A 110,296-nucleotide genomic window follows, 5' to 3' on the forward strand; every position below is an offset into this window, starting at 1 on the left:
CGAATTCAATCTGATATAACAAATTCGCTGAATTCGTTATTTCAAATTTTGAAATCTGTTTTAACAAATTAAATTTGAAATAACGAATTCTTGAATTCGTTATTTCAAAGTTTTAATTCGTAATTTCGGTTTTTTTAAATCGGTTATAACATATTTTCATCCAATTCGTGATAACAAATTTCATGTTTTGGGAAACAAATCAAATTAAACGGGGCGGACTTCATAACAGATGTAACAAATCCTGACACCTTACTTTATTGGCTTTGCTAGATTCCTACATTGATAGAAACACAATATTTAAGAACTGCTATATATTTTCACAAAAAATACCATGCAGGATATACAGATTTGTTTCGACGGGTTTCTGCGCAAAATTCCCAAAAATTGTTTAGTTAACGCTTTAAAATGAGCATGTTGTATTATTAAAGGGTACCTGCAGCCCAGCCAATGTTGAACTTATGTTATAGAATTTATTTACCAGAATTAAATGCAAAAACTGCATCAAAATCGATGCAAAAATAATGGAGTTACGCCTCTTCAAAGTGCTTATTTTTATCTGCTTTTAGAAATCTAATCAAGAGAAAATGAAATTAGGCAATAACGAGTCTTCAGTGACGTCACGAGGGAAATTTCCTTATAAAGCTATGCAAAATAAATTCGATTTTACAGCAAAAATGATTGATAGAGATCTGATGTTTTGACGTATCTAGTTATTTTATGTATCGTAGATTTAGAAAGTTGAATCGGTAATTATATTGTTACAGTCAGATTTCTTTTTAAACGATTTTAATATTTGCTATTCTAATCGCCTTTTACCGATGAATACGATATCTTTAAACGCTTGCATGGACAGATTTATGTTCATCATTCATATTTAGTTTGGTCGGTGCGTGTTCAAATCCAATAAAGCTTAAAGGGCTTTATGATAGATTTGATATGCACGCTCCGACCAAAATATAATATTCAAAGAATTATGTATTTTTGCTTATATTAATATTATTTTCTATTTCTATACTTCAAAACAACATTTTAAAACCAGGTGGGTTTTTTTTCATCCATAGCACATGTTATGTATTATTGCAGCAAAAACTGTTTCTCGGTTGTGCTGTAGGACACGCCAGTTTTGTGTCGCTCATATTTTATGAAATTATTGGGCTATAGTTATCAAAAATGACTTGTAATGTTATCAGTGAAAAGGACACTTGAAAAATATAAATATGATATTTTATATGACAAAGCCACGTATTATAACCAGGATGTGCGCATCCGGGAACCAACTTTCCATCGGGATTGGTAAACGCTTGGGGGGAAATCCCATAGCTTCTTGGAGAAACTTCGAACAGATGATAGGTGCCCCCCCCCCCCCCCCAATGAAACCCCAAAAGAAACCAAAAACAAACAAAAAACCGCGATTTTTATATCATTAAAAGTAATAGGTTTGGTTTACACTAAAAAAAAGTGAATTAAATATTTGCGAGGACAATAAAGGCAATGTTACAGGAAATCAATAGACATAAAGCTTGGACATACGGGTTGGAGGGTGGGGGTGGCAGGGAGGGGCCTGTCCCCATGCAGTTGCCCCATCCCCCTTTCATAGCATTTTCCAAAGCATTTTCGGAGCATGTTAAAAATTGAAAGTGACTGGGAGGAAATAAACTGTGAAATTAAAGTTTGAGGTAAACATAGCATTTCTATAGCTACCCCCATGTAGTTCGATTTTCGAATTATTGAAAAAACATTTTTGTTTGCAAGTCATGAATTGTTGGCGATTCTCCCACCCCACCGCCTCTTTTCCCTTTTTTACGATGCCACCTGCCTGAACAAAATATCACGGTTTCATTCCATATACCAGTAAGAAAGAATTGGGTTTATATATAAACCAATATTACTGTATATCATACAAACACCTACGCTTAGATTCAATAAGAAAAAATCCAAGGTTAGGAGGAGAGGGATAATTTATTTTGTTTTTCTTTTCTTTTCAGGGGTTATTGGGAGGGATAAGTGTGGTCAAAACACCGACCCCATGTAGTTCTATCCATAAACCCTCACCAAAGTCGATCTGTGTGTCCATCACCAGTGTCTGTCTACCCAACACAAGGGTCAGAATACGTACTACCAGAGTCGGTGTACGTATCACCCGGTTCTCTATACACATAACCAGATACAGTATACCCATCATCAGGACACCAGGGTCTCAATACCTATCCCGAGGGTCAATGTGTCTTTGTGCTCATCACCAGGGTCTGTTTATCCATAGCCAGAAATCAACGTAACCATCACCTGGGTCTCAATGCCTATCACCAGGGTCAGTGTACGTTTCACCAGGGTCTATATAAATGCCTTAAACCAGAGTATGTATACTAGTATTTATTATTAGAGTCAGAGTGCACATCACTAGCGTCTGTATACCCATATCCAGAATCAGTATACCGATAACCAGGGTCTGTTTACCTATAACCAAGGTTAGTGTACTTAGTTACAAGTGTCTGTACATGAATACGCGTAACCAGAGTGAGTATACCCATCACCTGGGTCTCAATACTTATAACAATGTTTTGAGAACCTGGTAATGGGCACCGAGACCCTGGTGATATGTATACTGACCTTGGTGATATGCATTAAGACCCCGGTGATGGGTCTACTGACTTGGTGATGGGCACACAGACCCTGGTGATACGTTCACTGACCCTGGTAATAGATATAGACATCCTGATAATCGTAATACTGACCCAGGTTATGGGTTTACAAACCCTGGTGATACGAACATTGACCCTGGTGTTACGTACACTGACCCTGATGATACATATACTGAACCAGGTTATTTGTATGTAGACCCAGGTGATGGGCACACAGACACTGGTGATACGTACACTGACCCTGGTAATAGATACAGATATCCTGATAATCGTTATACTGACCAAGGTTATGGGTATACAAACCCTGATGATACGAACACTGACCCTGGTGATACGTACACTGACCCTGGTAATAGATACAGACATCCTGATAATCTAATACTGACCCAGGTTATGGGTATACAAACCCTGGTGATACGAGCACTGACCCTTGTGATACGCATACTGACCCTGATGATACGTACACTGACCCAGGTTATTTGTATGTAGACACAGGTGATGGGCACATTCTTTAAAAAAAATACATTTCTGCCTGTTGTATATCAGTTCTAAAGGCTAAGTAGTGGTACTAGTTATTCTACTTTCACTTTGCAGTTGTAATGCACTACATTTTGTAGCGGAGTGCACAGATTTGGTAGTTGTGAATAAGCAGGTGACCTAGGGTCCCAGTTGAGCGTACGTTTTATCCTCCTGCCACACACACACACATGTACACTGACCCTGGTAATAGATACAGACATCCTGATAATCGTAATATTGACCAAGATTATGGGTATACAGACCCTGGTGATACATGTACCAACACTGACCCTGGTGATATGTACACTATGCTATTAAAACATTTAAAAATCCTGATCCATGGGGGTAGGGGGTTTGTTGAACCTTTAACTTCAATTTTACAGTTTATTTCCTTCCTTTCATTTCAGTTTTTACCTGGTCCCAAAAACATTGGGGGGGGGGGGGGGGGGGGGGGGCAACTCTTTGTTAATTCACCTTTTATATGTAAATTTAAGAAAAATATTGGTTGCGAGAAAACGTGTGCTGAAGGGGGTAGTCTCGTACCCTGCCCCTGCTCCACTCCACCCCCCCCTCCCCCACTCTAATGTAAGTGCCTGTTGTTTTCCTGTAACATTGCTCTTTATTGTTCTCTCAAATACTAATATTTATTCAACATTTTGTACAAAACATTCCTATCACTTTTAATGAACATTTATAATGTAAAAATCGATTTTTCCTATACATTTTTAAATTGCGCAAATATCAGTTCGAAGTTCCTCCAGTTTTCGAATTTTCTCCCAAAAGTTTACCGAAAAGTTGGGACACGCATGCACACATCCTGGACAAATTGCCTGGTTATGTGTATAAAAAATAACCTATTCTATACATTGTTCTGATGGAAAGTTGGTTCACGCATACGCACATCCTGGCTATAATGCCTGGCTTTGTCATATAAAATATTGTATTTATATTTTTAAATATCCTTTACTTAGATAACACTGCCCAATAATTTCATTAAAAAAATGGGCGTGTCCTACAGCAAAACCGAAAAACAGTATTGGCTGTGCTGCGTAATAATACATAGCATGTGGTATGCATAAAAACAGTGATTTTAGAATGCTGTTTTAGAGTAGAGAAATTAATTGGAAATAATATAAATATAAGTATTAAAGTAATAAGGAATCATTCTTTGAATATTATGAATTGATAATTTCGGTCAGAGCGTGGTCAAATCTATCATAAAGCCCTTCGAGCTATATTTGATTTGAACACGTCCCGGCCAAAATCACTTGAGACTAGTAATACTCAAAGACTGATTCCCTATTCTTAAATTAATTCTATTCCAAACCGGTATTTTTTTAAGTATGGAGTAATCTCACGGTTTGGTGATGAAATGAGATGAAAAATGAAGATATATGTTATTAAATCAGCATGCTCATTGATTGATAGCATTAATTAAACAAATTTTGGGAATTGTGCGCAGAAACCCGTCGAAACAATTCTGTATATCCTGCATGGTATTTTGTGAAAATATATAGCAGTTCTTAAATATTGTGTTTCTATCAATGTAGGAATTCAAGCAAAGCCAATAAAGTAAGGTGTCTGGATTTGTTACATCTGTTACCATGGTTAGAGCAACCGCTGTGACAATATGTCCCTCCACTTTTGTTTTTACGCCAGTTCACTTCATTTACCATTTCGCCGTTTAACGCCAATCAATTGATCGGCACATTTCGTCGTACGCCGATATGGGACAAATGAAGTCCGCCCCGTTTAATTTGTCCCCCAAAACATGAAATTTGTTACCACAAATTGGATGAAAATATGTTATAACCGATTTTAGAAAACCGAAATTACGAATTAAAACTTTGAAATAACGAATTCAAGAATTCGTTATTTCAAATTTAATTTGTTAAAACAGATTTTAAAATTTGAAACAACGAATTCAGCGAATTTGTTATAACAGATTAAATTCGTTATAACAAATTCCTAAAATTTGTTATAACAAATTTTATTCGTTAGAACGAATTCAACAATTCGTTATAACGATTTAAATTCGTTTTAACAAATTCAAGAAATCGTTATATCAAATTCAAAAATATTTTTTGATAGGTCCTAAATGGGCTTCCGTAGTTATGGACATCTTGTTTTGTTTTATATTTCATAAGAATGCTGCTACATGTAGCTATCCTTACACCTAATACCCAGGATATCTGGTATTTGTAAATGACTATTGTTGATATAATGAAAATAAAACCTGATAAAAGTAAAGATAAAAACAGTTAAAGCTTATCTGAATGTCACATCACCAACTACAGAACAGAACTCAATAACAAATACTTCACTAAGATAGTTACATAAATGTAACTGAAAAAAAAAACATTACGTAAATTCAAAATCTAAGCATTTCTGTGGTTAAAATAAGTTTAAATCTTGTCTGCAAAATTTGACATTGATGTTTCACGTTGTACCTGTACAGCGAGGAAGGCCACGCTCGAAATCTCCATTTGTTCGACAATATTTTACTGTGGGTCCATGTAGAATGTATCCAGTAATGCAGAAAAATGAAATTGATTCGTTGTAAGAAAATGTCTGTTGGAGTGGATTCGTTGACAATTGTAGTGAACCTCTAATGGATAAGATTGGCCTCTGACATGTGATATCTAATAAAATATACACATCTAATTATATTTGAAACTGAAATTTTCGGGGATAAAGCTTCATTACTGATAGAAAATGGTTTTGGATAATAAAAAACTTAAAGTTTCAAACAAAATTTGGAGACACAGACCTAGAATGCTTTTCTGTAATATCTACGATAGCAATACTTTTCATACATTATAAACTTACAACTTTATTAGTTGTAAATTTAAGCAGATTGTTTTCTCTAAATAGAGAGGTAGAAAAAGTTTATTTGACGATGTTCCGCTTTTAATATCATAATATATGTTATGTATATTTCAATATTTGTAGCCCAAAGAGGGTGAAGAACTCGATTCTTCATGAGCAACTTATTTTGGTAATTAGATAGTCTGAATATAATCATTGTTGTTAAGGTTCCAAACTTTTAGAAATGTCAATTTTCTTTAATTTTATTAGCCTAAATAGATTATAGTTTTAAATCTTCAAAACCTCAAATCCCTAAAATGAATTGTACGACCTAATACCACATTAAAAATTGACACACGTTGAAAATGTGCGGTGAACTTGATAGGATGTAATTCATCAATTATCATTTACATGGTTTTGCTGTAATATTTAAAAAGAAATCGTTATAAACTACTAATAAAAGTATTGTTGAGCGAAATGAACGGTTTGTTGTTATGGACAACGATGAATCACATAAAATGGGCAGTATTTCTTATTTTTCGAAAGAAAATCGAGCAAAAATTATTGACAAAATGCATTTTAGATTAGATCGTGCAAAAATTAACTTCTAGATTCTTGACAATCAATATCAAAGAATTATTGGATATACATGAATAAAAGCATTAAAAACTCAATCAAAATGCTTGAAATTTGAAATATGCTTAAAACAGCACCTCTTAGAGACCTGTTACATTTTGGATATTGATAACAATATGGATGTTGATAACAAATATTATTCAAATTCTAATCATAATATCAAACTTTTATACCTGTACAATTTGGAAACGGAGGCTGAAGCGTACCATTCCTTTTACATGTTTTCTCCGAAATACCTTGGAGAAAGAACCCATCGGAACATGAGAACCGTATAGCTTCACTGTAGTTGTATATCTGTTTGTCCGTAGAAATGTGAAGATTATCAGCGAAGAATGGTGCTTGACATGTTATCTGTGAAACTGAAGAAAAACTTGAAGCTAATTTAAAGTTATTTTGCAGCTGCTAGTCAAAGGACATTTAAAATTCAAATATGTGTACTCTTTCGATTGTTCTAAAGGGACTTGGACACTATTTTAGATCAAAATTTTCTTTGTCTTTTTTTATGTATAAAATGGTTTATTTGCTCATTTTGAATGATTTACCAAAATTTGCATATTAAAAGTCAAGTTATAACAGAGATACAGAGGAAAGAAATCATTGTTATGTAAACAAAGCTCGAGTCTTATATTTGTTTACAAATAAAGTATGGAATTACCATTTTTTTGACCAAATGACTCGTGACAAAAAAGGTAAACCTATTCAATGTGTTCATAGATAATATGATAAACATAAAAAGCAACATTTGATTTAGATTTATACCAATAAAACATATGTAAACCATAGCAAAGCTCGGGCTTTGTTTAAAAAACAGCGATTTTTAAACCCTGTATCTTGCTTATAACTCAATATTGACTTTCAAATTCTGACAAAGCATTAAAGGTACCCATATTAACTATTCTAACCATTAAAAATTGGAAAAATAAAATTTTAAATTTTGAGCTCAAATTGTGTCAAAGTCCCTTTAAAACCTGAAACACACGTTTGAAATTGTAATGTAAATCTTAAATACTAAAATAAAAGACTACTAATTAGGGAAAATTGCTTGTTAAAGCAGAAAAGAATATTTCTCTTTATGTATGTGATAGTTGTAAGAACACAAAGAAGACATATAACAAGACAGGATCACATAAGCAACATTTATTTCTATACTGTAATGCTTAATTACTCACATAGTATATAAATAGAAAATACGCAGTTACATGTACTAAAATGTTGTCAGTAATACTGTGATTTATTGAAATGCAATACATTTACAAAACTTGAATTTTTTTTTCAAAATATCATACAAAAGTATCAAATTAGCATTGAATGACACAGTTTTTCTCGTTAGACATCATATATTGGTATAAAGTACACTGTATCAACATTTTAAATATCATTAATTACAAGCAAAGTGTTAAATATATTTCTTCAAAGTTAAGACAACAAGAAACAGATGCTTCTAATTACAAAATAATGAACAATTGTATCAAAATATATCATTGCGCAACGGTTATAAAAGCTTATCTACACATGAATATTTAATATATTGACATTATCTGAACAAACTGGATTCTATACCACACATTAAAAAACATTGAAAATCGAAAAAGATTTGGAGAAAAAAATTCTAATGTTCGATCTAAATTATTTTTTAGATATCATATTTTTTTCATAAAACGTTCAGATCAACGATCAACTATTTTGTAGCTTTAATTAAAACATTTTATGTGAATACAAAATAAAGTCAAAGTTAGAAATTATTTTCAGGGGTTAAGCTTTTTGTATGATTAATGTTAGACCAAAGCCTAAACATTTCTGATTCAGTGTCATTCGTTTTAGTTAAAATGAAAGGGAGAGAGCTGGGAATGTCCAATTAGATTTTACCTATTTAAGTATGTTGCTCTTTAAGCAAGTAAAGGAAAATTGATATGGAAATCATTAAGAAAACCGAGGTGAAAGACAAAAGTGTTCATTCATGAAGAAAGAATCTGCCAAAAGGAGTTACTGTCGCCCACACGGAAATATAAGCCTTAAAAAGGACACACTTCCTGCAGAATAAACGAAAAACTTATTACAATGGCTAACCGAGCCTGTTTATTTATATTACATGTATTTGTAATTACTTTGTGACATTACCCTTAATGTGCCAGGTTTAATTCTAACTAGTCTTAAATACTAAAAGAACTTTTTTTGTAAATTGTTTTAGATGTAAACATTTTATGCATTTTAGGTACATATAGTTTTTTTGTTTTTAACATAAAATTTATGTTTTAATGAATACTGTGTTCACAGATCCACATCCCTTTCAGTGTGAGTAATTGCAGAGAGAAAAAAATCAACTCCAAAAATAAGAAAAATATATGTTTCTTAACATTTTATTTTAGATACTTATTGTTAATTTTTTTCATAGCTTTACGTGAAAGATAAAAATAAAAAAAAATCGCCATTTGAAATAATTTTAAACAACAAATCATTTTAATCAAAAAAATACTCAAAAACACCTTCAGCTATTCGGCTAAATCTACAATAGTTTGCACATTTCAAACATTTAGGAATCCTTGTATCTAACATTGATTTTTCTATATTCATTTAATTTATACATATATAAGAATAGAAAAAGTGTATGTAAATGGCACAAAACAAAACAAACAAGTTTCTCCATAAATGACTACTGGAAGTTGGAATAATCATCAAACTGTTTCAAAAATTCCAAAACCACATCATGACAGAACTTGAACTGTTCCTGTAAAAAATCATATCAAAATTTTAAGGGTGAAAAACAAATTGTTTACACAATAAAACGCATAAATTTCGAATATACGATATTCATATTATTAAAAACAGTTAAATTACATGCAATTTGTAATTTTTACTCTGTATTATTATTTAATAAGATTATATCAAGTTTATGTTTTGATTCCTTTATACAGACTTAGGTAAACGTTAATTAAAGCAGGTAGATTTATGATAAGACTTGAACATTCCATAAATGAATATTTCTATGAAACAAGAGGCCCATGGGGCCACATCGCTCACCTGAGCAACAATGGGCGTTCAAAAGATATTGTGCCATATGGCCCCTCGGTAGAATAACATAAAATAAATATTGTAAAGTATTCGAATTTTACATTTTTTTTATACATGTAATCTTTGACATTGTACCTTTATGGAATACTAATTTTTACCGGGAATAAAAATATCCTACGCAAGATATAAAACTAAGCATTTGGTAGGGGTACACTGCTAACTTCGAATTCCTATATTTTCGTTCTGCCCCCTCCCCCACTTCATAAAGCGACCAAAATATATGAGAGCACATTGGAACCCATTCTTTCTCAACTACTTACATATACTAGTTATTGCATTTTTTTAAAAAAATATATTATAATAATTATTGTATTTTATTTAAAAAAAATTCCCATAGATGTGAAGAAGAAAATTTTACCTTAATGCGTTTAATTCCTCCAATTAAAAACATTCAAAAATTTAATTTGTCTTCCCCATTATAACTGAACGACTGGCGTAAACTCGTGTGAATTTTATAACTTTACTCACACTTGATTAATGAAAACACTTTAATGAAAAATGTTGTCACGTGACATGTTAAAGAGCTATGCTAAATATTCAATGTATTGACCGGCACATCACTCTATTTTACTAAGGTCCATCAATTATTTTCATCTTTATAAAAAAAAACCAAAAAACAAATGGCTACAAACCAGGATTATTTTCCGCTGTAATAATATTTTAGAAATAACGATAATCTGTTGATATGATACGAAAAACATTACAAAATACAAGCGATAGTTACCAGGTTACAAAGTATAAATAATAAAAAGAGGCCCACTGGGCGACATCGCTCACCTAAGCAACAATGGCTTTATATAAGTGTTCAAAGGATATTGTGCTATACGGCCCCTCAGTAGAAAAACAAAAAAGACTAGATACGATCTCGTTACGAGTAACGAGTAGGTCTTCCGTTCAATTTTTTAAACGATACCATTAAAATATCAATTAAATTTCAGAACTTTCACTTTGAGATAATGTATACGATTGTCAATGTCCTTTCAAATGCTTAACAGAGCGTTTTGCTTTTTCACATACAGCACTTTAAAGATTTAAGATTTTACTCCCCTAAAATCTCTAATTACGTCATCAACGGGTGTGGCAATGAGTTTTACAAACTGGTATTGTTTTGATCAACAACTTTGCTTCTGTAATGCATAACAAAATTTTTATCGTTTTTAATCGTATATGTAAAAGACTTTACGAGTGTCTTGGCCCCTAATTTAAGGGACCAGCCCCTTTTTCTTGAGTTCATTCAAAAGGTTCCACGAATACTTACATTTTTTGTTGTTACACCTATCTAAAGTTGTGTATCATTTTTGAGATACAAATGATTGAATATTTTAGGGGCCAGCCTTCTAGATCCTTAATGGGGACAAAAATTAGTCCTTTGGTTGGTGCACGTGGAATCGATTAGAATCATCAATTCAGACATTTTCTCTTGTACAATGTTTAACTAAATATGTTTCCTTCTCTAGATATATTGCGTCAAAGTTTAAGTACTTTGGCCCCTAAAAATCCCTAATTATTTAATAAATGGGCGTGACAATGACTTTTTGTGATAGATAGTGTTACGATTAACAACTTTTATTCTATAATGCATTACAATATCTTTATCGTTTTTAAGTTATTTGTAATAGAGTTTACAAGTGTCTTGGCCCTTAAAAAAGGGCCAGACCCTTTTTCTTGATTTTGTTGGAAAGAACTTTTGATTATCTACTAATTTTGTTATATATGTCTTAACAAAATATCAACTGATAAAAAGATACAGATCAAAACGTATTAAAATTTTGAATGAAAATTCGTACCTAACTTTCGCGCCCAGGCGAAGTGGCGTAACAGGCGTTAAACAACAACATGCTGCACAACTTCAAACTATAGTCTACTTATCCCGAAAATTTCGTATTCATATCTCTTATGGTTTCCGAGTTTATAGCTGCACATAATGGGTCGTCAAAAATTACAAAATGGCCTATATATCGGTACCGGAAGTGACTACAAAAAACCCCAACAAAACGTATTAAGTATAGCTCACGTCCAAACAACTGTGAAAAATTGGTTGAAATCGGTCGAATAGATTTCGAGAAATCTCGTGCAGAAAATTTGGGAACAAAAAATAATAACTAGACACGACCTCGTTACGAGTAACGATACAATTTCAAAATTAACACCCCCCCCCCGAAATGTTAAGACAATGAATAAAAATCCCTAATTACGTCAAACGTGGGCCTGACGATGACTTTTCAAACCGATAATGTAATGTTCAACAACTTTGATTCTATAATGCAAAACAAAATATTTATCGTTTTCAAGTTATTCGTTATACACTAAACGAGTCTCTTGGTCCCTAATTAAAGGGGCCAGCCCCTTTTTCTTGATTTTATTGGAAATAACTTTTGATTCTCTACCACTTTTGTTATATATTATTTAAGGAAGTATGGGACTCACGATTTTGAATCTACCGCGCAACTCCGAATGACGTAAACAAATTCGCAGTCGTTAAATCTGTTGGTTCAATTCTAAGGTATTTAACAATAAAATCTAATGTGGAAAGGATTTCATAGTTTCTTTTTAAAATGAAACGTGAACATAAATGATAATAAAAGTTAATTTAACCCAAAAATCTTATTTTACGACATAAATATCGGTTCGGTTTTCGGCAATGCGGAGGAAACGTGGATTTGATTTTGAACGCTGAAAAGACATAAAGGTTGCTAAAGCTCAGAAAAAGGATGGTCTAGTCACATAATGCGAACGTGGACGCTCTCTTGGGCAGACCAATCACATATTTTGATATTACAGCTGAATAATTCTCATCACAGATGGAGGAAGATGACTCGACGCCAGCAAAAGTGATCTGTCCAGGTTTGACCTACATTCATTGATAGAGTAAAAGTATTTGCCACTATTTGGTAATCTCAGCAAGGTTAAGTTCGTCGAGAATGAAAATTTTTGACACACGTTCCTTCAGTTTTTCAGTTTTGGCGAATCTTGCTGAGATTAGAGTAAAAGTAAGATTGGTATGGGCATCATCAAATTTTTCTTATGCCGGTGTAATGCACTGGTGCTTGCATGCATTGGTCTCTGCTCATGAATGTGTGAGATACCTATACCAATATAAGTAGGCATCGTACATATTCGTGAGTAAAGCCCCAAGCATCTGAGGTGTAATTTCATAATAAAACAAATAATTATAATCATGTATACAAGTTTTTGACAGTATGGTTCAATACACATATCAGAACCCAGTAGAATTCTTAATGTCTTTCATTATTAATACTTAATTCTAAAATATATCAGAATTTGTATCATGTCGTCACATGTTTCAGAAAATCAGATGTTTCGAGTAGTCGATTTTCAGCGCATGAGTTCATTCCAAAATGATGTTAAACCACACATACGAAACCTCCTGTCGTCTCTATCATGTCTATGCATAGCCATTAGTCGAATTATGTGGCATCAAGTTTATATTTTAGCTACAAGTAGAAACTGCATATGATGACAACTAATTTTGTATCAGTAATTTCAGATGCTATGTCTGAGTGAGATTAAAAATGATTCAGTTTAGATAAAAATTGTTAACTGACAGCCATTATGTGTGGCTTTAGGTGTTAAACTATCGATAACTCATAATGTCAGGGGATGTACATGTGTATTTTAAAATAGGAAGACAGATTGAACACTTTAGGTAATGATATTTGTTATAATATACACATATTGACAGCAATATAAATTGCAAATAGGTGTGAAAAAGGTGTCAAGTACAATTTTTTAAATTTAAAACTCAACCTCAGATGGTGTCTTTTTTCAGTTAAAACAGTGTCTGGAGCTCTTGTGTGACTTTCAGTCTTTCACAATAATGCTCCCTCAAAATTTACTTTTCACCCCCATGCCCTTCTTCATGTGGAAAGATTTGCATGTACATATTTTTGTATCTGATTGGAGAACAACTACCGGTAATTTAAAAGTGAAGATTTTAGAAGTCAGTGTCTAATAATAACTATCCCTCTTCCAGTAAATATTAATATGTTTGTTAAATCTGAGTTAACCTCTGTTTATGCCTTTAAAATATCAAGTACATATGCATATTTTTTTTCCACTGATCAACTTGGCAACCAATTGGTGTTCCTTTATAATATCAAGTACATAAGCATATATTTTTTTTACTGATCAACTTGGCAACCAATTGGTGTTCCAGTTAATATTCTCTCATGGTGCAAAAATTCCTGATTATGTAACTTAATATTACAAATGTTGACCATGAAGAAGTTGTCAAAATGTCTGATTGTGGTTGGAGACAGTGGAGGAGGTTGGTGGAATTAGGGATGTAAGCAGATATGCATTTAAGAGAGCTCGATGGTCGTGGCCATTTTCAGACTGTATTGATCTCCTAAGGAAGAAGAGCTATATATAAAAATATGCTGGTTGGCAGAAGAGAGAGAGAGTGGGAAGTCATAACAGTTTGTCGGGTATTTGATAAATTATATACACAAACTACTTTCGATTGGTATCTCTGTGATTGGTTTAATTTTAATGGATTTCAAGGGTATACTCTTTCATATGAAGAAATTAAAACCCCCCCAACCCCCCCCCCCCCCCAAAAAAAATCTTCATTAAGTGTGCAAAATAATCCATGAAATTCAATCCCAATGAACCTTTAATGAATGATAACAATTCCCAAAAATTAGACCTCACAAAATTCAATGATTTGACAGCAGGGTAAAAGTTAACTTATATTCCATATATTATTGACTGAAATCTATAGTACCAGAGATTATCACTGTGCCATTTATTTTATTATGTTTAATACTCTAAGCATGAGTGTGCCAATTGAAAATCTGTCATTTATTAGAAAAGTTTGTTTATCTTATAAGTAAATTCTAAATTATGTAAAAAATTTTATGAATTTTTTGTTTGTTATCCTTAAGTAAAGGAATGTACAAGATAAAGATTAGTATTTCATTTAAATAATGAAAAATATTAAGGCTGATCTATATTTAATCAAATCGAAAAAAAGAAAAGAATTGTAGCATTTTGAATATAAATCGAACCAAATGGAATAAACCCTGAATTGTCCCAGCCCTAATCTTAATGAACCATAAATTGTACATCCTAAGAAAGCCTTGTGTTTGAATGTCACAATAGTTTTTGTTTAGATATTTCTCTATGTATAAGTATTTTAGTTGATGCTATTTCCCATCTAATGATCTTTCAGGTCAATTATCTATGATCAGGACATTTTCTGGAAAAATAGAAAACTTTTCAACAAGATTGAAATCCTGTCACACATGTACTTTGTCTCTTAATTCCAAATCAACACCTCCTCCATGATTGCAGTATCAACTTGAACGGAACTACGAAGGCCATGGAGAGTGGCATGATAGAAGAGATGGTCAAGGATGTGAATTATGGGTCTGTTCATATAAAGACAATAGTTGGTGATGAAGATAGCACAATGATTTCCAAACTTTGGACACACATTGACACAAATATTATTAAAACATTGGATGCTAATCATGTTAAAGAAATCTTAAGGAACCATCTATACTTTGTGAAAAATAACACAAAACTTTAACTTTCAATGTCATACAGTATCTCAAAAGATGTTTATACTACATCCTTGCCGAAGGAAAAAGGGGTGTTGCAAGGATAAGCCAAGGACTTGTGCTCTTGTCCGCTTCAATATTTATGTTAGATATGTAATAAAAATGTTGAGAGGGTTGTTCATTTTTCAGCGATAATTGTCAGCTTCATTATTTATGCTAGATTGGTAACACGTGTAATAATGTTGAGAGGGCTTTTGATTTGGGTGCATTATTTGTATAAGTCTGTTAATTTATTACATGTACATGTGAGGAGTTAAATGTCCAGTATAAACTTGATTAGTATAAAAAAAATTCATACCATAATATATGGTTGTAACAGTAATGGATGTTGTTCTACCAAATGGCTTAAAATTATATTCGGCATTTGTACTGTGCATTTTGTACATGACGTGATGCTGATTTGGATCCTTTTTTATGTTTCAGAGTTGAAAAAAATAATTATGAGTTACATGTAGCAAATCATAAATTAAATATTTATTTGTTTATACCTGTTAGAATTATTTTGTTCCTACCTGGTATCTTGTTATAAGGTGCAAATAGTTTAAAAATGTGTACTTTAACAGAGGAATTTCAAGTTAAACAGATGAAATTTGGGATTTAAATGAATATTTTTTACTTTTTTGGTGAATTTTATATTAGTACTAGCATTGTAATAAAGATATTATTAATTTACTGGGTGTTTATTGAACACAAAGTTGGTATTAATTATTTTATCTACATTAGAATTTTTTTTAAGTGAAAATAGCGTGAAATTGAAAAAACAGACCAGAGGAAATTCAGACTGCAATATCTTTTTATTCAAGCCATTGACATATGGGTTTCTCCTTTTCTAGTGAAAGCATAACATTTGAACATTTCATTTCAGTTCAAAAATAAGACTTTAAATTATATTAAATAATATTTTTCGACCATTTTTGCATTGAAGGTCAACACAAAAAGCAACAAATTAGAACTATGCAGAGAAAATTCGGTTGCAGTTTGTAAAATACTGAGGAGGCGTTGACAAAATATTTTTGTAAAAAATCATTCTTCTGTTAATGTGTTATGAATAGCATATAAGAAAAAATGAAATCAAATAATTGCAAACTCTGTAGCATTGCTTCATTTCTGTTGCAAGCGGTGTATTTTAATGAGCTGGAGCATTTCCAACGAGGGTATGTTTGGGTACCGTTACCATGGAAACAAACATATTGACCTATTAATTTTTTTTATATATTCTGTTAGAGGAAATACAGTGCTATCCGTTGAACCAAGTTTTATAATTTTTTAATTACTTTGGTGTGAGTCCCATACTCCCTTAACAAAATATCAACTGATAAAAAGATACAAATCAAAACGTATGAAAGTTTTGAATGAAAATTCGTACCCAATTTTCGTACCTAGGCGAGCTCAATGAAATGGCCTAAAACAATATAATAGTGCACAACTTCAAACTATAGACTACCAATCCTGAAAATTTCGTATTCATATCTCTGATAGTTTCTGAGATCAGCTCTGCACAATATAGGTCGTAAAAAATAAAAAATCCGCCGTAACTCGGTACCGGAAGTGACGATTTAAAAATTTCAAAAAAAAATATGACCTTTGGCAATCATGAAAAAATGGTCAAAATTGGCCGAATAGTTTCTAAGAAATCACTGCACATAATTTGTGGAACAAAATAATAAGAAGAAACAGTACGAAAACAATAAGCTCTTCCGTTGGAAACGGCAGACCTTAATAATGATAAGAAACAGTACGAAAAAAATAAGGTCTTCCGTTGGAACCTTAAATACCATAAAATAAACTGTATCCAAATTTTACACTTATTTTCCTACACTTATTCTTTGACATTGTACCCATATGAAATACCATTATTACCAAAAGTAAGATCCTTTGCAAGAATTAAAACTAAATTTTTGGTAGGGGTACACTGTTAACTTCCACTCCCCTTTATTTAAGTTCTGCGCCCCTCACTTTATAAAACGATCAAATTATATATGAGAATATGCATATAGGTACATATTTATCTTAAGCTACATTTTACTAGCTAGTTATTGTATTTTATTAAAAAATGCCAATATGTGAAAAAAGAAAATTTCACCTCAAGGCGCTCAAATTAAAAACATTCAAAAATGTAATTGGTCTTCTGCATTATAAACGATTGTTGTTTACAGGCGTGAACTCGTGCGACGTTTTATAACCTAACTCACTTGATCGATTAATATACTCGAATAAAAAATGTTGTCATGTGATATGTCGAAGACCTATTACATGTATAATCAATGCATAGCCATCGGAACTGGGTGGAGGGGGGGGGTCGTTCCCCAATTTTTTTTGCAAATTAGACATAGCCGTATTCAAAATCTTTTTTTTTTCTTGTCAAGATTTCTGATAAGGTCTAGCCCCCCTCTCTCTCTCTCAATGAGCCTCAGACTGCAATGTATCGACAGGCATATCGCTCTATTTTACTAAGGCCCATGTAACGAAGAATTTTGACCCGGGTTGAAAATTGACCCGGGAGTCATTTTTCATTGTTGAATATTGAGACCAAAGGTGTTGAATAAAGGCCCTGATCCGTTGAAAATTGACCCGCATCGTGGAATTATGATCATGAAACCGGTTCAAAATTAGACAGCAAAGAAGCACAAATTAACAAAATAATATTTATAACTTGGGTTTATTCAATTAAAATTTATCAGTTTTTAAATAATTATTCTTAAAATTTACATGTTTACATGTATCAATAGGCGGACTAAAAATGAGACTTTTAAATGATTATTTTTCGAATTGATATACTAGTATTGTCCTTTGAAATATTTTATAATATTTCATTAACAATAAACTTTTCGCAGATAATTCCGTTTTATAATTTAAAAAATATCTTTTTAATAAGAATGAGTGTATACATAGTTACATGATAAACTATTCAATTCAGTATTACTTTAATTTGTTTTCTATAAAAATTCACTGGATATGTGTTCAAATATAAATAATTTAAAAAATACAAAACGTCATATTGTTTAATTTTGGTCTTACACTTACCCAGTAAACTGAAACTTTGATACTTTTCATTATAAATTCTCTGGGTGAGTGTAAATAGAAAATTTACAATGATTATGTTATATTATGATTTTTGTGTTTGTTAAAACTGTGATTATCTGAAGTATGTATTTACACCCATCCAGCAAATAACAGTTTACATTATATTGATACGCTAACATGTACTCTTTCATGCACAATGATGTAGTATTAGGTATGTATATCTTGAAAACCGATATTTATTAGTGTTTTATTTGTGCCATTGGGATAAGTCCAGATTTAATTAAATATGTTGAACATGATTGAAACAAAGCATGAATTTTTCTAGGCATAAATAATTCTGTTTCATAGAATCTGTAGCAAAGTTAGCAACATAATTTTTGTACAGGATGACAATAACGTAATTCTGCTTCAATAGTTTCTAAATTGCTTTGATCACAAAAACTCAACGTAAATTCACTTTCAGTAATTGTATTCGTCAATGGTAAAATGCATTTTTTAAAAATAGAACTATGTAGTAAAATAACATACAACAGGGTCGGTGTAGATTGCAGAACTTCATATCGTGGACACCTACATGTACATTATTAATTCAATTTCAACAGTCTTTTTTGAAATTCACATGAATTGGATAGCAGCCATAACCTATGTAAACCCTTTCCAACATAAACAGTCAATAAGAGGTGTTATAAAATAGTATATGATCATAAGAATATAGTGTAACTAGTTTACAGAATATTATTGATATTGTGTGTATTTAAGACAAGGGATACTTGAATATTATTTAATTATCTGAACATTTACCATACATGATTGTAAGACATATTGTTGGTAGACATATTCATTTACACCCACATTATAAACCTATCTCCTTCATTTATGCTAGCAGAGATACAAACATAAGAATGAAGTTTTCATGACACATCCCATTTGAAAAGAATAGTAAATAAAAAGAATACTTTATAATAAGTAATTATAAAATAATTATGTTTAAGCAGTGTAACTTAAGAGAGTAAAAAATGCTTGGAAGCCTTTATATAACTATAAAATAGGAATCAATTTTACAATTTTTTCATATGAAAAAAAAAACAAAACCCAGAACAACCATAAAGTTAATAGTTTATATGAAAAGGTACACTAATGTCACTGATTTGTTTTTTTTCTTTCAAGTTCGTCACTTTGTTGAGTGCATTTTGGACATTTGAGGGGAAAAATTCAATTCACATTTCTTTCAAATTCAGAATTGAGCATTTAGATTACTAGCTTTATTCCGTAAACGACATAAAATGTTCTTCCCTATTCCCAAAATTGAAGAGTTTGTACCCTTTTGGTATATATTTTTTTTAAGTTTGTCTTAAAGATGGATAAAGTTTATGAATTTTTCATTGTTGCATCAAGATTATTCCAAAATTAACATGTAGAGAGAATAAAGTAGTCCGACATAGTGGTAGACGGTAAAATTAAATGTCGTTTGACATATGATTATATTCATGTTTAGTTGAAAATATGGCTGAATTAAATCTATATCATAAATTGTGGTGCTAAACTATTCATTATCTTTTAGAATATAATAAGGGAAATATTCTGAATTCTTAAAATTAAGTAGAAGTACCTGACGTTATACATGTTTGTCTTTATAAAAATAGATATACCCTTTACCTAATAAAACAGTATAGAGATTATATATTTTAATATTACAAACATATAAACGCCAAGTGCATGTTGAATAAAGCTATGTCGAATTGTCTGTAAAACAACGATAACGGTCAGCATATGTTGGATATATATTATTATCAGAGATTATGACAAGTTTAAATTTTAAATTCTGTCAACGAGGAAATGAAAATCACTTCTATGTCAAAAATCATTGCTAGTCGGACTCTTCCGTTCCATTCGAAGCAAGCGGTCATCTTCTAAGCTTTAATTACATAGTATTATAATAATAAATGAATATAAAATTTTCAGTCTCAAAATTATTAAATGATTACACGGACATATCCAACTAAATAAATCGCGCATGTATTGGACAGTATAATCAGTTTCAAATGAAACTTTCCAATATGTGAATGATTTAAACCACGTGTAGAGTAATTTCCAGTTCATATCAAAGCTCTAAAGTTGGGATCAATTCTCAACAGGATCAATTTTCAACGTGTCGATGTCATTAGAGTTTAAAGTGCCCACAATTTAGAAATACGGCATTGTAAAGAGGGCCTTTTCCCGCCATTTTTGCATTTAGCATAAAAAAGGCTTGTTTTCAAGAAGTTTGTCTTTCAGGAAACATAGAGCGCATGCTTGAACCAACAAAATATTTTGATCAGAGATGTATCTAGCCAAGACTAATAAGTGACAAAAAATTTGTCCTGGTTCAAGCATGCGCTCTATATTTCCCATTCGTAAAAAGACGAGAAAAATGTCAATTTCGACTTATTTTGATTGAATTTTTGAAATAGCGTCACTTCTGACGTCATATACTGCAAGTCAGTGCAAATAAATCAAACAAATGTGTGAAAAATATATTTTATATGAACTCTTCTAAATTATAACATAACATTTTATTGTAACCGAAACACTTTAAAAAATGGTGAACTATGGGGGCCAAATTTAACTCTTATCATATATAGTTCTTTCAGCATCAATTGTAGAATTATAAGCAAGATACAGAACTCCCTATTCTGCTTGGTTTGAGACAGTTTTTTGTTCACAAGAGTTAATTACATTCAACTTTAGATTTTTAAACTTGGTATTTCCTATTCAAAATGAACAAAAGCATGCCCTCAGTTCTGTGAGCAAAGCTCTGTATCTTGCTTATAATTTGAAACTTGACACAGCTTAATATGGTTAGTAAAGAGAAAATTGTAAACAATTAAAACAGAAGAAACATGCACTAAAACAAGGAAAAAGCACAATTTATTTTTCATAATATATACCTATATATTTCTAGCAGCAAAAACAAATCTCCGTTTAGACTGAAAATGCAGAGCATCTTAACAAAACACATTGCTTTATAATCATCCACAAAGTAGAGATCGTACCGAATTACCATAATATTTTTTTTTATAATATTATATGTTGTTAGTGCATCAGATTGCTCATTTTCAGCAGGTAAACAATTAAATGTCTGATTTACCGAAGTCTATATTTGATTCGATACTTAAAAATTTCAAAATACAGGCGATATTTCCCGTTAAGTAAAAAAGCATAAACAAAATTCAAAACAACGTGAAACCACGGTCACGAGTGAAAATGTCAACGCATTGAAAGATTGAACCTCAATTCACTTCACGAACTCGGCAGAAATATATTTAGCATGTTTCAAGTTTTCCTTCGCACGTAAACTGTTGCACAACAAGCAAATTCATCTTTATCAGATTGACCCGTTTGTCATGCGTCAACATTCAAACATGGCTGCTTTATACAAAGAACTTTCGTTTTCGATATGGAATACCGAACCCGAAGTTATAAACTAATTGACCGCGATAATCTCTTTATTTTTATTTTCGTAAATTTCTCAAATTTGAAACAGAATTTCCTTGCCATAAGGATTTTTTATGCAAAATAACGTTGAATTTGACTCAGTAGTTCTTGAGAAAAAGATTTTTTAAAATGCACCTCCCTTTTTCTAAAGTTTCGATTTTTTCTCCGATTTAAATAAAGGTCGGTCTTTCATTTCTACAATTTATAATCACCTTTCTATAGGGATGCTTTGTGCCAAATTTGGTTGAAATTCACGAAGTGGTTTTTAGAGAAGAAGTTTAAAATGTGAAAAGTTTACAGACGGAGGGACGAACAGACAGACAGACAGACGGACAAAAGGTAATCAGAAAAGCTCATTTGAGCTTTCAGTTCAGGCGAGCTAAAAACGAAACGAAAATCTAAACAAGCTTACACCACCGTCATATGTGAAAACTGTCAACATATTGAAATATTTAATCTCAATTTACTTCACTAAATCGGCATGCGAACTGTTACTTAAGAAACAAATTAATCTTTGTCAGATCGACCCATTTATCATAAGTCATGGCTGCTTTAAACAAAGAACTTTGTTTTAGAAGCATGGAATTAAACATGAATTATTAAGCTTCTTCTTAAAGAAGTCCACAAACCCGTAAAATGTCGACCCCGGCTTGCATACCCATTTTACCAACTTAAAAATCCACAATTGTCAATAAATTCCAAAATACGCATTGGTGTCTATCAATACTTACTGCGAATACAAATATATCGGCCTGTAACATATCCTGAAAATTGTAATGACATTGGTTAATTATTATCGACGTAAATTGAAAAATCTCGATCTGATCCGGCTTTTATTTTGTCCCGGTGTAATGAAGAATAATGACCCCCGTAGAATAATGACCGGGGGTCTTTTTTCGACGTGGAATAATGACCCCCCTTGCTGAAGAAGAATTGGATTTTTCTAAAGAAAAAAGTTATAAACACCGAACTTGTAAATAAATCACTGTACTGTATATAAGTTTTCATATCCGTAGCAAGCACACACAAGTCACTCTTACATTGCCACAAATTGATTGTTAACAATTACGTCACTTCTTTCGTTGACATATGGCAGGAAATGACGCAAATAAGAAAATCAAATGCATACACAATGAGGATATTGTGTGACAATTAACGAACAATAATCATGAAAGAATAATTGTTGTAATAATATAAGTTATATTCATTGGTGAATGAATTGTCAATCGAAAAATGATACATGTATATATTTTTATGGAAAACGACTAAGGAGGCAGGTAACGTAGGAATATGAATACTTCTTATTTACATTTCGGGGGAGAGTAATTTTTGAAAAATCATTTTACGTTAGTTTTGTTTTCTTCTACGTAATACATGAACATAAATATTCTAAAAATGTGTTGTAATGTTGTATTTGTGATCATGAATGGACTTTATTCTTTTAGAGCAAATGTGTGAAGAGTACCTGACTATAGTAAATCTTAATAGATAATAAACACTGATCGATTATAATAAGAAGAGATTGTTTCTAAAGGTGTTGATAAAGGGTTTGGGCTCATATTAGGGGTTTATATCCTCCTTGATATTTATCACACGATCTTTACTGCATCCAAAGTTGTCAATGCTCATACAAAGTATTGATGCATTAATCATCTTGATATTAATTAAGTTAAACCCATGATAAAGTAAAATATATTTTCTTTTTGAGTACTCTCAGTACTTTGACGATTTTTCTTATTGGCCGTTAACTTCTACTGGCGTAATGGCTGCTGTCAGTGCCTGATAACTTCAGCTTGGTTATGATACCTAACAGTGGAGTAAACTTTTCATAAGTTTGGTTTCATTAATTCTGGTTGATGCACTTGCATACCAGCAGTTTGTTGTAGGGGGAAATCGTCAATGTAAGTATAATTAACGAACAATATCGAGTCAACTCTTTCATCGCCAATAAACAGAATTTTGTTTTAATTGTGTCTTCTATCTCGAAATAATTTTATGTGTTGACACTCGTAATAATTAGATACATATGGTGTTCTGATGGGGCCACTTCGACCTTTGCACTTTCGCCTATAGGGCGAAGATGCAAAATTGCGAAGTTGCGGCGGCGAAGGAGCGAAAGTGCGAAGATGCGACGGCGAAGCTCGAAGATGCGAAGGCAACAGTGCAAAGTTGAGAAGGGGAAGAAGCAATACTACTTTCGCTTCTTCGCCTTTGCAACTTCGCACTCTCGCCTTCGCATCTTCACGCTTTTTGTAGTTGCGGAGCTCTCTAACGTTAAAAGGGTTACGAAGCATATTTTGGAAATTTTATTTTATAAAATTAATAAAATAAAATTATTCAGGGGGGATAGGGTCCGGATCCCCTCTCTCCTATTACTGCTTGAAATAATTAATATTGAACTTTCCCGGGGCGGACCCCCTCTCCCCCTTTAGATCCATGCATGAGCAAGGATTGTCGTATAATGAAATTAGAATGTTATCACGGGCCGCCAGAAGGTGGTCCGTTATTTGATATAAATTTAGATATTGTAACTGCGTTTCTGCGGGATAGTTTTTTTATATAAAGAATTAATATTATGCCTATTTTTATGAATTAAAAGTTTTGCATGTAGAAATATGTCTTATGCCTCTAAAAAAATATTACATATTTTTTGTTTTACTCGTAAATGTAAAGTGGGTCATAGACTGTCGTGTAAGGCGCAATTTTACCAAGACCATAATCTATTCGCAAAATATCGGAGTTTTTCATTGTATCGGGATCGGAAAACTGGACATTCTAAAGACATGAAATGCTAAAGACCTGAATGACATGAAATTTTATAGAAACGAAATATTTTAATTTCTTTGTTCTGCGTCAAATAAAATGAATGTGTGTGTATATTTATTATATTTCCATGTGAAATGTGGTAGGAAAATATCATAAAATGACATCCATATCAATTATTTACGCAAAATATGAAAGACCTGAAAAATTGAGCTTACCTGATTATATTTAATACTTTCGAGAACCTCACGCAATTAAATTAGCACGATTATCACCATAACCTGAAGTGTAGATAAGATTTATAATTCCATTTAGAAAAAAAATATCCTGTTTATTTTTTACTTTTAAATTTGGACAGAGTCTACCGGATGAGCATATGATCTTACATGATTCAATACAATGACAAATAAAAATGATTTGAAATACATAACCTCCAAAAGAATAATGAAGAACTGAACTTTGTATCAGAATAATGTACAAATCAATGTGTTCTCCATTACTTCATACTATGGCAATGGTCATACAATAAGAAATGTTTACAGTAACGAACTCGATACGTAATAATAGTAAAATGTTAAACTTCAAAACGTGTTGCTGAAAAATATATTGAAATTTACTATAAAGATAAAAATAGTACAACCAACGCGTTATTTTCTTCTTTGTGGTGTGTTTTTTTTATGTAAACAAACAATGATGATTCATACAACAATTTTATTTTTTGCCGCCCATTTGACGCTTGCGTCAATATTATTTCTGGTTGTGTTTAATCCTTAGTAAACAGACAGCTGGTAAGTGACAGTAGTCTGGAAGTGCATATGTACACATTATGGCGGACATTACATTTTATGTGGAGTATATAATGATTAGCAATAGCCAGCACTGGTAAACATCTATGTAACATGTACACTAAAAATATTAATAAACATTCATAGTAAGCACGATGGCCTACCGCATGCGTACCAATGAAATCATGGAAAACCTTGAAGAGTACGGTGTCTGCATCAAATTCTATGTAATCGACCGAGACTTGCGGAATACAATCAAAAAGGCGAAGGCAAAAGTGCGAAGATGCGAAGGCGAGAGTGCGAAGGCGAAAAGCATTAGTACCACCGCTCCTTCGCTTTCGCACCATCGCATCTTTGCAAATTTGCTCCTTCTTCGTCGCACCTTCGCACTTTCGTTTTCGCAACTTCGCACTCTCGCATCTTCGTCCTAAAGGCAAAAGTGCGAAGGTCGAAGGGCCCTATCGGAACACGATAGATGCATGTAAATGTAATTGATAACATGACAACCATACCCCCGATGCAATACGTTAGTATCTTGTTATAACAGAAGGATTTTTTTTAAAGATATACCCCTTTTTCACTTTTTTTTCACAAGTTTTTTTTAATATGAATGATAATTTCTGTTACTTTCTGTAAACTGCAGGAAAAAATGCAATATTGTAAAGATAATTTTACAAATAATTAAAAAAATATACTGAAAAACTTTAATCTATATGGAGGTCATTATTCTGCAGGGGTCACTTTTCCTTATGTAGAGTGTGCTCAATTTATGAAAATGACACTTATTCTTCAGGCAAAAGGATCATTTTTCTGCGTAGAATAATAACCGGGGGGTCATTATGCTACGTCGAAAAATGACCCCCGGTCATTATTCTACGGAGGTCCTTATTCTACGTTACACCGGCTCGGGTTTGCCTACCTATTTTACCAAGACTCGTATGGAATACCGAAACCGAAGCTATGAACTGATTGAAACACGCCTTTCCTTTATTATTATTTTCGTAATAGTTGAGATTTGAAATAGAATTAGCCCATAACTTTTGCAATTTATATTTTCCTTTCAATAAGGATTATTTATGATAAATTACGTTGAATTTGACTCAGTAGTTCTTGAGAAAAAGATTTTAAAAAATGTACCCCCTTTTCTACAGTTTTGAGGTCTTCTCTTCCACTTTAAATAAAGATCGGTCTTTAATTTCTAAAATTTGTTTTTGCCTTCCCCGGAGGATGCTTTGTGCCAAATTTGGTTGAAATTGGCCGAGCAGTTTTAGAGAAGACGTTCAAAATGTTAAAAGTTTACAGACGGACAGACGACCAGACGGACGAACGGACGGATAGACGGACGTCGGACAAAATGTGATCAGAATAGCTCACTTGAGCTTTCAGATCAGGTAAGCTAAAAAGTATGTTTCTTAATTTCTTTAAAATAATTCAACAGCGAGCTATATTATCTGCACATCTTCACTTGTCTATAAGTTTTCACATACTGGTTGGAACATCTTGTATGCTTTCGTCTTGTTTAAGAGCACTAGCTTAGTTAATGATTTGGAAAACTTTTTTCCATAATATTCAGTAAACTTTCCGTAAAAAAAACCTTAATTACCGCATTCGGAATTATGCTTGGTCGAATACTGCGCATCTGTTGAATCACGTGATGTATTGCTACATCTTGCTCAATTTTCATCCTCTCTAATACAACTTGCATGACACAAAACAACCCACTTTTTTCGGCTCCATTCCTAAAAAAATATTTTTAAAAACATATCTCAACATTTTTTGTTTCCAAATGAGTCTTATGAACAGCTGGATGAGTCCTACAATTTAACAAGATCTAACATTTAGCCACCTGAATGTTTACTGCAAGGTCTATGCCTGTTTTAAAATCAAAGTACTGAAATACTGACGGGAATTGATTTCATTGATTATTAATTTCAAAATCAACGATATGTAATTTCGCATAGCAAGTAGATTCTTAGCTGTTTTTAAATAATTACGCACATTTTTTCTCTAATATGAACTCTCGGGCCTTTCGGACAAAAAATCTGAGTAAAAAATGGAAAACCCCAAATGAACCATGTATTATATTAAAAAATTGACGCCATCAAAGTCTACGATGCATTAAGTATCAGTTATCGAAATAATTTTAAAATTTTATCCAAGTGTTTGTTTAACAAATATATAGTAATAAGTCTGTTCTACGACAGAACTGGTTCTACATTGTATCTTTAGATTGGATAGCCAGCCCTTGATTTCAAACGCTACCGCTGAAAAAATGGCGCCTTAGTAATCAATGACAGCAAACCAGTCATACTGAACTCATTCAACACACCTCAACCGATTCGTATCTCATCTAAAATTTGATGTAAGATACCGGAATCGGCCATGGTATAATAAAAATTCTTATTACTAGCTTTGTTTAAAGAATTTTATTAAATCCCTCTATCTTGACAATCATATAACAGTTATTTCTGAAAAAGCACGAAATGAACTTACATGCAGTGGGCAACTACAGGACCAGAGTTGTTCCGGTCATGATGCAGTTCCACATCATTGATCAACTTTAAGAAGGACAACACTGAAGTCGGGACAGTCGACGAATCTGGCCAGAATTGACCTTGAAATAGTCGAATCTTCCTGTTATTCTGCAAATAATTCAAACGTAATCTGTGCCTTAGATTTCTTTGGTATAGAATTCAAATCATATCAGCAATTAGACGTTGACTTTGTTTACAGGTATATGAACTTCACTATATAGCTACAGGTGTACCTCGTTTTGTCCCTCTTTGTGGCAACAAAGGTCAATAATGTAAAAATCTGTTCCTTCTGTAAAGCCTTTCTTTGTGATTCGAAAAGGGCCAAACTCAGCAATAGCATTTAAATCTTCAGGCCAATACTTCCCGATGTACTTCAAAAACAAAGAAATTATACATTAAAGCTTTTTACAAAGTATAATGACTATATTCGTATTATAAATATTTGAATAAATGATGAATGATTATCGTTTCTCAACACCCGTTTTATTGTTTGAAGTTTGTAGTATTTTTATAAAAGACAGTTTATGACTGCATACATTCATGCAAAAATGTACCTAATATTCATGATGTTTTTATATTATTTGGAGACAGGACGTTGATCACGTAAAGTCAAGTTGTTTGAATCGTTTATGAAATTTAAAAATATGTAGAAAAGACATTTCAATTTCGGTTTTGCTACCCCTCCCCCATTCAATTTTTAGTTCTTTTGGAATAATTAGGCTAACCATTATGATTAGCTGCATTACATATATGTAAAATTTCCTAATTAAAAGCTAATAAGGTGGGAGAATTTTAACATTCTTCATTTTAACCATGTAGGTGTACAAATCTTAATTTTTACACATAATCCTAGGTTTATATTATAGTTTTTATTCTGTTGATGTCAATAAATATATCCAAAATTGTATTTACCTTTTTGATATTTCAAAAAAAAAATTGTCACAAAAAGTCATAATTCCAGCAGAGGGAGATTCGTACAGTATTATCTTTGTTGAAAAGCCGTAAAAAATTTATATGAATTAAAGCACATGTATGCTAAAGTTGATATATAAAATGTTCAGAATTTTTCATTGAGTACATTTTATGTGCTAAAGCATTCATTCAAATTTAAAATAAAATACTCCAAAATTTAAAGTGTTGATTTTATCAATATTTATGTAATATTATGATAATTTATGTAAGAAGGGCCAATGTTGTACATGTAATTGGTTTTTAAATCTATTTGTGTTCTTAAAACTGTCAATGAATAAAATTTGCCCAAAAAATATTCAAAATAATTAACCATTTTAGAAAAATGAAATTGTCAACAAAATCATAATGCCTGAAAAGCGGGACAATTCTTAAAATCATTATTTTATCTCTTTTAAAGACAAAAAGTGGCCGCAAAAATAATATATATTGCAGGAGAAAGCTTTATGTTGTATTAAAAAATCGAAAACAAGTCAAATTTAGTTCTGCAACAGGTTGGGGTCACAAAATTTACAATTCACGTTTCCCTCATCCAACAATATTAGTTAAGATAAACCTTGCAGTTTCAGAAAATTATCGAACTTTTAGTCTGCAACAATCAATATCTTAAAAAATACATAATTGTTAGCCAAACATATAAAATATTTTACAATGTATAACAGATTAAGAGTATGACATGCACTGTAAGCAAAGATACTCTGTACCTCTTTAGGTTTATTTGAGTCGAGTTGATTCAACATGACAATGGTTGATACTTGCTGTTCATACAGAAGTCGCCAAAAGTCTATAACCGTGTCTTTAAGGGGCATCTGTGTAGCTATGAAGGCGCGCTTTGTCTTGTATGCCTGTAAAATAAAATCAAAGGACTAACGTTTGATTTTATCGATTATCATTCAACTTATCTTGCATGGCCATTAGTTTCTAGTCTGTATTTGAATTACGCACTGTTTTATAATATAAATTTTTTAACTTTTCCGTAAGAATTTCGAGAAATCCAATATGAATCATGTGTAATATTTAAGGATAGATTTCAAACTATGTATAAGTAATCGAAACAATTCTAAAAATTGTATGGATCCAAGCACTATTGACATTGAACTCTTTATACAGTCTCGTTCAACTATACGCTCGGCTGTCTCTGTTAATATCAGACATGCAAGAGAGCCTCTCTGCTTGTCGGAGATCTACGGAGACAGCCGAGCGTTTGGTTGAACGAGACTGTATTAAACTCATTAAACTCTGGCGTAGGAATACATAAGACTACAAAAATATCTAAATTGTACGTATTATATAAAATCTGACTTTTTTCAAAGTGTTTATAGATAAGTTTCCTTGAAAAACAATGCTCCAGCATACATTACATTGATTTTTTTAAATTTTTTTTAAAGAACTACGTCTTGTCAGCGGTGATGTTTTGTGCTTAGGTCCAAACACTGTTTCACTTTCGGTTTGCCAGAGTAACTGCATTGGAAAGTTGATTAAAATCAACTCCCAAAAACTATTATATTACTAGCGTCACACATGTAACTTTATGTGCAGATTCATGTTCTTATATGAAGTCAAAATGAAATGACATTTAAATTTTTTATGCCAGAAATTTTTAATTGAATGTTCTTTGACATGGTCATTGTATACATGTACAGAAATGCCAGAAATTGTTAATAGAATGTTCGTTGACATGGTTATTGTACCACATGTAGATATTCTACACTTAAAGTGGCATTGTCATGATTTTGGTAAAAAAAAAATTATGTTTCTGTTTATATAATTAAATGTTGACAACCCTCCAGTATTGTTGCAAAGGACAGTTTCGGTAAAAGGACCCATCAATAATTTAAAATATATTTGTAAATTTGAGATTTGCTGTACTTGAAGGCTTATAAATGGTTTTTAATGATTAGCAGAGGGGTGTTTCTTGTTGAAGTTGGTATGCAAAATGTAACATGAAAGGGGATAGCTGCCTGTGTTCCCCCGCGGGCCCTTACCCGAGATAGAATAGGATAGATCTGATTGCTGCCAAAATTACAAGTGCAGGCTTTCATCACCATGCCTGCAAATACAACGCTACGCAGGCAGAGATAACCGCACACTTGCGCCAACAACGCAAACCTAGTGCAAAAGGAAGTGCCGCTCATTAGCGCTAGAAACGCCAGAACATCAGCAGGGATGACCACAAACTACTTCTCCACCGCAACCATCATTAACACAAATAAGGATGACCGCACACTTATATTGATGCAGGGAGTGCCGCTCACTTGCACTAGAAAGGCCAAAACACCAGCACCACACACTGGTGCTCCGCCGCAACGACCATGACGACAAGCAGGGATGACCGAAATGACCGATAATCGCCCATTCAGTATCGTAGATTACCTCACACAAAGATTAGATAGTGATGTCTGCAAACTCAATCTAGCCGTACCTATCTAAATTTAATTCCAAAACAGTCGATTTCTTACAATTTGTTATCACTGTCCTTAATTGAGTGCTGGCCTAGAATCAATTGTTGTATTTTAAACGATTAAACAAAAAAATAGGCAAACTATTTTTTATAATCTATTTCTTTTTCGAAGAACAGACATGCAGAACAGACTTTCAATCATACATACATACACACACACACACACTTATGAATAAACACCTAAACGTATTATTACGCGGTTACTTGTCTACGTGAAAAAAAGTAACCCCCCCCCCCTTCCCCCCCCAAAAAAAGAAATAGAAAAAATAGTCATAATAAAAATAAATCAGATGTCAGCAGCAAAGATACTTTTCCAACTCTCTCATAAGTTTTCAAAATATTGTAATTTACAAGTTTGCAGCATATCTTTTAATATTGTATTTTAGTTTTAAGTGTCAAAGGAGACCAATCAAGCATGAAATCTTATTTGACATAAGACAACAAAATGTATATTGTTTCATACATAAAATAATAAAATTAATGAAATGAAACGACAATGGAAGTTGGCCAAGTATAATATTAAACATATTAAATCCAATTCTTTCAGAGGCTTTCTATAAATAGTTTAACCTAATTCACTCCACAGGGCATGTATTTTCTCACAGGTGGTAGTATTGTAAATTTCATAATTAAGATTTCTCTTATCCTAGAAATACTTCACACCAAAAATGGTAATAATTAGCATTGTAATTTTTAAGAAGAAGTAAAAATGAAAAATGTTAACGAACAAACAAGGCGTACGATGACGGACGAAGACAAATTGCAATATTCAGCTAACATAAACCAAATTTTACGAGGTTTAAGTAATGGTTTCACTTACATATTTACGTGACCTAAGTCACTCAGGTGACCTAAGTCACTCAGGTGACCTAAATGTGAGTAAAACCTTTCTAAAACCTTATAAAAATTAATCTTTTGTAAGAAATAAAGTTTTTTTTTAAATGCTTAGATAGCTAAATCATGCTATAAGGGATCATGCCTCTGTTTTAATGCTGTTGATTAGCAATACTTTCCCGTACGATACCATTACGTAGTGCATACGTACAGCTGAACAAGTTAAGGTACCAGATACATGTATGTATTCTTACACTTCGACAATGACCATTATCTCTACATATGTAATATATTTTTACTTCTTAAATACAGCTGATAACATTACATTTAGAGTGTAACATAGTTTATAACAATATAAACAATATGATATATTAGTTGATAATCTGCTTTTAACAAAAACAATTTTTCATGCTAAGATTGCTTTATACCAATAAACATTACCGGTAAGAAAACCGCATTGATGTAAATAGGGTTGTTTTCTTCATCTCGTATTTGTGGCATCTCAGAATCAACTAAACATGAATTAAAGAAACACATAAAATGTCTTAGATATTTAAATTTAACTCGTCAGCTCATTAATTATTTCAGAACAATTATATGATAATATTTACCTGGTAAGATATTACTGTATCGATTTTTCCTTCTGTTGATAGAACTTTTAGCAAGGCTGTAGACCGACTCTGGTAACGAAGATGAGGGTATTCCAAGATTCTACAAAAAGTGATGAATTGATAGATAACATCATATACGATCATAAATTCAAGTGTGTTGTGGAAAATACTCAGTAAACGTGATAAAAAAGAAATAAACTGCCCATAACTATCACTTAGCATTAGCAAAGACCAACGTTAATTATGCATTTTTAAGCCGTTCTGTTTGAAATATATTACTTACCTCAAAATTCAAATCTATGTTTCGTTTACCGGTTTCAGCATCCACTTTTAACAAATCTTCGTATATCTGCGGAAATTCGGCAGATGATGGGTCCGAGGAAGTACACATAAGAGCCTCTATAGTTGCATCATGCAGAAACTTGTACTGCTCCTGTTCCAAATCATACAAAACTAAACTTGAAAGACATTTCAAATAAAAGTGTTTTTGTTAAAATTGTCTGTGTTTTAGAACAGTACATTAATTTTTTAAATAGCAATCCGTAATAATATACCAGAGTTTGAACCATGTTCAATCGTTGACGTCGTAAAGTGTTTACACATTCAAATACATCGACGTATCCAGATTCTTTGGCTTGTTGGACGAGGTAGTTCAATGCTATGAAGGTACCAGTTCTACCTATCCCAGCACTTAAAAAGAAACATAAAGGAAAACATTATCGCAGGCGTTTTGGCCTCTGGAACAACTTTCATCGCCTCATCAAATTTTACAACAAATTTAAATGATCTAAGAGAAACATACACACCCAGACACATTCCCATCTAACCTTTCACAGGCACATGGCCTCGCGTATACATACATGCATTTTTTTATAGATAGGAATTTATTTTTAAAAAATACCACTAAGCCACCTAAGCAATGATCAGAACTTGCTTTAAATGACAAACATTATTTAACCACCATCTGCATGTAGTACAATTCAACACACAGGGCAGGGCATCGGTCTAGTTCTATGACAGTGGTTTTAATGTAGTGAACGTAGATCAGTGAGTATTAAAATACTTCGTAATAGATATATATATATAAGTTCTGTTTTGTGTAAAGTAAATTATACCGTGGTTTATTTTCACGAAGTCGAGTGAGGTTTTCCAGGGTCGTGAATATCAAACCATAGTATAATTTACATAACACCCCAAAACAGTTAAAGTTTGAATGAAAATCTGTTTAAACATAAGATTTAGCTATCAAATGTTTCCTTCGATGCCTTAATATTTTAACTTGACATCGCTAATTATAAACACCCTATTGTCGAAGTCACCAACCTTGCATTATTTTTTTCAAAGGTGCCAAAATTTGTCAGGTGATAAACTGACTGTAATATTTATTCATTACTGTCAATATGTTCAGAGTAAAAGGATGGAACTCAAATACCCCGATGAATATTTACTTTAATGGACATTGTGTCCTAAAAATTCTAAAGTAATTCATAGGAACAAATAGCGGACAAAATATAGATTACGTTGACTAAAATACGTTATGATATCCAAGTTTTGGAGGTTTGGATTTTAATCTTGACTTCTTGAAAATTTATCTCAGATGAACCTGTGATCGATTTGAACATGAACCATGCCACATCTGAAACCTCGCTGATAACAAAAATTTAAATTACTTAATATACTATAATGATTATATTATTACAGAATACGAATAATAAATAATATTTTTTATTAATTATAGAATACTATAAAAATACTAGAAACTAGTAAAATTAAAAAAAAAAAAAAAACCACCAAATTAAACTAGTATCGTGCAATGAACACTGTATATATTTTTGATAATGCTTTAAAGCAATTTGCAGTTTTATCTATTTTATCAAATATTGTTTGGATGTCTTGTTGTAATAAAAATAGCATCAACCTATTCCATTTCTCAGTTAGAAACATACCTGCAGTGAACAATCATTGGGCCTTTAAGGTTTGTCTCCGTGTGGATAACTTTAGAATGAAAGTGAACCAGCGACGATGCATACATTGGAACTCTTTTATCTGGCCATGCAGTGAAATGAAATTGTCGTATTGTCCTGTGTTCTGCACCCTGATATAAAGTTAAAACGCATATAAATTTCAAAATAAAACAATGTATTATTTACACAGCATACATAAAATTATATTTGATAAAAAAGATGACGTTACATTAGTCAATTTTAATGTGCGAATCGTAAAATCTGCAAAAGACTCGCTATCCACTAATTCCAGTTTCATGTTTCTAGTATCCATCGCATCATCGTCTGGCCAATACTGAATACATTTTACCTACAAATAATGATGTACACAATAATAAATGAAAACAAACCATACAACAAAAATCGTTTAGCTTGTTAACAATGTAACATTTTTGAAAATGTAATTTTTCAGTTTGAGGAAAAAGAGAGATTTCATTTATGTTAACACTGATTTGTTAGCTTTAGTTAACAAACCAATTGTCAAATGAACAAGTAAGGTAACTTTATTCAATATTAACTTTGTCATCTTCGATGAGATTTGTAAGCATGACAATTTTGCTACATTCCTCATTCCACACCATCCACCAAAAGTCATCTATGGTGTTAATCAATGGACCTATAAGTATATATTTATTATATCAATTATTTAAAAAACCTATGAAAATTAAATTTTGGTGACGATATAAATATGAAGTTAGTATATTTTTGAATCCATTTTAAGCGATTTACCTTGAGCTGCAATGTATGATTTCACGCTACCAAAACCCTAAAACGAAATGTTAAGAGGCAAAAAACAGTTGTGAAATTGCCGAAAAAGATGTTAAAGAAAATTTTACACGTAATGAAAAGAAACAAACATGTATGATGGACGCATTGATAAAATCCGACTCCGGGTAGTCTTTTTCTATTTTTAATAGAACTCGAGTTTCATCATCTGCAAAAGACACACGAAGATAAAACATGAATACACTTTTTTTGAATCACTTCAAAAATGATATTATGTATATTGTTCGCTGCTGAATTAAAGATTCATTTCTTTAAATGTTAATTATAAATTGGCTAAATAATAATGATTATAATAAATTGAAAACCTATGATACACAAAACAATTTTTGAGCAGTTCACATTTTATAAAAACACACACACACATCAGCTCGTAACGAATATGCTCTTATCCACATCGATTGAGACGTTTAAGTGATTTTTTTATCCTCCTATTTCTTTATGTTAAACATTGCAGAATGGTTGTCAATTTGAAAAATAAGATAATATATTTTATGTAAAACATAAGAATGCTTACATTGAGCAATTTTGTTTAGTAACGTTTTACCTATTATTAAAGCCCAAATATTTATCCAGGGGTCATGATAAATAAAACAAAGGTTTTAATAAACACAGTGTAATTGCATTTTAATGCAAGAACTGTATCACTAAAGATATACGTGTAGATTTTCTAAAATGATATTTTATAACTTTTCCACGTATATCACGAATGGGCATTTTGCCTCCTCTCTGGTTCCCGATATTTAACTTCACAAATTTAAATCTACACTAGTACTTTATATTAAAATGCCTGTGTAGTAATATTACTAATTGTAGCATAATATTCTGTGTCATTAGGTGCATTAGGCCGGTGCTTATTCCCGGTTTCTGTGATGCTAAGTGGATGAGAATCACCTATGACTCTCTATGCTTTATTGGGGAACATTTGCAGTAACACAATCTGTAACTTTTAAGTTCTAAAGAATAAATTGTATTAAAGATTTGTCCATAAATATTCCTATGTTAAATTTGAACCCTACAATTTAATTTCATAATTGTGGGATAGTTACATTGGGAAAAATATAATACAAGTTATCAGAATGATTATAAGATATACATATATCTGAAAATTGAAACATTGTAGTTCTTGAGAAAATAGTATATATATATATATTCCATTTCTCTCAAATTTATTCCAGAGCGCTTTCGCCTGATCGGCTCTTCAGTGCACAGGATGAATGACCATCTTTAAGTCCTCCTTAAAGATAGCCTAAAGGTGTTTAAAGGTAGCTTAAAGACGATCTTTAAGCCACCTTTAAGCTACCTTTAAGCTATATGTATTGCTTAAAGGTGGCTTAAAGAAAGCGTAAAGATGGCTTAAAGACAGCTTAAAGACTATCTTTAAGCCACCTTTAAGGACAACTTATAGGTCCTTAATGTCCAAACTTCTTTAAGCCACCTTTAAGCCACCTTTAAGCTACCTTTAAGCCACCTTAAAGCCATTAAAAAAAAATTAATTCAATATTGTGCTTAATTTCCAACAAAATGTATTAACTTTATGAAAGAAAAGGTATTAAAACGGTTTTTGTTCTAGAAAGAAAAATGAAAAAAAAAACACAAAAAAAAACCGGCCACGGCGAGAATTGAACCCGGGACCCTTAGTTTACTAGCATCACCACACATCCTCTGCGCCACGGCAACTTACATATATACGAGCGTTTTTATATCCTATATATCAGTGGATATTGAATCACTGTATTGAATGTGTTTACTTGAAAAGATTTTGACAAACCATTCAGTTTGTAACAATCACTTATATCTAATTTACAAATTACATGCATGCATGTATTTAGAATGATATACGGAACTTGGTCTTCAGTGAACAAAAATATATTATACCTAAATGGAAACCGTTAGGTTCACTATAGTAGGCTTTCTTACATGTAGTTAATAAATTTAAACCGAGTAGATATACGTTCATCTTATTTATAGCTATAAAAATGTAAGAAAGAAAATGAAATCATTTCTTTTATTAAATGCATTGATACTATTAGGGTATTTGTTCAATTTCCCACAATTTCCCGGATTTCATGATCGCGGCGCCGTTCCAATATGTTTAAATATTTACATGTAATTATATGTACATGATTTATAAACTATCAATTCTATAACAAACAAAATTACCAATTACCGGTGACGTATTTACTGCATGTGGCAATTGCAAATGACTTGTACATACAATTGTATGATGTGCCAGGCCGGGTATATTTGACATATTTACCCTTATACATATATTTAAATAATCAACCCCTATTTATGATCACCGGTACATTAAGTAATGAGCCTCAAGATTTTACTCTTACATACATGTATCGTTAATTTGTAGACGTAACATTTTTGAAACCCAGAGCTAGGAAATAATACTTTGAAAATGAATTACAAATGTAAATTAACTTTTATTCACTAGACTTATCGTATACTCGTACATACTAAGATTCAACGCCTTTAGAAACCCTGACGTGCACCTGGGCACACGACACACCTGTTGTGTATATCTTGTATATTCTGTGTTAGTTCCAGGGGTTTTCTTAAGTTGGACAAACAATAGACTTTAATTAGATATACACAAACATGCACCTGGGCACACGACACAACTGTTGTGTATATCTTGTATATTCTGTGTTAGTTCCAGGGGTTTTCTTGAGTTGGACAAACAATAGACTCTAATTAGATATACACAAACGAACAAAACTATGTCTAGACAAACAAAGCAGTAATATCCTGCCCGATATAACAAAGGCAGTTGAGAGTCTTTACATCTTTAACATGTATCTAGCAGATCTAGAGTTAGAAATAATGAAAATTGAAAAAAAAATACAAACCTTAAACCGATTAACAAATTAAATCATGCATTTTTGGTTCATTATCTTTATTTTGTTTAATAACCGGATGAACTGAGAGAGAGAGAGAGAGAGAGAGAGAGAGAGAGAGAGAGAGAGAGAGAGAGAGAGAGAGAGATATTGAGATTTTTTTCACCGATTAATTTATAATAGAAAACAAACATACTTTAATTAGTTTATGCACATATTAAGATACAGAGACTGCGCTCATCCCTACAATAATTTTGAAACCCCCCAAAAATTATAAAGAATTTTATAACGGCAATCTGTGTCCATCGGAGCGGTGCTGATGATAGCGATCTGCGTTGAATGGAGCGACGATTAAAACCGCCTGGAACACCCCCCCCTTCCTTGGAAATTATATTATCACTCGGATGACCCCCTCCCATCTCTATAAAAGAGCTTTTGCATTTAATATATGTTTTTATTGTTCAGCTTGATCAATATTGACTTAAAGGCCACTTAAAGACAGTGTAAAGGCAGTGTAAAGAGAGCGTAAATGCCACTTAAAGATGCTTAAAGGTGGCTTAAAGGTGGCTTAAAGAAGTTTGGACATTAAGGACCTATAAGCACTTGCTTAAAGGTGACTTAAAGGCGGCTTAAAGGTTGTATAGCCTTTAAGCTCCTTTAAGTCACCTTAAAGCCACCTTTAAGGACTTGCTTAAAGATGGTTTTTCGCCCTGTGGTGGATTTCAAATTGTAACAAAAATAACTATTATTTCTGTTACAATTTGAAATTCACTGAAGAGCCGATCAGGCGAAAGCGCTCTGGGTTAAATTTGAGAGAAATCGATTATTGTGTTATCGTCTACTGAAAACATTTTTCTATATCTTTACCTATGCCAAGGACTTATTCGTTATATATATATATATATATATATATATATATATATATATATATATATATATATATATATATATATTATTTAAAAATGCACTTCTTAAAAAAGGGATTTTTAAAAAACAGAATATTCTTGAACACCATCTGTAACCCCAGTATTCGTATTTATTGTAGCATTAAAGGTTTTGAAAACAAATTTTCAAAAAGTGCTTTATTCATTTTAATTTTCCCAAAGGTTAATATGTTCCCGTTGGTACGGTTTGAACAATTTAGAATTTTCACGTTATAAAGTTCTTGCAAAGTAATATAACCAATTGTAGCATTTAGTTATTGAATATAGCATTGTAAAACATCTTACACTATTAAATATTTCTATGTTAAAATCTGAACACCAACAGGGACCCTGTTATTAGCCCTGGGATTATAGTTTCGTCAATTTAGAATCTATACGTTAGATAGAAGACACTCTCTTGTTTTTTACAATAATTTCTTATTATAAAAAGGGGTACACCCTCTGTTTTTATCATTTAATAAAACCAAAGACTTCACAACATAATCTGTATGCAATTTCAGGTGAAATGTACAGAGGAACGGACGTCGGACAAAAATGAAAAAAAATCATTTAACTTTCGGTTCAGGTAAGACAAAAGAAAAAGCTAGGCAAAGTGACTTACTAATTAAGTGTGCCTTATTTGGGTAACACAAGTAACACAAGTAAAAAAAAATAATTTATCATAGTTATATTAAATTTTCGATGAAAAAATAAAGTTTAAGATCCGTTAGTTTAAAATTGACGTTAGTACAATTTCAAAATTTTAATTCATTGAATGTCGTGGGTTAATTAATTTATATTATATAAGCATGATACAATGAACTACGTATTTGCTTTTAAATAAGTATTAACTCCAGAAAAGTTTTAACATAATGTTTCTGTGGTTTTTTTTTTGCTTTGTTGTGTGTTTTGGTTTGTTTTTCGTTTTTGGGTTTAATATAAATAAAACTGCTATTTCAATTCATAAATACATTACTAAAGATATGTATATCCAAACCTTTAATAAAATGAAATGAGTAATGAAATGATCTTTATAAATATTTTCATAATGACAATACTATTTTGACTTTTTGAAATGCAATATTCATTTAATTGTTAAAACCAGTAACAACATTTTCGTCAAGTATTTTTATCATTAACTATATGAATTAATGTTCTTACATGGATATATATTCTTGTACTTGTTTTTCGCTCTATTTCCTGGAGCCACAGCAGCTGTTGCAGGGAATTGAAGGCCGGTATAAAATTTCTATATAATAGATTTTAAACCAATTGCCTTTAACAATAATAGTTGTATAGATATATTTATCGTATATAAAGTCGTTTTATCAAAAAAATTAAAAAATTTAACCTTTCCCTATTTTCTAGCATAGAACGTACCTTGAATTGTTCGGCAAAGAATTCATTATTTCTTTTTTTGCAATCAACAAAATATTTGAATTCGGAGACAGGAACTGCTGTTTTGGATGGTCGATACACGGGCGAAAATTCGTAGTAGACCTCTTGTCTTGCTTTTTGAGCCTTAATAACATCAGTATTGTTCAGGTTGTAATAGGTAGCTGTCTGTTCGTTTGACGCTTCGTCTAAATGAATGAATTCATATATCAAAAGCATGTCAAGTAGGTACATGTGCAATCTATGAAAGTTGATTTTGCAAACTGCTAAGTACACTTTATCTTTACCTTGTTTTGGCGTCTCAGGAGCTTTTTTTCTCTTTGATCTATTAATGTTAACTTCTGAATACTGATTATCAATATTGTCAAGAGATAAGGCACCGTTTTCATAGTACTTGGATTCTGCTTTCTTTCCTGGTCGTTTTCTATTTCAAGAAACTTTATATTAATAATTATATATAAGTAAACGATGTTGATTATCCTCATGCAGTCGGTTGACTAAATACTAGTCATAAGTCGAAATATTGCCATAGAATTATGCATATTTCAGTATAACATTAGTTATTGAGATATTTTTTGTTATAAAGAGTGCAAATAGGAACAAAAGCTTTCATTTTTTCAACTATTTTTTTTAGGTTTTGCAATGATAATCAATGATTGTAGAGTTACCTTAATACAATGATAACGACAATAACAATCCCCGCAAAGACCAAAATACCGCCTACGCTACCACTTATAATTGCAGTTATCGGCTTTGCCTCTGGTGGTAATTCTGTAATTGATAATTACAATACCTTTGAATAGGTTAATGTAAATTACAATTTGCATCCGACTTCTTATGGAGATTTATAATAAAAACGTTGACATCTTTTCTTCACTCGAAATACCTCTCACAATTTATAAAGTTAATATCTTGGGTCGTTCATGTCTGTTGCGATGCAAAGTCCTGTAAACTTTTAAAGGGGGATGTGCGGCCATCTTGTACATTTGAGGACAAAAATGTAAATGTTAATATATTATTAAATGTATATTCCGATTATCATTTTGTTCGTGTAAATAAAGTTTAAGAATGTACATGTATTACTTTTTTGATGATTTTAAACAGAAATTGACACAAAAAGTCATAATTCGAGAAGAAGAGGTAGATGTGATTCCTATTGTTGCATCTCCCTTGGTTGATATTTAAAATTTAAAAAAATCATTAAATTTTTTTTATGTGCCATCACATTTTGTTCAAATTTAGAATAAAAAGCTCCAGAATTTAAAGTGCTAATTTAGCAACATGTTGATAAAATTATGATATTGCAATGTAAAAAAGCCAATGATTTAAATTATTTTGAAATTTTTTTCCGTTTTTAAAATAATGACTTTAATTTGCAAATAAATTCAATTTAATAAAATGATTATTGCAGAAAATTGAATTAATACAAAAAAATTCATAATAATTAAAATTCAGAAAAAGGGGGACAATTCCTATCAAAATATCTACCTGCAAGATAAGAGAGAAGTCATGAAAATGATCTATGTTGTAGATAACATCTTAATGTGTTAAAAAAGCAAATAACTTCATTGACAAGTAATTTTACACTGCAACGCCCTGTTCCTCCTTAATAATTTAGCAGTAAAAGTTCGATGCAATTCGAAAAGTTGTTATTATCATGTCTAATGATAATACCTTTTATGCGACATGTGTTTTTCTTCTTGTTTTTATCACATATGATATTTGTTTACATTTGTTAGCCTCAACTTAGATCTCCCATTTGGGCATATGATTACTACGTAATTAACTATGGTTATCTCTGGGTCAAAATTATATTTTTAATACAATCGGGTTTAGATATTATTTTAACCAATCAGTAGGCTCCTCAATACCACGTGACTTTTCTTGATCTGTTAACTAGAGGACTTCGCTACACTTTATTTTTAGAAGATACTTTTGGAAAACCCTCCATCCACCCCTTTCTTCCGCCATAATTATAATTTTCACGTTATTTCTATTTCCAGAGATTGGTATACTTTGTTTCCTGTTATTGCGTGTATCCTGTTATGCGTGTATTTTGTTATTTTCCACCCTTTTTTGATGTTTGGCATATATCATTGCCTTGATTTTTTATATGTTTTACTATTGGGAGTCAGCATATTGTATAATGTACTGCCAAAGTAGTCAGTTGTTTTATAGTCTATGCTGACCTCCTTGATGGTGTATATATTTATTTTTCGTCATTAACTTCAATAAATGACATGTGTTCATTTCTATACCTGTTTTGTTTTCTATATACTTAACATAAAAAAACTAAGTGAAGTTGTCTTGGCTTTGAATAACATTGGAACATAATAGTGGATATTTTTTTCGCTCCTGGTGTAAACGTTTTACTGATATAAATTTAAGGGGGAGATATCATTATGGTTCAAAACTTTTTACCCTAGAGGATACCTACACCGGTCCCGTTTTTCCAGTTTCAAGGACAATGCAGGAGCAAGTTTATGCTACAGCATTGTAAAACGATGACGTTGTGAGCTCAATATCAGCATGAACCAAATCAATATCATAAAATACAATTTTTAAACACACTACACTTTGACCCGTACATGCACGAGTTGAAATTACATATGATATCGGACATCTATGAATAGATACATCAACACACCGTATGGTTTACATTTACATAACCAAGCTTTAAGCCTACAATAATGCTATCAATTTCACTACACTCTGCTTAGTTAGATTGATCTAACTGTTTCACCACAGTTAAGTTAAAAGTTTATAAGGTATAATAATGCCTCCCATATACCCGTAATGCAGCAGAAAATTGCAGAATCGCTCCGAAACGATTTTGGAGAAAATTAATGAAGTTGCATAGAAAATAACTGTCAAATTATTCATAGCAATTATTTTGAGCAGTAAATACCTTTCATCTAAAAATTCAATTCATATTTTTGAAGAATTCAACTCTTTGTGAACCATGCTTACATTCGGAACTCTCGGATTTTTCATAGTACATGCACTGTGTTCGAGTTATCTCCCGTATTTTCTTTGATGGACAGAATATATAGCAAATTTCGAATTAAAATATTCACGTTATTGTATTATCGTTTCTGAGTTTATCCATGCAAATGTGAAATTGTGGAAACATAAACATAAACAAAATATAAGAGACTTCTGTGATTTACCGTGAATGTAATGCGCATGCGCAAGATTGCAAAATTCCAAAATTCCAGATAATTTACGGACTTTTTGAGGATTTTTTGTTGATAATTTTTTAGCGAAGTTTGATTGAGAAAAAATAAAAACAAATTGGTAAACTTCAAGTACCAATGATGTTTAAAATATATAAAACAAAAAACAGTACTCTTCCGATTTATCGATATTAAAGGCCAAAAATTCGAGTCTATTATTTTAATAAAGTAGTATAGATTAACGTTGTGTATAATGTTAATTAATAAAAACCCAAATCCAAAACGTTATATTTTTGCACCAATGACTGCATGAAAATAAAAGCTACGAAAATTCAAGCGAATATACTCGGCCTCTCTCTGAAATAAAGTAGGCGAAAATTTAAGATACTGAAAAAGGATATAAGCGTTGATACTTAAACAATTCAAAGGAATAAATAATTTAGAAAATTTCACTGCAATTATACACGTTCTGTTTCATATATATGAGGATAAAATCAATTCCAAAAACAAACGAATTTTTCATCAATGTGATTTGGTCTGGAATGAAATTTCACGTTGTAAGATCAACGCGACTGCAATAGTAAATTCATAGGCCTCAGAACCGGGGGGGGGGGGGGGGGGGGGGCTAGGAAAGGGGCTTAACCCTTTCCCCCAACTTTTTTTTTATCCAAAGTTAGACTTAACCATTAGGCACCTTGCGTCATAGAGGGTTCAGCCCCCTACCAACTTTTTCTTGCAGCAAAGATAATTTTTCCTAAATATATTTTGAAAAGATGGGAATACTGAGAAGTTGGAGGCATAAGTATACCTGCCCCCCCCCCCCCCCACCCACGGATTCAGAATATCATGATTTGTGAAAAAAACAGTTCGGTAGGTAAGATTTTTTATGGAACTATTGGTTTACTACTTTATATTAGGATTTCATGATTTGGGAAATTGTTTTTTTTTTATTTCCATTTACTTGTCAAGATTTGTGAGGACTATTCCAGCCCACCACTTTTAAATTGCTTCCGACGGCACTGAAATGGATTAAATTACATTACCATATCAAAGAATATACCGTTATATCTATTTGAATGCTTAGCTGTATTTATTATTAAATATGCAAAATCATATTTGCATTTGTCTCATATATGTAATGAAATCAGCTAAATTTTATGTTTTCTTATCGTTTTAAAGTTCCCCAAGTGATACGAGTTTTGTAATGGAACAGTATTTGGCTAAATATTGTCACCACATTTCGAATAAATAAGAAAACGTACTTTCGAACATTAAATATAATGTGGCTGGTATGAATGTAGACAATCGTTGTTGATCAGTAAAATTCCAACGAAAGAAAGAAATGATGCAATCATGTAATTATATATTTTTACTGCATTGTATCTAAAAATCTAATGAATGTGTTTTTTCTCTAAGGAAAATCTATCCGAATTTACAGTTTTGCTTTCGTGATGCAGTTTGAAGGATAGTTTTCTTCCCGATATAATTTAACTTAACAAATAAAATATACAACATCATTACATGACTTTACAAATTGGTTTTTAAAGAACTACACGTATATGTTTGCCTAAGACAAAAGTTACGAGGCAGTGTGTATTTTAAATACATGTATTACAGTTTACAGTATAAGTGTAATCGTTGGTCGATACATTAACATTATTTGATTAAAATGGGATTGCATAGCTTACAACAATTATTATCTAATATGAATTTCTATAATAATTTTTAGGAAATAAATTGCAATGAAATTGTAATAAAAACTGATTTATTTAACAGCCATTAATAGTCATTAAATGCGAGACGAAAGTATAGATTTAAGTTTTCTTAAAACCTTTATAAACAAATTTTTGTTCATAAACTTGACAGGTAAGGCTTCAACTATTTTAACTTTCTCAGTTTTTTTTTTATAAGAATGCAAATAATATTAAAGTATATTTGAACTCAAATAAAAACGTTGGGTATGAAATTACTTAATTACAATACTTTTATAGTTTTGCATAGAAGATCTTTTGCATGAAAATGATGATCTTATTCTGTGTTCATTTATATTAATATGGTCTTCAAATTTTTAGGATATAATAAAGTTACATTGGGTAATATATTTGTTCTCCATAGTCCATAACACAAATATACTTCACCAATAGAAAAATGATTAAATTACAAAATAACAAAAAAGATACTTTAAAACGAACATGGAATGTTCTCAAAAAGATTGATCACAAAAAAGTAATATTTACCACTACAGGAAGGCATATTCCCTACGAGTCCAAATGAACCATTTTGTTGACATGAGACTGACTGAGGTCCATTCAAATTGAAACCGTCTTTGCATGTAAAATGTACGGTTGAATTAAAGTCGTGAAGTGTTTTATTAGGCTCGATCAAAAGTAGATTCTTTTGTTGTTGAAACGTTGGAAGACCACATTTTACCTCTATAAAAAACCACACGCATAAATACATGTACATACAAATCACACAAATGACCAATGACACGGACAATGAAAAGACATTTTTTATTGTCCGTGTCGATTGGATTTTCTAAAGCTTTATGTACTTACTATGCTGGCTCTGTATTCATCTCTTGGATGGCAAGCGTGGGGTGGTTGTGATTTGTTTAGTGCTTCTTTTTTATAAACAACACTTAAGGGACCCACAACACTAGACATACATTCTAAGCCAACAAACTGAAGAAAGCACTAGAAATGGCCACTAACATTTACAATAATATACTATAGATCAAAAGTTCATACTATGGCGTATGACGCTTACTCAAATAAAAAAAAAAGAACTGCTGATGATAATGAAAAATCATATATGGTATGTTACAAACCTTTGATTTTTGTGTTATTTTTTAATTTAATGAACTCTGTTTTGAGCTAATGGTTTCTGTATGTTTTTTTTCAACAATGAAGAAACATCCCTAACAATTTTTAAACTATGATTGATATTTTCTTAATTGTAAAAATATAACCAATAATTAAACTCTTTAAAAAAAGAAATATAGTTTATAAAAAGCAGTTGCACTAAATACATGTAGATACAAAGCATTACGTTTTCATTAAAATTTTTAAAAACATTCCAGTCCAAATTTCTTCTAGTATCAGTTTTTAAATCTCTAACAATGTTAGATTCAATTTTAACAAGAAACTAAATAATGATAACACTAAAATACTTTTAGTATTAAACTACTTATACTGACCTGATTCTGTTGACACAAAATTATATGACTTCAATGATCAAAACTTTGAGATATGGTTTCTTTTGACGTTTTTTACCATTTTTCATTGCGTGCCTTACGATCATTTTAATGATCATGTCAAGTAGAACCATCAGAAAATATGCAAAATTATATTAACTAACAAATTAAATCTTTACTTTAATAATATAGTACTGTGACATATGTTTTAGTTAAAACAAAATCAGACAATTTTAGTACGAATGTCAAATGTTTTGCAATGAGTTCATTTTCTTTTGAGCCTCTTATCATAATAATTTTATAATATAGTAAAACAGGGAGTGTTTTGTTATTTATTATTTTGTAAATACCTTGTCCTTGTTTAGAATGAATTTTACTCATTATTTGAAATTTATAACAATCCAAATTTGATAACTCAAACCCTATATGAACAACATTTTAGAGGACAAAAATATTAGATTAAATTTAATAAAAATAAGCTCTTTTACTAAAAGATAAAGAAACTATGAATCTTCACCGTACAACTTAATATAAATCAGCAGGTTTGACGTGTATGATAATTGGGACTTTTGGCCGGGAAGCCGAGAGCTTGGCTGTAACTTGCATTATACCCGAGTGTTTCGGCATGTATTTGCATACCTTTACAGCTTGGTAAATTACGTTGAAATGCGTCAGTATGTGTGCAATATTTTACTGAAGAATTCTGTATGGTATATCCAAGGGAACAGGTAAATTCAATGGAATTGTTATAGTTGTAACTACTTCTGTTTGAATTTGCAGATATATGAAGCGGATACTGTAGTGTCGGTCGATCACATGTTATGGCTAAAAAAAGAAGGGATTCATCATTGCAAGACATCAACAATGATAATTTTTCAAAAAATCTAAATTAATTACCTTGTTCTTTATTCTTATTAGAAATAGACATAATTTTAGAAAAAAAAATGATATAAATTTTTCATTTTTACAGAATAATCAATTACAATGATAACCATTTAATTTCAAACAAAAAATTTTGTGAAACGTTCAAAACACATTTTGTAGGTCCTGTCTAACATATTGAAATAAAAAGTGTTTATTTGACTTTAAAGTTTTACAATTATTCATTACCAAATTTTGTTTGATTTGGACATTATCATTCAACGCGCTGTCCTAAGTAGACATCACTGTCTTCCTTATTTTATCAGGTTACTTTAATTTTGTCAGGCAAACAAACAATCCAGTTTTATTTTGTATAAATCATTTTTTTATATTGAGGTTGCACTTTTAATTCAAGTGCAATGTTTAGACTTTTTAATTTTTAAGCACTTCTATGTACTGAATGTAAAACTACCGTTAAAATGTAGAGATTGATACAATTTTGGCATATATATGTCCAATGATCACTTTGAAACATTTAAAATTGTTTTATGTATATTTACTGTGGAAATGTGCGGAATAATACAGTTTTGGCATTTACATTTAATTATTACTTTAGAATTACTCTAAATAAGACTTAATATGTTAACATGTACATTATTTTTCTGTACAAATGTAGAATGTAAAATAAACAATGTAAGATCTCGAATGATTTTAAACAACCAAATATATAGGTATTTTTCTATCATTTTTTACTTCTCTGAGAAGACATTTTTAAATATTGAGTAGCGAGGAATCTACAATGATATATCTTTAACACCAAAGTAGTTAGATTTAGCTTAAATCTTATTTCACGTCTTTCCAAATTGCGAGGTCATAAAAAGATCTTAGAAAGCAGGTGTTATGACATGCAGCTTCCTTTGCTAGTTTCCACAATAAAATATCAATTGCACCCATTTCTCAATGGAATTAAACATTTGGCCAACTAAATGTTCACTGAAGTTCTATATATTTAACTGGTAGCAGAATTATGTCCATTAATTACCCTTTAATTTAACAATTAGGTACATGTAAAAAGAGAGAGTTTTGGATAAAGAAACCGTTAATATTTTTGTAAAATAGAAAAATGTGGTATTTGAAGGTTATGAGTGTTGCTAAAATTCACGCAATGGTGTTTTATGATCGTCATAATTTATAAGGGTGTCTCCTGTTTGTATGCAATATGTAGGCCCCTAATATTAAGTACATGAGAATCAGAAGTAAAATGTAAAACTTGAAGCTGTTAATGTTGGATTGACTTTACACAGTAAAATGACAAGCTACAGATGGGAGGTAAAATAGCACGAAAAGTAGGTGGATGGGACAAAGTAAACTATACACTTGTAAGTTAATGACATATAAAGGTACGACAAGCACATAATACGAATTGTCAATTATTTGCAAGGAAATGCTTGAGGAGGTAAAAAAAAAGCTGAAAAATTATTAAAAATTTGCAAAATATGAAAGAATCAAAACCTCAGAAAAATCAACGTGTATAATGCATTTTTAGGCCCTAATATAGTTTAATTTACCAAAATATCTATTTACAATTTTTTTGCTAGTTTGCCTGAAAGAATTTTTCTTAGAACAACCATACGCTGAATATGAATAACGTGAAATGAATTATATGAATATATAAGGCTTCATTGACAATAAAACTTGAAGAGGCTTGAACCCACAAAAATAGCGCATCAGATTCACTTTAAAATTTTTAATATTAATTAGACCACAAACTTAATGCCTACCGGCATATATTTATTAAAAATACATTTATACTTTAGGGTTGAAATATGAATATTATCATGTTATTCCTTAATCATCCTTCAAAACCCATCGTCTCAAGAAGAAAAAGCCTGAAAATGGACCATTGTGCAATGAAAAATGCAAAGCAAAATTGAAATGATTTTATCATACTCTGAAACATAATATGCACATGTGATACTTTTAGCAAGGTATCTAAAATAAAACGCTATGTGTCATTCAAAGCTTGTTATGACAAATGAGATATACTCTTGTAACACCTAAATTTATCTTTCAACCTGCAAAAATGTCATTGAATTGAGATCCTTGCATATAGAAAATAGATGTACAATTCATACAATCTGAAGCAAGATGATTTATTCTTTATCATAATGGAAAAATAATTCTCTTGCTAACACTTCGAAGTTTTTAAAAATAATAAAAACAACGTTATCTGCTTTTTAAATTATCTTTCTGAAACAAAAAAAAGCATGGGTTCATTCATATATTTTTACGTCTCTGGCATTATGAAACAGCGCTGACTGCCAAAAATAATAATAGAATAAATAGTCATTTTTTTTCTTCACAATTTAGCCTCCATTAACCTGAATAACATAAATCAAAACTTTTTAAGGCTTCCTTTTTTAAGTTTTGTTTTTGACAGATTTTTTGTTTGTTTATATATTGATCTGATAAAAAATTGTTTACGTGGTGAAATTCTCACCAAGTTTGGCCTTCGTCCAAAGTTAAAATTTATATGTATTAACTTACCGGTTTTTTTTTTCTGATGAACTATATACCAATACATGCATATCTGATCAGAAAAGCATTGTTTGATCTTTCGGTTCAGTGCCGGAGAATTCATATAGTACATCATAAAAATATTATGCTGACTAAAATCAAAACAGATAGTATTGATAATATTTTCGTTAATAAATCAAATGTAAAAAAAAAAATCCGTTTTTCAGTTCTAACGCATTAAACAACAATTCGCTTAATGAGTATTGTTGATTTGTTAGAAATTATTATTTAATATTACGTATTTTTTTTTATATTCATGCATGTCCCATTCAAAAAAATATAATGTCTCTCTGCATGGTTTTAAATACCCGATATTATAAGACCAAGAATGTATGTCAGACTTGCACTTCCACAGATGGAATAAAACTATTATAATGGCTTTAGAAATATTTTAAATGTTATACTTTGTTTAGCCATGTTAATCTTACGCCTTTTGCTAAACAGAATGGGTGTATTGCATCCAACACTTTGTTTTAAAGCCAGTTTGGAGGATTTTCATAGACCTACGTTATGCATTTAAGTTCCATATTTTCATGATTAGAAAAAACCCTCAGTAATCAATCTATTCATGATATACGAAGTTTAACAAATGATGCGAGGATATTTTGCAATCAACAAAACATCGATTATTTGCAAAACAAGAATTGATGAAAGAATTTTTATATCAAATAAACAACAAGTTTATTATCTGCATAACCTTACGATCAGTATATTTTAACAAATTTACCTTTTTTGTTATATTAACAAACAATCGGATTAGGTGTTATTCTGAGCCATTAGTAGAAGAATATGGAGTTCTTGTTTTCGTAGCTAATGCAGAAAAACTCCGAAGATTAAAGGAAGATACATGCTGTTTTAAAAAAATATTTGCCGATGCTTTTCATTTAATTTCAAACACTTTTTGGAGACATTCTGTATTCTGTTAAATACACAGAACCACGTACGTATTTTCTACCTTCAGCAATGTATAGAATTAAATTACATATAGTAACATGAAATAACTTTTATATAAGTTATGTTGAAGTATATGAATGTATAACTCATGTTCACTTTTTCATTAAAAAAAGTAAAATATACATTCAAAACGGAAAATAACTCCATGCACACTGAATTTTTCACCTTAAATACTACTTGCGGTGGGGTAGTCACAGATATAAAATTTTTCAGATAAATATTTGTTTGGAGTTGTATAAAAATCTGTATTCAAACACATGAATAAAATTTGACAACCGAAGAAAATCAAAGTACTGAGAGTACTGAAAGACGGGGTCCTGAAAGTGTCCTTGATTTCTCGTATATGCTTCCCAAATTATGAGTTTGAATTAGTTGTTTTAATCTATGATAATTTGGCTTTTTTGCAATTGTCTTATATTTTATCTAAATTTTACTCAATCTCGGCCTTCATAATTGTAGAAAATTGACACAACGGTATTTCATGTAAAAAAAAAAGACCTCAAGGAAATTTTTTAAAAATTACTACTAACCGGGAAAATCAAAACAACTATATCAAGGTAGATAATTTAAATCATTAGATTTATTCAATTTTGTAATCCACAAGTCGGATGTTATCCGTTATACAAGGTTTATGAAAACCCCGAAAACTCTCAAACTGCTGAATTAACAAAGTGAACATTTGTATACCGATAACAAACACAGCCACCTGACGCTAGAAATATTTCTTTTTGCAATAAGATTTAAGTACTCTAACTATAAAAAGGTTTGTCGCGGTCGTCATTTTGATTTTTTAGACTGACTTATCTGACACAATTTTCTTGCAGCGATTCATGCAAAATTAATAGGTAAAAATAAATTCGTTAGCCATGCACTTACTACTTTTTTTGTGTACACTCGTGCATCACCTACATGAATTACGATACAACCATTCCTTTCATTGAAAATCATACTCCGAAAATCAGAGACATAAATGACAGAGATTGGCAACTCCGCCATTAGCGTGTAAATGTTACGGGACCAACCTTATTTTGAGAACTACAAGTGCAACAGCAATCTTGTATAAGTCATTAAATTTGAACCTGACAGTGAACATAAACCTGTAAATATGTTTAAGCATGTTTTATTTATGAAACATTTACACAAACTCTTTATTTAGCTTTTAGCTTTTAAATTACTTTTTTAAACTTATTGACTATTGACTTTTCACAAAGTAGTCGTAATTGTAATGCATTACTTTACTCATGTAATGGTAATGTAATGCATTGCATTAAGAAAATTAAGTAATGGTAATTTAATGCCCTAATTCATGAAGTAATGGTAATGTCATGCATTACTTTACAATGTAATTCACCCCAAGCCTGATTCCAACTAAGCCGGATAACATGAACATTAACATTTAACTTGGTTCTTCAATCGATAAGATTGTATATATTATATGATTTATTGGTCACCCAAAATGTATAATCTATATAGATTTTGCTTACAATGCATTATTCAAAATTTAAATTCAGTTTAATTAACTAAAGAGCCAACGAACGAGAAGGCAAATTCAGACTTGTTTTTATTTTCTATATACAAAATTCCTTTAGAGACGAAAAGCAGTCATACCGCAAGTAGACTGGAAGCCAATGAAACACCTAATTAATATGTTAGACATCTGTGTATAATCCGTCCTGATTTTATCTCCAGCTTACGCAGGTAGTATTCAGGTGAAAGATTGTCAAAAATAAAATTCACGACTTTTCAAAAATGGCACATTGCGTTTGGGAACTTTACTTTCGATTCAACCTTCAACCTCTTCTATTGATTATTGAGCTCGTACACCAACTGAATCGTCAACGGCGTTGTGCATTCAGTTACGTAACTCATTCCACATTAGAACCTGAGCAAGAATATTTTGATCAATAAAACTATTTGTTTATTTTCTAAATAGAATTTGATTTATACACAGAGGATTGAAAAAGATTTAATGCGTGTTTTTATAATATATATTTACTGAAATGCATGAAAACTTTCTGCACTATTTTCTTACGCGTCGACTCAATTCATGTGTTCTACGCGTGCCTTCCGGTTTGAGACGTCGGCTGACAGCCATCTAATAGACGGGGTCATGTGACCCCGTCTAAAAATCATATAGTTTTAAAAACTGTGTTTGTGTCAAAAATATGCGGTTAAAACAAGAAAATTATTCCATGCACGTACAGAAATTAAACTTTTTCAATCATATGAAAACAATGTTTGAAGGGAGGAAGACCATCAAACACAGGACAATGGGCACTCTTTTCCATGATTTCCGCTAAGAAACATAACGTCTAACTGAAAATTCTAAAAGTGTTGAGAGTGAAGGCGAAAGAAAAGGAATTATTGCGGGAAAAATGATTGACTCCTTTTAAACATTTAACTTAACCAACTTTTGCTTGAAAGGGTTTACTCTAGTAATCTAAAAAAATATAATCCAAAACTATTGTTTAAATGACTTGTATAGTTTAATTGATTTGTTTGTCCGCATCCGGAGTTATGTATCATAAAAATATGTAACAGTATTGTACGTCGTATTTAAGGAATTCCGAATCGTTATTTGAGAATTATTAGATGATCACATACGGTCAGGAATAAACACTATTCATTTTAAACAAAATTGCATGCACATTATGAGACCCCCTCCCAACACACGCACACGCACGCACACACACACACACACACACACACACACACACACACACACACACACACACACACACACACACACACACACACACACACACACACACACACAGAGAGAGAGAGAGAGAGAGAGAGAGAGAGAGAGAGAGAGAGAGAGAGAGAGAGAGAGAGTATCACACTATAAGACTTTTATTGCTTTTTAAAACACTTTTTCTCAGTCAATATAAACAGACTTATTAATTATAGGTACAAATGTACATACAGTAAAAAACAGTTATAGCGAACACGCTTATAATGAATTGACGCTTACAGCGAAGTAAATTTCATTCCCCAAGTCCCTATTTCATTTTGTAAACTTGATGGATATAACGAATTACGCTTATAGCGAAGTAATATTGCCCGTCCCTGGGACTTCGTTATAAGCGTGTTTTACTGTATATCATCTTATTAATATCTTTTGTCTTTTCACACCCTTATAGTTACTGCAGTTACGTAGAATATCTGCATCAACGTATACCCTCTGTCAAATTAATGCACACATGCAACCTTTTATTAATTATTTCAAAATAATTATGAATCTACCTAGAGACATATAAATTGTTAGTACGCAGGTCAATCAAAAATACGAAGATAATGTGGTTGTCTATCATATATTTTTCATGAAAGTCATTACTAAAGAATTAATATATGCACGAACATTTATTTTATCAATATGTGAAGTCTCAGTCCATTTGATGGAACTGTATTTTGTTATTCCATTTTTAAAACAACATGTTTTGTCAACACGGAGCACCGTAACGTTCAAAACATGACGTCAAGAGAACGCACACAAAGTTAGTAGAAAAGTCCCATCCTTATACTACGCTTATTATACTGTGCTTTTCACCTTACAATTAAAATTGGCCAATACCACTTGAAATTCAGTCTGATCACAATTTCAGAGAATCATGTATTCATCTTTCAAGTTTTAAGGATTTTTTTCGTGTGTCTCTTATTTTACAGTAAGGAAACCCTGAACATCAGATGATGTTACTTATGCTTTTGATATCCTCGTTCGGACTGTTTGATTTCAAAATACAATTACCCCCACCCCCACAAAATGTATTAAAGTTAAATAGGCACAAATCTGGATATAATTTTTGACTTATTTTTTGCACCATTTTTACAGTTTGTATCGGTTTTTTTCCGAAGTAAAAACCCAGACTTTTCTACTTCTCTTTGCGCCGTGACGTCCGGAGAGGTCATCGTTTTTAGTCAATTTTAAATATGTCTACAGTAACTGTTATCTGTCCAACAAAACAATAAATCTTGTCATAAGTTGGTACATAAAATATCATAACAATACTTAATTTGAAGTTTGAACATTATATGGTCGATTGTTGGCATAAAACACATTTTGACCTTATTTGCATGCTTTGATTCCAAGTAACTCTTAGAAATAAAAGAATATATTATTTTTTTTAATTTAAAATTGTTTGAAACTATTAATTATTGCTTAATTATTTCTACCATATGATATAATAACTTTAAGTATAATAGGCATGGCAAAAGTCTTCATATTTTACGGACCCTCGTACACACTTAAATTGCATCATAAAATATATATGTTTTACCGAGCGTTTGGTTGAACGAGACTAGAGTTCAATATTAATTGCTTGGATCCATACAATTTTCGAGAAATATTTCTATTACTGATACATAGTTTAATTGAATTAATTTTATCTTTAAATATTATTTAACATTATTCATATGGGGGTTTCTCGACATTCTTGTCGAAAAAGTCCAAAAATTCATATTATAAAAATTTACGTTAAAATAAATAAACGTCGACAAAATCAACTTCCGTCAGTTCTTCAGTACTTTGATATATGTAAAAGCATGTTTTAATTTTTCCATAAATATAATGACTAATCGTTGCATTTTATCTCTGTGATGAAAAAAAGCTGTATAGTGTACATTATGAGATGTAAAAATATTTCTAATATTCTTTTAATCATGAAATTGCTTTTTTAAAACCAGCTTACTGGCAAATATGAATCACACAAGCATGAATTTAAGTATACTTTGGCAAATATCTTCACATGAAGGTAGATCCTGTCCAAAGTCTGCACTTTGTAGACAAGTTTTCACCTTATCATCATTCAGAGTGTACCCCGCGCGGCATCCAAAGCTGACAGTATCTCCGTATGCACATTCTGGTTTGTCTGGAGTTATCATGACAAAACCCGGTAATTGAGGTTTTGGACACTTTATAGCTTATACGTGAAATAAAAACAAGAAATCATATTGACGCAAGCGTCAAATGTGCCGCAAAAAACATAATTGTTGTATGAATCATTGGTTGTTTACATAAAAACACACCAAAAAGAAGAAAATAAGAGTTGGTTGTACTAATTTTTATGATAAATTTTAATATACTTTAAACAACTTGTTTTGAAGTTTAATATTTTACCATTATCATAAAGAATCGAGTTCGTTACTGTAAGCATTTCTAACGGTAATTGTATGACCATTGCTATAGTTTGGAGTAATGGAGAACACATTGATTTGTACATTACTCTAATGCAAAGTTTAACTCAAAATTTTTTCTCTTGGGGATTATGTATTTCAAACCATTTTTTGTTGCATTGTATTGCATGAAAAATTAATGCATTAGTTTATATGATTTCAAGGGACCGCATGATAAATTAGAAATGGATTAGTTCAAAATTTCCAGTCAATTAAAATTTTCATTTCTGTCATAGTTTTGCGTAAATAATTGATATGGATGTCATTTCATGATATTTTTACCACATTTTACATGGATATATAATAAATACACACACAAAGTCATTTTATTTGACACGGCACATAGAAATTTAAATATTTCATTTATATAGAATTTAATTACATTCAGGTCTTTGGTATTTCAGGTCTTTAGTAAATCCCGCTTACCGATGCCGATGCATTGTTTTGAAAAGAATGAAGAACTCTGAAATTTTCCGAATAGATTATAATCTCGAAAAAAACGTGATAAACACGACAATCAACTTAGTATGACTTATTTTTCATTTACGAGTAAAACAAAAATATGTGATATTTCTAAAAAGGCATAAAACATATTTCTACATGCAAATTTACTTTTAATTCATAAAAAAAGCATAATATTAATTCTATTAAAAAAGAACTATCCCGCAGAAACGCAGTAACAATATTTAAATGTATATCCGGCGGCCCGTAATAAAACACTATTAGCGGTTTTTAAACATATTTGAGAACATATTTCTGCTAAATCATAATGTCCCTTTCTTAAGAATATAATAAAATACTCATATGTTCTTTGTCCTCAATAAAGAATATGTATGCTTATAATTTTATATTAGAACTTAATATCATATTTTCATGTCATCATCCATGATATAATTAACTTTCGTTTCATCAGAACAAATATTTAAAATAAATACGTTTTCGCAAATATTGATCATACAAATGTGTATTTTATTTTATATTGCCAAATACCTGCACATGAAGGTAGATTTTGTCCAAAGACTGCACTTTGTAGACAAGTTTTCACCTTATCACCATTCAGAGTGTACCCCGCGTGGCATCCAAAGCTGACAGTATCTCCGTATGCATATTCTAGTTTGTCTGGAGTTATTGTGACAAAACCCGGTAATTGAGGTTTTGGACACCTTATAGCTTGATTAAAATAAAATAGCAGATCATTGAAAGAGGGAAACACTTTTTCAGCTAGGTACTGTTATGTCACATTGTATACACCATTTACTATAAAGATTCGATTTTATTTATTTAGCATTCAATGCTTATTTATTAATATAGGGCACTTAATAGTTGATTAGAAATATTTATCATTCGACTGGAACACGATACTTCTTTACTAGTGTTACTTATATGAGCTGTCTGAAAATAAGTTATATAATACATATTCATAAGTTTCACACACATTGTATTTACCAAAATTTAGCGCAGACCTAGGAAACTTTACAAAAGGGATCAGGGGATATTATTTATTGAATGTCCAAAAATAAATTTCAGAAACTATAATAAAAGAACGAAACGGAAGGAAAGATATATTTACTAATACTGTATGTTATTAATACCGTCCATCCACAATAATATCAAATCAAATTTTGACTTTTAACAAAAGAAAGGTTTATGGTTTCATATCGAAATATTATTTGAAGGATTTAAGTTGATGATTATGTACAGTACGTAGTAAATAAAAACACGTGCACATGATATAAATGAACGTTTGAAATACCTGCACAAGAAGGTAGACTTTGCACCAAGTCTGTACTTTGTAGGCACGTTTTCATATTACCACCACTAAGAGTAAACCCGGGAAGGCATTTAAACTTGACAATGTCTCTGTATGCATATTCTGGTTTGTCTGGACTTATTATGACAAAATCCGGTAAATGAGGTTTTGGACACTTTATAGCTTAAACGTAAAATAAAAATAAAATAATATTAGCGTTTTTTTAACATATTTGAGAACATTTTTCTGCTAAATCATAATGTCCCTTTCTTAAGAATATAATAAAATACTCATATGTTTTTTGTCTTCAATAAAAAATATGTATGCTTATAATTTTATATCAGAACTTAATATCATATTTTCATGTCATCATCCATGTTATAATTAACTTTCGTTTGATCAGATCGAATATTTAAAATAAATACGTTTTCGCAAATATTGATCATACAAATGTGTATTTTATTTTATATTGCCAAATACCTGCACATGAAGGTAGATTTTGTCCAAAGACTGCACTTTGTAGACAAGTTTTCACCTTATCACCATTCAGAGTGTACCCCGCGTGGCATCCAAAGCTGACAGTATCTCCGTATGCATATTCTAGTTTGTCTGGAGTTATTGTGACAAAACCCGGTAATTGAGGTTTTGGACACCTTATAGCTTGATTAAAATAAAATAGCAGATCATTGAAAGAGGGAAACACTTTTTCAGCTAGGTACTGTTATGTCACATTGTATACACCATTTACTATAAAGATTCGATTTTATTTATTTAGCATTCAATGCTTATTTATTAATATAGGGCACTTAATAGTTGATTAGAAATATTTATCATTCGACCGGAACACGATACTTCTTTACTAGTGTTACTTATATGAGCTGTCTGAAAATAAATTATATAATACATATTCATAATTTTCACACACATTGTATTTACCAAAATTTAGCGCAGACCTAGGAAACTTTACAAAAGGGATCAGGGGATATTATTTATTGAATGTCCAAAATTAATTTCAGAAACTATAATAAAAGAACGAAACGGAAGGAAAGATATATTTACTAATACTGTATGTTATTAATACCGTCCATCCACAATAATATCTAATCAAATTTTGACTTTTAACAAAAGAAAGGTTTATGGTTTCATATCGAAATATTATTTGAAGGATTTAAGTTGATGATTATGTACAGTACGTAGTAAATAAAAACACGTGCACATGATATAAATGAACGTTTGAAATACCTGCACAAGAAGGTAGACTTTGCACCAAGTCTGTACTTTGTAGGCACATTTTCATATTACCACCACTAAGAGTAAACCCGGGAAGGCATTTAAACTTGACAATGTCTCTGTATGCATATTCTGGTTTGTCTGGACTTATTATGACAAAATCCGGTAAATGAGGTTTTGGACACTTTATAGCTTAAACGTAAAATAAAAATAAAATAATATTAGCGGTTTTTTAACATATTTGAGAACATTTTTCTGCTAAATCATAATGTCCCTTTCTTAAGAATATAATAAAATACTCATATGTTCTTTGTCCTCAATAAAAAATATGTATGCTTATAATTTTATATCAGAACTTAATATCATATTTTCATGTCATTATCCATGTTATAATAAACTTTCGTTTGATCAAATCGAATATTTAAAATAAATACGTTTTCGCAAATATTGATCATACAAATGTGTATTTTATTTTATATTGCCAAATACCTGCACATGAAGGTAGATTTTGTCCAAAGACTGCACTTTGTAGACAAGTTTTCACCTTATCACCATTCAGAGTGTACCCCGCGTGGCATCCAAAGTTGACAGTATCTCCGTATGCATATTCTGGTTTGTCTGGAGTTATTGTGACAAAACCCGGTAATTGAGGTTTTGGACACCTTATAGCTTGATTAAAAAAAATAGCAGATCATTGAAAGAGGGAAACACTTTTTCAGCTAGGTACTGTTATGTCACATTGTATACACCATTTACTATAAAGATTCGATTTTATTTATTTAGCATTCAATGCTTATTTATTAATATAGGGCACTTAATAGTTGATTAGAAATATTTATCATTCGACCGGAACACGATACTTCTTTACTAGTGTTACTTATATGAGCTGTCTGAAAATAAGTTATATAATACATATTCATAATTTTCACACACATTGTATTTACCAAAATTTAGCGCAGACCTAGGAAACTTTACAAAAGGGATCAGGGGATATTATTTATTGAATGTCCAAAATTAATTTCAGAAACTATAATAAAAGAACGAAACGGAAGGAAAGATATATTTACTAATACTGTATGTTATTAATACCGTCCATCCACAATAATATCTAATCAAATTTTGACTTTTAACAAAGGAAAGGTTTATGGTTTCATATCGAAATATTATTTGAAGGATTTAAGTTGATGATTATGTACAGTACGTAGTTAATAAAAACACGTGCACATGATATAAATGAACGTTTGAAATACCTGCACAAGAAGGTAGACTTTGCACCAAGTCTGTACTTTGTAGGCACATTTTCATATTACCACCACTAAGAGTAAACCCGGGAAGGCATTTAAACTTGACAATGTCTCTGTATGCATATTCTGGTTTGTCTGGACTTATTATGACAAAATCCGGTAAATGAGGTTTTGGACACTTTATAGCTTAAACGTAAAATAAAAATAAAATAATATTAGCGGTTTTTTAACATATTTGAGAACATTTTTCTGCTAAATCATAATGTCCCTTTCTTAAGAATATAATAAAATACTCATATGTTCTTTGTCCTCAATAAAAAATATGTATGCTTATAATTTTATATCAGAACTTAATATCATATTTTCATGTCATTATCCATGTTATAATAAACTTTCGTTTGATCAGATCGAATATTTAAAATAAATACGTTTTCGCAAATATTGATCATACAAATGTGTATTTTATTTTATATTGCCAAATACCTGCACATGAAGGTAGATTTTGTCCAAAGACTGCACTTTGTAGACAAGTTTTCACCTTATCACCATTCAGAGTGTACCCCGCGTGGCATCCAAAGTTGACAGTATCTCCGTATGCATATTCTGGTTTGTCTGGAGTTATTGTGACAAAACCCGGTAATTGAGGTTTTGGACACCTTATAGCTTGATTAAAATAAAATAGCAGATCATTGAAAGAGGGAAACACTTTTTCAGCTAGGTACTGTTATGTCACATTGTATACACCATTTACTATAAAGATTCGATTTTATTTATTTAGCATTCAATGCTTATTTATTAATATAGGGCACTTAATAGTTGATTAGAAATATTTATCATTCGACCGGAACACGATACTTCTTTACTAGTGTTACTTATATGAGCTGTCTGAAAATAAGTTATATAATACATATTCATAATTTTCACACACATTGTATTTACCAAAATTTAGCGCAGACCTAGGAAACTTTACAAAAGGGATCAGGGGATATTATTTATTGAATGTCCAAAATTAATTTCAGAAACTATAATAAAAGAACGAAACGGAAGGAAAGATATATTTACTATTACTGTATGTTATTAATACCGTCCATCCACAATAATATCTAATCAAATTTTGACTTTTAACAAAAGAAAGGTTTATGGTTTCATATCGAAATATTATTTGAAGGATTTAAGTTGATGATTATGTACAGTACGTAGTTAATAAAAACACGTGCACATGATATAAATGAACGTTTGAAATACCTGCACAAGAAGGTAGACTTTGTACCAAGTCTGTACTTTGTAGGCACGTTTTCATATTACCACCACTAAGAGTAAACCCGGGAAGGCATTTAAACTTGACAATGTCTCTGTATGCATATTCTGGTTTGTCTGGACTTATTATGACAAAATCCGGTAAATGAGGTTTTGGACACTTTATAGCTTAAACGTAAAATAAAAATAAAATAATATTAGCGGTTTTTTAACATATTTGAGAACATTTTTCTGCTCAAGCATAATGTCCCTTTCTTAAGAATATAATAAAATACTCATATGTTCTTTGTCCTCAATAAAAGATATGTATGCTTATAATTTTATATCAGAACTTAATATCATATTTTCATGTCATCATCCATGATATAATTAACATTCAGTTGATCAAAGCAAATATTTAAAATAAATACGTTTTCGCAAATATTGATCATACAAATGTGTATTTTATTTTATATTGCCAAATACCTGCACATGAAGGTAGATTTTGTCCAAAGTCTGCACTTTGTAGACAAGTTTTCACCTTATCACCATTCAGAGTGTACCCCGTGTGGCATCCAAAGCTGACAGTATCTCCGTATGCATATTCCAGTTTGTCTGGAGTTATTGTGACAAAACCCGGTAACTGAGGTTTTGGACACTTTATGGCTTGATTAAAGGAAAATAGTAGATTTTTAAGTAACGAATTCCATATACATGTTGTTTTATCTTGTATATCAAATACACTGAAGTTTTTTTGGGCATCTTTTGCCTATTTATAGATATGAAAAACAAACGTTCATATTATAAAATTTGTCTTTATTGAATTCCAATTCTAAATATTATATTAAAATGAGTTTCTGAATGTTGCTTAGTGTTTGAGTTGTCATAATTGGATTTTCAAGAAGTTCAATATCATGAGTAAAATTTATAATTAACACAAAAAGCATTTATTAAATGAATTATTATTGAAATGACATTAGATATTTCAACTAAATTTTAGAATAAGGCCAAATCAAGAAAAGCAAAACATAGGGAATTTGAAAAAAAATTCTAAAATTATTTTAACTAAAACATTTTAGCAGCACTTTAAAATAAATGAATGTATCTCGGTAATTTTGTACAATTTTTCTGATGGTTTTTATTTCAGTTGTTGTTAAGATAACGTCCAGAAGGCTAGGTAAAAATAATATACGACGCTTAAAAAATTAAAAATACCATATTTTAAAAATAATTATCAAATAACCTTATATAACTTTGATACCAGCAGATTAAGGTTAATATAGATAGTTAAGAATTATAAATATTTATGTGTTATAATGATGATTAATCTGTTAATTTTGTTTTCATAAAATATTTAAAGACCATTAAATCTTTTAAAAAAGGTCAATTTTCTTTTTGTTAAAGTGAAATAACACCGCACTCAAGTCAAAAGTTTATAACATGGAATAATGGCTTTACATTATCATTTTAATATGAGTAAATGCCTTTCTTAAAAACAACATTCAAAATGAAATTGTCTTCGATTTGAATTCCGAACATTTTCATAATTTTTTTACCAAACTCAACCACCTTGAATTTTTACGGACTACTTATTCTAAATTTTATACATTCTACCAAACATCGTTTTTTAACAATATTGTAAAAACCCATTCCTTCTTAGTAATAAATCATAGTTCTGAAAATAGAGATATAAGGGCTCATCTGATTGGTTTTGAAAACGTTCTCGTGAATATCATTACAACATACTAGACACGACGAGTCATAATAGTAATGAGTTTATAAGTGAATAATTCAAATTTATATAGGTATGTTGATTATATTTACTTGTGGGTGGGTTAGATATAAACCCAAACTAAGATTCATTGCTGCACATGCTCTTACGCTGTCGCTACAGTATTAAATTTCACTATATATGTTCTTACCAAACTTGCGCGAGAATTCAGATGCAGGTTTTACTTACAAAAACGTACAAAACGAACTTCTAAGGAAATTTGTCTTTAAACAACACTTCATTTACAATTTAGTAGCAAAACACGGGTGCATCATGCAAAGCATGGACATTTGTTTACGTTAAAGTTACGCATGTGCTTGGAAATCGAGCCCAGCCTTTTCACCCCTCTGAAAACAACATACATCAACAATTTAAATGACTTCGTGTTTTTACTATTATTATAAAAATGGGGTAGTCAAACATCTTACACAATGTTTTTAATCTCATAAAAACAGCACCTGTCGCGGGCAGAAACGTTCAAATATCAGTAGGGATTTCCGTAATTATTTTGCTTTAGCTATTGTACCTTCGATGATATGCTATTGTGATTTTTGCATCAGTTCGATAACAGGATCTAAAAATGGGATGATCTGGGCTATCAGTGTAAAAATTAATTCCGCTGCTCAGCAATTTTACATTGCAAACTGAAGAACTTAAAAAGTTTATTGAATTTATTTATTAAAATCAAAATTACAAGAACGTTTTAAAGAACGAGAATACCATGAGATGTTTAGATATATGATGCGCAGATTTACACTGATAAAGTGACATGCTATACGTTCTTTTTGCAGTTGAACTTATTTTTTGGTGCTGAGAACGATTTCAACTGTTTTCAGTAATTAGCCGGTAAACCAAGCACCACCGTAATAGACTGACTGTTGCTTAAGTTTTGCATATGCTATAATTTTATCTGTTCATAAATGTTTATGGTAAATGGGAAAATGATGTTGGGTATTAGGATATTGATGATTAAATTTTACAGAAAACAAATTAGTCTCTTTATGAATCTTTCTTCCATTGTATACTTGTTGTATACTTGTATAAACATTATTGTGAATTATTTCAATGCATGAAAGGAATATCCAATTTTTGTTTATAAGGAATAATTGTCATACCTAGGTCAGATTTGTCTCATCTAATGAGAAATGCGATCGGATCAACCGAAAAAATACGATGAATTGTGTAGCATACAAGATGATATAAATTCAATATAACTTTTTGAATCAACGTAGTCACTTAATAAACTGATCATTGTTTAATAATGATTTAGAAGTTAGGTTTTAAAAAATTCGATGAATGCGTAATATATATTATAGGCTGGAAATTATGATCAAATCGGGTAAAACAAGATTCGATTATGTTTGCACATTTTAAAACACAGGCCAATTTTATTAAGAATAAAAAACTGGGCAGAAATTCTCAATAGATGTAAATGTACGATCATGAGACCGTTTATTATTCATTTTCAGTTTTGAAAGATCAGTCATAAAACGTACAATTTTGTTTTCTGATATAAGAAATAGGAATTGGGGTATTCCGTTTCCAACAGAAGACCCTATTGTTTTCGTTAGGTTTCTTTTCTCTATTTTTCACTATTATTCAGGTATTTCGTTTCCAACGTAAGACCTTATTGTTTTTCTTAGGTTTCTTCTTCCCTATTATTATTTTTTTCTTACAAATTTTGTGCACGCCATTTCTCAGCAACGACTTATTCGACTTTCATGAAACTTTCAGATCTAATAGGTATTGATCTGAACCTTTTTGTAAATTTTTTTTTTATTGATGACGTCACTTCCCTTTTTGAGACATAGTCGATTTTATGATTTTTATAAGGGTATTTCGTCGGTGGAACTCCTCTTTAACTTTTGCAGATAGAAAGTTGAAATTTTCAGTGTTGGTAGACGAAAGACTGAAGGTCAAAAATCATTTTTATTTCGAAAAGCGCCGAAGCTCGCCTGGACTCGAAAATTGAGATTTTTAAAAAGTCTTTTTCGTTTATCTCATCTTTGAAAAATATTTTGTTAAGACATGTAAAGTTAAAAAAAAATTATTAACAAGGGCTCTCATGTAAAATCAAAAAATAGGGGCTGGTTCATAAAACTAGTGTTTCTGAGGGGTCTAAAGTCTTAAATCTATAGCTCTTTACTGAGGGATATTTTGTGATAATTTATAGAAGCAAAAATGTTTATCTTACGGTAATGTACCAATACAATATAATGAATTTATCATGTAATGCGCAGTTAGGGATCTTTAGACTTTGATCATTTATACGTTGTATCTGTTAAAGGAAACATATTATGATGAGCATAATAGAAGAAAAGATGCTCAAAATGATGTACATAACAAAATGCAACCTTCAAAATTTTGTTCAGTGGCCCCAATAAGGAGATAAGGGAACGGCCCCTAAAACATTCTCTCTCAGATATCTCAAGAACGGTAACGAATTTCTAAACACTTGTTGAGCAAAATGTCTTATGGACCTAGAGGTCTCTAAAGTCTTTTAATTTTAACCCTTTACTTAGAGATATTTTGTAAATGATTATAGAAACAAATATGTTTATATTACAGTTATGTGGCCTAACAGTATAATGATTTTCTCATGTGTTACATTATTTATAGGGTTTTTAGGGGTAAAAAGTCCATAAAATTGATCACATATCTCAAAAAGGAAAAAATATTTTAAAATACAGTATAGAAGAAAAGATGCTCAAAATGATGTACTCTTCAATTTTTTTTTCAGTGGCCCCAAGAAGGAGATAAGGGACCGGCTTCTAAAACATTCTTTCTCAGATATCTCAAGAACGATACGAATTTCTAAACACTTGTTGAACAAAATGTCTTAAACATTAACTGACCTTTCATTTAATATTATGAAAAAGGAGCTGGACTCTCAAATTAGAAACCAAAAGGGGCCAAAATGTTTTCAACCAAAGCTCTTAAACCTGAAACAAAATAGTATCTGGCCTTTAGAATGTAGACCCTTTTCTTCTATTTTAAATCATGTTTAGCTGTTAAATTGCAAAATCAACATCGTACATGTATTTCAGATTCCAAAATCAGACGGAAGACCTCCTCGTTGCTCGCAATGTGATCGTGTCTAGTTAATTTAGGTCTTCCGTTTTTGCTTTGCTTCTTTTCCTTTATTATTACGGTCTTCAGTTTCCAACGGAAGACCTTATTGTTATTGCTTTGTTTCTTTTCCTCTATTGTTATTAATAATTTTTTTTCTGTAATTTTTTTTTCAAAAACGCTTCAGTTGATCTTGATGAAACTTTCAGAACTTATTCATAACAAAATTTGTCAGAAAATTTCACGAGATTTTTGTAGTCTTCACTTCCGGTTCCGAGATATTAAAGATTTTATTTTTTAGCTTGTGCCTTATTTTTTTTCAAAAAATATTTAAGATAGACCTTTCAAATTTTCAGAGATTGTAAAGAGTTTACTGCCGCAATGCCCTTTGCATATCCGAACGACTGCCGTCACTTCCGGTCGTCACAGGAAGGAAATGAAAAACCCAAATTTTTAAAAAAAAATTGAACTTGATTTTTTTTTTATGTTTTTATTCGATAGAGATGTCTCAAAACTTCCGAATTTGAAATATGTTTTAAAATCGACCCACGCATTCTCTAGTTTTTGGGCCCCAAAGTATTGAAGCGAGAGTCTGCGTAGCTTAGTCGTTAGAGTGGTGGACTGAGGCCGAGGTACTGATTTCATTATGGTGTACGTGGCTACTGATTTCTCACAGATTCACTGTGCTCATACTCAGAATGAAAAAAAGAACTTTATTTTAAAAATCCAAAAGATTCGATATTCTTATCATGATTTAAGTGAAAAGAAAATATAAATCACAACTTTATGAAACCGATCGAGTGAACACAGAACCATAAAGACCTACACTTTACCATAAGGCCACGCTTATATCCTATTTTATGATTTTATAAAAGGTGTGGCTATTAACGAGATTGTATTAGAAATATATCAAATTTTCACTGATACTGTAAAATGTTAAAAATTTATTTTTGATTTTTTCAGAAAATTTTAAAGACAAATTACTCTAAAAGTAAGTCATCGACCCAGCTTTTTTTTAAAGTGGAAAATAACACTATAGTCAAACCTTTACATTTACATGTTAACACTACGTATCGATTTTGAACTAGATGACCCATAACTTCAACTGACAATTAATTGGGGCGCCAGCGGGGTTTGCTTACTAATATTTTAAATATATACTCATATAAATATAAGGTATAAGGAATCATTCTTTGAATATAATGAGGTAATACGAAATCATACAAATCAATTATAAAAGCCCTTCTGGCTTTATTGGATTTGATAACACCCGACCAAAATTATCACCTCATAATACTTAAGGTGGCTCTATACACCACTTTTTGATGACGCAGTACGCAAAAAAGTAAATCTGGAAACATGCATTTCCGGTACTGGCTGATTTAAACTGAGGTGAATTGTATGGGAACCGCTATTTTGAAAAATTTGTTAAATGGATAGATTTAATTTGATAATTGGAAAATTCATTACTTACAAGTAATGTGGTATGTGACACCTTCACGTTGTGTGGTATTATTTATCGAAATAAACAACAAAATCAAGTATAAATTTTTAAAGAGTTTCTTTAGCATTATCGATATGTTACACCGTAGCGCAGTGGGTTAGTGGGTTCACTACAAATCAGTAGGTTATTAGTTCGATTCCCATCGAGAACAATAAATTTTTTAACTTTCCAAAAATTTCTAAAACGTATTTTTTGGTTGAATACCGTGAAAGAAAATTCTAAACAGGTGAAAATATTTCAATTATAATATACTTTAATGCACATTAATATCGACACCTAACGGGGATGAGTGGGTTGCTTTGAATTTCTCTCAGGTTGGGATACATAAATCCTATTATCCTAGTCAATGTTCCCCTTTATTTATTTGACTTAGTTTTGCACTAAAGCGAATATATTCACTTATACAGGGCAAAGTCTATAATGAAATATGCATGTATTTATCATTCCAACATTATATTTAGGAAATTTTCTTCAACTCAGAAATGAAAAGTCCCCAAGGTGTTTGGGCCTTTGGACTTAGGAACGATAACCCTTACATGAGGAACTTTCATTTTCATACCAAATAAAATTTTAAATATTTTTTGTGTTTATTTGCAATTGTTTTCATTCAATTTTTTTATTTCACATTTATTAAAATACATTTTCTTATAACATCAAGCAACTTTTTCAGATGATTTGTCAACAGAGTAAGAAAATATGAAAAAATATGTTTTGGGGAAATACTAAAAAAAATTGCAATAATAACATTTTTGAATGTTAAGAAGTGTTATTATTTTTTTATGTGTCCGAAGGAAATATCCATCATATGACAAAATAATTTCTCTCAATTTGTTGATAGCTGTCTTTTTAAAAAATATTTTACAAAAACACGAAAAAACATTAAAAAATTCTTTAAAAATACCTATAGTATCCCTATCGTCATTTTAATATTTGATAAGTATATGTTTTGTGGTCTTCTATTGAAAATTGGAATAAACTGTGGGTGTATAGAGCCACCTTAAAGAATGATTCTTTTTACCTACAATAATATAAAATGGATGTTTTTTCACTATCATCAGTGTTGTTTTTTTTACATTATGAGTAAACGTCATCCTCAAATAAACTTTAAAAACATATTTTCCCCTTTGATTGGAATATTGAACACTTTTATAATATTAGAAAAATAACTACTTGAAAATATTAATAGATTACATATTTTTCTTATTCTACCAAACCTTATTTAGATTATTAAACAGTTCAATAGCTTATTTACTATCCATTTAGATTTAAGATAAAATGTTTTTTTATATATGTACTATCCACTTTTGATTTAACTTAATTTTATTTTTTTTTTTTATTTTTTTTTTATTTTTTTTTTACAAAATACGAGTTCATTATTTCATAAATGGTTTAATGGTTTGTATGTGAAAATTATTATATGGCTTTTGTATGCAGAGTTGTCTGGACATATCTCGACAAAATATGTCTGCGTACTAGTTTTTTGGAGAATTTATGACAATTAATGACTCCTTAATTATCAAAATCAAACAGTTGATTTCATAAATATTAAATTATTACAATTCAAATCTTTAGCCATTAAAACTAACCCAAAGTTATTGATGAGATGTTTTATAAAACGGCTTAAGATCAACACCTATTTTCCAGCAAAAATATCAGGCATTATTTTTTTTTAAAAATCGGTTATTTTAAAGTTGTTGAAACATTGCTTTAAAATGCATTTAATTAATACCACTTACGCGTACAATATGGTCCTTTCCATCCAAGTTCACAAAGAGGACATGTGAAATTGACATTGTTGCAAGAATTTCCAGTTTGACATTTTTCAGAACAATAGTTATTCTTTTTTCGGAGGAAACTAGCTAAATAAAACCAATTGTAAGAAAAATAATTTTTCAGCATATTTTTTTTTCATTTTTTGTGGTTCTTTGATAAAAATAAAGTCATTACTGTCCAGGAAAAAAACTTGTTCATTTAGTATGTTTTCCTTGCTTTATGATAAGATACATGTAAATGTTCCGGGAATTCATAATAGGTTGATAATAATACTTAAATGTTTGAAATACATATCAATTAAATATCAATTTTACCATATATGTAGACTTCACATAGTGTGAGAATTGCAGATGTGGCAGGTATCGCTATAGTTATTTTATTGACAGCTACATCGACCATGTTAGTAGAATCAAGAAATATTTCACCACGGTCCAGAGATTGTGGTGGATCACTGTATATCAATAGTTTTGTTAAATTTTTTGCTGTTCCAAATAATTTGAATCCGTTGAGTCGATTTTCTACAATACAAATAATTGTGATATCTTAAAAAAATATTGACTGATAATGACAAGAGGCCAATGGGTAACATTGCACACCTGATAAACAATAGCCATAGTAAAATTAGCTTCATTGAGTCATTAACAAAATCCTGCATAATAAAATTTTCCAATTTTTAAAAGATATTCTTACATGAAACACTAAGCTCCTTGTGTAACAGGATATTTTTTTACAGTCATATCACATATTTAGTACAGCTGTTGTCAAACAAATCTTAAACAAATGGTCCAAGAAATTTTCAAGGATCCCAGTCTAAATAAGTAAGAATTAATTTTAATATGTTAAAATACTTGCAAATATTTAATACAATACATTTGAATTTTTTATTTTTTTTAAAAACTTTTTAAGTATTGAAGTTTATTGGTCAAAGTTATGATTTTCTGAAGCATGACTTCAGAAGATCATAACCTTGACCAAACAAATTCAATACTTAAAAATTGTTTTCACAAAAATGACAGCTTTTTTTGACCAATTGGTTTAAAACAAATCATTTTTTATACATGTATTCTTAAGTATAACAATTGACCACCCCTTTTCCCATCGTGGCCCAACCTTAGGCCTACCCCCAGAAATCATGATTTAATCAATATCAAATCTTGCTCATTTTGGATGCTTTCACACAAGTTCGACCAATTGGTTGTTAAGAAGAAAATTTGGATTTTTTAAAATACATTCTTATGTGTATATAAATGCGATCCCCTAACGTGGCTTTACTCTACCAGCAGAGATCATGACTTGAGCAAACGGGAATATTATCTTCACTACATTACCTGATGTTTTCTTCACTAAAGTTAGCTTATCTGGCCAATTGTTTTATGAGAAAAAGATTTCTAAAGTTTTATAAAAATATCTATATGCAAACACTTGACCCCTGCACAGGCCCCAACCTAACCTAGGGATCATAATTTGATCAATCTTGAATAAACACTACCTGATTCTAGACAAGTGTTAACTTTTCTGGTCAGTTGGTTATTGAGACGAAAATTAAAAAAATGACCCAATTCTACCCCGATGAATCATGTAAAAATAAACTAAACAATCTATTCTAACTGAGGATGCTTCTATAAAAGTTTCAGATTTTCTTGCTAAATTGCTTTGAGAATTTTTTTTTAAAAGATACTAATTTCCAGTACTTCCTAATTATCTCTCTTTAAAAGAAGATGTGGCTCATTATTTTAACAAACTCAAACTTAAATTCACTTCATTTAGTTAGCTTTTCGCTAAGTTTAGTTAAATCGGCCCAGTGGTTCTGGATAAGAGTCAGAAATGTTAAAAGTTAACAGACGGAAGGACTGACGGATGCCGGACAAACTGTGATCATAATAGCAACTAAACGAGCTTAAAATAGCTATCTAAGGGTTTGTGTCATAAACCCTCCCCCCCCCCCCCCCATCTTAAATCTAAAACATAAGCCAGATTTAATGATAAGCCAGTTTTGAAAATAAACCATCTATTTCTTAGATTAAAAATTACGATAAGCCTGATTTTATAATATGCACATTATGACAATGCCATTTAGAAAAATTTTAAACTAAAAAGATTTTTCTACATGCAAGGCAATCGGTTTTTAGAACGCAGTTCGCAGTTCGCAATTGAATAGTAAACTGCGTTCTATAGAACGCAGTTCGCAATTCAAAATTAAGTGCGATTGAATAGTGAACTGCGTTCTATAGAACGCGGTTCGCAATTCAAAATTTAGTGCGATTGAATAGTGAACTGCGTTCTATCTAGAGCGCAGTTCGCAATTCAAAATTTAGAATTCATATTTGGGGCCCGCTTGCCTTATATGCAATTGAATAGTGAACTGCGTTCTATCTAGAACGCAGTTCGCAATTCAAAATTTAGAATTCATACTTGGGGCCCGCTTGCCTTATATGCAATTGAATTGCGAAATGCGTTCTCTCTAGAACTTTGGGCCTAAATTTTGAATTGCGAACTGCGTTCTATAGAACGCAGTTCACTATTCAATTGCATATAAGGCAATCGGGCCCCAAATATGAATTCTAAATTTTGAATTGCGAACTGCGTTCTAGATAGAAAGCAGTTCATTATTCAATAATTTGAATTGCGAACTGCGTTCTAAATAGAACGCAGTTCACTATTCAATTGCGAACTGGGAACTGCGTTCTAAAAACCGATTGCCCGCCCGGAATTAAAAACCCATTAACACTTTTCATTTAATACTAGTAACTATTTCAAATGTTAACATAGATAGATATCCTTTAATAAAAAGAAGAAATTTACAATCGATCGATAACAGTTTACTGTTTATTTCGTCGCTTACCTGTTTTGTTTGGCTAATTAGCCACGATTTGAAAATGAGACGGTTTTGAAAGTAAGCCTCAACCTTCATACCAAAACGTAAAATAAGGCGCGGTTTATGGTCAATGTTTTAGGGATTTTAAGTGCAGAAATAAATGATAACCAGTGACTTGTAAGAAAAATATCTGCAAAATACACATGTATGCACACCGTCTACACACATGTTGTATGGAAATCGTAAGTCGAAACTTGGCAATTGCTTATATGTAACCCTTTTAGGAAATGTAAAAGAACTACTGAGCTGGGATTAAACAAATCAGTCACATTTGGCCAACTATTTTACGATAAGACTCGATATGATTTTGAATTAAATATTCGTTATGCAATTGTAGAGTATAAATTAAACTTACATTGACTGCCAATACTTATGTCAATTCCAAGATTATTTGATTCCAAGTCCAAGTCCCAAGCATAGTTTTAACAATGTCATATGACGTACACTTCCAAAGCACCGTGCAATAATCATTTACACCATTAAATATCATATTTTAATCAGCCATATCTTAACAAATAATTTAATATAATTAACATATAATAACATTAGTAATTGATAAAGGTTGGGGCACAATAATATTTTAAGGAATAAATAAATCGTATAATACATTTATATTTTTAGAACTTATGCATTTGGAAAATATATGCATATATGCAATACACAATTATTATATATCATTACTGGCCTAAGACAGTTACTACCTAAGTACCATTTCTTGCAGGTGCATTGATACGTAATTTTTCTTACATGTATATGATTTTATGAGTTGATAAAATAACGTAAAAATCCACTGGCAAGAAATGGTACTTGGCAATAATTAGTCTCAGGCCACTATAGTAAAAGAGTACCTGCAATGTCGGTGTTTTGAAAAATAATGACCCCCTTAGAGTTGACCTTCCGTAACATGTACATGTTGCAACATGACATGTCATAAACCTTTACCATGTATAGTTTACTACATGTATGTACAATTCACCAACTGTTTATGTTATTTTACCTCCCGTCTGTTACTTGCAATTTCACTGTGTAAAGTCAACCAACAGATAAAGCCGCAAATTTTGCATTTACTTCAGATTCTCAACATTACATGTACTAAACATAAGGGGCCTACATACTGCATTTCAAGAGACCTTTTCTAACTAATGATAATAATCAAAAATAAATTTATTATTTATAGCAACACTTAAAAGCCTTTGGGTACAGCAACTCTCAAATTTACCAAAATATCGACGGGTACTTTATCCAAAACTGTCCCTAATTTATCCGAAACTTTCCCTTTCTACCTTAGAGAAGGTGGGTTGTAAACATTAATTATTAGAGCTTTGAACTTTAACTTAAATTTTTTTTGTCCATACGATAACATTCAATAAAGAAAAACAATCTAAAATTTTAGCTTTAAAATTTATAAGTTTCCTATATCCTTATACAGAGCTCCTCTTTAGAGAAGATTTTAAAATGGTCACAACCATCGAGCCCTCTTCATAATTTTTCATACTCTGTGTAAAAAAACATTTCATACGGAAGTGAAACGATATTTCGAAACTATAACCACCTATAACAACTCATGTTTTCCTATTAAAAATGTTTTCAAAAAGTTAGTATTTACATTACCAGCAATGTTTCGCAATTGACAATGCAGTATATTTGCTTTACGACTTCCATAGTTGATAAGATGCTGTCATAAATCCATTATGTCACCTATTATTCATCATTTTTATTCGGCCATGCACCTTTTATTTGCCTTATTGGTATATTATCTTGTGTTTCAGGTACAATTCAACTTCATGATTGATATTTACATCTAGTTTTTGACAAGTTCCCCAAATTTGTCGCTGGTCATCGTTTTCAATTTTATTCTCTAAAGAAACAGTTACTTGGAATAATGACATATACAATGAATCATGCCTCAGGTCCTTCATATTTGAATGTTAAGTCCTACAAATATTTTTTTCGCTTTAATTCAGATTTTTTCTGTAACCCTTAATTTTTTCTAAATTTTTTGAAATTTTAGTACCAGTTATTATTTGAAATTCTAAAATATTAACTCTCTAATTATATATAACTTAGACGCTATAGATAAAATATAATTTTACAATATCTGCTTTCAAACTTAAAATCGACCCTGGGATCTGCACATCGAATTTTCGGTTAAACCTTCTTATTCATTCTATCATATCTGTTACATTGCTGGAACTCTCTTATGTAAGAAATTAAATAAAGTGAGTTTATCCGGTTATACAGCATGGCTGCATGAGTTATTACATGGTGTCAGACAATGTGCGTCCATCAGTCAGGAACAACGTCACACAGCATAATCAAAACCTTACCAGAATGTATTATAGCTGAATCTAACTCTGGAGTGAAAGAATTGGAGGCTTACAAGCGCTACTTTCTTGTGCATTTAGATGCTTTGAGACTGGACGAAAAACCCGGCAAGAGGAAAGTAGGGCTATTGCTAGCAAACATGGGCCGGGAAGCTGTGAAAATCTACGATTCGTTCACATGGGCTCCACAAATAGAAGAGGACAGAGACAACAACATCGAGGCATAACCTGGAGAGAATAAACATGATCTACAGACAGTATTCAAGAAGTTCGATCGTCACTTTGGCGTCCATAACTATCGAAACATTAAAAGGCAAGAATTCTTAAAAACCAGGAGAGGCAAAAATACAATTATGGATTACATATCCGAGCTGAAACGTAAAGCTGAAGTTTGTGAGTATGGAGAGCAGAAAGAAGGGTTGATATGTGACATGATAATTAACGGTGTCAACGATATGAAATGTTCAGAGAAGTTAATGGAAATTCCCGCTGGCGAATTAACCTTGGATAGAGTCATTCAAACATGTCGTCAAGTCGAATTGACCAACGTGCATCTGAAAAACTTGGACGCTGAAAACCCATCAGTAAATTTGCGAACACAAAACATAAAACAAAACATAAGCTACGAGAAACCAATGGCATTTGGACAACCAGTGCAGCGAGGAAGCATGCAGAGAGGAGGAAGCAGATACCAAGGTACGCATCCGTATTGTGCAAATTGCAGCAAACATCACATTAAAGGACGTTGTCCAACATTTAACAAGCATTGTGAGGCCTGTGGGCAGAAAGGACACTTTAAGCATTCAAACCTATGTCAAAGTCGTGCAGCACCACCAAGAAGTCATCAGAGAAGTTGGAGTAATTTCAGAGGAAGAGGACACCCTCCACGGCGTTCGCGAGTATATTATGCGGAAGACAACACACCTCATGACAACTCTGAGCTAGAAGAGATATTTAATCAGTGCCCAGTACAAGATGTGTGGACCGCGAGTACAGATACTAATTCAGAGTCAGCCGGTGATTGGAAAGTTACATTTGACATTGGCAACAAGAAATTAACTTTGGACATTGATAGCGGTGCACAGTGCAGCATATTATCCAAAACAAGTGCAGAGAAATTTTTGTCCATTGCTCCGATTACTGATAATAAAGTTATTATCAATGGCGGAAGCATCAAAGTAAAAGCATTTGGACAGATAAGCTTACCATGCAAATACAAAGACACATAAAGACTAGTTAGTTTCCAAGTGATTGACAACTCTCGATGAAATGATGGTCATGGTAGCTAAAACCTTATCGTATGCAAACCATGAAACACTAGTCGAATCTACGAAGAAAGATCAGCAACTACAAATTCTGAAACAAGTTATTTGCCAAGGATGGCCAGAGAGGAAATGTGATGTACCACTTGAAGTCATGCCATTTTGGGACCTTTGTGATGAGCTATCTACTTACAATGGACTCATCTATCGTGGGGAGCGTACGGTCATACCGTCAGAACTAAGAACAGTAACATTGAAGACAATCCACAGTTCTCACCAAGGGATCCTTAAGAGCAAACAGATAGCTAGAGAATTAGTGTTCTGGCCAGGAATGAACAAACAGATTAAAGATGTTGTCAGCAGATGCAGGGCATGTTTAACACATAGAAACAAACCAAAAAAGGAACCAATGATCATTCATCCTTTACCTTCATTCACTTCCGTGGAGCAAAGTTGGAAGCGATTTATTTGAGCTTGATAATCGTCATTTCCTCATCATAGTTGATTACTACTCAAACGTTATTGAAGTAGCTGAGCTAGAAAGGGACACCAGAGCGAAAACTGTCATAAATCAAAGTACTGAGAGTACGGAAAGACGGGGTCTTGAAAGTTTGAATTTGTAATTGTCCTGGATTTCCTCGAATATGCTTCCAAAATTTATGAGTTTGAATTAGTTTTTACAATCTATGTTAATTCGGCTTTTTTGCAATTGTCTGATACTTCGTCTAAATTTTACTTAATCCCGGCCTTCATAATTGTAAAAAAAATTGACACAACGGTATATTAGGTAAAATAAGACCCCAAGGAAAAAAAATTACTACTTACCGGGAAAATCAAACATTTATATCAAAGTAGATAATTTTAATCATTAGATTTACTCAGTTTTGTGATCCAAGGGAAAATCCACAAGTCGGACGGTATCCGTAATAGAAGTTTTATGAAAACCCCGAAAACTCTAAAACTGCTGAATTAACAAACAAAGTGAACATTTGTATTCCGATAACAAACACAGGCACCTGACGTTAGAAATATATTTTTACAATAAGATTGCAAGAACTTTTACAATAAAAAGATTTGTCACGGTCGCCTTTTTGATTTTTAAGACTGACTTATCTGACACGATTTTCTTCATTTGCGATTCATGCAAATTTAATATGTAAAAATAAATCCGTTCGCTACTTACTACTTTTTTTGTGTAAACTCGTTCATCACCCACACGAATTACGATACAACCGTTCCTTTCATTAAAAATCAAACTCCAATAATCAGAGACATAAATAATAGAGATTGTCAACTCCGCCATTTACGTGTAAATGTTACGGGACCAACCTTACTTTGAGAACTACAAGTGCAACAGCAATCTTGTATAAGTCATTAAATTTGCAGCTGATAGTGAACATGACAATAAACCTGTAGATATTTTAAGCATGTTTTATTTATGAAATATTTACAAAACCTTTTTATTTAGTTTTTAAATTACTTTTTCAAACCTTATTGACTTATCACAAAGTAATGGCAATGCATTACTTTACTCATGTAATGGTAATGTAATTCATTACTTCAAGAAAATTGAGTAATGGTAATGGCAATTTAATGCCCTAATTCATGAAGTAATGGTAATGTAATGCATTATTTTACAATGTAATTCACCCCAAGCCTGATTCCAACTAAGCCGGAAAACATGAACATTTAACTTGGTTCTTCAGTGGATAAGATTGTATATATTATATGATGTATAAGTTTGCCAAAATGTATAATCAATTATAGATTTTGCTTACAATTCATTGTTTAAAATTCAAATTCAGTTTAATCAACTAAAGAGCCAACGAACGAGAAGGCAAATTCAGACTTGTTTTTATTTTCTTCGTACAAAATTCCTTTCGAGACAAACAGCAGTCATACCGCAAGTAGACTGGAAGCCAATGAAACACCTATTTAATTTGTAAAACATCTGTGTATAACCCGTCCCGATTTTAACTTCGGCTTGCGCATGAAGTTTGGTAGTATTAAGGTGAAAAATTTACAAAATAAAATTCACAACTTTTTAAAAATGGCACATTGCGTTTGGGAACTTTAATTTCGATTCCACCATCAACCTCTTCTATTGATTAATGAGCTCGTACACCAACTGAATCGTCAACGGCGCTGTGCATTCAGTTACGTAACTCATTCCAAAGTTGAACCCGAGCAAGAATATTTTTATCAATAAAACTTTTTGTTTATTGTCTAAATAGAATTTTGTTTATACACAGAGGACTTAAAAAGATTTAATGCGTGTTTTTATAATATATATTAACTGAAATGCATGAAAACTTTCTGCGCTATTTTCTTACGCGTAGACTCAGTTTATGAGTTCTACGCGTGCTTTCCGGTTTGAAACTTCGACCGACAGTAAACCAATAGGCGGAGTCACGTGACCCCGTTTAAAAAGATCCAGGAGTGTTTTGCTCGTTATGGTATTATGGACATATTAGTGGATGACAATGGTCCACAGTTTGCATGCCAAGAATTCAAAGAGTTTACAAGGGCATATAGGATCGACCATGTCACATCATCCCCATTACATCCACAATCAAATGGACTTGCAGAAAGATCAGTACAAACAATCAAGAACATCTTAAAGAAATGCACAGAGTCTGGAGATGATATGTACTTGATCTACGCAACACCCGCAGGGATAACGAAATCGGATCACCAATGCAACGTCTTATGTCCAGGCGAGCTAAAACACTGATACCCATCAGTGTCACATTGCGAAAGCCATGTATTATAGAACCAAACCTAGATTCTACTCGTCTTATGAAATACAAACAGAAGCAAAAGTTCTATTATGACCAAAGCCAATACCACAGTGTGAACCTGGAGATTCTATACGTATTCAAACACCTGATGGTTGGAAACCAGCAACCTACGTGTCAGCCTCTGTACATCCACGTTCTCATATTGTCGAAGCTGGCAGTCAAGGAAGAACGTACCGCAGGAACAACTGTAAACTGATAAAGACAAGGGAAGACCCGCACGTGATCCAGCCCAAACATGAAGGATTCGCGTCGCCCACTCTTGAAGTTCCAATCCTGAGAAATCCATCTGCAAGCCATTTACCACCAGCGAAGCCTAAACCAGCATCACCAGAGGAGAAGCCAAAGGTTGAGCAGAAGTCCGAGCCGGTACAAGCACAAGATACACAGCGAAGATGTACACGTTCCGGACGAGCCGTCACCAAGCCAAAGTACCTATCCGACTATTCCGTGTGATTCGCGATCAACTGTTTATCTATAATGTGAAAGGGCATAATAATCCCTTAGTCAGTTTATGCTCATTTGTTATGTTAGTTAATGTCGTTTATTTAGTTGATGTTACACTAGTCAGTGTATTTCTAGTCATTCTGAAATCTGTCCAGCCTAATTTGCAGTAAGAACAATAATGGACATTGAAGCTGACAATATTTTATTAAGGTCTTCCGTTTCCAACGGAAGACCTTATAGTTTTCGTACAGTTTCTTATAAAGGTCTTCCGTTTCCAACGGAAGACCTTATTGTTTTCGTACTGTTTATTATTATTTTTTTTCCAAATTTTGTGCACGCGATTTCTCGAAAACTACTCAACCGATCTCGACAATTTCTTCACAGATGATAGGACGTTATCTGAATTTTATATGTTTTTGAACTTTTTGTCTTCACTTCCGGTCCGGATTTACGGTAGATTTTGTATTTTTTTACGACCAATTTTGTGCAGAGCTGATCTCAGAAACTATTAGAGATATGACTTTGAAATTTTCAGGATAGGAAGACCATGGGGGGTGTTAATATTTAAATTGTATCGATATTTCATGGTATCATTAAAAAAAATTAAAAAAAATATCGGACGGAAGACCTACTCGTAACGAGGTCGTATCTAGTTATTATTATTTTTTTCCCACAAATTTTGTGCACGCGAGCCGTTATCACTTCCGGTACCGATTTATTGCTGATTTTGTAACTTTTTCGACCCATTTTGTGCACGCTTCATCTCGAAAACTATCAGAGATATGAATATGAAATTTTCAGGATAGGTAGACCAATGTGTGAAGTTGTGCCTTTTGGTTTTGTTTTTCGCCATTGGCGCCGTTCTTAAGAGCCCACTATGGCTCGAAAATTAAGTACGAATTTTGTTCCCCTTCTTTGTACACACGATTTCTCAGAGATGGCTCGATAGATTTTCTTGAAATTTTTAGGAGTGATAGAAACAGACTATATCTCGAGTATCCAATTTTTAATTATTTCAAAGTTTATTTCCTGTCGTCCGTTTCCTGTCCCGCGACAAAAAGCTTGTGACATTGAGATCTCAAAAATGATAAGGACTTGAGCATTCAGACTTTGTAGGATTATAGACCTATAGTTGTAGATGTCTTTAAACTATTTTGTTTTGTTCGTCATAACTTCCGGTCGTCACGGAAGCAATTCAAAAATTATTTTTTATTTTGCATTTAATTTGTTTCGTATAGAATTGAAATATAAGTAATAATCCTTACATAGGTCATGTATCCAACGTTAAATAAAAACAAAAAATTCTACTTCCGGTGAGATATCTCAAATATCTCAATAAGCGTTTTTTAAATAAATGTTTTACCCACGAAATCTCAGAAAGTCAAGTGATCAGTACACGACAATTTTATAGATAATAGACATTCGAAAGAAAATGCGTTTAATCGCTTTCATTTTGTCAACCGTCACTTCCGGTCCTCATCGGAAGGGTTCAGACAAATCAAGCTGTTTGAAAGAACTGTTTTTTTTCGACAATTTTAGTACAATTGATAAACAATAAAGTACAAGTGTCTAATGTTCCAGAAATACTAACTGTTTATTTTCACTGAGCATTTCCGTTTGTCTGTTTCCTGTCAAGAGACAAAAAAAAACAACCCAATGACTCCACGAGATTTCAAAAACGGTGATGACTTGAACAACCAAACTTTGCAGGATGATAGCTCTAAGTACGTATCCATATTTTTTTTTTTTACAGGGAATCAATACCGGTATATCATTACGGTGAGTTATATCAAATATCTTAGGTACCTATCTTTTCTACAAATTTGATACCCGCGAGATTTTCGTCACTGTAAGTGACTGAAACACAAACTTTTATGAATGATAGACAATTGATTGAAAATGTGTTTAACTGGTTTCTTTTGTCAACCGTCACTTCCGGTACTTACGAGAAGAGTTCATACAATTCATGTTTTTAACAAGTTTAACCGATGTCTTTGGTGTTTCATCTAGGATAATAAACAGTGATGTACACTTGGCAAATGTATAAAAAAAAACCTAGCTTTTATTTTCATTAATCAGTTCCGTTCGTCCGTTTCCGGTCTCGAGACAAAAAACCTTGTTTCACCAGAATCTCAGATTTGGCAGAGAGTATCGATATTACATCGTATCGTATAAAACAAAATCGGACGGAAGACCTACTCGTTACTCGTAACGAGATCTAGTTTTTATAAGTCATTTGAATTAACTCAACTGTGTATTTCATTCTAATCTCCAATTAACGCAATTATAAGCTAAATGTAATTCAGAATGTTGAATTTTATAAAAGGGGGGATGTAATATAATCAGAATTATTTTGTGTACGATCTGTTACATTGTTGGAACTTTTTAATGTAAGAAGTTAAATAAAGTTAGTTTATCCGGTTATACAACATGACTGCATGAGTTATTACACCTTTTAATCTTTTTCTGGCAATTCCCAACAAGATCACCTGCGTAATTACTAATAAATACCATCTTTAACATATATTGAAACATTCGGACTGTTCAGTGATCATTGAAAGCCGCATTCCTTTTTCCCAACAACAAAACAACAAATTAGTAATTGATTGAAAAAAGTAAGTAAAATTCACTAAATTACTGTTAATGTACATCTGACAGTACGTTGACTAAAACAAACAGCCAAATAGTCTCAATTGGGAATTTGAGTCTTACATCACCATGATTATTTCGAGCAGTCCGTGATTTTTCCTTACGTCGCTGTATGTTTTGACATATCGATAAACGGGGCGTGTTGATTTCAGTCTGGCTGTTTCTTTTGAGCTATGAGTTAACTACAAGTTTCCGTAAGAAATAAAGGGATTCATAACCTCTAGATGTAAATATAATGTAAATATAAAGCAGGGTTGCTATATAGTATGAAAGGCAAAAAAAACCCCACCATTCATAACAACAATAGACACATTTCAGATATCCGGAAGCTTCGCCTCTCCGAACGATTGGAATTTTGAACGAAAGCGTCCGGATAACTGATGCTCCATTATACCTAAAGAATGCTGTCATACAGTATAATGATATATTAAAACAAAATCTCAGTTTTTAACTTATGCATCTCTACTGGTATATACTTTGTTTTCTTTTACTTTTGTGCAAATAATTCACAATCATATGCACTTACATTTGTATAGCATACTTACGGTTTGTATTTCGGTTTTTTATTTTTATAGAATTAATGTAGTATAAATCTCCAAGAGTTACGCTCCATTCGGGATTAGGATATCCATCTGCTGTGTGAGTACAGGTATGACCTGTGTTAAAGTCACCGTTTCCGTTACCATCAACAGCCTTGTCGGAGTTGAAATGAATTGTTCCTTCGTTATATGTTGTTGATTGAGCGGTAGGTTTCCACAAGGCTACATTTTTTCCTATAAAGTAATATAGAACATAACATGCTTTCTTTGTACATATATAATAAAATACAGCATGTGCTAGATGGCTTGTACGAATAATATCAATATTGTTCAAGGCTTGTATTTCTGTTATATAGTTTTTTAATATAACACTGTGCTTGACAATTATGCCAGTGCCAAGGTGGCATTTTTGCTTCCGTCTAAGCTGCAGATATCGAAAAATTTAAATATGCCATATGATAGACCATACTTAAAGTTAATACCCACCTTCTAAAGAAAGTTTGGGTATATTGTTGTTACCCTGTTCCGTCCGTCCGTCTGTCCCGTTTTACTTTCTCAAACTGCTCTTAGATCAGGAAAGTGAACTCTTGGAGTTTGATTTGGGGTGTCATGTTGTTTTGTAAAAATGTTTCAAAAATTCTTTGGTAGAAAAAATTCTTTCAAATTGGTAGTCCTGGGGGTCTAGTAATTGGTTTAAAAATTGACGTTTTTTCACCAAAAAAACCCCTTCTTCCTCGAACTCCTTCGACATTTTTAACAATAGACAAGTCATCTTTTGAAATATGTTTGGAGTGTCCTATAGATGCGTATTAAGGTTTCAGAATTTTCAAGTTTGTCCTAGGGGTCCTTTGATGGATGAAAAATGGCAAATAATCTGGTTTCAAAAACGTCAACATTTTTTGAAGTAGCCAAATGATCTTTTAGAATATGATTGGGGTGTCATTTTAAAGGTCATATGAAACGATTTTTAACACTATGATTTTCTTTCATGAATATAAAGCTTGGTATAAACAAATGTTAAAATACATGATGTAAGATTTTTTTGCCTTTGCATTACTGAGAAATAACCGTGAAAACTGAGCACCTGAAAAAATTCTTGCCCGCTTATCGTTCTTGATTTTGTGGATTTATGACGTCACAAAGACCCACCGATGTAAACAATGCATTAAAACTAGTGTAATTTTACAGTAGTTTATCGATTAAATTTTAGTAATTTTTGCATATATGAACGTGTCTTTCTTTTCAAATGAGATCATTTGATTTCGTAGTAGCCTACAGATGACTTAGTTGTAATTGGTCGTTAATGAATAAATCTAATATCAGCTTCTCACAAAAGTAAAATCATGATGAAGATCCCGTACTGGAGTGGAAATTTAACGAAAGAAATGCTCCATCATTAACAGATGATTAATGAATTATCCTTATCCTTTTGAAATAGGAACATCATTTTCTTCTTCGGTACGTATAATGATTGAGCTACATTTAAAGGGAATTAAAGTAGTTTGTATTTAAGAGCTGCTATAAAATGCCGCAAAATTATTCTTAAATTTTATTTCGAATTAATATAAATTTCTGACTTATTGATATATACATGTAGCAATATCTTTAGAAAATACTTTGTGTACATGTGTATTAACGTTGTATTAACGTTTTATTAAATTAGATCGCGGAAATATGGCATTTAAGGATTTAGAAATGTATCGGTAAAATAAATCGGTTGTTTGATAAAAATAGTTGTGAACGAATGTGAAGATAATCAACAGATTTTATTAAGAACAAGCATCAATAATGATAAAAAAAAAACGAAAGAAAACATTGCGGAAGAAAGTGAGATAAAAGGGATCTGTGTATGGTGTTCCGATGGGGCCACTTCGACCTTCGCACTTTCGCCTTTAGGTCGAAGATGCGAGAGTGCGAAGTTGCGAAGGCGAAAGTGCGAGAGTGCGACGGCGAAGGAGCGAAAGTGCGAAGATGCGACGGCGAAGCGCGAAGATGCGATGGCGAAAGTGCGAATGTGCGAAGGCGAAGAAGCGATACTACTATCGCTCTTTCGCCTTCGCAACTTCGCACTCTCGATATTATTGGTACGCATGCGCTAGGCCATTGTCCTTACTATGAATGTTTATAAATATTTTAATGTGTACATGTATATGTGACATATATGTTTACCAGTGCTGGCTATGCCTAATCATTATATACTCCACTTAAAATGTAATGTCCGCCAAAATGTATACAAATGCACTTCCACAAATACACTCCTGTCACCCACCAGCTGTCTGTTTACCGTGGATCAAACACAGTGACGTTCTAATCATGTTTCATTATGCGACACTCCTTGCTGATGTATGGATCTTGAGGGGGAGAGGGGATCCGCCCCCCCCCCCGGAAAATTCAATATTAATAAATTCAAAATAAATATAATTATCCATCGACTCCCCCCCCCCCCCCCCCCGAAAAAGTTATGGATCTGCGCATGCAGGCTGTTGAAAATAATTTCTAAAATGTTAATCGTCTGCCTCAGATGTCCTTTTATACAGCTAAAATTGTCTTTAAACGATAGAGAGCTCCACAATTATAAAAAGGCGAAGGCGAAAGCGCGAAGATGCGAAGGCGAGAGTGCAAAGTTGCGATGGCGAAGGAGCGATAGTAGTATCGCAACTTCGCCTTCGCAACTTCGCACTCTCGCCTTCGTAACTTCGCGCTTCACCGTCGCATCTTCGCACTTTCGCTCCTTCGCCGTCGCATCTTCGCACTTTCGCCTTCGCAACTTCGCACTCTCGCACCTCGACCTAAAGGCGAAAGTGCGAAGGTCGAAGTGGCCCCATCGGAACACCATATCTGTGAGTAAACACCGCACATACACGTTTTAAAATCAAAACACCGCACATTCAAGTACACGTTTCAAAAACAAAACATTTGAAGAAACTTCTCCTAGACTAAAAATAATTAAATGGTAACATATTTGTGAATTTGAAAGTGAAACAAACAATATAATCGTGAAGCGAATGAGGCACAATGAGGCCTACAAGTTGTTTAGAAAAAAAATCTTAATGAATTGCATGAACGTGCAAATGGGAAAAAACGATCAGACTTATTTTTGAATTTGTCAATTTCATTAAAAAGATCAAAATAAAACATATAAATATGCTTATATTAAAATTATATTATACTTGCATGTGGATCTATGAAGAAAATCATTTATTCTCCCTGCAGTCTCGAAACTGAATATCATTATGTACACGCTATAATTACATGTAAATAAAAACGCACACGATTTCATTTCTTGAGAGAAAAAATACTGACGTGGTTGATTATTGTATAATTGTACAAGTTTTTATATAAAATAGTATTTTTTTTCTTTTAAAATGCTGTGTGATCAGGTCTCAGAAATTTTTTTACCACGGGGATCGGTATGCAAAAAAAAGCAAAAAAGTATTGTTCCTAATTGTTCCTCTTACAACTTTTGAAGTAGCTATGTTATCTCTTGGAATATGATTGAGGCTGTCCTAAAGATGTGCAATAAGGTTTTTAAAATTTAAATTTCATCCAGAGAGTCAAATAGTAGCAGAAAATTGACGTTTATTACTCCTTAAAAAACTAGAATCCAGAACTCCTCTTATGAATTAATGAATAGACAAATCGTATCTTTGGATATCATAGGGGCTGTCCTATAGATGTGCAATAAGGTTTAAACAATTTAAATTTCATCAAGGGAGTCAAATAAAAGCAAATAATTGACGTTTATCACCCCAAAAAAATACATCAAGGAACTTCTATTATGATTTAATAAATAGACACATCATATCTTGGGATATGATAGGGGCTGTCCTATGGATGTGCAATAAGGTTTTAAAAATTTAAATGACTCCAGGGAGTCAAATAACAGCAAAAAAAGTGACGTTTATCACTCCAATATAACCTACATCCCAGAATTTCTCTTATGATTTAATGAATAGATACATCACATCTTGGGATATGATAGGGGCTGTCATATAGATGTGCAAAATGTGGATCTAGAGATGGGGTCGGGGGGGGGGGGGGGGAGGAAGGTTCCAGATTCCCCCTCCAAAAATCAAACTTCAAATTTCTTTAAATTACATTATAAAATTGCCAAATATGCCCCCGAGCAAACTCAAATAACTGCCACCCCCCCACCCCCCTCCGAAAAACTTTCTGGATCCGCGCATGAATCCCTCCTTACATTGTGAATAAAATGCATTTTTTCTCTCAAAATAAACAAAACCCTTGCAATGCCATTTATTTCTGCATAAAAAAGGAGTTATATTTACACTTTTCTTAATTGTCGAATGATCTATCAAAATCAAAGTATAAATTTGGGGTCTTATAAGTTTTAGAAACTGGTAAAAAATGTTTTTCTTAAAAACAAATTCACAATACATCTTGCATAATCGACAAATGATCTATTGAGATATGATCAGAAGGCTTATTTTCTACCTGGGGATCAAAAACTAATGTTCAAGTTAAAATTAATAACAATAAATGATTAAAATCAAATGTTTATCCTCCACATCCAGAAAGTCAGCCTGGGGTGTCTCCAAGGGGGCATAGCCTACTAGAATATACCATTTGATGCGCAATGACACAAAGAGCAGGAATAAATATGGTTTAGGGATGGGGATATCAAAAAAGTTATCAAGATATATCATAATTTCCTATTCAAAAAAAGGGGGGGGGGGGGGTTGATTTACAGACAGCACCTGGGGGTCATGTACTTAACACCATTTGATGCATGATAATGGCATTAGAAACAAGAATGATTATGATATATGCTTTAGTGGTGGGGATCTCAACAGTTTTCAAGATATTTGGTATTTTCCTATTTCTTGGGGTCAGAACAATCCCATAGGGTCATGGCCTACATTATATTTGATTCATCATAAAACATTAAGAAAAACAGACCCCTCCCTTCCTATTATAACTCATATAAACATGATAATTAATCTCTACACTTACTTACATGTAATGCACACATTTTATTCAAAATGTCACAGGGTCAATATGGGGTCAACTCAATAGTGTAAGTCTGACAAATGAAAAAAAAACCTTTGCAATTAAAATGACAGAAACTGTACAAATTGCCATAGGATAGGTGATGATGATAAGCTTATTCAAATATTAAGAGATGATGATACAGTATGCTGGCAAAGGGAGATCACTTATTTAGAAAGTAAAAGTAATATACTTATACCTGTACCGATGTCTCATAATATTATGCTACCACATGTATTATGCTTACCTATATTGGTCAACATCATTATGATAATTTAATTAGAGCACAAAATCATCACAAAAGAAACGTTTATGCATGTTAATTTATCTTTTTCTGCATATGGTAAACATATACCGGTATATACACCACGTGAAACCAATCTAACACAAGAGCTAAGTAAAACTAGTTCCCGCTAATGCGGCCTACAGACCTGTGTTGTGTACGTCACTTCAGACAAAGATCATGTATGTATGTACCATGTATGTAACATGCATGTATTTTTATGACTTTATTCCTCAAAACCTGTTACACTATTTTATCAGGTAAATAATTATGTAAAGCACTTATTTCAGTCTTAAGGTGCATGGTACAGGACACCTGCATATTGTGATGCATTCCCCTTTTGAAATAAACAATAAAGTATAAATATAATATTTTCCCTCAAAATAATGTTACCTATATAACAGTGAAGTGCAATATGGGTTAGAGCGTTAACTACGTGTCCGTAAGTATAGAGTTCAAATTCTGCTGGGGCTCTTCTATTTTTTACTTAAGTTTCCAAAAATTTAAAAAAGTTTTTTTTGGCCAAATACAAGTATTGTAAAATTTTAAAATTCTAAAACATTATCATGAAAGAATTTTGAATATAACGCACTTTTATCCACATAAATATTGACATGTGTCTCATACCATTTTATATCAGTAATTAAACCTTCTGTCCTAACAGTTCTGCATTGAAAACCATTGCGCAATATGATTACATGTATGTCATTTATTTTGCCATGTTTACAATCTTCTTTGTTGCAACTACATGTACAGGCTTTCGTTGTTATCAAACTATTCGGATGTAAGAGTAATACATGTAATTGTGTTTGAGGGGGGTGGGGGTGGGGTCGGAGGTGTATTTTTGGTGATCTTACTATTTTGGTAATATAAAGGAATTCTTAAGGGGAAGAGGGTCTGGACCCCTCACTCCTACCCCTTCTCTAAATCCATGCACACAATGATGTTGGCACACAGAAGCAAATCTAAAGCCGGCAACCTCCAAGGGGAGGGGGCATAATTTTAATTTGTTTGTAATAATTAGATAGACCATACTTTCTATGAAATGAAATGTTAAAATTATTGATTAACTTAAAAAATTAATTCACATGCAAACAGTTCAACCCCAAATCGTACATAAAAGGCTTTTCATGTGTATTTTGGAATGCGATGGGATCTCATTTACCTTTCAAAAATAAATTCCTACAGGAAAAAAATTATTCCTATAGGAAAAACAATATTCCTATAGGATATTTGAAATTTCCTATCGGAATACAAGAACTTCCTATAGGAATTTGAATTCCGACAGGATTTGATAAAATTCTACTATAGAAAATTTAATTCTTACAGGATGTTTAGAAAATTCTACAGGAGTGTCAATGTTTCCTGTAGGAGAGTCATTATCTGGTATATATGAATTTTTCCCATATTTTATCTTAAGCAGGTGCAAAAATGCCACCTTAGCACTGGCTCAATTGTCAGGCATAGTGTTATATATTCACCAAAACACACCAAAAAATTACCTAGAAAATCACATACCAAATGTTTTGTTCATGGACTATGCAATTTAACATATATAAAGGATTATCGGATTCAGCTTTCAGCAAGTTTTCAGAGAATAGGAAAGGAAAGAAGAGGCCACATTTCCCATCTAAGTTAGCAAGGGGGACAATTTCGGATTAAGTTCCCGGTCAATATTTTTGTAAAATTGGGAGTTGCTGTACTTCAAGGCTTATAAGTGTTGATACAATTCTTGAAATGATTACCATTAGTTAGAGGGATGTCTCTCGATGAAATTGTTATGCAGTATGTAGACCCATAATGTTAAGTATATGAGAATCAGAAGTAAAACATGTTAAGACGGGATAAATAACACGAAAGTAGGTCGATGAAACAACAGTTAGTTTCTGACATGTGATGGTGCAACATGTATACGGTACGGAAATTTTAACCCTTTACAGGGAATTAGCAGGGGGAGGGTCTAAAACGCTAAAATATCATGAAAAATGGGTCGAACCTACTATGTAGAAAATTTTACACGTTCTGACACTTTGGCGATATTTGAGATTTTTTGAGATTTTTATTATTCTAATCTGATTGCAATTTTTTTGCATGTCAACATAGTTATGTTGCCTGTTGACATAACTATCTTGCATGTCAATATATTTGTCTCACATGCCGACATATTTGATAGAAAAATAACTTGCACACAAAGGTCAGAGATATGCCACCATATATGGGCAGCGCAAATGGCAAAAAATACAATTTGACAAAATCAACGATACACTAAATTCAGCAATCTAATATAATGTTATCATTGACCATAAGTGCAAAATAAACAGTCTTCTTTGCAAAAAAAATGTCCATAAAATCAACCAAAGATATCTAAATACAAATCAAACACAAAAGGTAAAACCAACAGACATAAATGTAAAACGAACATACATCAACATTAAACAAGCGGACGCACAAATAAACGCCAGGTGGCGTTTTTGGGAAGTAATATGCGTCATCGATTATTGAAATCCGGGATGGTTCGCACCTATTCTGTTTCGCACCTGCCTCGGAGCGAAACATCTTACTGTATTAAATACTTTTTCTCGTATTATTATACCTCTGAAAATAATTATTGCCTATACAAGAATTGAAATATGTTTTTTAAAAACCCACTGAAACAGTGCTTGCTTTTATGCATGCACGGTCAAGACAGCGTGCCTTCCTGATTAGGATTTTTATTTATTAATTTTATGAGGCCATAACGTTTTTTTATCGTTCAGAATAAGAGGTGTGAATTGTGTTGTGATAACAGTTATAGCCTGTCATTCACATGAGAATTACCTGTATAAATATTTATTATGAAAAATTCGGGAATGTTAATGTAATTACAAATGTATAATATTATATAGTTAGCATAGCTCTATTTTGGGATCATTATTTAATTACATAAACTATCCGCTTGAACTTTACATTACCCCCCCCCCCCTCTCCCCTGCATCCACTATTTAACTACGTTTCTTACCAGTCTTATAATATTAATATAATATAAATTTAATCAAAAAATTGAAATTCTTATAGCAAAAGTCATACTAAATCAAACCTAATCGTTAACAATGTTATTTCTATTCCAATCTTTTTTATTATTTTTTTTTGTTTGTTTGTAAATTTTTAATTTACCGGATGACAGTAAATACAAAATTGACAAAGATGTCAAGTTGTATAGTTTGCATTACTTCCACCCAGTAAAATTAAAGTGATACGAAATGCAACAAATGACTGAGAATACGTGAATAGAGGCGTGAAAATTTGGTTTGCTATTAATAATTATCTATACGAGGGTTGTCCCAAAATAGCGTAGACAAGTGGCGTTATTCAGTTAATCGAAGACAAAGGAAGATGAAATTTGTGCCACAAAGGGTACAAGAAATTTGCATTCAAATAATGGTTTAAAATCGAATATTGTTTAAGATAAAATTAGTGAAATGAAAGCATGCTAGATCAGAAATTCGACATGCGGCGCAATGTCAAAAACAAAAAGTTAAAATCAACATAATGAATTTAAAATTGGGGGGAAAAGTACTTTTCGAATGAAAAAAATTCAAATAAAACATACTCTGATATTTGATAATAGTTCTATTATTTACTCAGAAAATGTTTTGGCTATAACAAAACTTTTAAATATTTTATAGCGCGTTTTGTGACAAGTTGAAAAGTTAACTAGTAATAAAATGACGTTGTCAGCGTTTAAGGCGGCGCAGCATTAACTGATACCATTTTGTAAAGACCATGAAATAAATCCTAAGCCGCTTTAGAAGTAAATGAAATTTTAAAAAATCGATGAGAAATGCGTTTTATGAATAAGTAGTTATACAACATTCAAAATATTTGAACATGCAAGTATGATGACAATAAGTGGAAAAAAGAAACCCCGAACGATATCAATGGACGTCAAAATGTTGAACGACACATTTCGGTGAGACGGACGTTAGACAACAAATAATACAGGACAAGTTTGGAGACGACAGATCGTTTGTACTTAAAAAATATTTAAAAAAAAAAACAAAACTAGAAATATATATTGAATGTACATGCTGAATACATGTTCAAAGATATTATTTTTTCTAAGACATTTTCGGAAATAAAACGTAAATGTTATCGTAAACGATGTGGAGGGTTTAGGAACAACGTATAACTGGAAATTCTCGACGTCGCACATTGCGCCGCCTGACAAAACTTGTTAAGGTCTTCCGTTTCCAACGGAAGACCTTGTACTGATTCTGTTGGAAATTCTTCATTATTATTTTTCTTCTTCTTTTTCTTCTAGACGTTTCTTTAAACTGTAATATCTCGCTTGTTTGTCATTAGATTTTATTCAAATTTTCAGGGTTTATTGTAAATGACAATAGCTTACTATAGCAAAAAATATGGTGAAATCGCTACTTCCGGTTTTGAGTTATTCCCCTTTGAATATTTTTTTAGTGGGTCTCGTGTACCTGCAAAGGCTCCGAGTAGATCCGTAGCAAGTAGTTTTAATTTACAAATCTTTAATGTAGACATCTTGAACGTTGTCCTCCTAGTTTTACATGTTTGATTAACACACGTATACTGCTTAAAAAATTACATCGAAATTTATGTTTCAAAAAATGTTAAATTTTGCTTATATCTTTGCTCAATAACTTTTTAGTTGTAAATTTTTTCTAGACACATATAGAATAAAAGTTGTGCAGAATATCATGAGCTTTCATTTGATACCATAAAAAAGGGGCTAGCCCCTAAAATGAGGGGTCTAGATCCCTTAAAAGTCTTTGCTTCATAGCTCTCAAACGGTAAATTTTTCGATATGGGCGTCGCTGCAAAAAATGTTGTTTGTGACTTTATTGATCTCATAAAACTGTTTTTGTGTTCGGGTAGTGCATAATATTCGGGTAAAAAGTAATACGTGTTGACCAGTACTCGCGGCATTTGGCCAAGCTTCCTCGCCCGCGGCCGAGTAAATCGGTCACCATGGCCGCGGCTGGGCTACCTAGCGGTCAGCGGTTATCTAATACACGAGAGTTGCGTCTCTCACAAATGAGTTTATTTAGTCGCGAACTCAAAAATTGTTATAGTTTTGATTACACATAAAAGTTTTATGGACTAAATGATTGGGTGTCAATTAAGAAATCGTTCAGTTAATTAATAAAAGTAATGTCATTCTCAATCTAAAGCAATATCAGACATAGATCATTTGTGGGTTTTAGGTTTAAAATAAAGAACGTCTATTTGATAGAACATGGTCATTATACGGCAAACTTTTCAAATCTTCCTGGGTTCTGAGATGTGCGTGTCTGTGCGTTGTACCTTTACGTAATCTATCCTTCGTCCACGGCCGATCAGCCACGGCTGGCCTACTAGCGGTAAGCGGTTATCTAATACACAGGATTCGCACACTTAGATGAAGATGAACGTGTTTGAGTTTATATAGCCGTAAATACAAGAACTGTTTTAATTTTATATTATAAAAGTTTGTCCATCTTGTATTTATTTAATTAAACATTTGAGTGAAACTGAATATTAATGAAAGATATTACTCCAAATCGGAAACATAGTCAGACATAAATTAATGGTTGGTTTGTATATCTAAAAAATTTTAACCCCCCCCCCCCCCAATATTAAATGATGATCATCCCTCGCACATGGCCGAGGAGATCCAGCGCGAGTGGACAAGTGATCTGCGGTCGGCTCATGTTCTTCTATATGTACCTTATCACGCGTTCATGTTTCATATTTTGCACGGACAGAACTATATTTTATTATGTTTTCAACTATTATATAGATTTAAGACGAAAATAAATAAATTTATTTTACTTGTACAGTTGATTAAGCATTGATTTTATTATACGATAGCGTACAAGGTAGTTTAAAAATCAAATCAAATTATAATCAAAGTTCCATGTTGCATGTACATGTTTGCGGTAGGTGCTAGCACGATAAAAGAATCCTGAATTGTCCTGAATTGAGGCATTTGATGATTATTTAAAAGAATATTCACATGAGTTTTAAACAACTTAAGATTAATAGATTCTATCAGTCACATATTAATCACTCTGTAGTTTTTCTACATGGTTGTTCGTTTCAGTGTGGAAGCGAACTCAGTGCTGTGTCCCCCCTCCTCCCGCCCCTCTGACAAGTGCTCGCGCTGGATTTTTTTAAATTGGCGAAAAGATATCCAGATCTGTCGAAAATCATTTTTGGTGACTTCTTTTCTCCTCAACGTGTTTAATTTTCCCACCCGTATGTTTATTCGGTCAGTCTGTGTTAATTCAATCGCCACGTGCGACCGAAGATCTTGTGTCGCTTCAGCGCACACAACTCAGAACATATGTAATTGAGTAACAACTGGAAGGGTGCTTTTATAAACAATAAGACTATTATTCTAAGTCAATCATCTTCACATTAAAGATGTGAAATCGTAACCTAAGAATGTGGCTAATAAATTAACCTGTTGATCACGCTAAACTTTTATAGTTATCAACATAATAATTCATGATATATTATAATTAAAAGTTTGAAGACAAAGACAATTTTTTTCTTGGGAAATACGACTACATTATGCAATGCAGTCGATCGCCATAGAAATCATCAAAGTACTGCAACTGTCGACGGATATCTTATTTCTTTGAAAGACCATGATAATTCACTTGACTTGCAGGCTATAATATAGCGATATATCTGCCTCCCAAAAATATATGCGCTTCTCAAAGTTACACTTAAGTGAGATAGATGTGCGTTATTGGGAATTTTATTTATTGCTAATTGTATGGAAATTGATTAAAAAAAAACAACTTTTAATTGAAGTTGTGTATTATGAGGTTGTAATGCAACTTAATTTACTTACAAGGTAAGCTACAGCCAGTGGAATATAGGTGGCTTTTATGTGAACAATGAATACCCAATATATTAAATACAAGATAAATAGTTTCCAGAATTATAATACTAATATGCTTGTGTATATGAAGGTTGCACCCTCATTTGTATGGCTGTAGGTGAGGAGGTATAGGTGTGTCGATGTACATACAATGTATGACTGCACATACGGATTCCGGACCATGGCTACAGACGATACCAATGATAGTCTTTTAATACATCAATGCACAGTTTGATCTTGAAACTGACCAGTTTCATAACTTCTTCGAATTTCTCTAACACGGACTGTCTAATTCCTTCCCAGAATTCCAATTTACGCAAGCGCAATTGAAGTTGTTTTTTTTTTAATTTAATTAGTCATCCCACTGACATAAAAATAAGGATTTTGCATATTATTACATCGTCGAGAGAAGTAATATTCATTTCTGTAAATAAGGTTATTTAATTCACATTACATAGCGGTGTCTCTATGAAACAGTACCAATTGGTGTAAAAGTTAGATGCTCGCCTTCGCATAAATTCTCCCGCTCATCTTTTTTATTAGCTGATTATATATTATTTTGAATGTCCAAATCTACTCGTATCATTAAATAATATCAGACGACACACATTTCCCTGAAGAAAATCTTAAAGATGCCATCAATTTTGACTAATTACTAAATTTTGTCAGCCCGTAACAATTTTAAACTTGCAAATAGTCTTCAAAAATTTAGAAAGATTTAAATAAACAAGTTATCTTAGAGAAAAGGTTACGTGTTTTGTAGGCGGGTTAGGTTTTTAAAAAAAACTGCAATTCCTGACATGAATCATGAGTACATACTGTTTATAACAATGCTTGCTACCCTTTTTAAAATTTAACTCGCCATTAAACATCTCACATTTTATAGAATTTTTGAAACGATTACACAGACTGTGTTCGACAAATAGTTTTCCTAAAACATTTTCTTCCTGTCTTGTTCAAAACACATTTTATATACAGGCTTTCAATCACAACACGTTTTTATAACAAAAGCAGAACTGAAAGTTTAGTCATATAATCGTTTGACACCATATTACATATATTTTTAACCCGCAGCAACAACGGAAGACCTACTCGTGGCTTTGCCACGAGCTTTGCTCTAGTTGTTACTAATTATTCATTTTCTCGAGAAATAAATAAAGTACAGATTTGAACTTTTCAGCATTGTTTGCCAAAGGGTCATTGAAGAAAACATAGAAGTCTAATGAAATTGCAGTGAACAGATTATAAATTATGTGTCTTGTCTACATTATTTTGGGACAACCCTCGTACAGATGTGCCTTAGCCTGACGGAAACGGAAAGTCTCAAAGTAAACATTTTGTATAAATTGTTATCATCAAAATATGCATTAATTAATGCATACAATGTTTTTTTTAACGAAGTTTTATTTATTTCTCTACATTCTTATGCATTGCCTGTACCAGTAGTTTGAAGAAAACATAAGACATGGCAGTATTCATGTCGATAAGCTTGAAGTATTCTGATACATGCACATTTTTAAATTTTAATTTACAATGTACATATGTCTTGTAGCATTTTGAAAATGTTTCCTTCAGATTGTTGTATATCATCATGTTTATGGACATGCACGTAGCATCGGTGGGGGGGCTGCCCTTCCCCCTTTTTTTTGCTTGTCAAGATTTTTTGGATGAGCCTGTCCCCCCCCCCCTTTCAAAAACGATGCTACGTGCCTGATTGATAGCAATGAAATGACGTTTTTTTTTTATATATAGTACGATAGTTGATTATGCATATGTTTTTATCTGAATATGAATATTTCGAACAAATGTACGAGTATAAACAGGTCATTAACATCTTATTTAAAATTTTTAATAAATCATAATAAATATATCAACATCTCAGGGCGAAACAGAGTAAGCGCGAACCATCCCGGATTCCAATAATCGATGACGCATATTGCTTCTAAAAAAAACGCCACCTGGCGTTTTTTGTGCGTCCGCTTGTTTAATGTTGATGTATGTTCGTTTTACATTTATGTCTGTTGGTTTTACTTTATATGTTTGATTTGTATTTAGATATCTTTGGTTGATTTTATGTACATTTATTTTGCAGAGAAGACTGTTGGTTTTTGATAATGTTATTTTAGATTGCTGAATTTAGTTTATCGTTGATTTTGTAAAAATGTATTTTTTGCCCTTCCCGCTGCCCAAAACCATAAATATGTAATATTGCATGTAAAAATAATTAACTTGTAGGTAAAAATAACAATCTTGCATGTAAACATAATATTCTTGCATGTTGACATACATTATTTTGAATGTATTAGGGCAGAAATATGCCACCAAACAACCTTCTTCCATGGCAACATATATATTAACTATCTTGCATGTCAACATATCTATCTTGCATGTTGACACATTTGATAAAAATCACTTGCAAAGGGCAGATCGTGCCACCATACTTCACCAAGAAATCTGGTTAAGTTCAAATTTATTCGAGAATTTTGAACGACGCTAATATGACATTGATATTTGAGCAGGAAAGGTGATAATTTGTCTTGTTCTTGATATTTAATTCATAAATTCAAACATACCTCCAAATACCTCTATTTCCTTTATTGATAAGGTAGGATCAAACTTTATTCTTAATTGATCAGTCAACGAGGTTTGGTTTAAAAATATTGTCGGTGTGGTTGGGGGAAAGTTTCCGTTAAACAGGACTGTAAATTTTTTGTCTTGCACTAACAAAGATCCAGCATATGTATCTGCAATCAATGGAAACATAAGAACAGTATAAGTAGCAAATGAATAGGAAAATTCATCATAATATTTCTAGAAAAACATAGCAACAGTTTTCATTTTACTTGAGTGTATTCTGATGGCGTGTACGAAAAAAGTTCCGTTTAAAAGGACTATCGCTCTTCCATCGGAAATTGATCGATTTGTCCCCATGTCTCCATCAAAAACCTTATCACGTTGAGGATTGAAGGCCAGGTTGACTGTAAAAATACAATAAGTCACTTGAAGCTTTTAAAAATATAACTATTCATGATCTGTCCTATCCACTGGATCATTTCTACCTATTCATCCTTAGAATTGCGGTAGTTATTCAAAACAAATAGTTAAAGTCATAAACGGGGTTTAATTGTCCCTAAAACTGATGACATTTATCCTAAAACAGGACAAACATGTGTTAGCGGGTTTTCTGTGATGTTGCCACCATCATTACTCGCATGAATCACCAAAGAAAGAATTAAATTGTTCAAATGATCAGTTACTTTAATAAATAGACATTTAAAAGCCAGCTTCCTAGATTTAATTTGATTTTATCTGAATTCTATTTAATTCGAATAGAAAGAACTAACCAACTGTATTTAAAGTACATTCGTCAGATATTATATGAAGGTTTAAGATAGGTGGGACACAGAAAATTCATGGCAAAAACCATGATTACATTGTATAAGATTTTAAAAAAAGCAATCATGAAATCATCATTTAACATCGCATCGCATCACATTGTACAATAAAAAATTGTCTTATATATACAATTTTATTTTGTAACACACGGTCATTATTATCATCATGAAATATCATTTATAATATACAATTCGATATCATATCATATGCTACAATACAATATTGCATTGTATGATTCAAAATATCACAAAAATATTAATGATAATTATGATGCTCTATCATATGATATGATACAATATCGTATGATATGGTGTTATATTGTATTACATGATATTACTCATATAATATTGAATCATATGATAAGAATTGTAATTCTGATTATGTAGTTGTAAGACTTGATACAATATAAAGTTATGTGATAAAATAACATATTTCGATTTAATTGCTAAAGAATTAAATCGCTTTATTAGAGAGACCATTATTTGGGTTTTTGGGGGTGATTAGCATACCCCAATAGCTACTTCGCCAATAAGTCAACCCCACTACCCTTCCTTTTCCTTTTCATCGACGGAGTGAAGCAGACGAGAAATCGCATATCCAGTTTTAAATCTGTTTATTTTAATTCTTTATTGTCAAATTTAAGTCATTCTATCGTAAAATTTTAAAAAGAGAAATATTTGACCAATATCTTATAGCTTTTCTCCATTGTTTATTCATTGCGTTTGATGATGCACGATTTTAAACAGTGTTAATCGGCCACATGTTTGAAATTTATAGTGGGCATGAATAATACATTTTCAGTCATTAATTTTCAAGCTACGTTGTTTTTTCTCATAGTAAGAAGTTAGTTTCAGATAAATAAGGGAGAACGCCAAGGGGGAGAGACATGCTGAGGCTGCCAGCGCCGAGCGGCAACCAGCCCAAAGTACTAAGAGGAGACAAATCGGTAGATCGACTGCAAATCATGTTCCAGCAGTAGAGGACAACATTAATGCCGTGTCAAACAGTGAATCAGCTACCAATGAGGCTACTGATGCTATCTGCACTCCAAGTTTGGATTCTGCCTCTGTCCATGGTCCTGAATCCTCTATCCAAGGCAGTACAGCAGATAATGAAGTTGCCAGTATTTATGACAATTAGGGGGGAAATGTTTCAGAATCAGTAAAACAAAAAATAGTTAAGGGAGATTCTTTTGATTTAGGTCAGCTACTATCCAATCCGATCCCGATGGATGGTAAGCAAACCCATACGATATCAAATGGTCAAGTGGTCATTTAGCCTAAACGGGCCTCAGTTAAGATTACAAATGTACAGCAGTGGACAGATGCATTCTTGATTTTTTTCATCTATATATTCTGTTGTTCACCCTGAATTTTTTTAGGATTGTTGAAATACATCCACACTATAAGGCTAGGGGCTACAAGGTGTGCAGGAATAGGGTGGAAATTTTATGACAAGCAATTTAGGATGAGGGTGGCTAAAAATACTAGTGCATCATGGGGAGTCGTAGACCAAGAGCTCTGGCTTATGTATATGATTCCTTCAGCTAACCCAGTGCAAAAGCCTTTAACAGCAGAAGGACGTTTTCTAAAATGTCATGATTTTAACAATTATGCAGTGTGTGAAAAACAACAGTGTCAATATTTACTTAAATGTTTGAATTGTAGTGGGCCTTATCCATTAGTTATGTGTGTGGGGTCTTCTAATTATCAACCTGTTGTTAGGGATTTTTCAGGTCACAGATCCCCATCACCGTACAGAAGCCAGGTTTCTTCTCAAAGACCAACTCAACCGCACCGAGCCAGATTCCCTTATGTACCCAGAACTGCAGGGCCTAGGTTTTTTCCCAATTAATGTGCAAGTCCTTGCAGCTTACTTAAAAAATTCTGATTATGATAAGAGGAGTGCTGAATTTTTAATTAGGGGATTTTTTGAAGGATTTAAACTCAATTACACTGGTCCAAGGGTTGCTACTAATTGTTCCAACTTAAAGTCTACTTGAGAAAATGAGCTTCAAATTGTTGAGAAAGTTTTTAAATAAATTCATGCTGGAAGAGTTGCAGGACCATTTAGATCAATACATTTTCCTAATTTACGTCTTTCACCCATAGGTTTAGTTCCAAAGAAAGATGGCTCATTCAGGTTGATTCATCACTTATCTTTTCCTGCCAATTCTAGTGTAAATTCATTTATTGACAAGTCATTTGTTCAGTCAATTACTCCTCGCTGGATGATGCTGTTTAGTTGCTAAGTGTATTGGGTACAGGAGCACTGATGGGTAAAATTGACCTCAAATCTGCATTTAGGTTGCTTCCTATTCACCCATCAGATTTTTTAACTTTTAGTTTTAGATTAAATGATATGTTTTTCTTTGACAAGTGCCTGCCTATGGGATGCTCAGTGTTTTGTAGTCTTTTTGAAGAGTTTTCAACTTGTTTAGAATGGTTACTAATTATAAGGAAGCAATCTTGCCAAGAATCTTTGGTGCATTATTTGGATGATTTTTTGTTTGCAGGTAAGGCAGGCGACAATGCATGCAATGAACTCATGTTAACATTTGTGGAGCTTTGTAGGCAGTTAGGTGTCCCTTTAGCTGATGATAAGACAGTGTGACCTACAACTTCCCTAATATTTTTAGGTTTTGAATTAGATTTAGTAGAAATGAAAATAAAAATTCCAGTACATAAACTGTATAGTTTAAAGGATTTAATAATTTGTTTTCTGGCAAGGAAGAAGGCTACTTTGAAGGAATTTCAGGCTCTTGCAGGATTGCTTAATTTTTGTTTAAGGGCAATTCCGCCAGCTAGAGCATTTACTAGACGTATTTATGATGTCAAGCAAGGCGTTGTTAAACCACATCACTTTATTAGGGTTTCAGTAGCGGTTAAGGATGATTTAAGAGTATGGCTTACATTTTTAGATTTATTCAATGGCTGCTATTATTTTCCCCAGATTGACTGGGTAGATGATGATCATTTACAGCTTTTTACAGACGGTGCAGGGAATTTAGATTTGGGCTGTGGTGCTTTCTTTAGAAATCATTGGTTGCTTTTTAAGTGGCCTACTGAATGGGCTGGTACAGAAGCAATGAGGGACGTAACATTCCTTAAGCTTGTACCAATTGTCTTGGCAATCCATGCTTGGGGGAATCAATTTACTAGCAAAAAAATTGTTTTTCGAGTGGACAATGAGGCCTTAGTTGCAATTTTGTACAAAAAATCATCAAAGTCAAAGCGTGTCATGGGTTTGATTCGCCCTTTAGTACTGCAATCCATGTTAAGTGCTATTCAATTTAAAGCTTGTCATATTTAAGGTGTTCATAACAAAGTCGCTGATGCATTGTCTCGTTGTCAGTTTCAGCGTTTTCAGACCCTTATACCCCAGGCAGACTGGAACCAACACCAATACCAGATTCTTTCCTAACCATCATTTAAAGGCTGAGTTTAACAAATTGATTAAAGGTTCTATTGCACCAAATACTAAGCTGGCTTATGAGACAGGTTTAGTTGAATTTGGCCGTTTTAGGGTCTCCAGTGGGTTACCTTTAGTATGACCTCCTTCTGATCAACATATTATACAATTCATTGTTAGCTGTTCTGTAAGAGGTTTGTCATCTACATCTGTAAGAATCTATCTGTCTGGCATTAGTTTTAAATGTAAACTTCAATGCACACGAGACCCCACCCAAAATTTTGTTGTCAAAAAACTATTGGAAGGCATGTCAAGATTAATAAGTACCACTGATGCTCGACTTCCCATTACACCTGCTTTGTTGGAAAGGTTAATAAATGTACTTCCAGTTGTTTGCAGCTCCTTGTATGAAGTTAAATTATTTTCGGCCGTTTTTTTTGTGTTCATATTTTGGTCTATTCAGGGTGAGTGAGTTAGTGTTGGATAGCACGAAAGGCAGTAGTTCCCATGCAATGGATGTCTCCAGCATCCAATTTTTTCCGGACAATTCAGCTGTAAAAATTTATGTGGCCCATTCAAAAACAGATCAACTTGGTATGGGAGTTGTATTGATTTTGCCTGCAGTAGAGGGTAAGGTCTGTCCAGTAAAGTTGTTGAAGCAGTATTCAATGCTGCGTCCAAAAATGGAAGGCCCTTTCTTCTGTCATTTCGATAGATCACCACTAACTAGTTACCAATTTAATGCCATTTTAAAGAAATCTCTGTCATGTATTGATGTAGATATTAAAAAATACAAATCGCATTCCTTTAGGATAGGTGGCGCCACTACAGCCTCTATCAATGGCATTTCCGATGGTCAAATTAAAGAACTTGGGCGTTGGGAGTCAAGTGCTTATAAGCCCTATATAAGAATACCAATCTCAAAGTTACTTCATGAATGAGGACTTGAACTGTTGTCCCTTTTTCTAGCGGCTTACTTGACATTTTTATATCTTGTCTGTTTATATTGTATTGCACAGAAATGTTAAGTTGTTTACTGAGTATTTTGAATGTGTTTTTATATTTGTATGTAGATCTATCTATATAAATAAATTATATACATGTATATATATTCTTTCAGAAGTTATTAAAGTGTGGATTGTTGGATCCTCAATTATTCGGCAAGCATTTAGTCATGCTAGGTTAAATGGGGGGGGGGGGGGGGTCCAATCTTGATTTTTCTTCAATGGAAGCTAACATATGGGAAAAGGCGGCATGAGATGGCGACATCTCCTCTCCAAAATCAGGCAATTGTAACGGTATGAAGACCCTCCACATTTTCTGGTACTTCATATTGGTGGAAATGATATTGGTCAGATTGAATCTAGCGAATTGCACGAAAAAATGGAGCAATCTTTAGATGCACTTCTCCACTGTTGCCAAGAACAACAATCATTTGGTCGCAATTACTTCCAAGACTGAAATGGCGTAATGCGTGAGACAACAATGCTCTCAATAAGACACGGGTGCGAGTAAATAGCTTTGTTGCTACAAAACTTTTAGCACAACAAAAAACCTTGAAGAAAGCTTTGAAGAGGTTAATTATACCCCCCGCAAACGAAGATTGGGGGGGGGGGTGGGGGGTATATAGGAATCACCTTGTCCGTCTGTCCGTCCGTCTGTCTGTCCGTCTGTCTGTGCAATCGTGTCCGTTCCTTATCTTTCTTATGGAGAAATATTGGAAGTTCTTACTTCACACAACGATTGCTTATGATATAAAGGTGTGTCATGACCTTGACCCAAGGTCATTTGGGCAAGGTCAAGGTCACTGGCGGAAAAAATACAAAATTCGTGTCCGGTCCATATCTTTCTTATGGAGAATCATTGGAAGTTCTTACTTCATACAAAGACTGCCTATGACCTAAAGGTGTGTCATGACCTTGATCCAAGGTCATTCGGTCAAGGTCAACGTCACTGGCAGAAAACATACAAAAATTAGTGTCCGGTCCATATCTTTCTAATGGAGAAACATTGGAAGTTCTTACTTCACACAAAGATTGCTTATGACCTAAGGGTGTGTAATGACCTTGACCCAAGGTCATTAGGGCAAGGTCAAGGTCACTGGCAGAAAAAGTGCAAAATTTCTGTCCGGCCCATATCTTTCCTATGGAGAAACATTGGAAGTTCTTAATTCACACAAAGATTGCTTATGACCTTAGGGTGTGTCATGATCTTGATCCAAGGTTATTTAGGCAAGGTCAAGGTCACTGGCAGAAATAGTGCAAAATTCGTGTCCGGTTTTTATCTTTGTTATGGAGCAGCATTGAATGTTCTAACTTCACACAAATATTGCTTAGGACCAAAGGGTGTGTCATGACCTTGACCCAAGGTCATTTGGGCAAGGTCAAGGTCACTGGCAGAAAAAGTGCAAAATTTGTGTCCGGTCATTATCTTTCTTATGGAGAAGCATTGAATGTTCTTACTTCGCACAAATATTGCTTCTGACCAACAGTTTTAAAAAATAGAGCAGTTGTTATTTAAAGAAAATAGACGGTGAAATAGATTCATCCAATATATTCTATAATTGGAAAAATACACGCATTATGATTTTTATCTTAGCGGGGAGTATCAATTGTGAACTTGCTCACAGTACCTCTAGTTTCGTCAGGTGTAGGAGTTTACTAGTACCCTTTGTCATAATTATGTAATGGCCATGGCATACACTTATTTCTAGCTAAATACTAGTCATAAATTAAACATTCTAAATTCTAAGATTATATACTCTTAAACATCATAAGTTAGCATCTTAATAATTCTGTTCAGCTACCGCCCTTATGGCGGTGGACACTCCGTGTCCATATGGCGCAATCTTTAGCTGAACTTAAATAGGGCTATATTTAGTGAGCATCTGTTTACAGGGCTCGCTACAACTCTAATTTTCAATTTGCTTATTTGTGTCAAATTTGATATGTTTGATTTGCTAGTATGTTCTTTAACAGTTTCATATGTATATTCCCATATTTCTGATTCATTTGCATATTTGACATTTTCATGTGCATTTCCATTTATATGTATAAGCCATTTGGGTTGCCATTATCGCCCTATTTACATGGGTCGGTAACCTTGGTTACAAATGAAGCCAGCAAATAATTGTAAATTGCTGAACATTTTCTATTACATGTATTTGCCATTTGGGTTGCCATAATCGCCCTATTTTCATTAACCGGTAACCTTGGTGGCAAATGTAACCAGTAAATAATTGAAATGTATACTGTAATCCAAAATTGTAGTGTAGCCATGGCCATTATTCGCCAATAAATATTACAATTATTGTTTTTTGGTTTTTCTCTAATAAAAAAAATCCATTATTTTATCATATATATGGTTTAATATCCTATTATATGTATATCATACTAATCGATTCATACAAAATCATATCCTAAAATGATAGTATATCACACCACAGGTATTGCATTATATTTTATAAAATATGATATTATGCAATATCAGAAGATATAATATACATGTAACATTATATCATATAATTCCGTTATGTATGATAAAAACATTTTTTTATTATATGATACGATATGGCATAATTTGATGCAATATGACACTGTCTATACATGTATGATGCAATTTCATAGCAACATGAAACATCTGAAATATTATAAATTAACATTCACATTCATCAATCAAGTTTGAGTGAGGTAGGGCAAAGCTTTCTAAGCATCCTTGATCATTAAGATTAATCTTTGTATCTGGTTAGGTCAGCATTTTTTTTTAAACATTTAAACCTGCTTTACACTACTCAAAAAAACTTACATCTGATCCAGCATCCTGATAACCAAGATCAAGTTCTGTATCTGAAACTACCTCGATATATCAAATCAATAGTTGTATAAACTGTACGAACTTGAGTGGGTATGAACAAACTAAACTTTATTTTTCTAACACCATTTAGCATCTGGATAATCAAGATCATTTTTGGATCGGGATATAGCTCTAGACAAATTTTCATCCGGTTTTATTCTCTCGATGATTAAAAACAGGTAAAATACATATAATATCCTGAGATATGTTAAATTATTTTATTGATAAATCTCCTGCGGGTTAACTTGCAAAGGAAAGTTTCAACCTCAACCATCACAGTTTTAATTATCATGTATTCATGTGGAGGGGGCATCGTCATTTAACATGTAATTGCAAAAATAGCAGAATAAAAGCTTTATATAGATCCCAATTCTTATTTAAAAATCCAGTCCTAAAATATGACCATGATCGTTGTCACGTGACTGTTTTGATAAAAAGACGATGTAAATGATATCAATTTTTTTTTACCGTACTGACATCCTGGCCCCATCCATCCTGGTTCACACTGATTTCCTGGATCAGGACAGTCCCCGGTTTGGGGATTAAAGTTAGAGACACAGTGTTCTAGTCCAGTGCACTTTCCTTTGTTCTCATTTGTCACTCCTTTCCGGTATAAACAATAGTCACCTGCAAAATTAACATCTTGTAATTATAGTAGAATTATATGTACATTTATTTGAAGCTTTATCAGAGATAAACAACATTTATTTTACATTAAAATTATTATAAACCTGCAAGGCACAAAGAATTGAAATTTATGTACTGAATCTGGCCTCATAACAACAAAGAGACACTACAACGAATCAAAAATATTTGAATTCGTTCGTCTTGTTTGCAACGTTTTCTGTCCCTTTTTTCGTCGACAAACTACATGTATGTTCAATATCAATCAAATGAAAGGCAGAGTTTTGTCCTGTGTCTGCTTCCATTGACGTCGATGTACGTTCGTTGGATCCACGTTACATGCGTAGAGCAACTGACCGATTTGACGAAACCGGCACACAACTGTAAGTATATCTTTTGATAAAATTTTTTGTCAAATTAAGCTGATAATTTTTGTTTGCTCATACGGTGAAGTCCGATAAAGCTAATGACTCTTCGTCGCCATTTTGAGGGTTTTCGCTGTCAGTTGTCAGGCATCGTCCAACGGGAAAGGTGATGATGGGGGTTACGGTTAGTACTCGGGTTAACTAGGTGTAACATGTATATATAGACATGATAAGTTCATCTGTAGGACATTTGTGGATTTTTGTTTGTATCTTGAATCTAAGCACTCATTTCATTTTAAAGTTTTAACTGTGTTAATTACCAAATCATTCATTGTCAATACGTTTACATTCTGATGTAATGCAAATAGCAACAACTAACCAAAGCAAACGTGAACAAAATAACCAGGATCTTCCCAATATAATATGAGGGAAGACGAGCCATTTGAAGATGTGTTGTAGGAGAAAGTGAAATTCTACCTTTATCTGGATTAAGTCATATCTGCGGAAGAAAATCACAGCCGGGTCTTCGGAGGAATTTTAGCAGAGCAGGCGCTAGCCAAAATTTGTGTAATATTAAGAGGTAGATAAAGTTGAGTGCTTTCATTTAAATATTCAACATCCAATTGTTAACGTTATTTTTTCCTAAAACAATACCATTTTAAAATGATTTGAAGGTCATGGCCATGTTTATAATTTTTATTAATCTCCTTGATGTGAAGAGCGCTAAATATAAACTTTGGAAACTATTTTATATTCTAGTGAAAACTTTTGAAAAAAAGTCTTTTATTGATAATATTTTGTTTGAAACTCTCATGCCTAAAATGCTTAGCTAAATCGGATGGGTTAGTTAACTATCTAGTCTCCTTAATATGATACGGGTAAAACAGATTTATCAACATTTGAAATAAGTAACACTCTAAACAAATACTAAGCTTGTGTTCAGTACTAGTTTCATTACGTAATGTGAAGTTGTCATGAGAGATTTTACAGTATTAGGGGAAAAATGAAAAGAGGGGATACTTCCCCTTGACGTCCCCTACTCTTCATGGAAATACATGTAGCATACATACAAGTACAGCAATACTGCCTTATTTAGTATTTGTTTTACGGACAAAACATACTATATTTACTATTTCATGGTATACAAATAAAACTGCTGAGATGATTATTTGCCAATACAGATCAATAGCATAAGACCACAACATGCACACTTAATCATAAATCTACTCTAGAATGTTGATAAAAGGAAGTTTAATTTTACATCTTATCAGATATCGGTACGTTTGATCAAGATTATTTTAGGCATACTTGTAAAAAATCAATGCTAAAGAACAAAAATGTGTTCAGTTGTATTACTCTATTTTCTGAAAAAAAATCTATAGAGAAAAATTGGGCACCCTGGTCACAAGTTATTGTATAATGACGTTACCGGTACTGACATGCATTAATAAATAAACACATTGATTCAAACAATTAACAACGGTAGGCGTCATTTATCATTTTAATTCATTATTCAATCAATGTTTGGTGCAATTGGTGCTTTGTAGATTTTAAAATTTCTGTTTCTGGCATAAGGTAAGATCAGTCATTTATAGTTAGGCAAATATTCATTCAAATTAAAATAAAACATTTGTAGCACTTAAAAACGTAGGATACTTAGCATTTTACCCAACATTTACAAAGCAGGATATCAACTTCTCCTATATTTTACAACTTACCTGAACAATAAGAAATCAAGAAAATAAAGACCATTATTTTCATTTCAATGTTTTGAAGACAACTCATGTTGAGGAACAACTGAAAACGGAAGTTATATTCTACCCCTCCCTTACGTTAAGCCGAAATATAAAGACAGATAACGTACAGTCAAATACTAGCGGTGAGCTAGACATAACTAGATGGGAGATAAAAGCAATCTACCCTAATCGTAGAATAAAAATCATTATGATCTCTTCTAAAGTAAGAATCTTTTTTTAGGACGGTTGAATTCCAATCTGTAATGACATTTTAAAAAACTCATTTTAAATCATTTAAAATTAATTTTTGGCAAACTGTATATTTGCATAATTATTATGTTCGTTGAGTTCTATTTCTTTTTTCTTCTCAATTGTCTGTTCTCCCTATTTACTTTTTTGACTATTACAACTATATTGTATATATGTAAATGTGTTATTTTTTTGTTCATGAACCTCATGTACCATAACATGGTTTCTAATTGATATTAAACTGAACTGAATTGAAGTGAGGGTTCGAAAGATATCATTTGATCTTTTGCATAAAGAGTGTTAATTGGCGCATGGAATAAGAAGTTTTGGAACTGGGTGGATAGAACGTGGTAATTTTTTTCTTCCATCCTAACACGCATTTAATTATTTTTGGTCTTAAAATGTTTACATATAAGTTCATTCGTTAATCTAGCTTTTTAAAAAATTTGGTTCAATATAAATCTTATAAAATTCGACAACATAAATCAGTGAATAAAATGTGTTACGGTGCTGCCGTTGGGGCGGCAAGAATTACACATATATCTTGCATCATGGTCAACTTAGTGATATTTTGGCGATTATTAACGAAAAACATCAAGGACTGAATTTTAAAAGAGAGAGAGAGAGAGAGAGAGAGAGAGATTATTTCTAGGATAAAAAAGAAATCGTACAAAATACATAACATACACTTGCTTTTTCCTAAAATCGAAATCGTTCTTTACTTTTGGAGAGAATTGATCAGTCTGTAAAATTTAATCTGTGTTTCATTTGATCAAATTAATGTGTAAACGACAAGTATTATTTTTCTTTTGTACCTTGTTGTTATATATATCTGACTTTTTTTCCCGGGGCATAAATTTTAGAGGTTTCTTTATTTGTTTATTTTTGCATGCTAAATACATACGTTTTATCCATGCCCCCGGACCCATTTTATATGTGTGTAATTTCCATTTTCCAATTGAATTTAATGATTAAGGAATATGAAATATCTACATAGATTTCTAACAGTGTACTTTTTCTCATTATTCTAACCTCCCCCCCCCCCCCCCAAAAAAAAAAAAATTTAAAAATTGAAAACTTATCATCTGAGGCAGGTATCGCAGTTTATACTGAAACATCGAGAACACGCATGACATGTGTTTGATCCACCTGTAAATTTATCGTAAGAAATATAGCGAGATCATTGAGGCGTTATACGTTAAAGCCATGAAGTAGATTCATTCATTGTCATCGGTTGTGTCCATATGAGGCATCCGGCAAATTTTACTAATTGCGCCCGCGTTGCGCCTTGCAATACTTTATTTACCATGCAATGGCAGCTTCATGTTAAACCTTTAATTGCATGTGGATGAATTACAAAAAAACGATTTTCTATAATTCGTTTGCCTTGAGAGTAAAACATTTACAGTTACATGT

The 110,296-nt window shown here is 32.2% G+C and overlaps 1 protein-coding gene and 1 pseudogene across 1 annotated transcript; one reads left to right on the top strand and one right to left on the bottom strand.

Moving 5' to 3' along the window:
* Nucleotides 1-7,751: 7,751 nt before the first annotated feature.
* LOC128168358 (receptor-type tyrosine-protein phosphatase mu-like) lies at nucleotides 7,752-62,709 on the bottom strand. The gene is made up of 29 exons (XM_052834603.1): nucleotides 62,547-62,709; nucleotides 62,070-62,249; nucleotides 61,308-61,487; nucleotides 60,831-61,010; nucleotides 60,070-60,249; nucleotides 59,593-59,772; nucleotides 58,831-59,010; nucleotides 58,354-58,533; nucleotides 57,591-57,770; nucleotides 47,676-47,861; nucleotides 46,078-46,272; nucleotides 41,333-41,435; nucleotides 40,952-41,088; nucleotides 40,650-40,852; nucleotides 40,431-40,518; nucleotides 35,572-35,648; nucleotides 35,444-35,480; nucleotides 35,233-35,330; nucleotides 34,905-35,024; nucleotides 34,658-34,806; nucleotides 33,266-33,401; nucleotides 32,995-33,144; nucleotides 32,712-32,811; nucleotides 32,542-32,612; nucleotides 29,510-29,650; nucleotides 28,070-28,207; nucleotides 27,796-27,944; nucleotides 26,906-27,041; nucleotides 7,752-9,327 (listed from the first exon to the last, which is right to left on the bottom strand). Exons 2-29 carry the CDS (start codon nucleotides 62,122-62,124, stop codon nucleotides 9,253-9,255), a joined length of 3,804 nt encoding a protein of 1,267 aa, XP_052690563.1. The 5' UTR covers nucleotides 62,125-62,249; nucleotides 62,547-62,709; the 3' UTR covers nucleotides 7,752-9,252.
* A 13,302-nt stretch (nucleotides 62,710-76,011) lies between these two features.
* On the top strand, nucleotides 76,012-102,688 carry LOC128165995 (uncharacterized; annotated as a pseudogene).
* The last annotated feature ends 7,608 nt before the right edge of the window (nucleotides 102,689-110,296 follow it).

This window comes from Crassostrea angulata, chromosome 10 (assembly GCF_025612915.1).
Source record: "Crassostrea angulata isolate pt1a10 chromosome 10, ASM2561291v2, whole genome shotgun sequence".
Lineage (NCBI taxonomy): Eukaryota > Metazoa > Mollusca > Bivalvia > Ostreida > Ostreidae > Magallana > Magallana angulata.

Coding starts and splice junctions, on each gene's coding strand:
- LOC128168358 (XM_052834603.1), bottom strand. CDS start 62,124: ATGAAAACGTGCCTACAAAGTACAGACTTGGTACAAAGTCTACCTTCT. Junction 41,089..41,332: donor GTCGTTATCATTGTATTAAG/GTAACTCTACAA, acceptor TTCTTGAAATAG/AAAACGACCAGGAAAGAAAG. Junction 9,328..26,905: donor CAAGCATAATTCCGAATGCG/GTAATTAAGGTT, acceptor GATTTTTTACAG/GAACAGTTCAAGTTCTGTCA.